The sequence below is a fragment of the Aquarana catesbeiana genome, linkage group LG02, assembly GCF_042186555.1.
Source record: "Aquarana catesbeiana isolate 2022-GZ linkage group LG02, ASM4218655v1, whole genome shotgun sequence".
In the NCBI taxonomy this organism is placed as follows: domain Eukaryota; kingdom Metazoa; phylum Chordata; class Amphibia; order Anura; family Ranidae; genus Aquarana; species Aquarana catesbeiana.
The window spans coordinates 704,653,134-704,797,312 of NC_133325.1; the positions used below are offsets into that span (position 1 = coordinate 704,653,134).

At 42.9% G+C, this 144,179-nt stretch overlaps 1 protein-coding gene across 1 annotated transcript; it reads left to right on the top strand.

Moving 5' to 3' along the window:
- The first annotated feature begins 19,978 nt into the window (after positions 1-19,978).
- ASB9 (ankyrin repeat and SOCS box containing 9) lies at positions 19,979-102,604 on the top strand. The gene is made up of 7 exons (XM_073616946.1): positions 19,979-20,481; positions 65,918-65,997; positions 72,968-73,075; positions 77,900-78,050; positions 92,396-92,530; positions 92,620-92,811; positions 102,392-102,604. Exons 1-7 carry the CDS (start codon positions 20,382-20,384, stop codon positions 102,514-102,516), a joined length of 891 nt encoding a protein of 296 aa, XP_073473047.1. The 5' UTR covers positions 19,979-20,381; the 3' UTR covers positions 102,517-102,604.
- The last annotated feature ends 41,575 nt before the right edge of the window (positions 102,605-144,179 follow it).

Sequence of the window (144,179 nt, forward strand, 5' to 3'; positions counted from 1 at the left end):
TTTACATGAAAGCCGACCGCTGGCTGAAAAGAATGATACCAAGATGATACCTAAACCTGCAGGCATCATTCTGGTATAACCACTCAAAGTCGTGAATTGCGTACCTGAAGACAAAAAAATGGTTAACAATAAAACACAGTAAACGGTAAAGTATAAAAAATTGCATACCTGAAAAGCAAACATGATAAAACATAATAACAATAAAACATTGCAGAATAGAATACAGTAAAAAAGAGCTGAACAATAGAGAGAGAATAGAGAGAGAGAGAGAAAACAATAAAACGACAACTATTTTTTTTTTTATTTTATATATTTTTTTTGTGTTTTTTTTACACTTTTTTTGTAACTGTAACTTTTATAACTGTAACCGGTTCCAGGTTCGGGTCTCTCAAAATGCGATGGCATCTTGGGAGACCCTGTGAAAGTGTGCCTAGTCTGTGCAATGCTGTACCCTACGCTAATACACAACTAGTGCATGGTAGCGTTTAAAACATTCACCAATGCAAAGACCAGGATTGTCAGGACAGGAGGGACAATAATAGCGGGTGTCACGCCTATATCCACGCTTTCTACAGACACGACATCTTTTTTGGGGGGTTCGTTGGGTAGGGATACTCGGGAGGACATAAAGAAAATGTCTCTCATGCAGCCGACTGCATTTGGTTGGGGATGTGAATGGGGGAAGTATGGCTGCTGCAGAAGTGGTGGGTTCCAATTAGGATTGGCGAATGCAGCAGGAAGGGCACTATGGGCACGACGGGCCTGTGTTTGTCTTCTTGGTGGCAGCGGGACACTACTTGTGCTTGCCACCTCACCAGCTTGAACTGCACTTATGGGACTCGCCACGTCACCAAGTGTTACTGCAGTGCTGGTTTGACTACGACCAGGGTGTACTAGGCCGCTGGTGCTTGCCAGTTCATCAAAACGCTACCAAAAAAACTGTTAGCGATCGCAGGGATCAGGCCTGACTCTGCGAACGCTGCAGTTATGCGTTTAGTGTTTTGTAAGTGACAGTGATCGATCGATACTGCACTTGGGAGGGCTGGGCTGGGCTGGGCTGGGCTGGGCGGAGGGGCAAAACGCAGGTGCTAGCAGGTATCTGGGCTGATCCCGCTAACACTGCATTTTTGGGAACCCTAAACTGCTGGGGACACTAGTATAGATCTGATCGGATCAGGTATTGATCCGTTCAGATACTATACCACTAAGGGAGGTGTATGGTGCGTGCATGGGTGTTATCGCTACTGGCACTAACCTGACGCTGCCTGGGGCTGGTGCTTGCCAGTTCACCAAAACGCTATCAAAAAAACTGTTAGCGATCGCAGGGATCACGCCTGACTCTGCGAACGTTGCAGTTATGTGTGTTTAGTGTTTTGTAAGTCACAGTGATCGATCGATACTGCACTTGGGTGGGCTGGGCGGACGGGCAAAACGCAGGTGCTAGCAGGTATCTGGGCTGATCCCACTAACTGCCTTTTTGGGAACCCTAAACTGCTGGGGACGCTAGTATAGAACTGATTGGATCAGATATTGATCCGTTCAGATACTATGCCACTAAGGGAGGTGTATGGTGCGTGCGTGGGTGTTAGCGGTACTGGCACTAACCTGACGCTGCCTGGGGCTGGTGCTTACCAGTTCACCAAAACGCTACCAAAAAAACTGTTAGCGATCGCAGGGATCAGGCCTGACTCTGCAAACGCTGCAGTTATGTGTTTAGTGTTTTGTAAGTGACAGTGATCGATCGATACTGCACTTGGGTGGGCTGGGCTGGGCCAGGCAGAGGGGCAAAACGCAGGTGCTAGCAGGTATCTGCGCTGATCCCGCTAACACTGCGTTTTTGGGAACCCTAAACTGCTGGGGATGCTAGTATAGATCTATCCGTTCAGATACTATACCACTAAGGGAGGCGTATGCTGTGTGCGTGGGTGTTAGCTGTACTGCTAACCTGACGCTGCCTGGGGCGACGTAGACCCTATCTGACCCTAAAACCTAAGTTATATCATCGTCGGGCGATCAGGGGGCTAAACCTTTATTCGGTAATAAACGGCGGGTGCCCTGACACTATAAAAACACTATAAAAAATAAACAAACTAACCAGCGTCACCCGTAACACTTATACGGTGATCACTGGTGAAAGGGTTAACTAGGGGGCAATCAAGGGGTTAAAACCTTTATTAGGTAGTATATGGGGGTCCCTGACGCTATAAAACGCTGACGGCGAACCTAAATATTTACCTCCCTAATTAGCGTCACCAGTGACACTAATACAACGATCAGAAAAACGATCGCTTAGTGACACTGGTGACGGGGGGTGATCAAGGGGTTAAAACTTGGTTAGGGGGGTATTCTAGACCTAAAGGGGGCTAACGCTAACTGCCCTACCACACTAACTGTCACAAACTGACACCAATGCAGTAATCAGAAAAAAAAACTGCTTGGTGTCAGTGTGACAGGGGTGGGGTGATTGGGGGGTGATCGAGGGTGTAATGTGTGCTTGGCGTGTTCTACTGTGTGCGTAGTGTTTGTGCACTCACATCGATGTCTTCTCTCCTCGGCGCCGGAACGGAAAATACCGAGCCGAGGAGAGATGACATAATTTCCTCTGCTGCTTACTATACAGCAGCAGAGGAAGAATCTGATTGGCTGGGAGCGATCGCGAGGGGGGGGGGGCACGAATGGATGGTCTCCCCCTCACCTCTCATCGCTCTCAGACACAAGCCGACCGCCTCGGGCACCGGGGGGGGGGTCCGATTGGACCCCCCGCCCGCGGGAGGCAGATCACGTACCAGGTACGTGATTTTGCCTGCCCTTGCCATTCTGCCGCAGTATATCTCCGTTAGGCGGGCGGCAACTGGTTAATGTGGCTTCCTAGTCGTATACGCCCACCTATATTATGCCCCGCTTTATCACATTCTTTTGCAATCTGGGACAGAACACGCCACCGCAGTCCTTTATCATCCCCACATACACCACTAGCTCCCATCTTTTGTAATCCGGAGTTTCCACCTGGCTTGACTCCACGACTGTTCCAGTGGTGGCTTAACAAGGGATTACTAAGAATTGGCAACTTCCTTAATGGAGATCAGATATATGCTATGCAGCATTTTAAAGACACGTTTCAAATACCTCCTAGTGAAATATTCCGATATAATCAAATCGCATCCTTCGCCAGATCTAAACTTAATCTACGGGTGGGACCCCTTACACTCACAACCTTTGAGTTGTCGTGCCAAACCAGAGGCTTACAGAGGGGGCGGATATCTGCGATATATCCTTCACTTACTGAGCCAGATTCAAAACTTACTTATATGGACTTATATAGGCAGCGTTGTTCACTAATCATTGGGGTTTCCTATCACATTTTAAGGTGTCTCCACACTTTGCAACAGCATCAACTAACAGGACATAGCCATAGGTGATTTTTGGATTTTAAAGCTTGTTTCCTTATCTTGAAAAAGACAGGCAAATAAAAGGGTGAGTATGTTTCCAATTTTTGCTGGAGGAGCGCTGATGTGGAGTTTCCCCATTGTGAAAGCTACATGGAAGAAGAGTTTTAATAATTGCTGACAACAAAGCACAATACAGTAAAACCTTGGATTGCGAGCATAATTCATTCTGAAAACATGTTTGTAGTCTAAAGCACTCGTAAATCAAAGTGAATTTCCCCATAAGGAATAATAGAAATTCAGATGATTCGTTCCACATCCATTTATTCATAAGTCCTTCAGTTTATAGTCCATATAAAAAGATTATAGCAATGTGATAGGATGTGTAACCATAAAATGTCCATTCACAAATGACAGCCTCTACAAGGGGATTAGAAGAAAAATCTAGCAGGAGCTACAGTGTGTAAAAGATAAAGAGAGGCACTTCTAAGTGTAGCAATAGGGCTACATTTAATCAAGGTACAACATATAGTAACTTTAGTTACTTGCAATCCAAGGTTGTACAAACAAAGCCCTGGAGGCTGCAGGCTATGTTCCTTGATATAGTCCTATTTAAATGTACCCCATCATTTTGTCTTTTTTCAGAGACTACAGGAACAAGTACAAAATTACACATCATGGTGAAATTGCACTTCTCAGGGACACTAAAGAAATATGGAGCTGTCATTGATGAACTACTAATGAAAATGCTAGTTGTGTTTGTGTCTCCGGCTCTGGCTCATGTAGCAGTAAATCACTGACCTACTACAGGCATGCAGCAAGTAACTCAAGTCAAGTATGGGCAGACGGTTAGCTTTTTGAAAAGGTGATCCGCTCCTTATTTGTACATTCCTGGTTTCTCTTGTCATAAATTTTAGTAGAGTGGCTTTAGGCTAAATGCACGTGGGTAATTTGGTCCTTCATTGTCACATCCCAGCAATTTTGAGAGTTTCTGTTCCAGGGCATACTGTTCATCCCCGAATGCATGCAGCCCTAAATGTGAATACCGCTCGGTACAGCGTCTAGCCATACGTATTTCAGCCTGTCAAAGATTTTAAATACCCCCCAGCACAACAATAGACCCCCTAGCAACAACAGATCTCCCAAAAGCTAGCATCAATAGACCCTCCAGCAGCCAACAATAATAGGCCCCTCCCTCAACAGTAAATCTCTCCTAGCAACAACTGACCCCCTCAGCAGCATAAGACCCATCCCTGGCAACACTAGATTCCCCCACCAGTAACAATAGACTTCCCTAGCAACAATAGACCACCCCTCCCCACAAAAATAGATCCCCTCCAGCTACAATAGACCCCCCAGCAGCCAGCATCAGTAGACATTTCAGCACACCCAAGCACTCTGTGCCAATACATACATTCAGTACTAGAGGTGTTGGAACTGCGTTCCCCCACGTTCCGTTAAAAAAAAGCCCTGCTCTGCTCTCATCCAAATTGGCCGCGCAGGTCACAAGGGGTACAAGCGTCCATTTGGACAGCTATTCCCCTGGTGACCGTAGGAAAACACAGAGGAATCAAGTTCCTCAAGACTTCCTTCCCTTTCTGTATTGAGAATAGATTGTATTATAATAGAGACGGTTCATTATATTCTATGGTTGCTGCATGCAAAGTATATTAGAGTACTACTGCTGGTGGCAGGCTGTGAACATTTCCTGACCTCGGCAGGTTGCAGAACTGAGACCTCTCTTCACCTTGTAAATTCTGCAAGTACTGTATGATTAAGGTTTTGATGAGAATTGGGGTGTTCTACCATAAACTGCACCTATCTGCTAAAGGAATCCTGTAAAGACAAACATGTAGCTTACCACTGGTGACCTCCTTGTGAAAATGCTAATTGTATGATGGTTCTTCATTACTTTATAGGTCACTGGGGCTGATTTACTAAAAGGAAAACAGGATGATTACTTAGCAAAGGGAATGTTCACAGAAGCTCTGTGCACTTAAGTCAACCAATCACATACAGTACAAGCAAAATCCTGTTTAATTATTCTTACACAAGATTAGGTATTCAAAGTGAACACAGCTTCACTTTTTGAGCAGGAAGGTTGTTTACACCACAATCCCTGTGTTCACTGTGCAGTTCTGCATGCACATTCACAGTACTTTTTTTGGCTTCATTTTTTTTTCCTTCACAGCCACAATCTTTATTCAGTATGCAAACATCATTTTTACTTTGCGTTTATGCACGCTCGTGTGCTTCTTTACTTTTTTAAGCATACTGCAGGGCAAAGCAATAGTGTAAAGTAGATTTATTGTATGTGTGTTTGCAATGCATTTAAAAATATACCAGACTGCATCTGATGATTGCAATAAATTACAGAGCTAACTTCTGGAACATATCTACATTTATGTACAGTTAATATGATAGCAGAAATATGGACGATCAGGCTTGGAACTAATTTGTGTTTGTTTTTTCCTTTCCCATTAAGGCTTAATGTACAGGGGACATTTTCCAACCACTCCTGAATGATTTAACTTGACAGTAACTGACGTTTAAAAACGTTCATTTTGCCGCTTTTACATGCCGCGTTTGCGTTAAGAAGCGTATTTTTTATTCAAATAGTCAAAAATTAAAAATGCCTGTAAACTACACACGAGTTACCGCGTTTACAAGCTGTTACAGCCATTTGGCGTTTCAAATGCCTCTGAAAATCCATCCTGAATGCATTTTTTTGTTTTCCACAAAATGCTTCTAAACTCAACTGCCTAGAAACTATAAACGACCCTGTGTACATGTACTGATAAGATAACATACAGGAGAGTTCAGGGGCAGCAGAAAAAAATGCCCAACTGCTCCTAAGCGTCCATTTACCAGCAGCAGTGTACATGAAGCCTAAGGTTTCATGCACGTTGGCTTAAAAATCGCTGCTTCTACAAGAGTTTTGTGTTTTGCCTGTAGAAGCAGCTCAATGTTATCCTGTGTGTCCATGCACATTAGGATGATTACAGGCATATTTTGAGCTCAACATTTAGGCTTAATGTACACAGGACGTTTTAGAACCTTCCCTGAACGATTTAACTTGACAGATAATAAACAACATTTAAAAACGTTCGTTTTGCCGCGTTTACATGCCGCATTTAGCCGTGTTTGCATTTAGAAGCCTTTTTTTCCCCCAAATAGTCAAAAATCAAAAACGCCTTGTAAATAAAACACGGCTAAAAACGAGTTTCCGTAGTCCTTTGACGTGAGACTCTTGCATCTTCAGCTAGCTCTTTAAGATGGGCACAATGTGTCTTGGCAGGTATGATGAACACTAAATTCTCTCAATGCGAAACAAAGTGTCGCAAAGGTTCCATTACAGGCTTGGTGTAATGAATAAGGCAACGGTGTCTGCATGCAGTGTCCTTTTGTGGAAAGAGAATGGGCAAGTGCCTGCTCACCAATCCCAGCGACCTTTCAGAATGACATGGAGACTCCGCAGCAGGCCCCTGCAAAGTCTGGCTCTAGGGTCAGCGCTCAACCCCGCGTTGCACCGCGCTACAGTCCAGCTGGATCTGGAGTGGATGTGATGAGGGTGGCCTCCAGGCTGCCATGAACGCTCAGATGTTGCTGGCAACGGATTCACCCATACTCTCTCACGATGACTCTCTCTCTTGCACAGGCCGCAACACACCTGCAGCACAATCTGGTGTCTGAGTCACTGCTTGCAGATCCAGGCCGTGGTCCTCAAGAGAGCGTCTCCTCCTCCCTCTCTGCTATTTATCTGCCCTCCCAGCATTCTGTCTTTTCAACCAGCCAGCTTGAACTTGTAGTCCACAATAGCTGGGCTTCTATACAAGAATCAGGAAGAAGCATTGTATTCTCCACATAGCATCCAGATGTGAGTGGATACGTTGTTCTGGTGAACTTACTAGACATGTGCATTCGTTTTCGTCCGAATGCATTTTCGTCCGCATTTCAGGTATTTTTGTTATCGTTTTAACAAACGATAACGAAAGTGCAGAATTCGAAAAACGAAAGATCCGACATAAACAAATTCTTTATTTTCGTTTTAGTTGCTACAACAGTTCGATATAGATAGGAGATTCGACATGATGATGACGACAATAACAATCTGTGTCCATCAAACCTGTGGTCGAATGTGCCTAACCTTAACTCTATTAGTCCAAGATTATTCTACATAGAGAGAAAAGATTCGACGTAGGGGAGAAAAGATTCGACGTAGGGAAGAAAAGATAAATAAAAATAATGATGATGATGAATGTTATTGGCTGATTCTAACCAAAGAGGAGGAGCAGTAAAATAGCTAGAACTAAGTACACACGTACTTAGGCTTATGGTGTCTGTTGAACGTTCTAAGAAGATTCGACTGAGCAGGTAAACTATACAGCGTTGTACAGTTTAGCTGCTCTGTCAAATCTTCTTTGAACATTCGACAGACACCATAAGCCTTCAATGACAGATTCGACCTTAATTTGGATTTTCGGACTAATACAATTTTTAACGAAAAACGAAATAAATAAAAACGAATTTCGGGAGTAACTAAATAAATTTATTTTTCAGACGAAAACGAAATTCCGAAACGAAATATTTCAGTGTGCACATGTCTAGAACTTCCCATCAAGATCCAACCCTGACGGTCCTAGGATTGGAGGTCGATTTGGAGGTCATCCTTGGTTCCCCTGGATCCCACCCTAGAGGTCCGAACCATCTGGATATCCATACATCTGCCCTGTGCGGCATACTGCCTATATGACTCTATGTCGCTGACATTAGAGTCAACCCGTTCCGGTAAGAGCATTCATATGTCATTCAGTTGTTGAGGATTTTCCATTTGATGTTACCTCTACTGATGGAGTTGTATTCCCATTTCCACGGCTCTTGGATTTTTATCATCTGGTGTTGGATAATTTTGTTTACACAGTTGGACAATAATTTTCCAGCTTTTTCACATTATTGAATGCTAGAGATTTCTTCCCTGGTTTATCGCTATTTTTTTGTAGATGGATTTTTTTTTGCAGATGGACTTTTGAGTCTTTTCAATTTTTTATTGTTACTTGGCACATATATATCACGATATTTAGGTATATCAGTTAGCGCTACATTTTCTCACCATTTTGTTCTATACAAACTTGATTCACCGGACTACATATCCCAAGATCCCTTGCTCTTGTCTTCGCCTGCAGTCATGAAACCACAACAGAGTCCGTGCTGGGCACTAGGGGAAAACAATCCCCCAACACAACACAGCCGCTAGCGATAATCGTATAAAATAAAATGGTTCTGCGGGAGGGATTCACCTGTTGGGGAATCAAGTGAATTTATTTACTGCAACCCATTGTTGCAGGAAAGGAATTCACTCCATGCATGGTTTGCCTTAGATTTAACATCAACTATGTAGAGCAAGGGCCTGCCTGACTGCATATAAACTGAAAGTGTTTAGGTTTGACCTCATATTATATGGTTTTGGTAAATCTAAAGGAAAATTGTACAAGAAATTTGCATAATGTATGGCCAGTCTAAGAGGAGAGACACAGGAGAGGAGAATATCTTACATTTATATACATTTTATTGTGTTTTGGGTTGAGTTTGAGGTGTGGACTAGTAAAGCATAAAAGCAAACGCTACTGAGGATAATACTAGGGGCTGAGTACTAATCGGTGCTATATAATTTAAGCCTTGTCAGTTGAACTCATGTTTTAGTTCTTCTCTTGCTACAGGCAAAAGATGACCATGGGGGAATCCAACAATCAATGGGCATGTTCCTGTTTACTTAGTGACCACTGGGGTATTAACATTTCTTTATTTGTAATTTACTCTCTTATTGTGTAGCCTCTAAAGAGACAATTACTTTGCACCATTGAGCTAGTATGTATTCAATCTTCTCTGTTCTCAACTACCATTGTTATTATAATGTCAGTGCTTCATCTTGTTAACAAGTTAATGAAGACATTGCACATTATATGTGGCACCATCCAAAATAATAATGTTTGTCACATAGAAAATGAAAAAAGTCACTTGCTTGGCCATATGCATCCACCAAACCTTAAGCAATGTCAAGTCACGTGCATGTATAAGGCCTCATGTGTCAGAAGAGGTGGAGTGCTTGTTACCCATGGCAACCAAAATGTCATATTTTTAGAACAAGTCTGAAAACTGAACATCATTATAAATAATTGACCAGGAAAGCCATGAAAGATCCCAGTTTTCTTTTATAATAATTATCTTCACATTGTCTTTCCCACCATTTACATTTAGAGATAAGTTATCTGCTGGGCAGCCTAATAGCAAGAAAAAAAAGTAAATCATAGGTCACCCATTCCAGCTGCCTTCACCTGGTCGTCTGCAGTACAATTTAGCTTACAAATACTTGCTGACGTCCAAAACTTGTTGCAACAAGTGTTTTTGTGTCCTAATAAAAGCTAAAACTGTGGAAAACCAGTGTGCTTGATATCCACACTTCCAGCCTAATGTCAAGTAACCTGTATGCAGAACCTAAGATGACAAGGGTGGCCTCTTGCAGAGTGCCTGTCTGAGCATCTCTGGATGTTGAGACAGGGTCTGCAGGGGCACAGGAAAAGCACAAGTGCCAAGGTGTGGACACTGTGAGCTGGAACTTGGGAGCGCCAGTATCTGACAAGCCGAGGTACAGCTAGCAATGCACCATGGAGATGCCAAGTTCAGTTGAGGATGGGGTCAGGTCCAAAAATGATGAAGTAATAGCCGAGTGTAAGGACACCAAGGCATGAGCAGAATCAGAGTCAGGAACAAGCAGACGTCAGCAACAATCAGGCAGCGAGGTGCAGATTCACTAGACAAGAGCATAGTCAGTAGCCCAAGCCGGGTCGGTAGCAGAAGTCAGATCAGTAACAGGATCAAGATGCATATCGGGAACTGGATCACAGGAACAAGACTAAGCACCATTCAGCAAAGAACTAGTGCAGAGGTCCAGTTTAAATAGGCCACTTAGCGGCAGTGGCGTGCATGTGTTCATACAGTACTGTGCAAAAGTTTTAGGCAGGTGTGAAAAAATGCTCCACACATGATCGGACTTTCCGACAACAAAACTGTGGAATTTTGTTTGAAGAGTGTTGGCTCAAACTTGTCTTGCATACACATGGTCACACAAATGTTGGCCAACAATTACGAACATAGTGACATACTAGACGTACCACGTGGTTTTTCAGGTCTTTAGCGCCACACTTTGGGCTCCTTCTGCTAATTTCGTGTTAGTAGAAGTTTGGTGAAGTTTGGTAAGTTTTGATTCATGCTTTTCAGTTCGTTTCTGAACGGCCATTCATCAACCAGCCATGGTGCAGAATCGGAGGAGATAACGTGTTATTTATTATTGGCCTTGGAGTTATTGCTTTGACATTATTTTTTTGGTTGAATAATGATTTGATTTGGTATATTTTCTATATTTTTAGATGCATAGAATGCACTATTTGGTTAAGTTCTATAGGCAGATAGCATGTCTAATTTTATTTGTTTTCTTTTTTTAATGCATAATAAAAAAATTGTGGAGAATAATACTTGGCTATGTGTTTTACTTCAAATGACAGTTTGGGAGTAGGCAGTTACATTTTAAAAAATACAATGTAAAATTGACAAGAGACACCAACATAGTTGTATCTTTGATCTTAAAAACTAGGGGATAATGGTGTTGTGGTAACTTGCACAAATAATAATAATAAAAAAAAAAAAATAATATTCTTGATATCACTAGAAAAAAAAGCCTTTGAAAATGTGTTTGCAATAACTCCATCAGTATCACCAGCAAAGCAGCTTCATTATTATCCCATTAAAGAAGAAGAGAATTGTGCGCTGCATTTGGAGATTTCATAATTTGGCACGTCACAAATGTTAATTCTCCATTACAAACGCTAGTTTACAAGACCGACCGCTTCTGGCTCGTCCTTGCTTCCGAGCATGCGTGTTTGTACTTTGGACTTTTGTCCGACGGACTTGTGTACATACGATCAGAAAGTACGACAACACACATTTGTTGGCAGAAAATTTTAGAGCATGCTAGCCGACATTTGTTGGCGGAAAGTCCGACAACAAAAGTCCGATGGAGCATACATACGGTCGGACTTACTGCCAACAAGCTCACATCCAACATTTCTCGTCGGAAAATCAGATCATGTGTACGCAGCATTACACTTGCACAAAGTCAGGGATTTTGTAGGATTAGAGTAAGGCATATGATTAACTAATTATACCGAGTGCTTATGATCATCAGTTTCATATGTAGGTTGAAACACAGTCATTAACTGAAACAGAAACAGCTGTGCAGGAGGCTTAAATGAACAGCCAAACTCCCCTACTGAGGTGAGGTTGTGGAAGACAGTTTCATGTCACAGGTCATAAACCATGGCAAAACTGAGCAAAGCAACAAGACATAAGATAGTTATATTACATCAGCTAGGTCTCTCCCAGGCAAAGATTTCAGAGCAGACTTGGGTTTCAAGATGTGCTGTTCAAGCCCTTTTGAAGAAGCACAAAAAAATGGGCAACACTGAGGACAGTAGACGCAGTAATCATCCAAGGAAACTTAATGCCGCAGATGAAAGACACATCATGCTTACTTCCCTTCGACATTTGAAGATGTCCAGCAGTGCCATCAGTACAGAACTGGCAGAAATTAGTGGGACCCAGGTACACCCATCTACTGGCCAGAAGAGGTCTTCATGGAAGAAGTGCAGCCAAAAAGCTATACCTTCGACATGGAAACAAGGCTAAGCGACTCAACTATGCATGAAAACATAGAAAAAGGAGTGCAGAAAAATGGCAGCAGGTTCTCTGGACTGATGAGGCAAAATTCAAAATTTGGCTATAGTAGGAGGCAGTTTATTTGCTGAAGGGCTGGGAAGCGGTACAATTATGAGTGTATGCAGGCAACAGTGGAGCATGGTGGTGATTCCTTGCAAGTTTGGGGCTGCATTTCAAAAATAGTTGAAGATTTGGTCAGAATGGTGTCCTCAATGCTGAGATATACGGACAGATACTTATCCATCATGCAATACCATCAGAGAGGCGTGTGATTGGCCCCAAATTTATTCTGTAGCAGTATCGGATTGTAGCAATTGGGAGGAACAGATCGTAGAGTCTGCAGCAATTTAAATTTCACTCACAGACCTTTAGGAATCCTCTTTTTGAAGGTAAAGATGTCTCCTATTACTAAAGTAGAAGGTGCTCTCTGCTCCGTTGTTAACTTAAATTTCCTGCTAGATAATACATTGGATTCACCACTCCTTCACTGCAAACTTGCACAGTGGAATCCACACACTGTCAGTGTGGCCACAATCCCAGCACAACCACTTTAAAGCTGGCCATACACAGCTAACAGGTTCTTCCATCCACACAAATGAGGCTGACGAAGGAAATCCCCCAGGCAGGACATTGTATGCTGTATAACAGCACCTTTCAGCTTTTAGTTCTCTCCTTGGTAATGGACTGAAATTGCTCCAGCTGGAACTCACTGCAAGCAGAATCAAGGCACATGAAGTGTAGACCCAACTAAAAGTTTCAATATATACAGATTTTAATTAAAATTAAAAGCCTCAAATGTGTGCATGGTGTTCATTCGTGTTTCTGGAAACTGCTGCAGGTAAGAGTTTTTTAAAATATAGAAAACAAAAACACAAAGGTCAAAGCATTACTATTGAACGCATTAGTACATAGCATTAGTACGTTCATTTTAGGCCCCTTTCAGACTGGCGAACTCCGTCTGCGATCCACTTGCTCAGCAGGCGATCTGTCTGCTGATCCCCGCTAAGCAGGCAGATGACAGGTCTGCTGATCCCCACTGAGCAGGCGGATGACAGGAGAAGAATGGAGGTTCCGATCGAGTCCACCTGAAAAATGGACAGGCGGACCCGATCAAAACACGTGAAAGAGGCCCAAATGCTCACTGGTGTAAACAGGCTCTCAATTATACCTATGACTGAAGGTTTCTATGGTCATTAGAGAATATGTGCCTTTTCAGCACTTTTCCAGAAACATTTGTATTTTTAAAGGCACCATCATTACTCCAGCCAATGCTCTTGGTCGATCATTATTGTTTGCCCCAAGAAAGGCTACAACCCATAGCACCATGTCCTTCATATGCATGGACTACTTAATGCTGAACTAAACTATTCTATCCTTTACAGTCAAGGAAGCTGCCATCTTAGCCTCTGTTTCATCTGCAATTGCCATGGTGCTGTACATGTGCTCAGATATAACATCAGCCATTTGATGACTTGATGGTTCGGTTGAGAGCGCAAGCAACTGCAACATGACAGTACCAAGCAGCCATGACTGAGCCTGCAGGAGGAACCTCTCCCCTACATGAAGTCTGCCAATGTCTCACCTGCCTCACTCAAGCGGTCAAGTCCCTGCAGAAGAAATACGTGCAGCTTGTGGAGCATGTGCAAGTCCAGCTCTCTTCTGCCATTCCCGCTGCAATGATGACATCCCCAGAACCACGAATACCTAGTCCTGACAGATTCTCTGGAGACCGTACTAAGTTCAGAGCGTTTCGCAATGCCTGTCAGCTCTATTTTTCACTCCAGCCACTGACTTTTTCTGCAGAGACTACAAAGGTGGGGTTCATTATATCCCTACTTCAAGGTGAGCCCCAAATCTGGGCTCATCGTCTGTTGGAAAAGAAGGACTTACAGCTAAATACTATGTCCTCTTTCTTCCATGCAATGTCGAAATTATACGAGGACCCTCTACTAACCACTACTGCCGAGTCCTCTCTCCATGTGCTTCGACAAGGCCGCAGAGCGGTTGAGGACTATATAATTGACTTCAGGTGCTGGAGTGCAGATACCGGCTGGAATAACGCAGCTCTGTGACATCAGTTCCGCCAGGGGTTATCGGAAGACTTGAAAGACGAGTTGGCTCGTGTGGGTGCTCCAAGCTCCCTGGAGGACCTAATTACATTATCAATTCAGGTTGACTGTCGTCTGCGAGAGCGCAGGTGGGAGAAGTCAGCAATTCCATCCCAACCTGTATGGATGATGCCTAAATTTCCAGTTCCTGTTCGGCCGACATCTGTCAAGTTGGCCTCTCCTGCACTAGAGACTGTAACACCCACACGACTAGGCCTGATTCGCACGTCGCTGTCCCCTGAGTAAGGACACAACATCTTCATCTGCGGCGGGGCGGGTCACTATGTACGGACTTGTCCTGCTAAGAGACATGGATCCCACTCTGTTTCTCCAGCAAGTCAGGCGGTCCCACCAGCAACCTCTGCTCAATTGGCACTTTCTGTTACCTTCCAGCTCCCAGGGAGAAGCGTGTCAGCTACCGCAATTGTGGACTCTGGGGCGTGCAGTTGCTTCATTGACCTGCCCAACAAGGTATTCGTCTTCAATCCAAAGAGCAGGGACTTACCATATTTCTGGCTGATGGCTCTCATATAAGGTCTGGACTGGTGACCCAGGAAACCCCTCCACTGTTAACTACGACCTCTACCGGTCATAAAAAACTTTTGTGTCTAGATGCCATCTCCTCACCTCTGTACCCTGTCATTTTGGGTCTACCATGGCTACAGGCCCATAACCCGGTGGTTGATTGGAAATCAGGCAGTATCAAGTACCAATCATCTTACTGCCAGAAGCACTGTCTGTCCAATCCCACTGTTGCACCCACCACTCTGTTGTGTATGGACGTTGATGATGAACCCTGCCAAAAGGTGCCTGGGGCCTATTACGAGTTCCTTGATGTATTCAGCAAACGGCGGACAGATACCTTACCTCCACACAGGGCCTACGATTGCCCCATTGAGCTCCTTTCTGGGGCTGCTATTCCGTTTGGTCGGATCTTCCCACTGTCTGAGAAAGAATTAGCAGCTCTAATGGAATATATTGATGAAAGCCTCCAGAAAGGGTTCATTCATCCTTCTACCTCACCTGCCGGGGCAGGAATATTCTTCGTGGAGAAGAAGGACCATTCACTACGGCCATGTGTAGATTACCGGGACCTGAACAAGATTACGGCGAAGAACCGTTACACTCTTCCCTTGGTTCCTGAGCTTTTTCAAAGACTTCATTCTGCTACTATTTTTACTAAACTTGACCTGAGGGGAGCTTACAACCTCATCCGCATACGGCAAGGGGACAAGTGGAAAACCGCCTTCCGTACCCGTTTTGGCCACTACGAGCATCTCGTCATGCCCTTCAGCTTGTGTAATGCCCCGGCTACCTTCCAACACTTTATCAATGATGTTTTCAAAGACTATCTGGACATTTTCGTTATTGTTTACTTAGATGACATTCTTGTGTTCTCTACTTCCCTTGCTGACCATCAGGAGCATGTCAAGAATGTTCTCTGCCATCTCCACTTACATGGACTCTATGCCAAACCCGAGAAATGGACTTGATCATTTCTACCGGAGGGATTGAAATGGACCCTAAAAGTGTCTGCTATCCTGACCTGGCCTGCGCCCACTGATAAGAAGGGGATCCAACGGTTCGTTGGGTTTGCTAACTTTTACCGCAGATTTATCAAGAACTTTTCAGCTATCATCTCACCAATTACCCAACTCACCAAACAGGGTGCTCGTTTCCGCTGGTCTCCTGAAGCCCAGGCTGCCTTTGAAACTCTTAACCTCTCTGGCGGTATGATTATTTCGGATTTTAGGTGCTGAAAGCGGTACAATTATTTTGCATGGAAATTTGGCGTTTTATATTGTAGGTCTGTAATTCTTAACAATAACACACTTAAATCTGTCCAAACAAGAGTCTAGTAGATATCCCGGGTATGATAAAGTTTGAAACACAAAAACATAAATTATAATATAATAAATAAATAATTAAAAAAAAAAAAAAAAAGAATAATAAAATAAATTTCCCCACGATTCACTATCGCTCAATTCTGCAAGTGTTCTAATTTACTATCGCTGTTTTCTAGCTGGTCTAAAGCCACTTTTGATGTAAAGGGACACTTTTTGGTTGCTATGGACAATCTCCAGTTTCCAGGCAGAAAGAACAGTATATATAACATAAAACTGCATGCAGGGCATGGGCCAAAGCACTGGGGACAAAAGGTATGTGAAATAATTTCATACAGTACTGTAATCTGTAAGATTACAGTACTGTATGTGTTATGATTTTACACTTTTTTGAATTTGCCGCCAGGCTCCGCCCCCGTGCGTCGCGCCGCTCGCAGGGAACGGAGCCTGGCACGGAGAGGCTTTGGAGGAGGACGGAGCCCGCAGACACAGCGGGGGACATTGCAGGATCCCGGGGACAAGGTAAGTAAAGCCACACCAGGATCCTGCGATGTAATCCCGAGTGTGGCTCGGGGTTACCGCTAATGGTCCTGAATTTTAACCCAGAGCCACACTCGGGAAAACCGCCAGGGAGGCTACAGGACTGTTTACAACTGCTCCTGTACTAAGTCACCCAGATCCAGCACTACCTTACATCCAGGAGGTAGACGCTCCCGAAAGTGCAGTTGGGGGAGTTCTGTCCCAGCGCCAAGGTCCCAAGGATTTAGTCCATCCGGTAGCTTTCTTCTCTAGGAAACTTGCTCCAGCGGAGAGAAATTATGACGTTGGAGATCGGGATCTTTTTGCCATGAAGGCTGCCCTGGAAGAGTGGAGGTATTTGTTAGAAGGAGCCGCTCACCCAATATTAATTTATACAGGCCACAAGAACCTCGAATATTTAAGGACTGCCAGAAGACTAAAACCTCGCCAGGCCCGATGAGCACTTTTCTTTTCGAGTTTTTTGTTCCACAACACCTGGATCAAAAAACATCAAGCCTGATGCGCTGTCACGTATGTTCGAGGATCCAAAAGTCTTACCGGTACCTGACACCATCCTGCCAGCAGGAAATTTTCTGTTGCTGCAGTCCGACCTCATGTCACAGCTGAAGCAGGCGTCCGCAGTGATCCTATCGGGGAGACCTTACAGGCAAGAGATGGACTTCTTTGGAGAGGGAACCAAGACTTCGTCCCAGAAGCAGCCCGGTTATCAGTTCTAGGATTCTGCCATGATCACCCCCTAGCAGGTCACTTCGGCATTCGCAAAATGATAGACTTAATACAATGCACATTTTGGTGGCCTAATTTGGAAAAGGACTGCAAGGAATACATAGACACCTGCATTACCTGCATTCGGAGTAAGAGCACCCGAAACAAGGCGTGGGGTTTGCTCAGACCCTTACCCGTGCCCGACAGGCCGTGGACCATGATCTCCATGGATTTTATAGTTGAACTACCACCCTCTGACTAAAGTGGCTCATTTCTTACCCTTAAAGGGTACACCTTCTGCTGCTGAGACTGCTCGAGTGTTTATTAAGGAAATCGTTAGACTCCATGGGGTACCCATCAACATTGTCTCTGACCGAGGAGTCCAATTTACTTCAAGGTTTTGGAGGCCACTGTGTGAAGCCTTAAGAATTAAACTGTCCATGTAATCCGCATATCATCCTCAATTTAACGGTCAGACCGAACGGACCAATCAGACGTTGGAACAGTACATCCGTTGTTTCACCTCGTTTGTGCAGGATGACTGGGTATCACTCTTACCCTTAGCCGAGTTTGCGTATAACAACTCCTGTCATGCAGCTACCAAGCAATCTCCGTTCTTTTCAAATAATGGCTTCCATCCCACCTTTTTTTTGACCTAGTCCCTGAGTCTTCGGTACTGGCGGTCCAAAGCACTGTGGACTTCTTCAATCGCAACAACGAGCTGTTGCAAGAGACTGTAACCAAGGCACAACAGGATAATAAGACAGTTTTCGATAGGGAGAGGAGAGGGGAACTCATTCTGCAACCAGGGGACCGGGTTTGGTTGGCTACAACCAATCTGAGACTGGCCTGCCCGTCAAAGAAGTTAGCCCCTAAATTCCTTGGGCCGTTTCCTGTGAGGAGAAGGATTCATGATGTTTCCTATGAACTATCCCTACCAGAATCCTTCAGCATACACCCGATATTTCATGTATCTTTGTTAAAGCCTGCATTGCCCGATCCCTTCCCTAATCGGGAGTCTAGACCACCTGAACCAGTGATGATCAATGGGGACGAGGAGTTCGAGGTGCAAGCGATTGTAAACTGCAGGAGGAGAAGGGGTCAACTACAGTATCTGATCAAGTGGAGAGGTTATGGACCGGAGGAGAACTCCTGGGAACCAGAGCAGAATGTACATGCTATGGACTTAATACATGCCTTCTTGCGCAGTCATCCCCTAAAGAGGAACCAACTGGGCATCCGGAGGAGGCAATGTCAGGGAAGTCATTGGCCTGGTCCCACAGGCATTGCTGAGGCAGTGGGAGCCATTAGCTCCCATCGCTTTCAGTCAAAACCTGTGACGAGGGAGAAGGGAGCGGGGCCCCTTATAGCAGGCCAGCACTGTGTTCTTTAGAGTTCGAAGTGACAGTTCAGTTGGTAGGAGATTTGGGACCCTTGGCTCCTAGACTGTACGGAACTTAGGCATAGCACCTAATAGCTTCACCTTCAGCTTTTCATGATTAATGTCCAATGTAACCTAGATTCAACCACAGTTATGCCGCATACACACGACCGGACTTTACGGCAGAAAAGGTCAGACGGAATCATTCCATCGGACATCCTGATCGTGTGTGGGCTTCATCTGACTTTTTCGTTCGAAAATTCTGACGGACCTAGAAATGGAACATGTTTCAAATCTTTCTGTCGGAATCAGTTCCTATCGGGAAAACTGCTCGTCTGTATGCTGTTCCGACAGACCAAAAACGACGCAAGGGCAGCTATTGGCTACTGGCTATTGAACTTCCTTTTTCTAGTCCCGTCGTACGTCATTGCATTCTAAACCATCAGACTTTGGTGTGATCGTGTGTAAGTAAGTCTGTTTCAGTGGAACTCCGTCAGAACTCCGTCGAATCATGCAAATTTAATTCCTGCAACCCTTAGCTGCACTGTACATGAATGAACAGTAGACAGAGTTTATTATGCTTCAGTTATGAATGAACACAGTGAGAACTCACTCACTGTGTTCATTCACTAAAAGAAGGGGCTGGTAACTCACATACTTACTGGCTCCTTTCCTCATTCTCCATACTGAAAATCCTCCTGTGTGCCCACAGAAGAGGGGAGCCATCAACACTGCTGAAATGGGGGGGGGGGGGGGGGGCTTTCAGCTGCTGCAGGGAAAACCACAAAGGGCATAGTTCCTGTAATTGCCCCCTTATCTGCGACCCTGGTCACAAGCAAGATTTTGGAGAGCCATGCTTTGCGCTTGATTTGTGGCTGGCATTTGTCTATTTTTTATAAAGTTACATAATCTGTGGACCAGTCTGGCCATGACTGGAGTGTTTTGATATATAGAGGAAATAAAAGAAGGGAACAAGAAGGTGAGATATTATAATAGTGTTTGTAAGTGTGAAGAAATAAAAAGAACAAATATGTTTTGCACAAGAAAAAGCTCTCTGAAATCACCAGTATTAAGCTTATATGTAGACAAGACAACAAGTCAGAAAACTAAATTTTAACCTTCAGTCACCCTGAGTGTAATTCTATATGTATACCTTAAAGGAGATAATTGGGCTCTTTTGTTAAGCAGTTTTTTTTCATCTGTCTAAATACCTCAGTCTGCTTTTTTTTTTTCTAATAGAAGTTGCCTAACTGGATTACTGTGTTCCGTCCTCCCTCCCTCTCTCTCACACACTTTTTTTTGGCAGACATATTTCTGTATTTGAATGAAACAAAGTGCATGCCAGTTATATCCTACAGCTGACCGATCGTAGCTTTTGAAAGGATGTGACATCTATGCAGCTTTTATGTTGGGGAAAGGCTGAGTTTCTCTGTTACGTTTGGGACTGACTGATGCTCTTCATATTCCTGAACGCATGTTATCGGGTTACACAGGTAGGATTTGGCTCCACAGGTCTGCGACCTGAAGCATCCAGCAAGACTGCAGGTTTCCCCACTGGCTTCACACGTCACATATGTAGCTAGGCATTCATGTTCTCAGAGGAATCCACACTTTGAAGGTATCACACAGATCTTCTTCTCTGGTTGCAATGGAAGCTGGAAGAACAAATGGAAGTAATGATACCCCTCAGGACAGTGGAGGCCAGTTTACATCACCGGTCACCTACGTTTCAAATCCTTTGATGAGTGGTAAGTATATATTTTTTTCTGTTGGTAAAGTCTTGGGAACCTAGACATATGCACATGTTTATGTGTACATACCCTTGCAAAACTCCCACAAGAAAAGGCTTGCAGTAAGAAAGAGAAGAAAAGAGTAAGAAAAAGAAAGACTGCGATTGGCTGAGAGTGCTGATCGGGAGTCGTTTGGATGCTGGTTTTCCAGAAGCCGGCTGTTCTTCGGACAGACCGACATGACATACACACAGGCAGAATGTCGGACATTTTTTTTTTTGAACCAGCAAATGTCTCACGACATTTTGCCGATGTGTACGGGGCTTAAGAGATCTCCCAGTGCATGCTTGAATTGCACATCTCATAATTTGTGCAATCATTCCTGGACTATTTGCATGCACGGCAAAAGGCTTGTACCCTTCTGCATGGAGAGAAGGGAATGTTTAGCATGTGGTTGCAAGGGTTCCCCAACATTTTACTCTGAAAAGCTCATTATCATCCTGTTATTAACTTGTGCCTAAAACAATTGTCGTAAATGAGCCTCAACTTTTCTTGCGGTTATTAGGCGTTTTAAATGTATGTCCACACTAATGCTGACTGATCCGTCATGACTGATTTCATTGATTGATCAGATGAGTGATCAGTCAGAAATTCAGTTGTTTCAAATGATTCAAATGATTCAAACACAAGATTGTTGATTTACAGAATATACTATAGGCTGTTCATTTAGCAAATTTTATAACTTAGTGAATGAGGGGAAGCTATGTTGACTTCAACCATCCAATCATGTGCAATCAAAAAATCTGTTTGTTTTTAAATTTCCTTGCACATTACTGGGTGTTCTTTGCAAAGGGAACCCGCTCAACTCCTTTAGTTAATCAACCCCAAGGACTGCTTCATACAACAAAGAAAAGAGTTAGTTTGTTCAAACTTGACAAAATTTTACATCTTGATCAATCATTCCTTTGCTTTTATCGAGTGAGCCACATATTAGTTTTGAGAAATACAATTCTTTCATCCAAATTATTGTTATGCTGCACAATGCTATTTTTATGGCTAGTGTAAAAAAAAATTGCATCTGTTTGGTTTCATAGCATAAATATGTACACTAGATTTAAGGATAGTACCTGTTTTATTTGTCTCTGGTTTTTAAATCTGTACCATCAGATCCTTGTTCTAATCTATATAAAAGAATAACTCACGCTAAAGCCCCCTTTCTTTAATTTTGTTTTGGATAGTTCAGGGAAAGGTTAAAAACTCACCAGTCACAACTTCATTGTTGAATGTCACTTTCTGTCCTATGATGGGGACAGAGATGGCAACAAAAACATGATTTTCCAGTAGAGGGAATAGGGTTAGATCTCTGAAATATTTATTCCTGCCTTTCCAATTGACCCCCACCCCTCCTATTTGTTGTCTTAGTGTCACAGATATAACAATTAAAGGGGAAATCTCTATTTTGAAAGTCACAGACAGCTATAAAACCCTGACAGTCCTAAACCTTCCCTAAAGCCTGGTACACACAATCAAATTATCAGACGAATAATTGTCCGTTTTTGTGACGTGCCAGTCCCTTATTGAAAGTGAAGAGGTTACTCAACCTACGAAAATATTTGTTAAACAGAATACAACTTCAGAAGTGATGTAATGTGTTGAATTGTTTTGTAATGTATTCTTTTGTTTCCGAGCATGAGTAGTCTTTACTAAACTGTACTAATTAACCACTTGCCGATCAGCCGCCGTCATTATATGGCGGCAGGTCGGCTCGTTCCCGCAAATCGCCATAGGTGTACGTCGGCTCCTTTAAGAGCCATAGCAGGCGCACAGGCAAGGCTGCCGGATCTTGTAGTTTTTAATTCACAGAACTCTGTGAATGAATGACAGAGCCCCCCATGTTTGAGAAGATCCCCAACTTGCTGTCACTAGAAGCAGCAGAGCGGGCAGGGGCTGCAGGAGTGGAAACATGTTACATGTTCCACCCTAAAAAGGGGTGGAACATGTAAAATGTTCCCAAAGGTGAACTTATCCTTTAAGTTCCAATCTTTTCCTGTCAATAAATGCTCTCTTTAATTATAAATTTATTTATTATTCATTTTTTTTTTTTAAAGGCTCTTAAAATTTGAAAATATGTCCCCGCTGAAATAATTTGCATCTACAGCCAGTCTGAAAAGCAGTACAAGGCAGTTATACAGCACTCAGGATTCAAAGTGCAGTAACCAATTGCATGTTATCTTTTGTCAGTTTAAACATAGGCTGGCATACCCATACTCTATACCAGAAAGTCGTAATAGTTTATTATAAGCGAATAGGAAAGTTCTGTTCATGGAGTGTGAATTCGATGTGACTTTACATTCTTTGGCACTCAAGTAGAATCAAAGTTGGGATAGGGTTGTTAGGGTTAACAGCTAAGGTTAGGGGCTAGGGTTACAATTAGGGCTAGTGGTAATCATTAGGGTTAGGGTTAGCAGTAATTGTTAGGGTTGGCATTCTAACCCTAACAATTAAAGCTAACCCTAACCCTAACCCTAGCCCTAAACCCTAACCCTAGCCCTAAACCCTAACCCTAGCACCTAACCCTAACTCTAACCCTAACCCTTTACCCTAACATTTAACCCTAACCCTAGCCCTTAATCGTAACACTAACATATAACCCTAACCCTAGCCTTTAACCCTAACATTTAAACCTAGCCCTTAACCCTAACATGCAACTTTAGACCCTGCACTACTTTGAAGTGACTTTGATGCTACTTGAGTTCCACAGTGTAAAGTTGCATCAAAGTAGTATTCCTAACACAACACTTGCATTTTTTGTGCGGGTTCATTGAAGTCTATTACACGCAATACACAATCTGCTGCTGGAGCAAAAAGTCCCTGACCCTTTCCAAAAAATGCATCAGCTCAAAACGCACAGATGTGAACTAGTTGGAGACTAGGAAACCATGTTAAGTGGGCTGTATTGCATTTCTGACCAGTGGTCAGGTTGGCTGACATTTCACCTCAGGGTCCTTGACTTTTAGTGGGGTTGTGAACTGAGTGGTGTCGGTCATTTTACAGTTACAGTTTATTTCACCATAAACAGGACACCGGGAAAATCCTACTTAAAGCCACCACAGGTAAAAGGACCTTTAAGCCAGACTGGCATCTTTTGACTATTGAACATTGTGGTAACACACCAAAGAGGTCGGAATCTGACCTTATTATCTGGAGAAATTAATAAAGAATTCTGATTGGTCACTATAAGGAAGCTCTACACTTAACTGGAACTTCCTTTTCCCCAGTTTAAAAATGGCAGTAAAATAGTTAACAGTTCCCATCACTGTATTTGAGTGACTTACAACTTTTTTTTCCCTGGAAAAAAAACAGTGTTTGCTGTTTTAACAGATGCCCTATTTATTTTACGCGCTGCTAATCATTATGTATAGGTAAACTATAAACTAATGTGGCAGCTGGTACAGTCAGCAGAATCAAGGAAAACAGACTTACACTGGGGCAGCTGATAAGCACTACTCAGTTCTGTGTTGTACATATCTTCTAGTGAACTAGAACTACTTGTTCTCATTAACTACACTGAAATGTGTGAAAAGTTTTGGTAGAAGGAAGCTACAGTTGCTTATTTTTCTCTTACTCTGCAGTGTAATCAACCTTGAAAAAACACTATTCACCAATGGGAAACATCATTAGATTTTTTTTAGTGAACTCTTTTATTGTTGCTGAATGCACAGAAGGTTCCAAAGAGACATAAAATGATTTTACTAAAGCTTAACTCAAAAACTTTTATTTAAATACATGCCTCAATACAGTATCCACAAGCATTATAAATCCACCTTGTGTGTACCAAATGCCTTTGCAAACCCATTTATTACCTTGTAAAAGTAGCAGTGACATCATAACTGTGATGTACATAATCAGTGCAGAGAGCAGAGCTGTGGGAGGGACCCAACAGTAGTAGAAGCAGATACAAGACCAGTCACCCTGCACAAAAACAGAGAGCAGCAGTGACTAGTCTTACAGGAAGCTCCTGCACAGGGACAAAGTTTCATGCTTGATTACTGCACAAATCTGGAAGAAATACACAAAGCTCGCTAAGATTCAAGTAAGAACACAAGCCTCCTGTATTTAGATAATATTTGCTTATCCCAGAGTTCGACTTTAAAAATTATGACTTAGGCTGGCCATAGACGGTTCAAATCTTGGCTGGTTCAGCAGAAACTGGCTGAGATTTGAGCCATGTATGGACAGGCTGAATGTACCAAGTTGATTGATCGATCAACTTAGGTACAACCAGCCTGCCGGATATTGCATGCAATTACTGCTAGAGGCTAGCATAGCCGCGAGCAACTATCACTGTCTTCTCCCGGTGTGGAGGGCTTCCCTGCAACCATTCCCGCTGTGTATGGGCTGCTTTAAGCTGTAGCTCTTAAAAATATACTAATTTCGGGGTGGCAGGACTTTGGATTTCAACTGTGAGAGCATCCAGCCACACAAGGGACACTATATATTGAATGTACATACCATCACTTGTGCTGATTAAAACAATTAAATAACTAAATGTAGGCTTTAAATAGGCTATATTGGCTGCAGTGTGATGTGATACAGACTTTCAGATGGTAGGGTCAGAATTTGGTGTAAACAATGTTAAAACATGGATCCATCCTGCCTTGTATCAACAGTTCAGGTTGCTGGTGGTGGTGTAATGGTGTGGGGGATATTTTCTTGGCACACTTTGGGCCCCTTAGTACCAATTGAGCATCGTTTAAACGCCACGGCCTACCTGAGTATTGTTGCTTCATACATGGCTTACAGGACCTGGTGATCTATTTATCCCTTGCATCAATTCAGATAGTTTAACTCGATGAATAAACTCACTGTTGAGGAGACAGACAATGAAGCCTTTCGAATGTTCCATTTATTGAGGGATATTCATAGGCAGAAAGACTTTGATGTTGTTAGCCACATGGAAAGATGTTTACAGCATGGTGGAATACTGAGAAATGATATCAGAGAAAAGGAAAGGGAGGGAATATACAAAAGTTAGGTGGGAGAAAGAGCTCAGCTTAGACAGAGGCAGACAGCTTAAAGACACAGAGCAATGATAAACTAAGTTATACACACAGAGAGATGATAAATCACATTGTGTAACACAACACTCCCCATCTGAAATCTTTAGATTCCATAACCTTAAACTATATATATATTCAATAAGGTTCAATACTGATGAATGTCCTGGAACCTGTAACAAGAAACATGCAACAAGTAAACATAAACATAAGTTCAACTGGATGCCAGAACATGTAGTAGTCTGACATGTGACGTCTTTAGACAATGCAAAAGTTTCAAGTAGAACCTGTAGTTAGTGGCAATGTACTCCCAATATGCCAATAGCGTGCCAATAGCATTGCTAGTCCTTGCATAAGTCACTCACCTGGCAAAAGGAGTACTAACTCTGTAATGGTTGAGTGAAGGTTCGTGTCGATCCTCCCTTGGTTACCTTGACCTCTGCCTGGAGTTTGTTATCATCACTGGGCATAACTTTAGTAATAAGACCCATAGGTCATTCATTCCGACAAACTTTCTTGTCTTTTAGAAGGATGTGATCTCCAATCTTGAGATTAGGCTTATGCCGCGTACACACGAGCGGATTTTACGGCAGACTTTGCCCGGCGGACGGGATTTCGTCAGACAATTCGATCGTGTGTGGGCTCCAGCGGACTTTGTTTTCTCAAAAGTTGGACGGACTTAGATTTGAAACATGTTTTAAATCACTCCGTTGAAATCGAGTCCGGTCGAAAAGTCCGCTCATCTGTATGCTAGTTTGACGGACAGGGCAGCTAGGGCAGCTATTGGCTACTGGCTATGAACTTCCTTGTTTTAGTCCGGTCGTACGTCATCACGTACGAATTTGACGGACTTTGGTGGATTGTGTGTAGGCAAGTCCGTTCATTCAGAAAGTCTGTCGTAAAGTACGTCGAAAAGTCCGCCGGCCAAAGTCTGCCGTAAAGTCCGCTCTTGTGTACGCGGCATTAGATGTTTGTTACGACCTTGAAGATGATGAAGATACTCCTTCCTCCAGCAATGCAAAAATATATTTGCTAGATGTTGCACCTGGTGCCATTGACGCCTGTAGATATCCTTGGGGTCGATCTCACTTGAAGACATTACAGCAGTCCCCATATTTTGAGTAAGAAGCGAAGCTGGAGTAAGGATCACTGGAGCATCAGGATCTGAAGATACCGACGCTAAAGGTCTTGTGTTTACTATGGCAGATACTTCAACAAGAAAGGTAGACAAAGTCTCAAGGTTAAGTGGTAAAGACTTGTGAGTCTGCAACATGGAGTTAAGAATTCTTCGTGCTACTCCAATCATTCGTTCCCAGGATCCTTCCATGTGTGAAGAATGTGGAGGATTAAACAACCAAGTACATCCATTGTTGGCCAGGAAATTGTCCAGCTGCAGCTCTATACATGCAACAATAAAGTTGGTACCACAGTCAGATCTCAGCTGCTTGACCAGTCCTCTGACAGAGAAGAATCTTCGTAGGGCACAGATGAAGGAAGAATGCATAGAATCAATTACTTCTATATGTATTACTCAGATGCTGAGACAGGTAAACAATACAGCCCACCTTTTACTATTTGCAGCTCCACCACGAGTTCTCCGAGTGATGACGGACCATGGACTGAAAACATCTACTCCAACATACAGTAGGTGAAGGGTGGATCTGTACTTAAGCAATCAGCTGGGAGACTTGCCATTTGTTGCTGTTGATGCTTTCCTCCTAACTTGTGGCACTTGACGCACCTGAAGCGCAAGGAGGAGACGCACCTTTTCATACCAACAATCCACAAGCCAGCTAACCTGATGGTACCTTCTGTAAACTGACGGCCTTGGTGTTGCACCAGTTCATGTTGGTAATGAACCAGCAGAGTAGAAACATGGTGTTGATCTTGTATGATTATAGGATTCTGTTCTTTGCTGCATAGGTCAGATTTCGCTATACGGCCACCAACTCTCAGCAGCTGATTGGCATCAACTACAGGGTTTAGATTGAAGAGTGAACTGTTTTTAGACAATTCGGTTCCATTTCTGATTCTCCCAAATTCCTCCTGATACACTTCTTGTTGCACACAATGGATAATTACCTCTTCTACGCGTGCAATATCTGCTGCTGTGAAGCGTCCAGAACAGATGTGCCAACCAGTGATGCCATTGACTTGGTAGAGAAAATCTCTTAATAAGTTCTACCCTGTTGCTGACGTACACATAAAACTGTTTTGTTTGGTTGTGTATATAACCAAGTACTACCTTACTGTCAGTATAAAAGGTGAAAGAATCAATTCTAGTGTCCATTTCACTTTGTATGACTTCGGCAATTTCTACTGCTATCACAGCTTCACAGAGTTCAAGTCTTGGCATGGTATGTGCAGGTTTGGGAGTGAGTTTTGCCTTGCCTAGGACAAAACGACAGTGTGATTCTCCAATACTTTCAGAGGTCTTTAACCTCCCTGGCGGTATGATTATTTCAGATTTTAGGTGCTGAAAGCGGTACAATTATTTTGCACAGAAATTTGGCGTTTTATATTGTGGGCCTGTAATTCTTAGGAATAACTCACTTAAATCTGTCCAAACAAGAGTCTAGTAGACATCCCGGGTATGATAAATTTTGAAAAACGAAATCAAAAATTATAATATAATAAATAACTATAAATAATTATAACAATAATAATATAATAATAATTATAATTATTCAATATTGTAATTAAATCAAAAACACTGACATTTGCTCAGTTGCAGAATTGTCGCTTTCGTTACTTTTAGTGTTTGATGACGGATTTTCCCACAAATCACTATCACTCAATTCTGCAAGTGATTCTAATTTATTTTCGCTGTTTTCTAGCTGCTCTAAAGCCCTTTTTGATGTAAAGGGACAGTTTTGGTTGCTATGGACAATCTCCAGTATCCAGGCAGAAAGAACAGTATTTATAATATAAAACTGCATGCAGCACACTGGACAGACCACTAGGGACAAAGGGGATGTGTAATTATTTGATACAGTACTGTAATCTGTAAGATTACAGTATACTGTATCTATACTGTGTGTTTCACTTTTTGAATTTGCTGCCGAACTCTGTCCCCGTGCGTCGCAACGCTCGCAGGGAACGGAGCTCGGCACTGTGAATCGAGCGAGACACGGCGGCTCGCCGATCACAGAGGAGAGACATCGCAGGATCCAGGGGACAAGGTAAGTAAACTCTTCCTAGATCCTGCGCTGCGATCCCGAGTCTGGCTCGGGTATACCGCTTTTGGTATTGAAAACCCACCCCGAGCCAGACTCGGGAATACCGCCAAAAAGGCTACTGCAGAAAAAGCTTCAACTGATATATCGGAGAAAATATGAATCTCTCTCCGGCCAGCAGTTGAAATGCAAGCTGGAACATAGCAACGCGAAATTTGAAGTTTTTCTAGTGACCTCAAGGAATATCCCCACCTTTCCCACTTGTGTTGTTTCTCACTAGGCAAAGGAGTATCCCAGTCTATGTTCTCAGTAGATGATTGTCTAAGCAAAATCTTAAATTAAATGGTAACTGGAGCAATGAAACCCAGTGATTCATAGATGCTGTTCACCAGGACAGGACTCCTCTCTTAGCGAAGGTTTGTCACAAGTTGATACTTGGAAGATGAATGTGTCTTGTTTGAAGTTCCACAACAAACCCAGACTTCGCTGTACAGGAGGCACATCTGTACCTAAATCAAGGTTTTTTTAGACTAGTGGCATAGTCCTCAGAGTGAAAGGCATTCATAAGTTCCTGGCTGTTGGGTATAATCTTGTGAAGTCTAAGGTTTGCCACAGACAGCATCTCCTTGGTTCTGGTGAGAACATCGATTGCTTCTTTAGCGGTTGGAAAGGACTTGAGTGTGTCGTCAACATAGAAGTTTCTTTCAACAAATTGGCAAGCATCTGATCCACATTCTTCTCCAGCCTGAGCTGGTCTCCTTAGCCCATAAGTTGCCACTGCAGGGAAAGGACTGTTACCGAAGACATGTACCTTAATTTCGATAATATATCACTTCCTTGTTGATGCCATTGTCTTTGTGCCATAGAAACCTCAGGTCGTTTCTGTTGTCTTCTCTGACAATGAAGCAGTGAAACATTTGTTGAATGTTGGCCATTACTGCTATGGGGTCTTGTCTGAAGTGAATCAAGACTCCTATTAGACTGTTGTTCAAGTTGGGCCCCATAAGGAGCATGTTGTTAAGAGCAACACCTTCATGCTGAGCACTGGATAACTGATAACTCTGATTTGGTCTGGTTTGTGTGGGTGATACACGCCAAAGGATAGAAGGTACCAGCATTCTTCTCCCTCCTTTAGTGGGGGTGCAGGGCCTGCATGATCTCTGTCAAATACAGTTATACTCATAAGTTTACATACCCTGGCAGAATTTATAATTTCTTGGCCATTTTTCAGAGAATATGAATGATAACACAAAAACTTTTCTTTCACTCATGGTTAGTGTTCAGCTGAAGCCATTTATTATCAGTCAACTGTGTTTACTCTTTTGAAATCATAATGACAACAGAAACTACCCAAATGATCCCAATCAAAAGTTTACATACCCCAGTTCTTAATACCGTGTATTGCCCCCCGTTAACATCAATGACAGCTTCTGTGGTATTTGTGGATGAGGCTCTTTATATTCTCAGATGGTATAGCTGCCCATTCCTCTTGGCAAAAAGCCTCCGGGTTCCTGTAAATTCTTGGGCTATCTTGCATGAACTGCACGTTTGAGATCTCCCCAGAGTGGCTCAATGATATTGAGGTCAGGAGACTGAGATGGCCACTCCAGAACCTTCACTTTATTGTGCTGTAGTCAATGACAGGTCAACTTGGCCCCCGTGTTTTGGATCATTGTCATGTTGGAATGTCCAAGTACGTCCCATGCGCAGCTTCCTGGCTGATGAATGCAAATGTTCCTCCAGTATTTTTTGATAAAATTCTGCTTTCATCTTGCCATTCATTTTGACCAAATTTTCTGTGCCTTTGTAGCTCACACATGCCCAAAACATCAACAATCCACCTCCGTGTTTCACAGTAGGAATGGTGTACCATTCATCATAGGCCTTATTGACTTAATGTAGCGTTTATGGTTGTGGCCAAAAAGCTCAATTTTGGTCTCATCACTCCAAATGACTTTGTTCCAGAAGGTTTTAGGCTTGTCTCTGTGCTGTTTGGCATATTGTAAACGGGATACTTTGTGGCATTTGCGTAGTAATGGCTTTCTTCTGGTGACTCGACCATGCAGCCCATCTTTCTTCAAGTGCCTCCTTATTATGCATCTTGAAACAGCCACACCACATGTTTTCAGAGAGTCCTGTATTTCACCTGAAGTTATTTGTGGGTTTTTCTTTGCATCCCAAACAATTTTCCTGGCAGTTGTGGCTGAAATTTTAGTTGGTCTACCTGACCGTGGTCTGGTTTCAACAGAACCCCTCAATTTCCACTTCTTGATTAGAGTTTGAACACTGCTGATTGCCATTCTCAATTCCTTGGATATTTTTTTATATCTCTTGTCTGATTTATACAGTTCAACTACCTTTTCCCACAGATCCTTTGACAATTATTTTGCTTTCCCCATGACTCAGAATCCAGAAACGTCAGTGCAGCACTGGACGAAAGATGCAAGGGTCTGTCAGGAGTCCGGAAACCCATTGACCTTTTATACACGTACACTAATTACAAGCAAACAGATCACAGGTAAGGATGGTTACCTGTAATAACCATTCAAACCCCTTTGTGTCAACTTGTGTGCATGTTATCAGGCCAAAATCACCAGGGTATGTAAACTTTTGATCAGGGTCATTTTAGTAGTTTCTGTTGTCATTATGATTTAAAAAGAGTAAACACAGTTGAGTGATAATAAATGGCTTTAGTCAAACACTAACCATGAGTGAAATAAATGTTTTTGAGTTATCATTCATACTCTCTGAAAAATGGTAAAAAAATCATAAATTCTGCCAGGTTATGTAAACTTATGAGCACAACTGTGCATGTGTGTGTGTGTGTATATATATATATATATATATATATATATATATATATATATATATATAAAATCCACAAACTGATTTTGCATCTCTGGTTTTCTGCTTAAGTTGCGCTTTAAGGAGGAGAATCTACTGATGGTCTGCTGCAAGTTGTTGGGCAATCTCTCTCTTGGGAGACGAAAAGGTAGGGGTGCTATCCAATTATTGGCGTTGATTTGAAAGAACTCATTGTCTATTACTTTGATAAATTCTTTGTCTTCCATTGAAGGAGCCAGTATATCATCTTCACTGGTTGCATTAAATACTGTAGAGCCGAGGTGGTCATCATGGCAGGAGAAAGGACTTGTGTTACCTGAGATACCATGTTGCCATTCGTGGCTGGCTACCTCCTCTTTCACCCAGTAGTGATGTGGGCATGGCTCAAAGTAAGTGTTTGGGCCATTTGGCAGGACGTTTGTCTTGAATGATGAAACGTTGGTAGGTCTCTTCTTTTTGCCTATACAGACGTTGCCTATGATGACCCAACCTAAATCCATGCGTTGGCCAAATGAGGCATCTGGGGGTCCACTGACTTGTCTGTGGACCTTGTGAACTCTTAGAATGTCTCTTCCTAACAGAACAAGGATCTGAGCATCTTTGTCAAGCGGCGGTATTTCATTTGCTATTACCTTCAGGTGAGGGTGATGGAAGGCAGTAGCTGGAGTAGGGGTTACTTCCCTGTTAATAGGTATCTGATTGCACTCAACAAGTGTAGGTAGGTGTAATTGCAGGTTACATTTGAGAGAAGATACCACGAGTCCATGAGCCCTTCTTCCAAAAACCTCTGTAGTTCCACTACAAGTACCCAAGGTGTAAGGATCAGCTTCACTTTTTATTTCAAATAGATCGAACAGTTCAGATTTGGCAAGTGATCTGTTTCTCTGATCATCGAAGATAGCATACGCCTTTAGAGTCTTTTCTGGTTGATCCTTGTGGTATATGTTCACTAAGCATATTTTAGCACAGGACGTATCACAGTGGTCTTCCCCACAGACTTAAGTGCAGGATGAAGAAACTATGGTGGAATTAGGCACTTGGTCTGTATTCTCCCCGCCATGCGTCGACCTGGGGGGAGAGTTTGCAGGTTGTGCAGTGCTGGGCTCATGTGGATGGATGGCTTGAACATGTTCTTCAGAGCCACACTCTATGCACTTGATGGGCATATTACAGTAGGCATGGGCATTTTCAGTAGAAGCACAACACCTGAAACATACCCCAAATGTCTTTAAAAGCTCCTTTCGCTCTTCAAGAGGCCTTTTCTTAAAGCCGATACATTTTTTGAGGGGGTGTGGCTTATTGTGCATTGGACACTCTCGGTTAGGTTTTTCAATCTTCCTACTGTGTTTGTGTGCGGCCAACATTGTGGTAGGAGTGGGAAGGATGTCAGTCTACGGATACTGGGCCTCTACGGTTCCTATAGTTGCCCTGAAGACTGGTATTCTTAGGAAAGGATGAGAAGAGACTGTACTCACTGTAGGAAAAACTAGGATCAGTTTTGGTTTCTGCAATTGATGAGCCTAGTGCAGACCATTTTTCTTGTAAACCATACGGGTGCTTGAAGACGGTTGGGTTTATCCCTCTGGCAGTGTCCAGGTAACTGAGTCCAGGTAGTTTTGGGTCTATCTTGGCTAGCTGAAGCTCAAGGAGTAGGTCACTCAGTCTCTAGAACTCCTTGTTGTCCTTACCAGATATCTTTGGGAAGGTTTCCAGGCGCATGAACAAAGCATTTTCTATAGCTTCTGGACTGCCATAACTTTGCTCTATCCCATGCTGCTGTAGGATTGTCCATGAAAAATGATCTTAATGGCTTAAAGTGGTGTTCCGGCCAAAATTATACTTTTTAAATAAAAATACCCATATAATACACAAGCTTAATGTATTCTAGTAAAGTTAGTCTGTAAACTAAGGTCTGTTTTGTTAGTTTATAGCAGTAGCTTGTTGTTTTATAAACTTACAGCAGGCCGTGGCCATCTTAAGTGTGGGCATCTGAAGCCAGACTGTATTTCTTCCTGGATCTCATCCTTGCAAATCTCGCACATGCTCAGTGCAGCACAAGCTGTGTAATAGGTTTCAGGTCAGGTTTCCATAGCAACGGCAGTGTCAGAGGAAGTTGCCACCCCTTCCCAGAAGGCATTGCAAACAGGAAATGATACGATGAGCCACGGCTAGGTTGGAGGAAGTGAAAAATGAATACAGCAGATATACAGTAGGTGCTGAGAATTTTTTTTTTTAAATATCCAATTTGTTTGCAGTGCACAGTGAGGGATGCTGAAGAGTTGTAAAAGTGGGTGGAACTCCACTTTAACACGTGCAGCAGATAGAGGACCAAGACATCTGATCAGCAGATCAAATTCTTTAGCAGCTGTAATGGTCACTGATTGCAGTTCTGAAAGCACATTTCCAACTTCTGTAGTTCTCAGGTTGGTCATCAAAACTTGTGAGACCAGTCTTTGTGAGCTCTCTGTGAAGTATGTACCTCACAAACTCTGCTGTCTCAGTTGTCTCTGCCTTTATGCAAGATGTTGTTGGCTTAACAGTGCTGATTGCACTATCTTTGACATTGTTGCTAAAGGACACAGGGAAATATGGTGCAGCAGATGCATTCAGGTGAGTTGCTTGCTTGAAGTTGTTCCAATGGTACGTTGATTTGAGGCTGTGCTGATGACAGGAGATTGATGACTTGCTTGTAGCTTGCTCTGATGCTCTGTGACATATGAAGGAAGATTAGTTAGGCAGCCAAGAAAGGCACTGGAGTGATTTTGCATGCAAGGAGTTGCTGGAACCTCTTTAACTTGATGCTGTGAAGAAGTCTCTATGTTGTCAAGAGCATTGGAGACAATGTAGTGTACACTGCAGTGGCTTAGGACACAGGGAGTTATTTACTAAAGGCAAATCCATTTTGCACTGCAAGTGCACTTGAAAGTGCACTAAAAGTGCATTTGGAAATAAAGTCACTGTAGATTCGAGGGGGACATGCAAGGAAAGTAAAAAACAGCAAAATGCTAAAATAGCTTGCACATGATTGGATGATAAAATCAGCAGAGCTTCCACTAACTTAATTTCTACCCCTCTTAGATTTAGAGCGAGTGCACTTTCAGTGCACTTTCAACTGCACTCGCGGTGCAAAGTGGATTTGCCTTTCGTAAATAACCCCCCCAGTCTTTAATGTGTTTGAGGGGATCTTCCATATTTGCTATGTTTAGGTTGATGCTGTCTTTCTAACTTGCACCTTAGTCTATACTGATAGCTTGCTCTAGGACCATTAGCTTTGCCATACCTGCATCATGTTTACACTGTTTGTTTAAGATTTCTATTGCTGCTCTTTGATGTGCTGTCTGAGCTTCCAACTCTGCTCTTTGACGTGCTGTCTGAAGCACTGACTCAGTACCCAACTCTGCTCTCTTTTCTGCATATGCGACCTGCACCTTGCTGGCTTCCGCTTCAGCGTGGGCATTAAGTTGTTCACTGACTGTTAATTATCTTGAACTATGGGATTTAGAGGACTTCTTAAAACGTCTGGTGGAAATAGATCTGTGAGATGCAGTGTCCCGTAGCAACTCTATCTTTGCTTCTGCCTTTACTTTGGTTTGCTGGATAAACAGTCTATTAGATTGAGTAACAACATTTTCCCATAATAATTTTAGGCTAGTTGTCAGTTTGGTTCTTAAAGCTTCATACTTCTCCATTACTCTCCAAGTTGGTTTGACTGAGCATTTGGGTAATTCAGCTGCGTCAGAGTCTTGTGCTGGGGCTGCTGTGTGTTCATATTCAGAGCCTTTGTAACTCATGATGACACAGGCAAATAATGACTGAGTAATAAGCCAGCAGGATCTGTGTGCTGTAATATGATACCATACAGCTTGTACTTGGACATACTGATCCCTTGTTCTTCCTTGCAATGAAGGCAGTAAATCTTGTCTGTATCAGTACTGTCATGCAGAAATCTTGTAATTAGGCTGTGAAACTCAGTTTTTCTACTCTTCTGACCCAACTACAAGGCCATAAGCTTATCTCCAGCTTCATATAGGGCTTATAGGACCTGGTGATCTATTTATCCCTGGCATCAATTCAGACAGTTTAATTCAATTAATAAACTCACTGTTGAGGAGACAGACAATGAAGCCTTTCAAATGTTCCGTTTAATTAAGGATACTCATAGGTAAAAAATCGTTGATGTTTTTGGCCACATGGAAAGATGTTTACAGCATGGTGGAATACTGAGGAATGATATCAGAGAGAAGGACGGGGAGGGGATATACAAAGTATGGTGGGAAAAAAAGCTCAGCTTAGACAGAGGCAGACAGCTTAAAGCCACAGAGCAATAATAAACCAAGTCATGCGCACAGAGAAATTATAATAAATCACATAGTGTAAAACAACACTGACCATGTCCATCCCTTTATGACTGCAGTGTACCCATTTTCTGATGGCTACTTCCAGCAGGATAATGCACCATGTCACAAAGCTCACATCATCTCAATCTGGTTTCTTGAACATGAAAATTAGTTCACTGTACTCCATTGGCCTCCACAGTCACAAGATCTCAATCCATTAGAGCACCTTTGGGATGTGGTGGGTTGGGAGATTGCATCATGGATGTGGAGCCAACAAATCTGCAGCAACTGTGTGATGCTATCATGTCAATATGGACCAAAATCTCTGAGGAATGTTTCCAACACCTTACTGAATCTATGCCACAAATAATTAAGGCAGTTCTGAAGGCAAAAGGGGATCCAACCCGGTACTAGCAAGTCATACCTAATAAAGTGGCTGGTGAGTGTGTGGTGGAGTGTGCAGCATCATGCTGAGCTGAAAAAAGTACTGCATGCTATCATTTTTTTTCAGTACACACCACTGCAGAGAAGTGGTGTGAACTGGCATTCTAGGGAAAAAGGCTTTTTGCCTTGTCTTGCATTGAGACTGCTCTGGCCAAGGCTGCTCAGCATCGTCCCAGCACACCTAGTGTGAATGGGCCCTAAAAGTATAGAGACATGCCAGAAGCCCAGAACAGCACCAAAGCAGCTGCATACCTCCATTGTGTCTCAACAATCAATAACTAGCTTTTTAAATGAGTTCCCCGCACACCTACCAACCAGTCAGCACACAAATTATACATTGTGTACAAATGTCCCAAGTGTGGGTGCTGGTTACAGTCAAAGCCAAAGTAAATAATATATAAAACCTAGCAGATGTTCTCATCTTTCCTTAGACTATCCAAATTTTACAATACATTTTTTGGCTGGAGTTCGGGATTTCAGTGGACTTTCTGATGTAGGCACATTTGTATAATTTCCTGAAGAGCATAAAGGATTCATTGACATGTATTTACTTGTGGCCTGAAGTTGCTCCTTAAATCAGTAATAAACCCAAAACCAAATATGTTATATACTGCAGCTTACGATTCCTTAACTGTGGTGGCTGCATTCTTTTTCTTTTTTAGGCTTTTTTCATTAATTTTCACTTGGTGATCTGGCCAGTAGCACACTTCCTGCCTTAGGGTATCTCAACGTTGGATAGAGGAGAAACCTTTGGACTGCAGCATTGTTAATCTGGGGAGAGAGAGGTGTTATGCTTTAGCACAGGGGTCTCCAAACTTTCTATGCAAAGGGGCAGTTTACTGTCCTTTAGGGGGGCGGACTATCACCAGTGCAAGTAGAAAATGCCTCAGCGTCAATGGGAGTAAACAATTCCTCAGGCTTGGTGGTCAGTAGGAGTAAAAAAAATTACAAAGCATGCGTAGTTAGTAGGAGGAGGGATAATGCCCTATCAGTGGTACTGGTGGGAGGAATAGAGCCCAATCATTGGTGTCAATGGAAGAAATAGTGCTCTATCATTGGTGTCAGTGGGAGGAATAATGCCCCACTACTGGTATCAGTGGAAGGAATGGAGCCTCAGCCTTGTTGGTAGTGGGAGGAATAATGCCTCATATCAGTTGGAGGATTAGTGACCAAAGGGCCACATCCAGCCCACGGGTCACAGTTTGGAGACCACTGCTCTAACAAATGGACTTAGACATCTCAAGTCTCCCGGAAGGTGCAGGAGACTCCCGCATTTCTGCGGTGGCACCCGCAAGTGCCTCCCCATCTGCCGGGAATGATCGTGCGGCGGCTGTCCCTCCTGCTGCGCACCGATCACCCCCAGCTTCTCTGTGTACTCCTCCCCGTTCCCCACCGTGTCCTTCTCCATCCCCCCTCGTCCGCTGCAACCGGATCCCCCTCCTCTCCTCTCCCACTGGCTGCGGGGGGGACTAGTAATTGGACACAGTGAGCGAGATCGCTCCTGTGTCCTGTGATAAACTATGTTTACTCTGCTCAGTTTATGAATGAACAGGAGCCTCTGTCTCCTGTTCATTCATCTTTAGTGCTGAGAAAGGGACTGGGGAATGTGTCCCCAGTCCCTTTGTCTGTCTCAAAGGGGAGATGTCAGGGGTCTGTTTAGACCCCTGACATCTCACCGAAGCCCCCTCAAAAATAAAAAATAAAATATTGTAAAAAAATTCTAAAAAATGAAAAGTGTAAAAAAAAAAAAAAAGTATTGTGAAAAAAATTAAAAACAAATAAAAATGTACAAAAATCAATTATTAAAAGTAAAAAAACTATGGACACCGTCCACTGCCACCCACCCACTTCCCCAGAAGCACTGCCAAAAAATATTGAGAAAGTGATTTAAATAATATTTTGCCACGGGGGGTGGTGTTTGCGGGCGCGAAGCGCCACCTCCCTGAAATTAGTTTTTGCAATTTGGGATGTCTGTGGACTTGACTAACAAATTAAAGTCAAACTCCAGCTAACACTTTTTAAGCAGTTACAGCAACTGTGTTTTTCCTTTTTGGATAAAGGTTTTACATAAATGAATAAAAGTTGATCAATGTAAGAAGAAACCCTGTCAGTAGTAAATGGTTTGTCTCAACCCTCTAACTGCAAGTTTTGCTGGGCAGCTTGCTCTGTTAGTTAAAAAAAATAACAGATGTACTGGCCAGATTATCAGGTTAAAATAAAAGAACAAAGCTTAAAAATGAAAACCAATGCAGTCACCACATCTAAAAACCGGTAAGCTGCAATATACAAATTACATTTCTTATTGCGTTTAATACCGCTTTAAGTGCAAGACTAGAAAGAAGAATGCAGAACTGAAACCCACAGCTTTCATTAAAAAAGTGAGAGCCAAATTCTCAGTGCACACTGTACTGTACTCTCAGGCCAAAACACCGCTGGGACAGCAAACATTCAACAACTTCCGCAGTGGCTCTTCCAGCAGGAATCCTCCCGATCATCAGTGACACTACAGAATGTTCATTCTCATCAGAGCTCAGGACTATGGACTCTGAAATTTGTATTTATTAACCACCATAAAGATGATGCTTCCAGATCACAGAAATAAGGAAAAATATTTAATCTGTTCTAGGTAGGCACATGGGTAATGATAAGTGAGAATGTAGTAGAAAGATCAGTAAAAGGTGAAAAAAATGAGCTATAAAATGTAACGCCTTGTCTGTGTCTGTATTGTGGATGCAGCATTTGGTAGAAAAGCTACTAGTATACACGACTATTCATACTTCTCCATTTTCATGCATCATTTTGCTGTATGAATGTGCATGTCAAGTAGAAATCCCATTCTTTTCTTTGTGGCTGCTACACCTCTATTCATTGCAGGGAAACTATATAGGCCCATCCACACCTACACATATGCGTTGCTATGCATGTTGTTTTACACCCAGAACATTGTGAATCCAGCCTAAGGGTTTGACATATAATAATCTCTAATGACACGTTTGACACACATGCATCTGTGCGGTTTTATATTTTTAAAATTATTTAAAATAAATAAATATTATAAGTTATCAAATGAAAAGTACAATTTCTGGTTTCCATACATAGTCCAATTATGAACTGTTAAAAGAAGAAGTTTTAAAAGCTCATTACGGAGTCAGTCCACCCAAAACTGAGATTTCCATTTTTGGGAAATGCTGAATGCTCACGCTTTCTCATACCGCTAAGGCCGGTGTTCTATTGAATAGTGCCCTCCATCGAAAAGTGCCCGTGCATGCGCAGTGCGGAAGGCCACTCCAGCTGATTTCCCGATCAGCTGGCGTGACAGCACCATAGCGAATGCACACATTGTAGGAGGCATTTTTCAATGGGAAATACCATTTGACAGGCAGAATTGAAAGCTATGCAAACAGCGGAGGGAGACCGTAGTTGTCAGATTGTGCCTTGGTGTTGCGGGGCGGGTTTACAGTGTGCTCAAGGTCGGCTTTTGTCTGTGTTGCAGGGCAGGTTTAGTGTGTTGAACGGCGGGTTTTGCCTTTGTCTAAGGGCAGGTTGCAACACAGACAAAACCAGCCCTGCAACAGCAAGGCACAATCTACAGACTCCCTCCGCTGTTTGCATAGCTTTCTATTCTGCCTGTTAAATAGTATCTCCCATTGAAAAATGCCTGCTATGATGCGCGCATGCGCTATGGTGACGTCACGCCAGCTGATCGGGAAATCAGCTGGAGTGGCCTTCCGTACTGCGCATGCGCGGGCACTTTTCGACGAAGGGCACTATTTGATAGAACACCGGCAATAGACGGAGCAAGTTTCTTTCCTGTAGCCACGGGTTGCAGGAAAGAAATTTGCTTGATTCCCCCCCATCAACACAGACAATGTTGACAGGGGAATCCCTCCCGTGGAGCTATTGTGTTCTCCTGGCAGAGAACACAGTGATTATTGCTAGCGGATATAACTGCAGCTTGCAATAATCGCAAGTAAAATCCGGCAGGCTTGTTGTACCTAAGTTGATCGATTCTTTAAGCCTGCCAATACATGGTTCGAAGCTTGGCCGGTTCAGCAGGATTTAAACCATCTATGGCTGGCTTAGGGCACTTTATTGTGAGATCCCTGCATCAAGTTCTAGTGTCTGCACACCTGGCCATGTCTTCACTCTCCTTATGCCCCTATTCACACCTGATTGTTTTGTCAATGCTAAATCCTATTATTCCTAATGGGCCCATTCATACCTGAGTGTTGTGTCACTTGTCACCTGTTGTGTGAAATTCGAAAAAGTACATAATTGCAGAATCGCATGTTTTTGGCCCACTAAAATGGGAGTGCCCATGTGTGTTTATGCCTGTTTTTTTAGGTTTTAAAAGTTAAAAACATGCAATTAAGCTGTTGTACTAAACGCATTAAAAACACACACACACACAAAAAAAGAGAGTACACATGTGCAAAAAAAGCCATTGAATAGCCTGGTTACACTCATGCTTAGTGTGAATAGGGGCTTATGGGTGTTTTTTTTTTTCATTCTATACTAGTGCAATGGAGGAGCTAGAGCACACAAAGTTGGGTAGTAACACCCAAAATTGCTGGGTGGACTATTAGGAATTTTACCAGGGAGACCTCACTGTTGTAGTATCCTGAGACTAATTTAGCATACTAGATGTTACCTATATTTAAAATCACATTTTTAGCTGGATTGCCTTTTTAACATAACATTTATTTGTGATACTGAGAGAGAACAGATTTCTACACAACTGATTTCCTGTTAGTGGTTATGATGAACACATGCATTTTGCAATTTTGCATTCTTTTTTTTTATGATCAAAACGTACTATCAAGTTTAAGTATCTCTTTTATACTAAACCACAGTTGCTCACATTTTTTTTTAAATTACTTTCAATAAAGTTTAAAAAAATATATATTTTTACAAAGCTTTTTGTGTAGGAACATTACAGAAAATATGAAAGAGAGTAACACTAAATTCAGCGCGTTCCTTTGGAGAAAATATCATGTTGCATAGACTGCAGTCAATCAACTACCGCAAAACAAAGAAGAAATAAAAACCAAGACAACCACATAAGTGTGGCTCTTGAGGCACAATCCTAAAAAAAATTAATTACAAGGAAGTGGAACAAGATATTCATGCATGGGAACACATAAGTACCTATGTCAGTGATGGCAAACCTTGGCACCCCAGATGTTTTGGAACTACATTTCCCATGATGCTCATGCACTCTGCAGTGTAGTTGAGTTCCAAAACATCTGGGGTGTCAAGGTTCGCCATCACTGACCTATGTCAAGCCAGTTAGTCCAAATTACAATCATTCCCCAAATTTGAATTCAATTTTTTATGCATTAAAGTATTGAATTAAAAAGAAGCAGTTTGATAGCATACGTTCTCCAACCCTAAAATGTCTATCAAGTCTTCTTTGAAGTAATAAAAAATGAATCCAAAGCAACCCAAAAATGCTGACACGTGCTTTGATTTTTTTGTGGATCGGATCCAGATACACGGGTTAATTTATTAAAACTGGTGAGTGCAAAATCTGGTGCAGCTGTGCATGGTAGCCAATGCGCTTCTAACTTCAGCTTGTTCAATTAAGTTTGGACAAGAAAAAAACCTGGGAGTTGATTGTTTTCTATGCAGAGCTGCACCAGTTTTAATAAATCAACCCCACAGAGACATATGAACACCAGAAGAAGGGCTGATAATGTGGATTGACTCTCCGCTACATTTCAGATATCTCCAGGCCTGGAGCATTGGTTTTCAGTTTTTAATCTTTCCCTACTTAACCACTTCTGGACCGCCGCACGCCCATGTACGTCCAAACTTTGAAGGGGGATATCGTTGTTATGGCAGCAGCTAGCTGCCATAACCCCAGTATTGCCGTTTTTGTGCGGCGGTCCGCTTTCTGATAAAAGTGGTCTCTGCGAGATTCGCCGCGAGATCACTTTTATCGGTGGCGGGAGAGGGCCCCCCTCCCGCTGTGATCCAGTGCCCTCCGCAGCTTACCGGAGCCGTCGGTAGCAGCGTAGGCGATCGCGTCCGTCTCCCTCCTGTGCCTGGAGACGAGTGAGGCTAAGATGGCTCCCACTCGTCTCCATGACACTGCTGTGTGGAAGCGACGTCAAAACGTCACTTCCGCCCACGCCTCTTAAAGGCATATTTTTTTCAATGTCATTTTTTTCAAAGACTTTTTTTTTTTATTGCGTTTTAGTGTAAATATGAAATTTGATGTCTTTTTGACCCCAGATCTCATATTTAAGAGGTCCTGTCATGCTTTTTTCTATTACAAGGGATGTTTACATTCCTTGTAATAGGAATAAAAGTGACACATTTTTTTTTTAAAACAGTGTAAAAATAAAATAATGTAAAATAAATAATAAAAATTAAAAATTTTTTTATTTAAAACCCCCCGTCCCGACGAGCTTGCGCGCACAAGCGAACGCATACGCGAGTAGCGCCCGCATATGAAAACGGTGGTCAAACCACACATGTGAGGTATCGTCGCGACTGGTAGAGCGAGAGCAATAATTCTAGCCCTAGACCTCCTCTGTAACGCAAAACATGCAACCTGTAGAATTTTTTAAACGTCGCCTATAGAGATTTTTGAGGGTAAAAGTTTGACGCCATTCCATGAGCGGGCGCAATTTTGAAGCATGACATGTTGGGTATCAATTTACTTGGCGTAACATTATATTTCACAATATATAAAAAAATTGGGCTAACTTTACTGTTGTCTTATTTTTTTATTCAAAAAAAGTGAATTTTTTCCAAAAAAAGTGCGCTTATAAGACCGCTGCGCAAATACGGTGCAAAAAAAAGTATTGCAACGACCGCCATTTTATTCTCCATGGTGTTAGAAAAAAAAACAAATATAATGTTTGGGGGTTCTAAGTAATTTTCTAGCAAAAAAAAACTGTTTTAAACATGTAAACACCTAAAATCCAAAACGAGGCTGGTCCTTAAGTGGTTAACATCGTTATCATCACTTGTCACCATTATCACAGCTTCCAGGCAAAACCAAGAACTTATAGGGTAAACAGTCAAAACAATGTGGAGCACCTGCGGGTCACAGGTAATTATTAGCCCACCTCCAACCAAAACTGTTTTCCTTTAGAAAAGAGTGTGGCATATTAGAAACTCTGTCAGGTTTTTTGTTGCTTTTTCATGTCCCTCAAAACGATTGTCCTACTTTTGGAATCAAATCCCTTTGTCTGTTTTTCCTCCTCACTTGTCCCTCCCTTTGGTCCGATGCATAGACCCCTATAGAGCATACAAATATAATGTCAAAAACCTTACACAGCACTAAATATTTAATCCAGGTTTTATATTATTAACTTTTTCATGCAAAAAAAGAGTATAAAGGTAAATTAGTGGTGAGAAAAAAAAGCACATGATAGTTTAAAAGAAAAGTATGGGGTTAGTTCTTTTTTCAGATTCATATTTACCTAGGTGGATGCTGCATCTGTCCCCCACTGGCTCTGACACTGAGAACCGAGCGATCTAACATCGCCGATAGCTCAGTTCTCAGAGCTCCCTGAGCAGAGAGCTGCAGGCTGTCAGTCACCAGCTCTCTGCTCTGACCCCCCCCGCGCGCTCATTGGAGCACTGGGCTGTGGAGGGGGTGGCCGGTTCAGGCTCTCAGCGGCATATGGGTGGATCCCGACTTCATTGTCGTGATCTTGCCCGAACCTGGACCAGGTCTGTGACATTAGCCTGCCGTCTGCTGAAAATGGGTCACAGGAGTGCAGAACAAAGGAGTTTTGGCTGTACTTCTCATTTAACCGATCATTGTTTTCAGGTTAATTCTTCATGCTTCATGTAACTGCAGGCATGCAAGGATGTGTTGTTTGCCTACATTCTATATATCCTATATACAGTATTTTTTACATGCTATAGTGTCTTATACTTTCCTATCTCAGAAAGTTAGAAGATATGTTTTCTGTGTCCCCGTTGAGGAGATTATTCATCACTTCCTGTTGCAGTGAACCTAGTCAATTCACATTATTGGTTGCATTAACACAAATGTTATTGGGCTCCATTCACAAAGCAGTATTTTCCACTTTAAAATTTGCAGTACAATAGCTCATAGTGTTTTTCAAAAATGTTTTTGCAATTCACAAAAAAAATGCTACTAAAATCTTACATGCGGTATTTATCTCATGAAACCATGCAGTATTTTATCTCATGCAATATCCAGTGGAATAGATACAGTGAAGAAGAATTAGAATCCCTGTCAATTTGTAAATGGTTTAAGAAATATGCCAACTCACTAATCAGTGTGGTCACTGCAAAATATGGTATGTATCAGGGGTTGCTCGTCCATTAGGGGCACCCATGCGCTGGCCCCCATCCTCTCCACACCCTATATGCAGTGGATAGATTCATGCATAGCATAAATGCTGTGTCCGCCCCTTTCGGGTCACTGGGCATATTAATTTGGAGCGGCCAGGTTTTTTGTTGAACAACCTGATTAGAGCCATAGGCTCTAATAGGTTTCAAAATAAGGTTGACTCGGGACGCAGAGCATTGCGTCTGGAGCCCACCCAGGTGTGTTGCAACAGCGAATGAAAATTCGCTGTTGCAACACTGATTCTCCTCTTGGCCAATTGGGAAGCAGGTATGAAACCTGTTTCCCGATTGGCCAAAACGTCAGGCGATTCTATTGGACGCCTAGCGCCGGGAGGAGGAGAGAGGAGACACCACAGAAGCTGCTCCAGGAGAGGACACCGGTCACCGGAGCAGCTTTCCCCGAACCCGCCACGCTCTCACCACCCGCATCCAAGGTAAGGACAGCGGGTGGTGGTGGGGGGGCTCTGTTAGTGTTGCGGGCGGGTAGTGCCACTCCACCGGCGGCCCGGGGGGGGGTTGTTGGCTGCCCCCACAAAAAAGACCCCCACCAGCCGCCACTGGTATGTATTAATAAAAAAATAAAAAAGTGACTAGAATACCAGTCAAAGAGACCTGCTTTCACAGGACACATGTGGTGTATCAAAAACAACTAAGTTCAATTAGGTAAATACAAAATATTTTTATATCTTTATATCTTTTATGAATACCCTTCTTCCACCAATACAAAATACGACATTGCCTTTTTTATTGGTGGAAGAAGGGTATTTAGATACAGTATGTGTGCAATTTTTTATAGTATTTTCCCCTGGTAACCTCTGGAGGAACCCTAGTCAGTTTTGCTGTGATATTTAGCAAAGTCATTGCTATGGGGGTTATTTACGAAAGGCAAATCCACTTTGCACTACAAGTGCAAACTACAAGTGCAAAGTGCACTTGAAATTGCACTGAAAGGGCACTTGGAAGTGCAGTCGCTGTAAATCTGAGGGGTAGATCTGAAACGAGGGAAGCTCTGCTGATTTTATTATCGAATCATGTGCAAGCTAAAATGCTGTTTTTTTATTCTCCTTGCATGTCCCCCTCAGATCTACAGCGACTGCACTTCCCAGTGCACTTTCAGTGCAATTTCTAGTGCACTTTGCACTTGTAGTTTGCACTTGTAGTGCAAAGTGGATTTGCCTTTTTCATAAATAACCCCTAATATCTTTGGATGGGTTTTCTTGTTAGAGAATATCCATTGTCATTCTCTGATGTTCTTATAACTGTCACTCTGGTATCCATCTGTCAAATCTTCAAATTGACGACTCGCCTAACAGCTTAAATTCCACACCTTTCTAAGAATACTTGTCTATTCATAATCCCATTCTGTTTTGCAAATATTTGAGCCAAAGATATCTCTTAAAATAATAGTGAATAGGTAAAGTCTCCCCACTACACATGACATATGTTCTAACAAGGGATTTGGTCATTGTGATATGCATGTACATTGTATTATGTTTGGAGTGATTGGGAGGTTTGCAACAAATGATGTAAATGCTTGTATATTCACAAAAAAAGTCTCCACAAATTTGGCAAAATGACAGGAGAAAATAAATATATTTCACTACATGTAAGGGGGTGGATTTACTAAAGGCACATAGGGGTTGCTTCACTAAAGGCAAATCCACTTTGCACTACAAGTGCACTGCAAATGCACTTGGAAGTGTAGTTGCTGTAGATTCGCGGGGGACATGCAAGGAGAATAAAAAACAGCATTTTTGCTTGTACATGATTGGATGATAAAATCAGCAGAGCTTCCCCTCATTTCAGATCTTCCCCTCAGATTTACAGCGACTGCACTTCCAAGTTCACTTGCAGTGCACTTGTAATGCAGAGTGGATTTGCCTTTAGTAAATCAAGCCCAGAGTGTGCACTTTGCAAGTGTACTACCCAATCACGTGCAAGGAAATAAAAAAAAAAAAAAACACACAGGAGAATAGGATCGGGGTTGAGTTGGGGGGGGGGGGTGTATAATAATTTACCTCCCAGGCTCCGTCACCATTCCCTAAAGATTGGTGTAAGATGGATAGAGTAGCCTAATCTGAAAATTTTGGATATGTGATTTGATATCTCGAGAAGGGTCCTCCCTCAATCTTCCCTTGTTTAGGGGTGGGTGGCCCTGTCTCATGTCTCATGTTTTGATGGGGATAGCTGTTGAAATGTAGGAGTAGAGTCATTAAGAGTCACAATTGTCTTGGGATGTAGGGTCTGGATGAGTTTGGCTTATCAGTGATTTGTATCTATCTTTGATGCGGAAGTGGGTCCAGCAAGCACATGTATGTGAAAATTTGGCTGAACAGTCTTTGGCTATAGAGATTAATTCCTCCACTTCTGCAATTTTTTCAACTCGTTTGACACATCTTACTTTTATAATCATGTTCATTTACACATTTTGTAAAAATACATTAAGGCATACAATACATGTTATACTTTTTGCCTACATTTCCTACTTTGCTTTCAGATTCCTTCTGTTTAGGATCTTTTTGTATTAAGCCTATGTGACTGCTTGTTTTGGAGTTCCAATGTAGATATGGCATGTACCTTTTTACTGCCTCTACTGAAATGTATTCCTGTGACTTCTAATGCCCCGTACACACGATCAGATTTTCCGACAACAAATGTTGGATGTGAGCTTGTTGGTGGAAAGTCCGACCGTGTGTATGCTCCATCGAACATTTGTTGTCAGACTTTCCACCAACAAAAGTTGTCTAGCAGGTTCTCAAATTTTCCGCCAACAAATTTTTGTTTTCAGACTTTCCAATCGTGTGTACACAAGTCCGTCGCACAAAAGTCCACGCATGCTCGGAATTAAGTACGAGCCGGAAGCACTCGGTCTTGTAAAACTAGCGTTCGTAATGGAGATATCACGTACTTTGTCAGAAACCATGAAATCAGACCAAGACAGAAGTACAGTTAAATCACACTTGTTTAATAATAAAAGTAAAAAGAACAAACGTATTCAAAACGTAGCCAAAGTTCAGTAACTGGAACGGATAGTCAGCCAAGCAGAAGTCAGGGATCAAAGGAGTGGAACAGCAAGCAGGATCTTGAGCCAGAAGGGATGTCAGCAAAGCCAGTTTTTAAACAGGAACGCAGGAGATAGTTTCTTGTGATGTGACCAAGGCAAGGGCAGAGCTCCTCTGGACTGGATGGCTTAAGTAAGCAGGACTGACGAGCAGGATCATCAACAGCTGGGTAACTGTGGAGAGAGATGGGAGCTGGCAATTAGCCGACAGCTGAGCGGCCAGCTCAGAGAAGGAAGGGCTGAGCCCAGACCTGACAGTCTTGTATGTCACTATGTTCGTAATTGTTGGCCAACATTTGTGTGACCGTGTGTATGCAAGAAAAGTTGGAGCCAACAGTCTTCCAACAAAAATCCACGGTTTTGTTGTTGGAAAGTCAGATCGTGTGTATGGGTCATAAGAGTGGGTTCTGTACAATTTGAGTTGCATTTTGATCTTTCTATCTCTGGTGCACCTGTATTATAGGATATGGGCTGTTAAGGTCAGCACTTTTCCTGTGAACATTTTTTGCGAAATGTGGGGGACTTTGCCCCCCCCCCCCCCATTACTTTTTGCCATTTTCCTCCCCTCCCATCCTTACCTCTCCTTTTCCCTTTTTTTTCCTCCGCCCTCCCCCAACCTTTTTCCTTTGAATCTTTCTCCTTCCCTCATCTTTCCCCATCCTCTCCTGCCCCTCCCCCTTTTTGTCTGGCTGTCCTCTTTTCTTTTTTTTGTTTGTTTGGCTGTTTTGTTATATTTCTCTGTGCTGTACTACTACCATCTTTACCTTGCTTTATAGCCTACCACGTGGAGTTATAATAGGGTTCCCTCCTATGCCTCCCATGCCCGCCCCATTGGAGGTATAGGCGTTCTTTCCTGGTGTCCTTGCGTAGGCCTTTGCCCAAGCATTTGCGGATAAGCAATTACATGTCCACCACCATGGAACAAAACTTATGTTTTCTAATTGTATTTATGGTACTTTTGTCCTCAATTTATTAGTTAATGCTGATTTATGTTTAACCTTATACCGTGTACACATGATCGGATTTTCCGACGGGAAATGTTGGATGTGAGCTTGTTGGCGGTAAGTCCGACCGTGTGTATGCTCCATTGGACATTTGTTGTTGGACTTTCCGCCAACAAATGTTGGCTAGCAGGTTCTCAAATTTTGCGCCAACAAATGTTTGTTGTCGGAATTTCCGACCGTGTGTACACAAGTCCGTCGCACAAAAGTCCACGCATGCTCGGAATCAAGTACGTGCTCGGTCCTGTAAAACTAGCGTTCGTAATGGAGATATCTTGTACGTCACTATGTTTGTAATTGTTGGCCAACATTTGTGTGACCGTGTAGTTGGAGCCAACACCCTTAGAACAAAAATCCACAGTTTTGTTGTCGGAAAGTCTGATCGTGTGTACAGGGCATAAGACAAATATTGGCTCATATTCCTCTTGAGGAAACAAAAAAGGTCACAAAACATGTAAAGTCTCTTTCCCTCCTGTGAATCATCTGGAATCTGCATTCTGGTTTTGGATGGTAATTATGAGCTTTGGAAAATGAGTGCAACTTAACTTGAGCCTGAAATGACAAAACTGTCATTGTGAAGTTTGTGTCTTTCTCTTTGTTATATATTTCTAATATTTGTACTAAAACATGTTTTAATAAAAAAAAAAAGAACAGTGTGAATCCTGTGTTTTTTGGCTACCGAGAGTCCATGTCTTGAGGTTTTTTCATTCATTTTTTTTCCTTTTGAGCTGATGAATATTGGATAATGGTGCCCTTTTGTGATAACTTGTATTTTCCATGGCACAAACAATAATTTTTATTAGGTAGCAAGGATGAGGATGACCATGGAGCAGATGGAACCTAGAACTAGAAGTAGGTGATCGTCTTGTGTTCAAATTTCTGTCACTGTTATGACAGTGTGATCCCTGTGGAACACCCAATTGGTAGGTAATCCACTTCAGCAAACTGAGAGTTTACCACCATAACCTTGGGTTGTGTAGGAAAAACTCTGATACAGTGATTCAAGAACCACACCATAAGGTTATATTCAGGAAGAAGTTTATTGGTTGCGTGCAGAGTCCAACACGTTTTTGGGTCCAAAATAGCCCCTTCATCAGGGCTTAAAAAAATGTAGGGTTGACAATCTGAAAATCCAGGAATATCTACCTCACCCTCCACCTAGGAACTGTACCTGCTTCACCGCCATCAGATCATCCACTGCAACTATTACCTTTTGTACCATCTCCCCCTCCCTTTGGATTGTAAGCTCCATGAGCAGGCCCCTCCTATTCCTTCTGTATTGATCTGTATTGTTATTGTACTGTCCCCCTTTATATTGTAAAGCACTGAGTAAGCTGTTGGCGCTATATAAATCCTGTATAATAATAATAATTGTAGCGCACCCGCTTAAGGGCCACAGATGAACTGGGAGCCCCCACCCTGCACAGTCAGACACACCAAATGTGTCACTCAGAGTCAGAGAACAGTCTGTGACTTTTGTTTTTTCTGTTTTATTGAGGGTAAAAAAAACTTGCCTGGCTGCAGCTGCCCCTTTCACTATCCCTCTAGGCTAACTTCTTCACAATCCTCCTAGACTGACACGCTCTGACACTCTCTCCACAGTCCTCCAAGACTGAACACTCACCAGACTTCTCAGGAGATCTCCAGTATGTGCTGACCTGCTCCTGCTGTCCTCACTTGCTCCCATGCCTCCAGGATAGGATTCCTCCGTGTGTTGTAGAGGGTCCCTCCAACCCCCAGCCCCAAGGTCACCTAGGGGGCACCCTCAAGGACCACCAACAGACTCCTCAGCACTCTATCTCCATCTTTCATCCGACTCCCCTTTTGGCCTATTTATGAGGTGCTTACCCCCTTCTAACCCCTTATTGCTAGGGATTGGCCAAGAACCTCATAAATATGTAAAACAGCTCCTCCTAGACTCCATCATCTACATCTGGAAGCTTCTCCAAGGTTCCAGAAACAGGGGAAGGCACCAGAGATGCTACTTGCTGAGTCATCCAGCCTCCCTGAGTCACTCAACCGGGACCCAGATTACACCCAGGTCTGGCTCTCAGCCAAACCAATTTTCCTACACTAACAAACCTATTTACATCTAGCACACTTATAAAAATAAATATAGCGCTGGCAGTCCAAAATACAATAAGTGAAAATAAAGTCCAAATAAGGTGACTGAAGGTGCACCAATCCAAAGTGAAGGAAATATAAGGTGCTTCAGAGAAATTCAGGTGTGCAACACCCCCTCATGTATCCCCACTCACCAGATCACAGCGACCCCCAGCTTTTCAGTCTGGTGGGTCATTAAAAGCTTGAAAGAGAATCCTGGGATGGCGGATAAGGTGATATGCCTTCAGGTCCGGAAATCCTTTAATGACTTTCTCAGCCAGAACACAGCAGGTACCCAGAAGTAAAAACAAAAGGAAACTGATAGTGAAGTACTATTAAAAAGGTTTTATTGAAAAAGGGAGTGGGTATTTACAACAAGTAAAATAAAACAAGCCTCAAAATGGAGCTGTGAGTGTAAAAACGCCGTTGCTGGCGTGCGTTCCACAGGACCAGACGTGACGTCAGTGATACCGGAAATAGCGTCAATGTTTCGCCCCTCCACAGGGCTTCATCAAGGACCTAGTTTCCGGCTTTATATGTTTTTCAAGAGATTAGCACTCTGTGTATAGCAGCTGCAATTTTTTTTTGTTTGATACACCATTAGCGCGAGCGTATATATTTAGTATATATATTTTTCACATCTAGCACACTAGCTAGAGGGTGTAACATAATAATAATGTGTGTGTGCATATTGCACCACAGGGGTTAATTTACTAAACCTGAAGAGTGCAAAATCTGGTGCAGCTCTGCATAGAAACCTTCTACAGCTTCCAGGTTTTTTTGTAAAAGTTTAATTGAACAAGCTGAAGTTAGAATCTGATTGGCTACCATGCACAGCTGCACCACATTTTTCATTCTCCAGTTTCAGGCTCGGTTTACACTGGAACTGGCTGCGGATCGCACAGGGACGCTATGCGGTCTCCGGTTCTCCGGTTCAGGGACGAATCAGGGCCGAATCTTTGCCTGAATTCAGCCCTGAAACGGAGCTAAAGATGCACAGCATTTCTGTGCAGTGCGCTCCGCAGCCGCCCCGGAGATATGTGAACTGGCTCCATAGAGAGCCGTCACATTCTCCTGCTATGCGAATTGGATGCGGGGAAATCCGTATCGAATTTGCAGAGGTGGGAACCCAGCCTCAGCAAACCAAGCCCACAGTGTTGTTCAGCCCCTGGTTTAAGAGGGTTTTTATTGCTGTCCGTGTCTCCAGTATGAGAGAATCACCATCTCTATTTATCCTGTTTTCCATTATCACTGAGAGTGAAAGTGAAAGAAAATCCCAAAAACTAACAGGGGTTATAACCCTCCCTTACGCTATCTAAAATGAAAAATAAATGCTTTTAGTTAGTTATACTTTAAAACTGCCAAATTTCTATCCTAATGTGTCTTTCTATAAAAAAGAGATTGTAGCTAGGATTATTAACACAGTAGTGGGTAGAGGTTTCATACCTTGAAAGATTTCAGAACGCTTGCTGCAGCTGAATTTCTAACAACTTGTGCTGTGCCAATTCAGCTTGGGAGCGGGGATAACTACTGAGAACTTCACAATAATTGCTGAACAAACAGTCAACTGTGTGCAACAAAATTTTCCACTCCCAATCACAGCTTCAGCTCAGTTCCCTGATTCTGGAACATCTTCTTTCTTTACCTAATAAGTGTACCTTTGTGCAAAAATAAATATTAACTGCTATGCTGCTCCTCATACTGGCTGATTCGATATCAACCACCCAAAGATAATCATCTCTATAAAGCTTGTAAAAACATAGCTCCCAACTGTCCTTCATTTAGAGAGACTGTCCCTCTTTTGAAAGCGAGTCCCTCTGCCCGTTTCCTTGTCCATAGGCTCAGCTTTTCTGATTTGATATACAGTACAGACAGGGCAGGACTTAGGGTGGTGGGGGCCCCTGGGCTTGAGTCACTTTCGGGCCCTACCTTCTATACATTATCACAGCTCTATAAAACAGAAATAGAAAAGGACAAGGTGCGGTATTAAAGAACTTCTGTTTAATTGGACAAGACAAAACAGCCAAATAGCTACTCACAAAAGTAGATAATATATAAGCGTATAAGTTGGGATACTGTACTGGTATTCGTCCTGGGTCCACGATTAATAAAAGCAATAAAAATTGATAAAATGATAATTACCGTATTTATCAGCGTATAACACGCGACGGCGTATAACACGCACCCCAAGTTTAGGAGGGATTTTTAAGGAAAAAAACTTTTAGGAGGGAAGTTTAAGGAAAAAAACTTACATTTAAATGCCCATCAATGCAGCCTTATCAATGTCCATCTGCAGCCTTGTCAGTGTCATTGCAGCATTGTCAGTGTCAGTGTAGCCTTCTCAGTGTCATTTGTAGCCTTGCTCCCATTGCTGCCTTGTCATTGCAGCCTTTCAGTTTAAAAATGGCGCCGCCGAGATACAGAGGCGGATGTCCTGTGTATCTCGGTGGCTTTTGGCCGCTCTCGGCAGCTTTCGGCTGATCTCGGCGGCTTTCGGAATGGGCGGGGCCCGCGGGGCCCCCTATTGTCCGGGGCCCAGTGGCTTGAGCCCAGTCAAGCCCAATAGAAAGTCCGGCCCTGAGTACAGATCTCTATAACAAAATGCACGTTATAACTACCAAATTTGTTATAATCTTTTGTCCATCTTCTATATCATCTGAATCTGTTATTTTGAATACCCAGTATACAGGAAATATAACAAAGTAATTGCACATGTGGGTTTTATAGAGAAAATTCCCCCCTTATAAAAATTACAACAAAACCACCTTTTAAAATGATGCTTATAAATAATTGCAAGCTTTTTATTCTTTGCATACTTTATTTTTTTCCCTCCCTTTTATTCCCACGGTGGTCATTTTTACTAAGGGCAGATGAGTCCATCTCCCTTTACTTCCTGGAACTCTGAATCTCTCTCCTGGAACATGTAACAGAAACTTCCCAGGATGCAGCTGTAAGGCCAGGGTTACTTCACCAGTGCCTCTGCCAACCAGGAAGTAGGAAAACAGTAATTGTAAGTAAAAGCAAAAAATGTTTGTTTAACCACTTGCCTACTGGGCACTTAACCACTTGCCTACTGGGCACTTACACCCCATTCCTGTCCAAGCCATTTTTCAGCTTTCAGCGCTGTCGCATTTTGAATGAAAATTGCACGGTCGTGCTACACTGTACCCAAAATTTTTTTTATCATTTTCTTCACATAAATAGAGCTTTCTTTTGGTGGTATTTAATCACTGCTGGGTTTTTTATTTTTTACAAAAAAAAGACCAAAAATTTTGAAAAAAAAACATTTTTTAACTTTTTTTTGTCAGTAAATTTTGTAACTGAGTAATTTTTCGCCTTCACTGATGTGCGTTGATGAGGCTGTACTGATGGGCACTGATAGGCTGAACTGGTGGGCATTGATGAGGTGGCACTTATGGGCACTGTTGAGGCACCCCGCCATCTTTTTCCAGAGCAGCTTGTATTTCTCCTGAGGATACCTGTGGGTTTTTCTTTGTATCTCGAACAGTTCCTGTGGCAGTGGTGGCTGAAATCTTTCTTAATCTACCTTACCTTGGTTTTGTATCAAGATATCCCCAAATTTTCAACTTCTTATTAAGTGATTGAACAGTACTGACTGGCATATTCAAGGCTTTGGATATCTTTTTATATCCTTTTCCATCTTTGTAAAGTTTCATTACCTTGTTATGCAGGTCTTTTGACTGTTCTTTTCTACTTCCTCATGGCTCAGTGTCTAGCCTGCTTAGTGCATCCATGTGAAAGCTAACAAACTCATTGACTATTTATACACAGGCACTAATTGTGATTTAAAAAGCCACAAATGTGGGAAATGAACCTTTAATTGCCATTTTAACCTGTGCGTGCCACCTTCTGTGTCTGTACCAAGGCTAAACATTCCAGGATATGTAAGATTTTTATCAGGGTCATTTGGGTGATTTCTGTTATCATTATGATTTAAAAGGGATCCAAAAAGCTATGTGATAATAAATGGCTTCATGTGATTGATATCCTTAAATATAATAGGGTTTTTTTGGCATGATCAGTCATATTTTCAATATTAATGCCAAAATTTCACAATTTCTGCTAGAGTATGCAAATTGTTGAGTACAACTGTATATATCAAGCTGATTAAAAAAGAATAAAAGAATGTGATTCCTATTTCTGAGCGCATTAAAGAAAATATTGCTTTAAAATACTCAAGAATATTTTTTTAAACAAATTCTTTATTTATGTCAAGAAAGATTACAATGTGGGTCAATAGCAACATTTCAGATGCTTTAAAGCAGGGATATGCAATTAGCGGACCTCCAGCTGTTGCAAAACTACAAGTCCCATTATGCCTCTGCCTCTGGGTGTTATGCTTGTAGCTATCGGAGTCTTGCTATGCCTCATGGGACTTGTAGTTCTGCAACAGCTGGAGGTCCGCTAATTGCATATCCCTGCTTTAAAGCAGTTGACAAATGAGAGCAGAGTTTATACAGAAATGTATGAAAGTGTGGGGTATTGCAGTTGAAATATCAGAAAGGATTTTACTTGAGGATAGGGGAAGGGAGAAAGTAAGCTAATAAGGGGAAGGGGAGAAAATGCTCTTGAGGAAAAACAATGTAAGTTGGGCTGCTAAACTTGGGAAGGCCTAGCAAAAACTATACCTCCTAGGAGTCACACAAGAGTACATAGAGTAAATAGGGTCTTCTTGGTGGGCTGGTCCTGGGGCGAAAACTTAGGGGGAAACAAAAAAAGTAGATGAGAAAAAAAAAAGGGGGGGAGTGAGTGGAGTAGCAGGAGTTGGGAGGAGTGGGCTGGTGGAAGGAGGAGGACGGTAAGAGAACGTTTATGCCGCGTACACACGATCAGAAATTCGGCCCGCAAAAGACCGATGAGAGTTTTTTGTCGGAAAATGCAACCGTATGTTCCATCGGACTTTTGCTGGCCGAATTCCAGCCAGCAAAAAATTGCGAGCATGTTCTCAATTTTTTGGTCGGGAAAAGTTCCTATCCGAAAATGCGATCGTCTGTGGCAATTCCGAAGCGCAAAATTCCTAGGCATGCTCGGAAACAATTCAACGCATGCTCGGGAGCATTTAACTTCATTTTCTCGGCTCGTCGTAGTGTTGTACGTCACCGCGTTCTTGCCGGTCATAAGTTTAGCGAACTTTTGCGTGACCGTGTGTATGCAAGGCAAGCTTGAGCGGAATCCCGACGGAAAAGCCGTCATATCTTTTTCCGACGAGAAGGCATAAGTCTGTTAGGAGGCATGTATTGTAAGCATCAGTAGTTCTAAAGTATATTGTTGCCAATAAAGCCAAGTATTGCTGAATCTTGTGCACACATTTTATTCATTTACCACTCAAGATTATTTTGTAACCTAAAGCAGAGCTCCAGTCTTCACCAAAAAATAAAAGTCAGCAGCTACAAATACTGTAGCTTCTGACTTTTAATATAAGGACACTTACCTTTCCAGGGATCCAGCATTGTCCAGGTGCCAGCATCTTGACTAAGGGAAATTGACAGTGAAGTTTTGCAGCTTCACAGCCAGTTTCCCACTAAGCATGCTCAAGCCACGCTGCACTTTGTGGATGGTCCCGAAGTCTTCCAGGACCTGTGATGTGTCCCAGTAGGCTGCGGGGGAAAGAAGGGGGGTGAACTTCCGTTCAGATTGCCATGGCGATGTGACCTGAGATGGGAGCGGGTACCTGTCAAAATCATGTACTCGTCCCCCCCAAAAAAAGTGAAAATGTGGCGGGGGCGGGGGTCTAAATAAGCTGAACTTCCTCTTTTTGGTGAATTTCTGCTTTAAGTAATCTTTAAAGCCCACAGCAGTAACTGAAGAGTCTGTGTCTCACGCATTTTCCCATGATAAAGGGACATGCTGGTAATCTTGATTAGTAAAATATAAATGTTCTGATCTGATGCCAATGTCATAAAATAGAGGAAGACATTCTGCTACGTGCATGACAAAGGAAGTCTCACTCAGGGAAATGTCTTGAAATTATAAACAGAAAATAGCCAGCAGAAAAAAAGAAAGGCATAGCAGAGAAAAGAGGGACAACTGGGACCTGAGGGGTCCAGTGGGGTACAATCACCAGATCTTTTGTATAGACCTTGTCCGGTAAAGTTACCAGATAAATGTTAATCTAAGCCAGATCTTGAGTACCAGTGACAAATATTACTGCAGAGGGTCCCTGCTCAGATGGCTCTCCTAGAGATGGCTGTTCCTTTGATGTAAATATACTTGTATAACTCTCACTATTCTGTTTTAAATGCCATTTTATGCAAACATAGAGTCCCAATTCGGGGTGATTGGCGCTGCTCCACTAAACCACGTCTGATGTACAGAAACTAGTGAGGTGTATCAAGTAAAAATAAATAATGAGTGAAAACTAAAAGTATATTATTATATATGTGGGAATAGTAAAATATCAAATGTGTGGGAGAAATATTCTGGGCGTATATGCGAAAAATGCCCACAAATATATAAAGTGCAACGTGTATTATCACCTTACTGGATTAGAGGTGATCAAAACAAAACGATGTAAATTAGTGTATAAAAAATGGTGTAAATTCCCAAAGACCTTCAAAAAATCCTTGAATAAAAATAGTGAAAATATGTGCATAAAAAAGTGCTAAGACATATAAATAAGAGCCCTATAATCATAAATGCGCATGAAAGTATTCAAAATTAAATCATTAAATCATCAGTCCAAAAAATGTCCCAAAAGGAAAAAGGAAAGACAGTCCATAGAACGTTCTTCCTAAAGTGCAATAATAAGTCTCTTCAAACATCTAGCAGTGCTCTTGATGTTCTAAACTCCTCCAGCCTTCCAAAGGACCCCCCTATGTGCCCTCACTCACCGGAAGAATTCACCCCTACAGGGGTATCAAGCCCGTCAGCCGTATCCTGCTGCAATGGTCCCTGGTGACAGTCCTCTGTTCGGATCTCCACTCCTGGTATCCCGATCACTTCCAGTCACTCCCCGCAGAAACATCCATATGAAACAAGAATGAGCCCCATCGCGTAAATCCGTAAAAAACTTAACTTTATTGTAAAATGGTAAAAAGGAAGCAAAAATGCTCCGTTGACTAGTTAACAGTCACACAAAAAGTGGTGAAAGCAGCGCGGTGCGGCGTGCGTTCCACCGCTCGCTGCACACCCGGAAGTAAACCAGAAAGACAAGACGTATGCGTACCACGTGGCCACGCCTTACGCGTTTTAAGACGTCATCTGGGCTCATTCTTGTTTCATATGGATGTTTCTGCGGGGAGTGACTGGAAGTGATCGGGATACCAGGAGTGGAGATCCGAACAGAGGACTGTCACCAGGGACCATTGCAGCAGGATACGGCTGACGGGCTTGATACCCCTGTAGGGGTGAATTCTTCCGGTGAGTGAGGACACATAGGGGGGTCCTTTGGAAGGCTGGAGGAGTTTAGAACATCAAGAGCACTGCTAGATGTTTGAAGAGACTTATTATTGCACTTTAGGAAGAACGTTCTATGGACTGTCTTTCCTTTTTCCTTTTGGGACATTTTTTGGACTGATGATTTAATGATTTAATTTTGAATACTTTCATGCGCATTTATGATTATAAGGCTCTTATTTATATGTCTTAGCACTTTTTTATGCACATATTTTCACTATTTTTATTCAAGGATTTTTTGAAGGTTTTTGGGAATTTACACTATTTTTTATACACTAATTTACATCGTTTTGTTTTGATCACCTCTAATCCAGTAAGGTGATAATACACGTTGCACTTTATATATTTGTGGGCATTTTTCGCATATACACCCAGAATATTTCTCCCACACATTTGATATTTTACTATTCCCACATATATAATAATATACTTTTAGTTTTCACTATTTATTTATTTTTACTTGATACACCTCACTAGTTTCTGTACATCAGACGTGGTTTAGTGGAGCAGCGCCAATCACCCCGAATTGGGACTCTATACTACTTGGAATTTCACTTAGGTGTGATTCTGTGCTGGGGGGGCTGCAGTTCCTTTATTACCTAAGCGCGGAGCTATTTGTTTCTTATATATTTTATGCAAACATACCACCTTAGACCCAGTCTGTCTGGACAGCATGTTCACCTGCTGACTTGGCACCATCCACAGACAGCTTAACTCTTCAATAAGACATAGAAGTTGAACCGTACACAATTTTACTTCACATAACAGCAGTTTTTCTATTCTTCTGAAGTGTAAGAAGACACTGACTTTCCAAGTCCTGTCTTTGTGAAGTGCTAACACTGACTGAGGGAACATGAAAGAAATGTGGAGGGTCTAGCTAGGACTAAACCAGCTAGCACTAAATAGCAAGGGAAGACAGCAGGAGGTACCAAAATCACACGGTAAACAAGCTGTAATATCTCAAATCCTCCACTATATGTCAGCATACTACTGAATAATACTAACCTGATGCTGTTCAATACAGTACAACAAGTAAGAAATATATGTAAGGGGGGCAGAACACGCACCCATTTACCTATTTGCAATCAGTCGGACTTAAGCTGACCATACACTATTATACATTTTTCATTCAGCCCGTGAATGTGTATGGCATATTTCCCAAACCAGAATTTTAACCTTCAGAAATACATCATGCTTACGCAATGCACAACACCATCAATGTATGCCTGAGTATGGCCACGTTCAACAATTCTATCTTAAGGCTGGCTGTGCACATTACTTGCAGCTCCCTGGATATGAAAAAGGCATTTTATACTAGACTTTATTTTATACCTCAAACTGTCTGTGTGCATGAGGTCTTAAGGGAAAATATTGATCTATGGGAGCTCTCAAGTATAGGAGTTGACTGGGATTTGCATACCTCTGTACCTTGGGTTTCAGGATTTCTGATGCCGCGTACACACGATCGGACTTTCTGGGAAACTAGGTCCGGCGGACTTCCAACGGACTTTCTGAATGGACTGACTTGCCTACACACGACCGGACTTTGCGGCAGATTAGGTCCGACGGTCTTTCTGACGGACTTTCGACGGAGTTAAGGCGGACTTTCCAAATGAACGGACTTGCTCACACATGGCCAAGGCCGTTCATTTTGAACGTGACTCGGGTACGATGGGGCTAGAAAAGGAATTCAATCTTGCCGCTTTTATCGGCGAGATTGGCACCTTGCGAGCCCCGTCGCGGGGCATACCAGGTCCTTAGGTCTGGTATGGATTTTAAGGGGAACCCCCCTACGCCGAAAAAACTGCGTGGGTTCCCTCCGAAGTCCATACGAGACCATGATACGAGCACGCAGCCGGGCCGGTTAGGAAAGGGGGTGGGGACGAGCGAGTGTTGAGGGCATGCGGCCTGGTACGGTTCAAGAGGTGGGGGGGCCGCTCGTCCCCACCCCCTTTCCTGACCGGCCCGGCTGCGTGCTTGGATCGGGGTCTGTTATGGACTTTGGGGGGACCCCACGCTGTTTTTTCGGGGGGGGTTCCCCTTAAAATCCATACCAGACCTAAGGGCCTGGTATGCCCCGCACTCGCCGCAACAGGAAAATTTGTTTTTCCTATTGCAGCGAGCGCGAGATGCAGTACCCTGCCCTTGCATTGTATCTGGTCCGTCGGACCAGCATACAGACGAACTGGCTTTCTGTCAGGAACTGAGTCTGGTGGAGTTACGACTGAAAGATTTGAAACATGTTTCATTTCTAGGTCCCTCTGACTTTTGGGGAAAAAAAGTCAGCGGGAGCCTACACATGATCGAACTGTGCGGCAGACTCTGGTCCGCCGGACCAAGTCTGCTGTAAAGTCTGCTCGTGTGTACGTGACATTAGCTCTCTACTGCTAGTTTAGTTCTATTAGAGTGACTGCATATCTAAATCCAAATAATTTGTTTTCACTTTTCAAGCAAAGAATATTTTCAGCAATTACAGAAAATACCTGCTGGTCTTGTAAGACATGCAGTATGCTTGTGGCTTCATTTATGCCTAAAGCTGAAGTTTGATAATTTTTTTTGGTGGTGGTGGTGGTGGCTTTGGAGGGGGAGGGGGGGACAGCACCAAACACATTGGTTGCTTGTATCGGTGTGCATAGCTTCCAACTGTCCCTGATTTCAAGGGACTGTCCCTGATTTGGAACAAAGTCCCTCTGTTACTCTTTCCTCCTCATTTGTCCCTCATTCTAATATAAAGGAATAGTAGTGGTAATAAAAAGCACTTGTGGATTTAACTTATTTTTTTTGTATAATTCTCCTTTAAGGTGGCGTGGCAGGGGGGGTGTCCTATGCCTACATGCTTTTGCTAATAGGTGTCCCTCATACCCATCTCAAAAAGTTGGGAGGTATGTTGGTGTGTATCCCATACCCTGCAGGCTGCTGCTTCATGGATAAAACCTTCCTTCATGCCAACCTATAATGCCCAGAGTAGCGATCACTTGGGGGCAGCAAAGAATTAACACCTGTGGCTGCAAGTATGAAGGCCTTGTGTCACTCATTCACCTCTTCCTGCCCCCCCCCCCCCCGCAATTCACAGAACTCATGTTATTAATGTCCAACAATTCAGTAGGTTCTGAGAATAGACAATGGAGATCCTGTCATTTATCCACCCCTCCTTTATTCACAAAATGCATTGCATTATGGAACAATAATAGTATGGGTTCTGTGAGTAGTGGAGGGGGCAGGAAGGAGCAGATGAGTGGCACAAGTCTTTCCAATTTGCAGCTGTTGCATTTAACCTGTGAAGCATAGCCCCTTTGTGCAGACACACATTCCTCTGTCACTGCCCTCATGTGTAGTCTGGCATTATCTATTATCTTTAAGATGTTTTACAAGTGAAGTCCCTTTATTTTTTATTATTCTCTATATTTTTCAATATTGAAATTCATATAAAGTTTTTTTTTACATAACTATACTGTTGCCTTCTCCTATACACTATGCTGTGTTCTATTTAGCTGCATGAAGCTCAAATGTAGTTTGGCGCCATCTCGTGTGCAAATACCTAACTGAAACACACAGCAGTGTCATTTGCCTACTGCTTTAGGTGCTGCTCTTTCCATAAGCTAAAAGTGAATATACAACATAATAGTTACATAGTAGGTGAGGTTGAAAAAAAAAAAGTCCATCAAGTCCAGCTTATGTGTGTGATTACAATCATCGAGGGGAATTTACTAAAACTGAAGAAGCCAAAATCTGGAGCAGCTATGCATGGCAACCAACCAGCTTCTAGCATTCATTTTCATAACTTAAAAGTAAAAATATATTTCTCAATAGCCACATAGGATATAAACCCACTTCATGGCCACCAAATGTCTTTGCAGTCTCAGATGTTACCATGTAAAAGTAGCAGTGACATCATCATTGTGCTGTACATAGACTGTGCAGAATGCAGATCTGTGTGAAGACCCAACCAACTACAGGCTGCATACAGAAAACTACACGAGGGGGCAGATACAAGGCCAATCACCCTGCACAAGAAGAGAGAGCAGCAGTGACCGGTCTTCATTACAGGAGGCTCCTACGCAGAGGGAAAGTTTCACAATGGATTACTGCTCAGATCTGAAAGGAATACACAAAGCACACCACATGACTCTTGTATTTAGATCATGTACAGTATGTTCCTCTGCTTCACTACAAGTCTACCAATTTTCTAAGCCTGATTAGAAAAAAATAGATTATGTGGCTAATTAGATTTTTTCAGCAGGGATTCTTCTCACATTCCCTGCTGCAGACAACCATTAGAATATAGAATATATGCATTTGTATACAAAGTTATGACAATATGAAGGAGTAAGCATAAATAAATGTATAATTCATGTGAAAATATGTGAGGGATGTTTAATAATTAGCATTCTCCTAAAATACAATATTTATACATACAGTAGATGTTAGATGGTCATTGCTCAAACCTATTTATTTCAGCAGCATCACACAATGATATATCAATGCACCTTCACAGCTTAGCAGAAGAAAAGGAAAAGACTTAAATTCTAAATTGTGTTCAGGACTTATAGAATTGGAAGGATCCTGAGAGTTCTGGGGTGATCATACTACTTAACTTTCAAAGTTCGTCCAGTTCTATCAGTCCAGTACCAAACCCCGATGAAGTGAGACCTTTAGAACTCCTGAAACATATTGGCTTTTTATGATATAAGAGTCTGAATAAAATTAAAACTGGACTTTTTCTGCTTTTGACACTTTCTTTTCTATCTTCCACACCCAGTCCTCACTCGAGCAAAAAGCTGACCTTCAGCCACCACTCTGGGGAGAGCTGCCTAAGGATATAATAAAAAGCCACCATGTTTCAGGGGTTCAAGGGGACCCACTTTAAAATTTAGTAATGGACTGATAGAACTGAGGAGACCCTGAGGGGTAATTAGTATGATTATTTCAGATGTTGATTAAGCCTTAACTAGCATTTGGAGCAATCATACCATTTACCCGTCTGGATCCCTCAAATTCTATCAGTCCAGTACCAAGCCCTGATAATGTGGGACCCTTTGATCCCCTGAAACACGATGGCTTTTTATGATAAACTAGTCTGAATAAAATTAAATCTGGACTTTATAGGTTATTATTTTTGTGTTTTTCTACCTTGTACACCCAGTTCTTACCTGAGCTGACCTTTGGCCAACTGTTCTGGGAGAGCAGCCTAAAGGTGATGTTTAGGTATGGATTATTTTACATGGTTACACTGGGCCAGCTTAGACCAATCTAATGTGTCATTAGATTGGTCTAAGCTGCCTGTAAGATCCCTGTGGAAGCTGGAAATCACTGTAGTAGGCACCTCTACTATAGTGATCTTCACTAACTTCTGGGTACCATGCCAAACAGCTGCCCTGTTGCATAGTGAACACAGGGGGTTACACACTCAGCAGGGACGCCATTCAGGGAACACTTTGCATTTCCTCAATGAATACAAAGCGATCTCTGATTGAATTAGGTGGAGAGGCGGGGCAGTGGCATCACACACACATATATATATATATATATATATATATATATATATATATATATATATATATATATATATATATATATATACAGTGCCTTGAAAAAGTATTCATACCCCTTGAAATTTTCCACATTTTGTCATGTTGCAACAAAAAACGTGAGTGTATTTTATTGGGATTTTATGTGATAGACCAACACAAAGTGGCACATAATTGTGAAGTGGAGGAAAAATGATAAATGGTTTTCAAAATTTTTTACACATAAATATGTGAAGTGTGGTGTGCATTTATATTCAGCCCCCTTGAGTCAATAGTCTGAAGAACCACCTTTCGCTGCAGTTACAGCTGCAAGTGTTTTTGGGTATGTCTCTACCAGCTTTGCACATCTAGAGAGTGACATTTGTGCCCATTCTTCTTGCAAAATAGCTCAAGCTCTGTCAGATTGGATGGAGAGCATCTGTGAACAGCAATTTTCAAGTCTTGCCACAGATTCTCAATTGTATTTTGGTCTGGAATTTGACTGGGCCAGTCTAACACATGAATATGTTTTGATCCAAACCATTCCACTGTAGCTCTGGCTGTATATTCAGGGTCGTTGTCCTGCTGGAAGGTGAACCTCCGCCCCAGTCTGAAGTCTTTTACAGACTCTAACAGGTTTTCTTCTAAGATTGCCCTGTATTTGGCTCCATCCATCTTCCCATCAACTCTGACCAGCTTCCCTGTCCCTGCTGAAGAAAAGCATCCCCACAACAGGATGCTGTCGCCACCATGTTTCACAGTGTTGATGGTATATTAAGGGTGATGTGCAGTGTTAGTTTTCCGCCACACATAGAGTTTTGCTTTTAGGCCAAAGAGTTAAATTTTGGTCTCATCTGTCCAGAACACATTCTTTTACATGTTTGCTGTGTCCCCCGCATGGCTTCTCGCAAACTGCAAACAGTACTTTTTATGGCTTTCTTTCAACAATGGCATCCTTATTGCCAATTTTCCAGAAAGGCCAGATTTGTGGAGTGCACGACTAATAGTTGTCCTGTGGAGAGATTCTTCCACCTGAGCTGTGGATCTCTGCATCTCATCCAGAGTTACCATGGGCCTCTTGGCTGCTTCTCTGATTAATGCTCTCCTTGCCCAGCCTGTCAGTTTAGGTGGACAGCCATGTCTTGGTAGGTTTGCAGTTGTGCCATACTCTTTCCATTTTCAGATAATGGATTGAACAGTGCTCCATGATATGTTCAAAGTTTGGGATATTTTTTTATAGCCTAACCCTGCTTTAAACTTCTCCACAACTTTATCCCTAACCTCTGGTGTGTTCATTGGCCTTCATGATGCGGTTTGTTCACTAAGGTTCTCTAACAAACCTTTGAGGGCTTCACAGAACAGCTGTACTTATACTATAGATTAAATTACACACAGGTGGACTCTATTTACTAATTAGGTGACTTCTGAAGGCAATTGGTTCCACTAGATTTTAGTTAGGGGTATCAGAGTAAAGGGGGCTGAATACAAAGGCACACCACACTTTTCAGATATTTATTTGTAAAAAAAATTGAAAATCATTCATTATTTTCCTTCCACTTCAAAATTATGTGCTACTTTGTGCTGGTCTATCAAATAAAATCCCAATAAAATACATTTATGTTTTTGGTTGTAACATGACAAAATGTGGAAAATTTCAAGGGGTATGAATACTTTTTCAAGGCACTGTGTGTATATATGTATATATATATATATATATATATATATATATATGTATATAGGCACTTTATGGTACCTTCACTCTTTTCTAAATGCAGGTTTGTTCTTATGTCAAGCAAGCAACAGGCCTATAATTTTACATTTTTTCTATTTTTTGTAAACATTCAAAGTTACAATTGTTGATTTCTAGTCACACGTAAAATTTAGTAATTTCCATTACTTCCATTTAGTGATTTCCAGTATTTCTAGGAGATGATCAGTTTGGTTAATGTCTTGTAATAATAACAAATGGAAATGATTTCCTTTCCTTAAATCATCTAATCTCATCTCTGCCTTTTAATGCTTTCAAAATTGCAAATAGTGATTACCATCATCACTTTATTTGTATCATAAATCATACTATGTACACACTGGCAGAATTAAGGCAGGGTTTTAAGCATGTAAACTGCGGTATGTGTATCAAATCTAACTCCTGATTTCTCATGTTACAGACTTTGTCTCGGACTGGTCACTGTTACATGAAGCAGCAATACACGGGCGTTTTGGTACCTTAACAAAACTAATTAAAGAGGTAAGTAAAAGGAATCATAATTTAATTTTAGTTTATTGTTTATATATTTTTAACCACTTCAATACAGGGCATTTATACACCCTTCCTGCCCAGACCAAGTTTTAGCTTTCAGCGCTCTCACACTTTGAATGACAATTACTCAGTCATGCTACAAAATTTTTATCATTTTTTTTTCTGAAAAACAGAGCTTTCTTTTGGTGGTATTTAATCACTGCTGGGTTTTTTATTTTTTGCAATATAAGCGAAAAAAGAGAAAACATTTTGAAAGAAAAAACCCTTTTTTTTCAAATTCTATTTTAAAATTTTGCAAATAAGTCATTTTTTTCATAAATTTGGGCTGAAATGTAATGTATGTACAATGTATATTTCAGACTAAGTCCGCCACCCCGTGGATTCCTGAGAGAGCTGCAGCGCCCAGAGCTAAGAGAACTTTCTATACAGACTGTTATATGTTGTGTGTTGCCTTTGGGGACAACACTGGTCTGGTTTTCTTGTGTGTTTTGGGGCAAAATGTATACTGCTACACATCTTTAGTAAAAATAACCCAAATTAGTGTATATTATTTGGTCTCTGTGAAAGTTATAGAGTCTACAATCTATGGTGCAAATCATTGAACATTGATCACACCTGATGTACTGAAGGCCTATCTCAATTCTTGAGACCCTAACAAGCCAGGAAAGTACAAATACCCCCCCCCCAAATGACCCCTTTTTGGAAAGCAGACATTCCAAAGTATTTAGTAAGAGGCATGGTGAGTTTTTTGAAGTTGTCATTTTTTCCCACAGTTCTTGGGAAAATGAAGATTTTTTTTTTTTTTACACAAAATTGTCATAATAACAGCACATGCAGACTTGCAATGACACCCCAAAATATATTCTGCTACTCCTCTTGAGTATAGCGATACCACATGTGTGAGACTTTTACACAACCTAGCCACATACAGAGGCCCAACATCCAAGTAGAACCTCCAGGTGTTCTACGAGCATAAATTGCACATCTCATTTGATGACAACCTATCACAATTTTGAAGGCCCTGGAGCACCAGGTCAATAGAAACGCCCACAAAATGACCCCATTTTGGAAAGCTAACACCCAAACAGATAATCTATGAGGCATAATGAGTATTTTGAACGGTTCATTTTTTTCCAGAAGTTTTTGGAAAATGTGGGAAAAAAATGAAAACGCATTTTTTTTTTTTTTTTTATATACAAAGTTGTCCATTTATAAGATATTTCCAACACATAGTATATATATATATAGCAAACATGACACCCCAAAATACATTCTGCTACTCCTCCTGAGTATGGCGATATCACATGTGTGAGTCTTTTATGCAGCCTGGCCACATACAGAGCCCAACATTGAAGTAGCACCTTCAGGCTTTCTACAAGCATAAATTACACATCTCATTTCTCAACCACCTATTATACTTTTGAAGACCCTGTAACGCCAGGACAATGGAAACGCCCACAAAATGACTCCATTTTGGAAAGCTAACACCCCAACATATAATCTATGAGGCATAATGAGTCTTTTGAACGGTTAATTTTTTCCAGAATTTTTTGAAAAATGTGTAAAAAAAATGAAAACGCATTTTTTTTTTACACAAAGTTGTCCATTTATAAGATATTTCCAGTACACAGCATGTACATAGCAAAAATGACACCCCAAAATACATTCTGCTACTCCTCCTGAGTATGGTGATATCACGTGTGAGACTTTTACAGAGCATAAATTACACACATAAATTCCTGCCAACTTATCACATTGTTGAAGACCCTTCATATTTATAACACATAACATGTACTGTACATACCAATTACAAACCAAAATACATTCTGCTGAGCAAAGCGGTTTTAGTAGTGCAGTAGTCCACAGAGGAGAGCATCGGTCCAGGCAGCAGGCAGGAATGTGGACAGCGACATCAAAACAGGCAGCAGGCAGGTATACTGTACATAGTCAGTACAAGTAGAGATCTTGTCAGCACAGCCAAAGCATTGGTCCAGGTAGCAGGCAGGGATGTGTTCCGCAGCAGTAAAAGGATCGTCCATGCAGCAGGCAGGAATACTGTCCATAGTTAGTACAGGCAGAAGGCAGAGGTATGGTCAGCACAGCCAAAGTATTTGTCCAGGGAGCAGGCAGGACCATCAAGCTTAGGGCATCAGTCAGGAAAGAGGCTTCTCCCACCCAAATCTCTTTGAAGCCTCCGGACAACCAGACCCTGTTCTGAGAACACAGAAAACCAAAAACTGTTTTTCTCAACTCAGAACACCATTCTGGAGCCCCTCACATATGTGAGACCCCTGTGTAGCAGGGTGAAAGATCAGTCCAAGGGGCAGGCAAAAACATGGTCAACAGGCCGAGGTCAGTGCAGGTATAGATGGTAGGCAGAGGCATAGTTGATAGTGCAGGGTCAGTTCACGAAGCCTCCAGACAATAGACATGTGCATTCGTTTTAGTCCGAATGCATTTTCGTCCGAATTTCAGGTATTTTCATTATCATTTTAACAAACAATAACGAAAGTGCAGAATCCGAAAAACGAAAGATCCAACATAAACAAATGCTTTATTTTCGTTTTCGTTGCTACAACAGTTCGATATAGATAGGAGATTTGACATGATGCTGACAATAACAATCTGTGTCCATCAAACCTGTGGTTGAATGTGCCTAACCTTAACTCTATTAGTCCAAGATTATTCTACATAGAGAGAAAAGATTCAACATAGAGAGAAAAGATTCGACATAGGGGAGAAAAGATCACTGCTGGAATTGGGTGGGGAAGTAAAATAAAAATAATGATGATGATGATGAATGTTATTGGCTGATTGTAACCAAAAAGGAGGAGCAGTAAAATAGCTAGAACTAAGTACACACGTACAGCCAACTTACTTTCATTTACAATTTGCTAGCAGAGAGAGACACACACACACTGAATCATTTCAGAAGACAGTCAATCTTAGCTGGTCCGTTTGTCAGAGAACCTGAATTATTTAGCAATTATGCATAAGCACAGCAGCAGAACAATAGTGAAGCAAGCTACAGTTCAACTTAACTTTTTCATAATAATCTGCTGCTATTGTTTTAGTGTTGTGAACTTGATAGTGATACTAGTGTTGCTACTGTTGTGATAGCCTCAGAGGCTGCCCGTGTTGTGGGGGGGGGGGGATTTATTATTATAGATTCTATATTACAGATTGAGATTCTATATAGATTCTATATACCCTATCTTGTTACCTGTCTGATCAGTGATCACTATCACCAGTCCAGTTTGAACTATATACATTTAACATGAACGACGAAGATTCGACAAAGCAGCGAAAAACATACAAACGTCAAATCTTTGGCTTATGGTGTCTGTTGAAAGTTCTAAGGAGATTCGACGGAGCAGCTAAACTATACGGCATTGTACAGTTTAGCTGCTCCGTCGAATCTTCTTTGAACATTCGACAGACACCATAAGCCTTCAATGACAGATTCGACCTTAATTAATTAGGATTTTCGGACAAATGCAATTTTTAACGAAAAATGAAATAAATAAAAACGAATTTCGGGAGTAACTAAATAAATTTATTTTTCGGACAAAAACGAAAATCCGAAACAAAATATTTCAGTGTGCACATGTCTACCGGACAACCAGACCCTGTTCTGAGAACACAGAAAACCAAAAACTGTTTTTCTCAACTCAGAACACTATTCTGGAGCCCCTCACATATGTGAGACCCCTGTGTAGCAGGGTGAAAGACCAGTCCAAGGGGCAGGCAAAAACAGGTGAAGGTAAAAGGCAGAAATAGGTAGGCAGAGGCATAGTCGATAGTGCAGGATCAGTTCACGTGAAAGGCAGAAACATAGCGGATAAACAATGCAGATGGCAGGCAGAGGCATAGTCGACAAACAGGCCAGGGTCGGTTTACATAGAAGGCAATGATATGGTTGGTTGAGGCACCAGGGAAATATTCAGGACAGAAATTGAAAACGGGGAAATGGCAGTCTATTAGAAATATGGGCTAATAGTTTACAAGAGTGTGATAGTGTCTGAAGCATGCTCTGATGCAAAGGCCAGGTTGGGAGGGACATTGGGGACAATGGAAACTGGTGTCTTTCCTAACTCCTCTTTTGGTGCACACCCGACATTTTTTTTTTGCGTCGCCTTCCGGATCCTGATGGTGGAATATGGTCAGGAAAATGGCGCTCATGTAGTCTGCTGACACAATCGGAGCGAATGCTTTCTGGGGGGATACTTGTTGATATATCAGGGCAGTGACAATGTCTTCAATAAACTTTAGGAAGGTGTTGGGTGTTTCCGTTGATTTTTGATAGATTATGAAAGAATCATACATGGCCAAATTAAAAAAGTAAATTGCGACTTTTTTATACCAGAAAAGGGATTTTCGTGTTGATAGTTAGGGCTGCAACATTTGATCATTTAAATCAACCCCCCCTATGACATTATTGTACTCGTGGATACAGGAAGGCTTCCGAACAGGACCGCGTCTTCTGCGAAGTTCCACCGAGGTGTCATCATGGATGGTGGACATGATGTACACATCTTTCCTATCCCTCCACTTCACAGCCAACACTTCCTTGTTCCTCAAGCTTGTCGATTCCCCCCTTTGTAGTGTTGTGGTGACTAGACTCTGTGGGAAGCCCTTTCTGTTTTTCCTTGCTGTACTGCAGGCCAAAGTATTTTTCAGGTATAGGTGGCAGAAAAGGGGCAAACTGGTATAGTAATTGTCCATGTAAATGTGATACCCTTTTGGAGGAGTGGGAATGCCAACTCCCAGATAATTTTTCCGCTTATTCCCATGTACGGTGGACAGTCAGGGGGCTGGAGCTGTGAGTCTTTGCCTTCATACACGTGGAATGAGTGCACATATCCAGTGGAGCTTTCACAGAGCTTCAACCTGTACCTCGCCCTCTTACTGGGTATACACTGCTTGATTCCCAGCTGGCCTGTGAAATGGACCAGGGATTCGTCCACAGAGATGTTCTTGTCAGGGATATAAAGTTCGGAAAACCTCTTGGAGAAAAAAGTCAATTAGGGGGTGAATTTTATATAATTTATCAAAGTCTGGGTGATTTCGGGGGGGGGGCACTGTGGGTTATCACTGAAATGCAGGAAGTGCATTATAATTTCATATCGGGACCTGGACATGACAGATGAAAAAATTGGCATGTGGTGGATAGGGTTGATAGACCAATATGCATGCACTTAATTTTTTTTGTAAGCCGCATGTTGAGCTTTAAGCCTAAAAACAATTTAAGCTCCTCCACTGTTAGGGGTCTCCATTCAAAAGGGCGGGCATAGCTTGAGCCTGAGTTTTTTTCAATGAATTGTTGGGCAAAAAGATTGGTTTGGTCCACGATGCCTTGAACTAATTTGTCAGGGAAAAATACATTTGAAAAAAATTTTGGAAAAACCTTCAGTTTTGACCTGCACACCTGGCTGTGCTGTGAAAGGAGGGATACTTCCTCCTTTGATTCGGCTCCTGATGTGCTGCCTTCAACGGGCTCATATTTAGAACCAGAATCGGAATCTGAACCTGGCGGTGAGAGCTTCCCGTTGCTCTCATCAGTCAGACTCAAAATTTAATATGCCTCTTCTGGAGTGTATACCTTTCTGGACATAGTGGCTGTATGATGGATGACACTGATGGGCTGCACATCAGGGACTAATGGGCTGAATGTCTGGAACTAATGGGCTGAATGTCGGGGACTAATGGGCTGCACCCTGGTAGCAATTGGCTGCAGACAGGTACTCCTGATGGGATTATGGGACAGGTACTCAGACGGGATGGATGGATGACAGGTACTCTGATGACAGGTACTCTGAAGGCAGGTACTCTGAAGGCAGGTACTCTGATGGCAAGTACTCTGATGACAGGTACTCTGATGGCGGGTACTCTGATGGCGGGTACTCTGATGGCGGGTACTCTGATGTCAGGTACTCTGATGACAGGTACTCTGATGGCGGGTACTCTGATGTCAGGTACTCTGATGACAGGTACTCTGATGGCGGGTACTCTGCTGACAGGTACTCTGATGATAGGTACTTTTATGGCGGGTACTCTGATGGCAGGTACTCTCATGACAGGTACTCTTTATTCAGGGGGGGCAATCTGGGCACAGTAGTACATACAGTAATGTGTAACTCACTATTCCCGCAATCTCCTCCTCACACTGGATCGGTGTATGAGGAGGAGAACCCAGCAACAGCCGTTACACTGGGGTTTGTTGACATTTGTGACTGGCTGTGATTGGACACAGCTGGTCACGTGATAAATAGCCAATTTCATTGGCTCTTTACCCTGACCGGGGGCCCGCAGTAGCGGCGGGAAGCCGAGGACATCATATGACGTCTGCCCAGGATGGGAGATCCCATCTGTGGACGTCATTAGACCATGGCTGGGAAATGAAGCGGTTAAACTAGTTCTTCAGTGTAAAGAATTAAGAGGGTTTTAGGCTTCGGGTCAAGGGTTAGGAAGCTATGTTTAAGAGTTAGATTAAGGATTTTTTAAGGGTTTCTATTTATAAACAGAAAGTTCCAGGTGAAAGGAAGTAGAGAAAAGACATTGTTGGAACAGGCAGCAGAGGAGATTAGTATGCCAATGCTGGAAGATCCTCTGAAGTTCTAAAAGGCCCTGGCTGGGTATGGAGCCACAAGCGCTTTTGACCTCATGTAGTAAGAGGTCTAGGTGAGCTGGTAAGCGAGCCTTTCAGCCTTTGGTGGTGGTGTTGATGCACAGAATGACAACTCAAGGTGGTGGATGGTGGTGATATTCACCAGGAACATCAGTATATGTCACTTGTGGATTTTTTTTTATTTTCAATTTTATTTTTTTTAACTAGCACAACCCAGTAAAGTTATACAATAAAAAATGTTCCCATGCATGCCTCAAGTTCTACCCTAGACTGCTAGTAAGGGCAATGTTATTGCGCCTTCTATTGCGTTTTCCTATGATTCTCTTGTAGGGACATAGCGTAAACCTGGCTACAGCCGATCACGTTACTCCTCTACATGAAGCTTGCCTTGGAGGTCATTCTGGATGTGTCACCTTTCTACTGAAACATGGAGCTCAGGTAATAACATTCTTACATTCTATTAGAGTGTAAATGTACAGTTGCAATAAAAAGTATGTGAACCCTTTTGGAATGATATGAATTTCTGTCCAAATTGGTCATAAAATGTGATCTGATCTTCATCTAAGTCACAACAATAGACAATCACAGTCTGCTTAAACTAATAACACACAAAGAATTAAATGTTACCATGTTTTTATTGAATACACCATATAAACATTCACAGTGCAGGTGGAAAAAGTATGTAAACCCTTGGATTTAATAACTGGTTGAACCTCCTTTGACAGCAATAACTTCAACCAAACATTTCCTGTAGTTGCAGATCAGACATGCACAATGGTCAAGAGTAATTCTTGACCATTCTTCTTTACAGAACTGTCAGTTTAGAAATATTCTTGGGATGACTGGTGTGAATCGCTTTCTTGAGGTCATGCCACAGTATCTCAATCGGGTTGAGGTCAGGACTCTGACTGGGCCACTCCAGATGGCGTATTTTCTTCTGTTTAAGCCATTCTGTTGTTAATTTACTTGTATGCTTTGGGTCGTTGTCCTGTTGCAACATCCATCTTCTGTTGAGCTTCAGCTGGTGAACAGATGGCCTTAAGTTCTCCTGCAAAATGTCTTGATTAACTTGGGAATTCATTTTTCCTTCAATGATAGCAATCCTTCCAGGCCCTGACGCAGCAAAGCAGCCCCAAACCATGATGACCCACCACCATACTTCACAGTTGGGATGAGGTTTTGATGTTGGTGTGCTGTGCCTCTTTTTCTCCACACATAGTGTTTTGTGTTTCTTCTAAACAACTCAACTTTGGTTTCATCTGTCCACAGAATATTTTGTCAGTACTGCTGTGGAACATCCAGGTGCTCTTGTGCAAACTGTAAAAGTGCAGCAATGTTTTTTTTGGACAGCAGTGGCTACCTCTGTGGTATCCTCCCATGACATCCATTCTTGTTTAGTGTTTTACGTATCGTAGATTTGCTAACAGAGATGTTAGCATATGCCAGAGACTTTTGTAAGTCTTTAGCTGACACTCTAGGATTCTTCTTCACCTCATTGAGCAGTCTGCGCTGTGCTCTCGCAGTCATCTTTACAGGACGCCCACTCCTAGGGGGAGTAGCAGCAGTGCTGAACTTTCTCCATTTATAGACAATTTGTCTTACCATGGACTGATAAACAGCAAGGCTTTTGGAGATACTTTAATAACCCTTTCCAGCTTTATGCAAGTCAACAATTCTTAATCGTAGGTCTTCTGAGAGCTCTTTTGTGCGAGGCATCATTCACATCAGACAGTGTTTCTTGTGAAAAGCTAACCCAGAACTGGTGTATGTTTTTTATAGGGCAGGGCAGCTGCAACCAACACTTTCAATCTCATCTCATTGATTGGACTCCAGTTGGCTGACACCTCACTCCAATTAGCTCTCATTAGTCTAGGGGTTCACATACTTTTTCCACTTGCACTGTGAATGTTTACATGGTGTGTTCAATAAAAACATGGTAACATTTAATTCTTTGTGTGTTATTAGTTTAAGCAGACTGTGATTGTCTATTGTTGTGACTTAGATGAAGATCAGATCACATTTTATGACCAATTTGTGCAGAAATCCATATAATTCCAAAAGGGTTCACATACTTTTTATTGCAACTATATATAACAAGGTCTGATCTGAAACTCCCCAAAACATACTAGAAAAAAGAGAGAAATGAGAACACAGGAGCGACTAAGGAGAGGTAAGACTCAGAAACCTGGAGCCCATACTGTCTGAAGTGTATGTATCACTCATCACAAAATGTGATGACACTCAAACACGAAAACAGATTAGCTTTTATTATCAATTCCACTTTTGCTTCAGTTTCCTTTGCATCGTTTTTGTGAGATATTGTTGGTCACCGGAGACTCTCCCCTCACTAGCATTAGACTGCTTTTCATCTCATTGTAACAAATTACCCTTTCTATCTGTTCTGTCCAGAGGAATACACCAGACCTGGCTGGCAGCCTACTAGCTACCTTTGCATTTATGGACTTATTTGAACAAAAAAAATATTCTAGCCTTTAATATTTTGTATTTTAGTTGGCAGTAGTGATAGTTCAAACATTCTGACTTGTCAAGGATTGGTTATGCTCTTTGCTTTGGGCTGATCTGTTTTTATATGCCTGAGTTGCTTTGTACTCTCAGTGTGGTCCAAATAATGCACAGTATAATGCTACAAAACTATTTTTATTTCAAAACCCACAAATGTTGCATGTTTGCAGACTCCTCCATTTTCATATGAGGTGTTCCAAAATGAGGCAATGGATCTTAGTGTCTTGGTGTCCAAATGGATCTTGGTGACTAAGGCTGACCATACAGTGGGGAAGGAAAGTATTCAGAGCCGCTTACATTTTTCACTCTTTGTTATATTGCAGCCATTTGCTAAAATCATTTAAGTTAATTTTTTTCCTCATTAATGTACACACAGCATCCCATATTGATAGAAAAACACAGAATTGTTGAAATTTTTGCAGATTTATTAAAAAGAAAAACTGAAATATCACATGGTCCTAAGTATTCAGACCCTTTGCTGTGACACTCATATATTTAACTCAGGTGCTGTCCATTTCTTCTGATCATCCTTCAGATAGTTCTACACCTTCATTTGAGTCCAGCTGTGTTTGATTATACTGATTGAACTTGATTAGGAAAGCCACACAACTGTCTATATAAGTCCTTACAGCTCACAGTGCATGTCAGAGCAAATGAGAATTATGAGGTCAAAGGAACTGCCCGAAGAGCTCAGAGACAAAATTGTACAAGGCACAGATCTGGCCAAGGTTACAAAAAAATTTCTGCTGCACTTAAGGTTCCTAAGAGCACAGTGGCCTCCATAATCCTTAAATGGAAGACTTTTGGGACGACCAGAACCCTTCCTAGGGCTGGCCGTCCGGCCAAACTGAGCTAGCAGGGGAGAAGAGCCTTGGTGAGAGAGGTAAAGAAGAACCCAAAGATCACTGTGGCTGAGCTCCAGAGATGCAGTCGGGAGATGGGGAGAAAATTGTAGAAAGTCAACCATCACTGCAGCCCTCCACCAGTCGGGGCTTTATATGGCAGAGTGGTCCGATGGAAGCCTCTCCTCAGTGCAAGACACATGAAAGCCTGCATGGAGTTTGCTAAAAAAACACCTGAAGGACTCCAAGATGGTGAGAAATAAGATTCTCTGGTCTGATGAGACCAAGATAGAACTTTTTGGCCTTAATTCTAAGCGGTATGTGTGAAGAAAACCAGGCACTGCTCATCACCTGTCCAATACAGTCCCAACGGTGAAGCATGGTGGTGGCAGCATGCTGTGGTGGTGTTTTTCAGCTGCAGGGACAGCACGATTGGTTGCAATCAAGGGAAAGATGAATGCGGCCAAGTACAGAGATATCGTGAACGAAAACCTTCTCCAGAGTGCTCGGGACCTCAGACTGGGCCAAAGGTTTACCTTCCAACAAGACAATGACCCTAAGCACACAGCTAAAATAACGAAGGAGTGGCTTCACAACAACTTTGTGACTGTTCTTGAATGGCTCAGCCAGAGCCCTTACTTAAACCCAATTGAGCATCTCTGGAGAGACCTAAAAATGGCTGTCCACCAACGTTTACCATCCAACCTGACAGAACTGAAGAGGATCTGCAAGGAGGAATGGCAGAGGATCCCCAAATCCAGGTGTGAAAAACTTGTTGCATCTTTCCCAAAAAGACTCATGGCTGTATTAGATCAAAAGGGTACTTCTACTAAATACTGAGCATGTGATATTTCAGATTTTCTTTTTTAATAACTCTGCAAAAATGTCAACAATTCTGTGTTTTTCTGTCAATATGGGGTTCTGTGTGTACATTAATGAGGAAAAAAATGAACTTAAATGATTTTAGCAAATGGCTGCAATATAACAAAGAGTGAAAAATTTAAGGGGGTCTGAATACTTTCCGTCTCCACTGTATACTAGCAGATTTACAAACAAATGTGTGTATGAAAATTCTGATCTGTACATTCAATAACTTGGCTATTGTCATTTAAAAATACTTCAAAAATGTGTCTTCTTGTAACATTTAATATTGGAATGAATGTAATTTCCTAAACAAAAACCACATTTACTTGTTAGAATTTGGTTAGTTCGAGAAATGCTCCTTTGAATTTTCTGGTCACTATGGTCGAAAACGGACATTGATTTGACCCCACTAGCAAATAGAAAGTCAAATGAATGTTCCTTAAACAAAAAAAAAAATGAACACAGTTCTACCAGTAAATGGCCAGCTTTAGTCTCTGCAAGGAAGGAGGTTCCCTATTTCTCACTGGGCTCTGATTGAAGGGTTGTGTCTAAACATTTTATTTTAATGCCTAAACCTTATCCCTACAATCCCTTCTACCCATACCTCTGCTGGGCAAAAAAATGTGCCCTTGCTACATCCCTCTATTCACTGATTAACGCATTAAGTGTATACATCAGACTGAGAGCTGCCAAATGGTACAGTATAAATGTAATCAAACACAAAACACAATGATAGTGCCCTTTACATATATTTATGCTGCTAGAAAGTGTCCCACGGTACAGTGTGTTCTCCAACTGAGTTCTTACTACTGAATTGCTAAATAGTATTGGAAGATATTGAAATTGGTTGGGAAACCTGGCTAGGTCTGCATCCTCTACAGCCCCCATTCCTATGCCAAAGTTTATCTGTTTGTATACAAATTCTTCTAAAAAAACTGTTTGTTGACTTATTCTAGTAAGAACAGCAGCAATCTTAACTAAACCACTTGATGAAATACTGATTTATCAATGACTCTGCTTGCATCTCTCTAAGGTCAACATTCCCAATATTGACTGGAAAACTCCAATATTCAATGCTTGTGTTAGTGGCAGCACAGCCTGTGTGAACTTACTTCTGCAGCATGGAGCCAGCCCACACGCAGTATGTGATGTAGCATCTCCAATACATGAGGCATGTAAACGAGGTAACCATTTACAGTATCATCCTTCCTTTTAATAGCTGTTAAGATTGTGTTTATTACTGAGTTTGCTTTGAGAATCCTCTCTTTAGTGTAATTCCATCTTTTTGAAAAAGCTAATAATTATGTAGTGGGGCAGTCAGTGAGATAATGAACCAATATTACCTGTCCCCATCCATTATGCTTTTATGCACATTTCAATACTTTATTGTGCTCAATGTTTCTAATTCTGATTTCTACTATTTTGGGACACTTGTATATGTAGGCAGGTGTAGTCTACTTTCTTCAATGCAGGTGGCACTCATCCGCAGCAGCATTGAAGGGGTGAGGGAGTCAAGAGGAACATTGTCCCTCTATGGTTTCCAGGGTCACTGGGGAAGCTATCCACCTGGATGTTGCTGACCGTTGTGACTCTAGCAGCCATCTTGTGTCAGGCAAAGCCTATTTTAGGCCCTGGCTTCCAGGCTTGGCGTGCGTTTCGCATGTGTGTAGTGTAGGGACAGGTTATCTGTCTGAAAGAGACAGTGATTATCAGCAGGGAGAGGTTCCTGATGACTAGGGAAAGGATAGAGATACGCCATACTACTTGGAGACCTTTGCTGTCAGGTCAGGCGTCGCAAGATTAAGAGCTTGAGTTTATCCACCATGAACATTCTATATGCATGTGTATGAAATACAATCATAAAAATATGGATCAGTAAGCATGTAAAAATGCTAAAAACCAGCCAGTAACTCCAGTCACTTTTTCATTTTTGATAGAATAAGGAGTAGGTAAAATTTCCTCACTGTGACCTCTCTGGGGAAATCTTCCCTTGCTTCCTGTCCATGTGGCATTATATACAAGAAATGGGGACAGTCTATGGGAGAGTAAGGGCTGATTCACAGTGCTTTTATCCTAGAAGAGCATTCTGCGTTCAGATTGCTCTTCAGAAAGCATTTGACAAGCTGTGGGGTGGCATTGTATTGCCTGCTCACCACCTGCTTTAACCCTTTGAAATCCACACTAGCACACCGTAATGAGCCCTAAGGCTTTGACAGCAATAAAAACATGGTCAGAAGTTTTTATTTCCTCACTCTTCTAATTTCTTTATCCATGCCCCTGTCCAAATTGGTCATTTTTTTTCAACATGAGGGAACATCTCACCAAAAATGACACAGATGACAATAAAACCATGGCAGAGGCTCTAACCTTTTAATGCGCTACCAATTATACAGCATAATAAAATGTTTTGGCTTAGGTTGGTCTGAGATCACATAAAAAAAGTTCAACAAGGATTTAATTAGAGAAATCGCTTAACACGTGTGGAATTAAGGTGTAAAAATAATGAAAGTGCCACTTTAAAACCTTTATAAATATGTACTCTACTTAGAGAGAATGTAGTGTGCTCAAGCCTGGTATCTACAGGACAGTGCAGTGATGGTGTCAGCATTCCCAGCTGTTTTGCGTCAGTGTACTTTATTATTGCAACCTTAGCAATTAATTCTTTCATTACATCTCCTGACCCTGATGCTGTGTAAATTTCACAGGTTGTAACATTACATGAAGAACGAGCCGGAGTTGCATTACTACCAATTTTCCCGTTGAACTGCTGTGTTCCTCTGTCAGTACAGCTCCATTAGCAGAGACATAAGTCTCCAAGAGTGATAAAGGGATGACATAAAGGGCAACTAATTGCTGATACAGCCAATATAAGTTTGAATGGTGTGTTATTAAAGACAACTTACCAGGTCTGTGCTGCACAGGCCTTATTACTTTAAAGGGAGCTCTGTCCCTGTCAGTGATTTTATTTGAAGCTGCCAAATAAATGGAAAGAGTTGACTCCTGTTTCTCAGAAAATGAACTTCTTATGTTATCATGCAGTTCTCATATTAAACATCTTTTGTGACAATAGCTATATTCAGAGCTTAAAGGAGAATTGTAGAAAATGGAGATTAGTGAGAGAAAAGCTATAATTTGTAAAATATACTCACCTTATATTACTTTATGTTGCCACAAGCATACCTCCCATCTGTCCCTAATTTGGAGGGACTGTTCCTCTTTTAAATTTAGAACCAAATCTCTCAGTACCTCTTTCCTCCCCAGTTGTCCCTCTTAACTACCAATAGTGTTATGCCACATTAACCCTCCAATGGTCCAACCTCTGAATTATTGCCTTTGATATTTTGAAAATCCAGTATAAAGAAATGGAGTGGTAAAAAATTAAAACCACTTGTAGGTATAACCAGTTGTCATAGGCAATGTAATCCTTTGTGGTCCGCTAATTGGAGTTGTGTATAGGAGCTTGTCCTTTGCCTAAAGTTTTTTGTGTTAAAGTGGAATTCTAGGATATCACTAACTAATCTTAAAACTGCTCCCACCTCCTTCTTACACCTGTACTTAACCTGTAGAAGATACATTATAAATATTTCCCCTAGAAACCGAGACTTTTTAGGTACAGATTGTGAGACACTCTAATGTGTAAAAGTTATTAGATAATTTTATTAACAAGTATCAAAAGTAACAAGCATATATTTATAAAAAAAACATACTGATAGGGCTGTTGTACAAATCACTTAAGATGCATATATTTCCTGGAAAAATCCAAGTGTACATGCACCAAAATTGTGAACATAAAACAAAACCATATGCATTTGAAATCCTACGCGTTATGGAGTATAATAAACTCCTTCTTCAGGGATAATCCGTTATGCAATTTATGTGTTATTGATAATAGGTCCAATAGTATGGCAGGATCAGCCACCTCTTGGGGAGACAGGACATTACAGATCCCACTGGTGCAGACTGCCAGATTATTGGATGGTCTCTCCAGACTGGTTGGCTTGCTGAGGGTTTATTTTGTGATACCTCGGCCACTGACTGCTTTTTATGCACATCAGTTTTTCTTTATCCATCTGTCCATGGAATAAACCAGTGAAGGATTGGGATTTTTCCTAGACCCTGCCTCCCCCAAGCCTATACAGCATTCTCTGAGTCTCCTTGCTGATACGGTCCCTGTTTGGCGCATAGGCAAGCACTGCATTCACCTCACCTGTGACCAAGGAGTTTTTCTTTTAATTTCAAGCTATCTACTTTTTTCTCCTGGCCTATCTGGCCATTACTTATGTTGTTGCAGGATTTCAAATGCATATAGTTTTGTTTTATGTTCACAATTTTGGTGCATGTACACTTGGATTTTTCCAGGAAATATATACATCTTAGGTGATTTGTACAACAGCCCTATCAGTATGGATTTTATAAATATGTGTTAGTTACCTTTGATACTTGTTAATAAAATTATCTAATAACTTTTACATTTTAGAGTGTCTCACAATCTGTGCCTAAAAAGTCCCGGTTCCTAGGGGAAATATTTGTAATATACCCAAATAAGGATGTTGGCCATTTTACAGCAGATCGAATCCACCTCTATTTTTTTTTAAATCTAACCTGTAGAAGAAAGATGCATATACTTATCTATTCTCAGGGTGCTCTGGTCCGGTCACCTGTGGCATCAAGGGAGAGAAGGGAGTGCCGACAACTAGTGACCCATATTAAGCCTATTTGTGATGTCACCTCTCAGGTAGTCCAGCAGTTGTTGGAACTTTCCCTCCTCTCCCCTGTGGCCAGAGCAGACTGACACAGGGGAGATCCAATGAGCAGAATGGAGTGGCCAGGAAATAAGTAAGTATATGCATCTTTCTTCTGTTGGTTAGTTATATAGGTGTTAGAAGTAGGGTGGGAGCAGTTTTAAGATTAGTTAGTGATATCCCGGAATTCTAGTTTAAAAGTGGTCCCTCTTTCTCATCTCATAAAGTTGGGAAGTATGGCCACAAGTGCTCTGTTTAGTCAGGTTATAGGTATTCCTGGTTGTCACTCTGAGGCCACAGGTGGATGGAGGTCAGTCTGGCCTTCCATACCCCCATCACCTGGGCCCAAGTCCAAATCCTCGGTTGATCCTGGACAGATTGTGGAACTCGCAGGAGTGGTTGGATTATCCGTGGTCACGGTACCTGCTTCTAGAACAAGAGAGACCGGAGGCTCAAGCAAGAGTGGAAGCAAGTACCATTTAACTGTGACTTCCTGTACAGGTGGGACATCCGCAGGATAAATCATCTCCTGATCTCCTGCTGGTTTGGTGGAACAATTGCCACTTAGCACACAGGGCCTTGGCAGGTTGCGATGGAGACATCTCTTGACAGGATTAGGTCCTTCTGAGACTATGTCATACACTGGAGTTGGAGTGAAGGGTTGTTCAACCCGATAGGGGGTACATGTCCACTTGAGCTCGCTTAATCTAGGTATCAACACCCGGTCCCTTGGTTGCAACAGCAGATCCTCTAGGACAGAGTCCTTTGTCAAGTCCTTGTGTCTATCTAGCACCACCTGCTTGACTTTCTGTAGCCTATACTAGTGCTCCTGAACCCAGGTGCTATGTGTTCGAGATGTCACTTTTTTCAGGAAAAATCAATAGATCCACCGCTGGCCTAGTGCATGGTATTGTTGTAGGCTAACACCACGGCCCCATATGTTGGTGCAATCTGTCTCAGTGCCCTTGTTTAAGAGTTTGTAGCATCCCCAGAAGGGTGGGATTTAACAGCTCATAAGCTCCATTATCCTGTGGATGGTAGGGGGTGGTCTGTGACTTCCTGGTACCGCTGAAGCGGCACAGTTTGGACATCATCACTGTCTCACACTTTGGATCTTCGTCCGAGTATATCCATTTGTGACAACCTTAGGGCTAGACCACATGTTCCCAAAACAGTTTAGTTGTGGTTGGGGCTGTTTGAACATTGATGAGGCTTACCACTGCAAACTTGGTAAAGTGGTTGACAAAAAACAGGGCATAGCATATCCTGAGGGTGAGCTAGAGATTGTTAGAAAGTCTATGGTGACTAGGGATGAGCCGAACACCCCACTGTTTGGTTCGCACCAGAACTTGCGAACAGGCAAAAAATTTGTTCGAACACGCGAACACCATTAAAGTTTATGAGACACGAACATGAATAATTAAAAGTGCTAATTTTAAAGGCTTATATGCAAGTTATTGTCATAAAAAGTGTTTGGGGACCTGGGTCCTGCCCCAGGGGACATGGATCAATGCAAAAAAAAGTTTTAAAAACGGCCGTTTTTTCGGGAGCAGTGATTTTAATAATGCTTAAAGTGAAACAATAAAAGTGTAATATCCCTTTAAATTTCGTACCTGGGGGGTGTCTATAGAATGCCTGTAAAGGGGCGCATATTTCCCGTGTTTAGAACAGTCTGACAGCAAAATGACATTTCAAAAGGAAAAAAAATCATTTAAAACTACTCGCGTGGGGGGTCCCCCTAAATTCCATACCAGGCCCTTCAGGTCAGGGGTAAGGGGAACCCCGGCCAAAATTTAAAAAAAAAAAAAAAAATGGTGTGTGGTCCCCCTCAAAATCTATACCAGACCCTCCAGGTCTGGTATGGATTTTAAGGGGAACCCCGCACCAAAATTTAAAAAAAAATGGCGTGGGGTCCCCCTAAAAATCCATACCAGACCCTTATCCGAGCATGCAACCTGGCAGGCCGCAGGAAAAGAGGGGGGACAAGAGAGCGCCCCCCTCCTGAACCATACCAGGCCACATGCCCTCAACATTGGGAGGGTGCTTTGGGGTAGCCCCCCAAAACATCTTGTCCCCATGTTGATGAGGACAAGGGCCTCATCCCCACAACCCTGGCCGGTGGTTGTGGAGGTCTACGGGCGGGGGACTTATCGGAATCTGGAAGCCCCCTTTAACAAGGGGACCCCCAGATCCCGGCCCTCCCCCCTGTGTGAAATGGTAAGGGGGTACTTGTACCCCTACCATTTCACTAAAAAAGTGTCAAAAATGTTAAAAATGACAAGAGACAGTTTTTGACAATTCCTTTATTTAAATGCTTCTTCTTTCTTCTATCTTCCTTCGGTTTCTTCTTCTGGTTCTTCTGGTTCTTCCTCCGGTGTTCTCATCCAGCATCTTCCTCCACGGCGTCGGCATCTTCTTCCCTTCTTCTCCTCAGGCCGCTCCGCATCCATGATGGCATGGAGGGAGGCTCCCGCTGTGTGATGCTTCTCTCTTCATCTTCTTCTCTTCATCTTCTTCTCTTCATCTTCTTGTCTTCAGCTTCTTGTCTTCAGCTTCTTGTCTTCAGCTTCTTTTCGGGCCGCTCCGCATCCATGATGGCATGGAGGGAGGCTCCCGCTGTGTGACGCTTCTATTCTTCTGACGGTTTTTAAATAACGCGTCACGGGGAATGCCACAGGGAAGTCCTGTCAAGTCCCCGTGGGTCTGAGGGGGGCGGGGTCAACAGGTGACCCCGCCCCCCGTTATTTAAGAGCTGTCAGAAGAGGAGAAGCGTCACACAGCAGGAGTCTCCCTCCATGCCATCATGGATGTGGAGCGGCCCGAAAAGAAGATTAAGACAAGAAGATGAAGAGAAGAAGATGGAGAGAAGCGTCACACAGAGGGAGCCTCCCTCCATGCCATCATGGATGCGGAGCGGCCCGGAGAAGAAGGGAAGAAGACGCCGACGCCGCGGAGGAAGATGCCGGATGAGAACTCCGGAGGAAGTACCAGAAAGAACCAGAAGAAGAAGAAGATGGAGGAAGAAACCGAAGGAAGATAGAAGATAGAAGAAAGAAGAAAGAAGAAGCATTTAAATAAAGGAATTGTCATAAACTGTCTCTTGTCATTTTTAACATTTTTGACACTTTTTTAGTGAAATGGTAGGGGTACTGTACCCCCTTACCATTTCACACAGGGGGGAGGGCCGGGATCTGGGGGTCCCCTTGTTAAAGGGGGCTTCCAGATTCCGATAAGCCCCCCGCCTGCAGACCCCCACAACCACCGGCCAGGGTTGTGGGGATGAGGCCCTTGTCCTACCCCAAAGCACCCTCCTAATGTTGAGGGCATGTGGCCTGGTACGGTTCAGGAGGGGGGGCGCTCTCTCGTCCCCCCCTCTTTTCCTGTGGCCTGCCAGGTTGCATGCTCGGATAAGGGTCTTGTATGGACTTTTGGGGGGACCCCACGCCGTTTTTAAAAAAAATGTTGGCACGGGGTTCCCCTTAAAATCCATACCAGACCTGAAGGGCCTGGTATGGAATTTAGGGGGACCCCCCACATCATTTTTTTTTTTTTTAATTTTGGTTCGGGGTTCCCCTGTGGGGAATTCCCATGCCGTTTTTATCAATGAACTTTTATGTGTATTGTCGGACCGGCAATTCATTAATAGCCGCGAGTAGTTTAAATTACTTTTTTCCTTTGATATGTCATATTGCTGTCAGACTGTTCTAAACATGGGAAACATGCACCCCTTTACAGACACCCCCCAGGTACGAAATTTAAAGAGATATTACACTTTTATTGTTCCACTTTAAGCATTATTAAAATCACTGCTCCCAAAAAAACGGACATTTTTAAAACTTTTTTTGCATTGATCCATGTCCCCTGGGGCAGGACCCAGGTCCCCAAACACTTTTTATGACAATACCATGAATATAAGCCTTTAAAATTAGCACTTTTGATTTCTCCCATAGACTTTTAAAGGGTGTTCCGCAGCATTCGAATTTGCCGCGCACACCCCAAATTGTTCGCTGTTCGGCGAACTTGCGAACAGCCGATGTTCGACTCGAACATGAGTTCGACTCGAACTCGAAGCTCATCCCTAATGGTGACCAGCTCCAGGGGCTCCAAGGTAGTAATGGTCATTGGTGAGGTTCTTTCAGGTGGGGGCTTATGTACAGAACAAGTCTTGCATTCCTGGTAGACCTTCTGGACCCATTCTGAGCAGTCTCCTGACTCAGTCCTGTCAGCCCCAAAGGGTCCATTCACAGTGTGTAGTACTTCCCACTGTTCGGTAGGAATTCATGTTTGGTGATACAGCACATTGCTCTCTGTCTCAAGTTGATTACATTGCCTCAGTATCGATCAAGCTGCATTAGACAGTCTTTGGCACTCACGGGAGGAGGGCTTACGCTGCTGAGAGAGGAAGTGCTGCACTTGCATAAGGTCTGGATCCTCCTGTTGAATCATCGCCCACTCCTCTGGGCTGTAAATTTTGGTGGATTCCAACTGGGGAACCATCCCCTGTTCTTTTATCAAGCATGAGAGGGCCGCCAAAGGCTACTTTGATGTCTTCTCAGCAGGAGTCCACTTCCCCCCTGGGTTTTCCACCGGATAGCGGGACAGAGCATTGGCATCTCCGATAAGTTTTCAAGGTCTATAGTGGATCTTGTACTTGAATCGTGCCAGGTGAGTGACTCACCTTTGCTCTAACGGCCTTAGTTTTGTAGTGTCCAGATAGGTGAGACAGTGGTTGTCCATAAACACCTCTATGTCTGCTCTAGTGAGGTATTCCGCAAACTTCTTGGTGTTGGCCCACACTAAAGCCAGCAGCTCCAACTTGAAAGAGTTGTAGTTATGAAGGTTCTTTTCAGTAGGATGGAGGCTATGGCTGGCGTAGGTCATCACCTGTTCACTGCTGTCTTGTACCTGAGCCAGCAGAGCTCCCAGGCCTTGTAAACTCCCAACCGAATACACCCGGAAGGGCTTTGAGTAGTCCGCATAAGGTGCTGAAGTTAGTTTTGCTTAAGAATCTCAAAGGCCTTCTGTTGGGGATGCTGCCGTTGGGCTTGGATGGAGGATAAAGAGCTGCCTTGCTTCTGGGTGGTGTGACTGCTCAGCAGCTGGGTAAATGGGGCAGCTAGCTGGGTGAATTTTGTGATAAACCTTCAGTAGTAGCCCGTCAGCTCCAGAAAGGAGCGACGCTAAGTAACAGTCTTTGGGTGGTGCCAGTCCTGCACTGGCTGGACCTTAGCCAGGTCTGGGGAAACTTTTCCAGCTTCCACAATATGCCCCAAGTATTTGATTCATTGCCTCATTAAAAGGGCATTTACTAAGCTTCGGTTTTAATCCATATTGTGCCAGTCTGGTGAACACCCAGTCCATGTGCTTAACGTGATCCTCGAAGATAATGATATCATCCAAGTAGACTAGCACAGTCTCAAAGTTGAAGTCATCTTTCCATTAGGCGTTGAAATATGCTGGGAGCATTGCTCAGGCCAAAAACCATACAGTTAAGTTCAAACAGTCCCAGGGGTCTGACAAAGGCAGTCTTTTCATGATGTTGATCTCGTACTGGGATTTGCCAGTAGCCACTTGCCAGTTCAAGGGTGGAGAAGTACATGGCTTGACCCAACGCTATAAGTGACTCCATTATCGGGAGTAAAGGGTAAGTATTCTGATGAGCGCAGCCGTTTAATTTGAGGTAGTCCATGCAAAACCGCAGGTGTCAGTCTTTCATTTGTACCAGAACCACTAGAGCAGCCCATGGACTATGACTCTCTCGAATCACCCCACTGTGTAATGTTGCAGAGCAAGCCCTTGATCTCCTGGCACAGAGCTGGGGGAATATGACGGCATCACTCACGAATGGGTGGAGCATCCCCCATATGGATTGGGTGATTAATGGCTTTGGTATAGCTGTAGTCTTCTGGGCTGGCAGCAAAAAACAGTAGACATATTTCAAGTAGTTGGTGAAGCAGTCTCTGTGGCAGGATAGTCTTGAAAGGGATTTTCCAGTTGTTCCAGCAGCAACTTGTAGTTTGACTCATCCAACAAGGACATGGCTGCTTGTAGTGGAGCACAAATAGCTTCTACTCGGAGTTGAGCCTCTGAGACGCAGTGACGGAGCACTACGTACAGGTGTGCTAGGGTGGCATGGTTGGGAAATACAACCAGGGTTGTCCCCCAGGTTGATGAGCTGCACTAGGACCTTTCCTTTGTGAACTATGGTCAAGGTGTGTGCCACTAGCCACCACCACCTGCTTGTGGAGTTCCACCATTATTGTAACTCCTTGAAGTGTCTTGTGACCTCTAATGGGAAGAGACCAGCCTGCCTCTTGGATGGGTGCCAGGAGTAGTTTTTGCTTGGGCGGCTTGCAGACGACTCCCACTAGTTCAGGCTGTTTCTTCACCGCCTTCAGGTGAGTTTCGTAGGCCCGTATCACATTAAGCCACACAGCTCACAGACCACAGCCAAGCACACGCCAGCCAGAATGTTCAAACTTGGTCAATAAGCAGGGCAAGTCCAAGTCCCTTAACACATTCATGCCCAGAACAATAGATACTGCTGAGGTTACTGGGTCGCGAGTCTCCACTACTCCTACTTGGTCCCCTACTTTATTGTCAATCTGGATCCTTACCTAGGTGACTCCTTCGATCAGGATTGGCAAATTGTCGGCCGCCTTGAAGGATAGCCAGGAGGGGTCCAGTTGGTCTTGTATTCTGAACCACTGGGCATAGAAATCATACTCCATGACAGTGACCTCCAAACCTGTGTCAGTCAGGCATGGGACCTCATGTCCATTAACTAGGGCAGCCACCACTGGACTTGGAGCGACCATAGACTCTGGTTTGCTGGGACCTTCTGATTATTTGCTAAAAAAGTGCGGTGCGGCTTATCACTTTCTGTGTTGTGGGCGTTATTAGTGGCAAGCGGGCACCTCGTGTAAGAGGCCATCTATTTGTTTTTATGGCTTTTATGCCTTTCTAATACAACTACTACACTATGAGATATTCACTTTTCTACTGAGCCAGCTCTATATGTGCAAGTTGCTTGGAAGGAACATCTCTTTATTGTTTTAGCTGATTTACTGGTTGGAATATATGTGGAGGTGGAAAAAAATTTTCAGACTGGTTGTGATTAAGGGACCGTTTGGTGAGTGTTTAGTGTGCACATCAATCACTAGGTCTGTATGGCGTGGATAAGAATATCTCAGGTGGATTCATCTATGGTCTTCATGATATGAACTTCTCAAACACAAATAACAATTTTTTTGCACTTTTCTGGTGACGGTATTCACAAACTTCAAAATTATGTGATTTATTCTGTATATATATTATTAATCAATTTGGTTTGTGTTTTTGTATAATATATCTAAGTATATAGGTATATATATATATATATATTTATTATGTATTATCACATGTAACTATATGCACATTACAGGTAGAGGGTTTGGTTAGCGCCCCCTATATTGCATATCCACTTTTGCTGGGACCTTGTGTTGACTGCCCCTGGGATCGTTCCTTTGACCTGGCCAATAGTCTGCATGAGCTTTTGAACTCAGGCTGACCACAGTTCTTTTTTACATGTCCAAAATAACTGTGCTGCCAGCACTTACGGTCTTCCTCTGGGTCCCTCTGTAATGGGTTCTTACCCTTGTGGGAAGAAACCGTATCTTGTTTGATTGAGGACAGTTCTGATTTCAGGGAGGCCACGTCCAGGGCAAGCTCCCTTAGTGCTGTGTGTATGGCTAACAGTGGTGAGGGTGCTAGGGGCTTCTTTTTCATGTGTGCTGGGTCATACCTGTTTGACACTGCCACAGTTGCTTCCACGTCTCCTTGGGGAGATGGGGAGATCTCCAGGTAGGATGGCATGTCCCTATCCTTTCCCTAATCTCTCTGCCCATAATCACTGTCGATGTCAGATGGGTGACCTGTCCCTACACACTACCCACATGCAAAATAAGTACCAAGCCTGGGGTCCAGGGCCTTAAATTGGTTGTTACCTTTCAAACCCCTTTTACTGGCAGCTCTTCTTTTTTATCCAGGGATAATGCACTGTGTAAGTGTTTTTTTTTATAAATGAAGCCTCTAAATACCTTTTTTGCAGCTACATTTAGTCCAGTCGCGTGACTCCCGGCCACTCTGCTACTCTGATCCAGGGCTACAGTGGGATCTCCCTCTGATATCAGCCGGGGAGGTCACTCGGCCCCTCCTGCTGTAGCCCTGGATCGGAGTAGCAAAGCGGCCGGAGTCACGTGACCAGCCTGAATGTAACTGCGAAAAAGGTATTTAGAGGCTTTTGCCCCGAACACACGATCGGAATTTCGGTCGGAAAAACCTTGGATGGTTTTTCCGACGGAATTCCGCTCAAACTTACCTTGCATACACACGGTCACACAAAAGTTCTCTGAACTTTTGACCGTCAAGAACGCAGTGACGTACAACACTACAACGAACCGAGAAAATTAAGTTCAATGCTTCTGAGCATGCGTAGGAATTTTGCGTGTCGGAATTGCTACAGACGATCGGAATTTCCAATAGGAACTTTTTCCGTCGGAAAAATAGATAATCCTGCTCTCAATCTTTTGCTGGCGGAAATTCCGCCAGCAAAAGTCCGATGGAGCATACACACGGTCGGAATTTCTGACCTAAAGCTTACATCGGACTTTTGCTGGTGGAATATCCAATAGTGTGTACGGGGCATATGTTTATAAAAAACACTTATACAGTGCATTATCCCTGGATCCCTGGATAAAACAGAGGGGCTGCCAGTGACAATTATTAAACTTTTTTTTAACTACTGATAGCAGCGGGGGTGCACAGACACGAAGCTGGCAGGCAGGGAGGGAGAGGGAAGAGGAGGACAGGAGGACAGAGGAGAGCTGCGGTTGACGAAGGCACGCAAACTGACCACGTTAGTCAGGGCTCAGCAGCCATGATTATTATGGTCAGGACACAGAGGTGGGCACAGGAAGTGGCAGGATCAGCCAGGTTTTTTACAGCTGTTTAACTTGCTATACAGAAGATCAGTTTTTTTTTAGGGTTACAAACACTTTAAATAGGCTCTGCCTGACCTATAATGGCTTCTAAAGTCATATGGGGCAGCAGCATCCAATCAGAAAGCTTCCCCAATGACTCTGGAAACCATGGAGGAACCATATTCCCATTGACTCCCTCTCCTCCTACTCCTTTGTACTAATTGCATTTTTCAAAATATATTCTGTTTTTTTTTTTTTGTTTTAAATAAATACATAGCTTTAATTATTGTTGGCTTTTTTTTTTTTTTTCAATAAAGTTTAGCTTTAAATCAAATGTGATTCTTCAGTGCGTTTTGAAATTTTTTGAAGTGGAAAATAAAATAACCAATGGCATAATTAACATGTTCTGCTCAGTAAACTTATTTTTGTTATTTTTACAATGTTACCCAAAACTTGCTTTTCACTGGACTTTCCCTTTTACATGCTTGCTATGCTATCTTTCATAAGATTTGTAAATGCTGTCTTTAGTGGTAATCCGTATGTCAGGGAATGTGAATTTTATTTTTAGAATTGTGCATCAAAAATGTATTTCATGGTTTTTATATTTTAGTATGGCATAATGTCTCTTCCCAGTGTAGCCTGTCATGGATGGGGAATCTATAACCAACAGGGGAAGACTGGCTGACGGGGACTTGGTAATAGCAGCTGGGGCAAAGCAGTTTTGTAGGCCACAAGGAGAAAAAGAGCCTTGTGTAGTTACGAGGATGTAACCGATACTGTGTATGGAGACTGGATACCTGGTGACACTGAAGGGAATGGGATCAGTATTCTTGCTTGCTCAGTGAAGGCAAGAGCCTTTTGAAGAGCTGAAGTGCAGGGTCTACGGAACCACCTGATCTTCACCAGAGTGCCATGCAAGGGGTGATAAGCTATGTTACTGACAACTCCCAGGTTGTGGCCCTCTGATTCACCAAAGTAGGCATGTGCTTGAAAGTGGGATGCACAGAAGACAGGTGAAAGTCTATTGCAGCACTGGGGTTATGGGATCACTAGAAGTCTCTTGCAGAACTGGGATTTTGAATACAGAGGGAAAGTTTGGAGAGTACAGGAGACACACAAGTGAAGGGAGACTAGATACAATCAGGGGTGCTCAGAGAATCACACAGGTACTTGTAACGAGTTGCTGGCTGGAACACACAGGGAATCACACAGGTACTCGTAACGAGTTGCTGGCTGGAACACACAGGTACTGGTTGCAGGTTGCAAGCCTGGAATATAAAGAGTCACAGAGGATCACTGGAGTCAGGAAAACTGGAGATACGGCGAACATGCGGGGGTCACAGTGATTCACAGGAGACATGTACAGAAAGTCACTAGGAGACACAGGGAGCTCAGCAAGCAGTGTGGTGACCCAGTGATCGAATGCCAAGCAACACATGCACTGGCCCTTTAAGACAGAGCCTGGCCATGTCTGGTTGAGGTGTCAGGGTCCGTTTATTGGCTGCATGCCAAAGGACTTGTTCAGTGGAGAAGATTCTACTGAAACATGGCCCTAACTTCCCTTCCCACAGACAGATTCTTTGATAGCACCACTGTAGATAGGGGAAACACACACTTTTTAACTACATGCTGGATCTCAACAACCATCTCTTGATTAGCAGAAGATTTTCTTCTAGTCATAGAACACAACCCTGGTTTCTATTAAATGGTGTTAAGCATGGGGCAATCTACGAAGGCATTCCTTTTTTAAGTCAGTAAATGGGAGCTTCGATACCACGGTATATAATGCGGGTATTCACTGAAGTGTCCCCCATTGTTGTGTTTCAGGCCATACAGAATGTATGGAGTCTCTGGCGAACTCTGGCGTCAGTATACAGCATTACATAAAGCACCTGGGCTCTCCGCTCTATGTGGCCTGTGAGAATCAAAAAGTGGACACTGCTAAAAGACTTCTCGAGCTGGGTATGGAATCATTCTGATCATGAATACAAACTTCTCTCTTTTCTTCTGACATTTCAATTATTTCAAATATAACTTGTTTTATCCACTAGGAGCAAGTGCAAATATTGGTAAAGACCTGGACACCCCACTACATGCTGCCTCAAGAAATGGCAATGCTGATTTAATGAACCTAATTATTGACTATGGAGGAAGCACACAGAGCAGAAACACAGATGGAAAACGACCCTCAGAGCTCATCCCTCCACATAGCTCATTGAATGAGATCTTTTTAAAAAGAGAAGGTAGACATTAATCCAAAGTTTGAGGACCTGTAGCAATAATAATGTGAAACAGTTCCAGAGGAAAATCTTCGCTATAGGAGGTTAAAGCTGTATTAAACCCAGAACCAAAAATGTAATATCTTGCAGCATACCAATCAGTAGATGTGGTGGCTGCATTTCTTTTCTTTTTGAAGGCCCTTTTCCCTCTCTTTTCACCTGCTGATCTGGCCAGTAACACACCACCTGTATTAAAGAGTCCACACTCTGGATGAATGAGAACAGGAGGCACAGCAGACAGCAGCATTGTCAGTCTAAAGGGGGGGGGGGTAGTGTTAAATGTATTAGCAGATTTAAATACACTAACACATTAAAGCCAAACTCTGGCTCACATTTTATAATCCCTTACAGTAAACATTTTTTTTTCCTTTTAGGATAAAGGTTTTGCATGAATAAATAATACAAGATGATCATTGTAAGTACCCCTGGCAGTGTTAAATGGTTTGTCTCATTCCTGTAAACTGATACATTTGGAAGAGAAATTATTCTTTTTAAAAACAGACTTACTGGCTAGATCACCAGGTGAAAATAGAAGGAATAAAGCCTAAAAAAATAAAATAATGCAACCACCACATATGAGTATTGGTACGCTACAATATAATAAATGTTTGCTTTTGGGTTTAATATTGCTTTAAATAACAATTCGTTTTGATGGTACTAAAAGAAAAGTAGTACCCACGCTTGTTTTCTTGCTGTTAGCAATATACAGACTGTCATCTTCAATCAAAAAGACCTCCAACATGTGACATTAGAACCTAAAGTGTAAGTTCAGCATTACAAAAAATCACACTATGCTATCCCATGTGGATATAGCAGTGTAGTGTGCTAAACCTACCCTCCAGCCAGAGCTTCCTTACTAGTTAAATAGTAAAGTCCACAAATGCATTTAGAAGAAGCTTAAAATCCTCTGCAGCAGGCAATGGTCCTGTCCTGAGTAATTATAGGGATGAAGCAGCTGTTGAAACCAGCACCCCCTAGTGCCACAGGAGGGAACACCGTCTTGTTATTTTGGGCCACCCATGTGCATTTTCTACTCTCACCTGTCACCTCAAATGAGCTCAGCTTCTGTGACAAGAGAGAGTACATACTGTGCATAGGCAACTCTATAAAACTGGATGGTGCGTCTCCCATAGCGCTATGGGATGCTGATCCAAAAGGCTGCTCTGTCTCTACAATATCTGGGATGGAGCCATTGCTGTGGGTCCCATTTTTTAAATGGAAAGGAAGTCCTGGCTGATAGGTAGGTTTAGCACACTATGTTGCTATACCCATATGGGTCAGCAGCAATTTTTTGTAACGGTGAACTTTTACACTTTTAAAGTGCATGTAAACCCTAAATCTGTTCTTCAGCATGTTTGGCATCATTATTATCATAATACAGGATTCATATAGCACCAACAGTTTGCGCAGCACTTTACAATATAGGGGGACAGTACAATTACAATACAGTTCAATACAGAAGGGACGGGAGGTAAGCTCATGGAGCTTACAATCTAAAGCATCATGCCTCATTGTATAGTTTTCCTATGCAAATTCATGACTGCTGAGGTGCAATAAACCCAGGTCCATACCATGATCCATCCAACTTAGACCTTACCCCTTCTTCCCATCCAATAAAGACCACTTACCACCATTCATGTTGGAAAGGGCAAGGCCACAGCTTTTATTAAATTCAACTCTTTAACAACTTAAACATACATTTAACATTCCACAGTGCCAATCACAGTAGCACTGTGAGCACTCAGTTCCGACTGGTGGAAAGGGAGATAACTGAGGGGCCTGTCCTTACCATAAGTGCCGGACTGCCGTCTATCTCCCAATTAGCGTGAAGGGCGCACCTCTTACCGCCGTGTTTTGCTGGCAAGGTCACCAAAAACCGCAGCAAGCTGTGACGTACCAACCATATAAAGGGCGGGAGGGTGGGCAGCTCTTACCGATCTTCTTCACCAAAAAGGCCCAGAATCCCCTGGGGCAACCACCTTAGTGAGCTCAGGCCCAACCCCACTCCGTCCCCCCACCAATCCACCGTGACCCCTAGTCACCATACTCCGCCCTGGTTATGCCCCCAACAGTCAGGGCTCTCTTTCCCAATGGGTTCAAGAGGCCTGCATGACTGCTGAGGTGCAATAAACCCAGGTCCATACCATGATCCATCCAACTTAGACCTTACCCCTTCTTCCCATCCAATAAAGACCACTTACCACCATTCATGTTGGAAAGGGCAAGGCCACAGCTTTTATTAAATTCAACTCTTTAACAACTTAAACATACATTTAACATTCCACAGTGCCAATCACAGTAGCACTGTGAGCACTCAGTTCCGACTGGTGGAAAGGGAGATAACTGAGGGGCCTGTCCTTACCATAAGTGCCGGACTGCCGTCTATCTCCCAATTAGCGTGAAGGGCGTACCTCTTACCGCCGTGTTTTGCTGGCAAGGTCACCAAAAACCGCCACCCGCCTGTCAGTAAGCTACTGACTGGCGCCCCACCGCAGCCAGCGCTTGTTCCACGCCCCTCTGGAGACCCAAATTAAAAATATCCAGCCCGATGTCATTCAGATGAACTCCATCCCTCCGCAACAAATCGCTATTATCACCCTCCAGGTCCCTGTGGCGGACCACTACACCCCCTATCTGGCGCACAAACTTAGCCACTTGGGCATTGACCTTCCTACGAAAATGTTCTAGAAGAGGGCCAGGGACATCACGCGCCCATACCGAGCGGGGCACGATTTCCGACCAAACAACTGTCAGGTTATTAAAGAAAGCACAACATTGGGCAATGTCACTTTTTACAGCAGATATGATGTCCACGGATCGCATATATCCAACGTCATTCCCACCCGCATGTATGACCAGGATGATGGGACCAGAAACGTGGGCACGAAGTTGCTGACATTCCTGAAGAACCTGAGTCCAACGTAACCCACGCAACCCGATCCATCGTATCCTCGCCACATCGTATGAGAATCCCAAGTTCCTGCCGTAAGTTCGGATCTCTGCCTGACGAGCGGCCCAGTATACGAAAGAATCCCCGAGGATCCAAATCTGTGCCGGAAAAGAACCTGGAAATCAACACAACAGATGTGGTCGGACATACAGAGAAAAACGAGAAGACTCCCATCTACCCAAACGCTGAAGTTCCGTATCAGAGAAACCCAAACCCGACGCGGCGGTCGCTGCGCCAAAGCGAAAAGAGTGGGTGGAAAATTCCTTCGCAGGAAAACCCAATATCTCCAGACAACGACGAAAAACGCGCAAAAATTGAAAACAGCTGAGAGAAGTTGCATTAGCATGGACAAAAAATGTAGGGGACAGGGGGCGCGAAGGCACGAAAGAGAGGGCCAGGGACACCGGACAAAAGGGGCCGCCGCAATAATGCAAGACTACCCGGCGGCCCTTGCCAAAACAATCAGTCTTGGATGAACGCAAGAAAATCGTGACACTGCGGTGCGACAACGCCACGTCCTCCCATAGGATGCCCCCTGGGATCAATTTTGACTTTGACACCAATTCGCCAATTCGAAAGGCACCAAAGATAGCCCAAGAAAAAGCTACCCTGAAAAGGAGAGTCTCATATTCCGATGAACATACATTCGGAAGAAGAGACAAGATGCCCAAAAGAATCTGAATAGATATAGGGTGTCTGGTATCCGGGAGGTGCGTAACCCGCTTCCAACCCCGGATAACCCGCCGGACAAGAAAAGCTTTCGTTACATCCTCCCACCCTAAGAGCTGGAACCAAAATGACAGGGCCGACAACGCGGATGAAACCGTCGACCCGGAAACGCCTTTTTCCGATAGAAATAATAAATAGGCAAATAAGGTTAAACGACGGTCATCCGGAGAATAAATGTTAAACTCACCGCCCGACGCCTGGACCCACTCATGCCAAACCCGGCAGTACGCCGCCCACGTCCGCGAGGAAAGCGACGACCGGAGGAGCTCAGTCAAACGCCGGAAACGAGGTTCCATAAGTGGGCCGGACAGGGGAGGCCCTCCAAAGAAGCCATCGGAGCCAGTGTTCAAAAACGGCAAAACTGTTGACGAGAAAGAGCATCGGCAATATCATTAGAGGTACCCGGCACATGCCTAGCCCTAACGCAGATGTTGAAATGCAAACATTTTAAAACTAAAAACCGTAGCAACGAAACGACCGGAGGAGAACTGGCTGACTGTTTATTCACCACCTGCACCACACTCATGTTATCCGACCAGAAGACCACCTGGTGATTGCGCAACCTTTCACCCCAGAGCTCAACAGCAACAATAATTGGAAACAGCTCCAGCAGGGTGAGGTTGCGCAACAAATCCATGTGGGCCCATGAGGCCGGCCAGCGTTCAGCAGCCCATTCCCCTTGAAAGAAAGCGCCGAACCCACAGGAGCCTGCAGCATCGGTATATAGCTCCAGCTGTGAGTTCGGTACTTCCTCCCGCAACCAGCACGACTGTCCATTGTAAGTCTGCAAAAATGATAGCCATATCCCTAAGTCATCCCTCATAGGCTTGGTGATCCTGACATAGTGGTGAGGGGCAGTTATGCCCTTCGTGGCCCATGACAGTCGCCTACAGAAGGCCCTCCCCATCCGGATGACCCTACAGGCGAAAACCAGATGACCCAGCAACGACTGTAGCTGTTTCAGCTGTAATTTCTTCGCCCCTTTCGCCAAGCGGACCAACGAGAGGAGCCTGGACAACTTGTCACTAGGCAACCTAAAAACCATCGCCACCGTGTCTATCTCAATACCTAAAAAAGACAGGACTGTGGCGGGACCCTCCGTCTTGTCAGCGGACAGCGGGACGGCGAAAAGCCGGCATGTATCCTGAAAAACAGTGAGCAGCCGCAGACACCGCCCACTGCCCGCTGGACCCACAAAAAGAAAGTCATCAAGATAATGCAGAATGGACTGAATACCCGCCTCCTGGGTGACCACCCAGTCAAGGAAGCTACTAAATAGCTCAAAAAAATAACACGAGATGGCACAACCCATAGGGAGGCACATGTCGAAAAAATAGCTACCCTGAAAGTAGCAACCCAGGAGGTGGAAACAGTCCGGATGGACCGGGAGGAGGCGAAATGCAGACTCAATGTCCGCTTTTGCCAGAAGGGCAGACTGCCCCGCTGCCCTGACCAGCTGAAGCGCCCTGTCAAAGGATGCATAGTGCACTCTGGATTCCTCCCTGTCAATGCCATCGTTCACCGAGGAGCCAGAAGGGTAGGAAAGGTGATGAATGAGGCGAAATTTTCCCTCCGCCTTTTTTGGGACCACACCGAGAGGAGATACCCTCAGGTTGTGGAAAGGAGGGAGATCAAAGGGGCCTGCCATTCTTCCCAGTTCCAATTCCCTCCAGAGCTTCTCGGCCACGACGGACTCGAATTCTTCCGCCGATTTTAAATTATGAGACATGGTTGGGGCGTCCGACAGGGTAAAGGGGATCCAGAAACCGCGGTCCAAACCGTCCCGCAGAATCAGGGCCTCTCTACGAAGGGGGTACCGGTCTAGCCAGGGAAGCATCTTTATGACGTTCACCGGCGTCCTCCGGCTTAAGAAGGTCAGTCTTGGCTCCGGGTCTGGAAAACGACTGTTTTCCCTTTCGAAAACACTTACTGGCGGGGTGAGCCCCTCCACAACTGGAGCACTCATGCCTGAAACGACAGGCGGAGTACCACTTGCAGTGGCTTTCGTTGAAAAGCCAGCAGATACCCTTCTTTGGAGCGGCCGACGCTCCGGACTGAGGGGCGCCGACCGCGGACTGAAAGGACGAAGGCCTGTGAGGGCACATAAGCAGCAACCACAGGCTACCGTCCTGACAATCAAAACGAAATTCCCGCCGTGCCGCCATTTTCTGCCGAAATTGAGTGTCATAATGGAACCAGCACTGACCCCCATAGACCTTGTATGCACCCCAAATAAGGTCTAAATAGCAAAATAACGAAGTGGCCAACTCCGGGAACCGCTCACTGAGCACTCCCGCATAGGCACAAAACCCCTGCAGCCAGTTCCCGAACGTCCTAGGAAGCTGTTTGGGTTTGTCACCCTGCGCCGATACGTCAACCCGTCGAGATTTGTCGATCGTCTCCCTGTCCGGCGGAACGAGGGTAAGAAAGTCGACGAATTCGCGACGCCATATCTTTTCTTTCGTCTCGTCCGCCAAGTGGGTACCCGTCGGCGACATTGCCCATAACGCACCCCCATAAGCGGAGGTGGGGTTGGGAGATCCCGAGACACCCATACTAGAGAGAACTGATTTCACAACCGACGCTATGCGGTCATCCGGGCCCGATACGGAAGCATCAGCACCTCTACCCCAAATTAACTCACAGTCATACTCACTTGGACGAGGAGGCATCGCGGGTGATGGACGATCGGCCACCGGGCCCGGCAGCGAATCCGGCTCCAAGGCGATCCCAGAGGACTGTAAGCGTAGGCGGGCCGCGTAATCTGCTGGGCTGTCCCGACTCAAGGAAAGGTCCAAGGGCGGGGGTCCAACCACGGACCCGGTCGAATCCGACTGACTATGGACAGAGGCTGAGCAGCAGCAGGTACACCTGTCTGCTCCTCTTGCTTGACCCGGGGCGGATGCCGCCGCCAGCCCGGGTCTGGAGCCGAGATCCCCCGCCCTGGCGGGCGCAGGGGGATGAGGTTGGGCAACCGATGCAGGCATCCCATCAGGACCGCCAGCCCGGACGGGCGCGTAGGGAAGCGGTTGCCCCACCGCTGGGGTGGAGGTCAAACGCACCCGGCTGGCCTCCGCCCTGCGGGGCGCGGGAGGCTGCCGGTGTGCACGGGGTATCAGCGGGGGAGGGGTTAACTGCACATTGCCCGCCCTGTCGGGCGCAGGGGAAATGTGCCTTCCGCCAATCCCCGCAGCCTGGGACGTGGAGGGAAGAAACCTGTCCCCTGCCCTGCCGGGCACAGAAGGAACTCCGCAGGATAGATCCTGCACTAGTGATCTCATGCCCGCCCAGGCGGGCGCAGGGGGACAGTGCTGTGGCCAATCATGTCCATCTCCACACACCACACTGCTGTGCTGCCCAACGTGCCTAGTATCCAGCTGTGGTGTGTGGAGATTCAAATCTCCCGCCCAGTCAGGCGCAGGGAGCGTTGCGTCCACCAGATGGCGCCGGTCCCGCTCCAAGTCTCCGGCGGAGCGAACATCGCCAGCGCCGAGGACAGCTGCAGAGGACGCAGCAGCGGCCGGCCGACCGATCCGCCTCCTCCTCCCTTTCGTCCCGGAGGGTTGCCCGGCGGAGGAGAAAACGGATCTGCCGCTCAGTACCCCCCCACCATCCGCGAACGAAGGTATGCTGTCACCACACTGGGGAGGAAGGGGGGGGCCGGGGAGCGCTGCGGCTCCAGCCCGGCCGCCTCCTGTATTAGCAGGGGGGAGGAACACTGGCGCGGGGGCTGCGTGAGCGGGGACAGCGCGAGGAGGCCCGAGTAGAGGCCTTAGCCCGCGCAGGGGACCTCCGCCGCGCCGGCAAACTACGGGGGATGACAGAGGAAGAGCCCTTCCCCGTCTGGGCAGGCAGGGGGGAGACAGGCAAAGGAGGGGGAGAGGGGGAGGAAGGATGTGGAGGAGAGCAGTAGGAGGCCCTAGAGGGGCTGGGGCTGAGGCGGGAAGGCGGACGAGTTCGCCTTCTAACCCTGGGGGGGGGGATCCTGAGGGGGATCAGGTGTGGGAATAGGAGAAGAATCCCCAGGAGTCAGGAGGGAGAAAAGCCACCCTGCCTGACCCTGAAGAGCCATCTCTCAGACCCTGGCCAGAAGGAGCTCGGTATCCATGGTTGGAGGGACAGGGTGGGGTTCAGCCACAGCTCTTACCGATCTTCTTCACCAAAAAGCCCAGAATCCCCTGGGGCAACCACCTTAGTGAGCTCAGGCCCAACCCCACTCCGTCCCCCCACCAATCCACCGTGACCCCTAGTCACCATACTCCGCCCTGGTTATGCCCCCAACAGTCAGGGCTCTCTTTCCCAATGGGTTCAAGAGGCCTGCATTTGTGAAACTGTTGCAGACTTTCTTATTTGTGAATCCTGCCAGAAGTAGCACTTCCTATTGCAGGCTAACAATGCTAAGTCACTGCCTCACAATGAACAAAAGTGTTGTCAGCCTGCTGTGCAAGCTCCTTCAGTTGGTGGTTGGGCTACCTATCTGATAGACCTTATAGGCAGCTCAACAGCCATCTAAATGAGTACACATGGAAGGTTGACAATGCTTCTACTAAGTGCAAGGCTGTTGCTTAGCATTGTCAGCCTGCAACAGGAAGTGTTGTTACTGGCAGGACCTCCAAGTAACAAACTTTTTTACAGATTGATTGAAATGGTATACAGTGGATCATGATGTTAAGCATGCTGAAAAATAGTCTTTGGGTTCACATACACTTTAATTAGCTTAGATTGCATGCTCTGTGTATGTGGGCATGTTTGTAGAGGCAGGATTTTTTTTCCCCTGAGACTTGCAGCCAAAGACAGTAGTGCCTTAGATCTCACACTGCATATTTACCATTATGAGCTTGTAGGCACCATCACATACCAGGATGTGTGCTGCTATTCTCAGGAAGAATTCAAGACAAACAGTACATTTCAAAGCTGTCATGTACCTAGCAAGAGGCTGAAGTGAGGAGAGGGCAGTTGCCAGTGATGTAGTTTCCTAGTGATTCCAGATTAGGAGACACCTGAAGAGCAGGGGTGCCAACAGGGCAGATGACGCTCTGGATAAGCTGACAGATCTTGACAGCAGAGCTCAGAAGGAAGCAAAGTCAAGAGCCAGAGCTGGGATCAAACACAGGAGGTCAATCAGGAACAGAGAAGCAGGAGCATGGTCAAGATCAAGCCAGGGTCATGCACAGGAAAGCAGGCAATAGCTAGTCTGTGAAAACAACCCGGGGTCAGAGCCAGGAGAGAAGCCAAAACAGCTCCATGGGCAAGCCAGGTCAGTAATGGGTGATCCAATAATACAGCAAACACAGGATACAAGAGGCTGACGATCACCCAGCAACGAATGAGTAATACTGTTGACCTTATAAAGACCATCGGGCACCTATTGTGCTTTGCGTGCGCTGTCACATACACAGTTGCGCCAGTGTGCGCACGGGCAAGCGCCTGAGCACATTCTTGCACAAATTAGCATGGCCAAGTTGGGAACTGGCATATCTGCCTGGTCTTCTCTGGTTAGTCTCCTGACAAGAGCACTGCTTACGCACAATTAACAAGTCTAGGTTTTTCCCTACAACATAGCAAAACTCCACTTTTTAAGTTCCGGTCTACCTTAAGAGTTGTGTAAATAATGAGTAATTTGGCTCCAAGTAAAACAACTATCTCTGTCTATAATGTTCACCCTCTGTGATCCTGTGAAATCATGCAATTCATACTTCTATATGTTTAATAAAAAGGTTTCATTGCTGTGTCTTGCTATTGTCGATTCATGTTGTAGACTGTGCTGTAACACATATTATGTACAAGATTCTTGTGTGTTATTTCGTGTTTCTTGATTTGTTTGCTGTGTTTATTCTCTAAACATCTGTGGAATTCTTTTCCCAGGGCCGCTGACTTTGAAGCAGATTTGTCGTCTATGTATTAGAAAGTGCTTTGGACAAAAACAGCACTATAAAATATGTCATCTTCTGCTTCCAGAGACACTAAAGCAATTCCTTTTACACAGATAAATTACAACCTATATTTATAGTTTTTTTTAGTGTATAGTGTGTATATCATATTGGTACTGGACTGGAACTGACCGAACAATTTTAGTAAACCTGCTGTATTTTGTAAATACTTGTTGAGGTTTTTTTTGTTTTTTTTTTATACGAGAACACATATCTTATAGGCTCAATTGAGTTCCATAAATTACAAGTACATTAAATGTGTAAGAACTTTGAAAGGGTAACTACATTGGTATCTGGTTTACACATTTTATATCTTGATTTGTTGTTTCTATAAAACCTTTGACACTGTTTGAGCAGAATATTCCTGGTTTTTAAAGGGAAAGCCATGCACTAGCATAGTTGCCAACATTGAAAAAAAATTTTTAGGGACACTTTTTTGGCTGTAGGTGGAGTCGCATTATAATAAGGGGGCGGGGCATGCGTAAGTAGACGTGGCATAGGAAACAAAAAAATGCGACACGCGCAGCGCGCCAAAAAATTGCCCGTGGTTTACGTGAAATAGTGGGCGTGGCTTGAAGGGGCGTGACTCAAAGGGGGTGTGGTAAGAGTCTGAGATGAACGAGGGATGGAGGTAGAAACAAAGGGAAAGAAAGGGATGGAGGAACAGCAGGCCCAGATCTTGTACCACAATAGAAATATGTGTATTTCAGAATGTTTAACAATCAGCAAATAAAAATACTCCAAACACCTGGTCTTAGTGCTTCAATCATCCCTTCACCATGGTTGTTATGGTGTCAGGATGATAGAAGCGCATTATTATCATTATTACATTGTAATAAAAAATTAAATAGTTCAACTCACCATAATGCCGAACCAGTGGGAGCCCCAAGTGTGTCACTTGTCACGTCGCCTGCCACCAGATGCCATCAGGTGTCCCCAGTAGATTTCCTCCTTACATCTCAGGTGTCCCCAGCGGAGTGCTTCCTTACATCTCAGGTCAGTCAGTATGCAGTGTTGCAGTGTAGGGGTCCCTCTATGATAGGGGGTAGGTGAGTGTGGGGGTCCCTCTATGACAGGTGGTCAGTGTGGAGTTTAGGGGTCCCTCTATGACAGAGGGTAGGTCCCAGAGGGACCCCTACACTCCACACTGCCCTACCCCCTGTCATAGAGGGACCCATACACACAACACTGCCCTACCTCCTGTCATAGAGGGACCCCTACATGCCACACTGCCCTACCCCCTGTCATAGAGGGACCCCTACACTCCACACTGACCTACCCCCTGTCATAGAGCCTCTATGACAGGGGGTAGGTCAAGAAACATCCAAACTGGTGCAATCACTCACAGGGCTGCTGTTAGGCTGTACGGGGTCCCAATAATTTCTATCTCATAGGGCCCCCACCCCCTGAGGAGGGAAAGAGGGAGGTGAGTGGAGGAGGTGAGAGAGAGAGGCAGTAGTGAGGGAGGGTGAGAGAAAGGGGGGAGGAGAGAGATGAAAGAGGGGGGTCTGACAGAAGAGGGGGGTCTGACATTACAGGAGGACTATACGTAACAGCGTTTCATGTCCCCAATACAGGAGGACTACAAGTACAACTCCCAGCCTCCCATGTCTCAGCTACTAGGAGGACTACAAGTACCAGCCTCTCATGTCCCAGCTACGAGGTGAACTACAAGTCCCAGTCTCTCATGTCCCAGCTACTAGGAGGACTACAAGTCCCAGCCTCCCATATCCCAGCTACTAGGAGGACTACAAGTCCCAGCCTCCCATGTTCCAGCTACTAGGAGGACTACAAGTCCCAGCCTCCCATGTCCCAGCTACTAGGAGGACTACAAGTCCCAGCCTCCCATGTCCCAGCTACTAGGAGGACTACAAGTCCCAGCCTCCCATGTCCCAGCTACTTGTAGTCCTCCTGTATATAGGAACATGGAAGGCTGGGAGGAGGGGGGTCTGACAGAGAGGAGGGGGGGCGACTGACAGAGCAGATGAGAGAGACCATTGACCAACCTCAGGAAACAGAGACACAGAGCACTAGTTAGAACTCCAGGAGCATGCAGGCCTGGAGTGATTACCCACAGACATAGTCCAGCCCTGCATCCACATGTGACCAGTTCCCTCATGCCCTCCGTCCGTCCTGCACATGACCTGCTCGGCCAATCACAGGACACCTGCCGCTGCCCAATGCTGAGCCTGAGCTCGGCTTAAACACAGAGCTGATCAATGTTTAGGCAGCAGTGTGAACAGGCACGGGATGATCATGCACCCCTCCGGGGGCAAGGGGTGGGCGGCGCCGCAGCTCTCTTTCCATTGTAGCTTGAACCCGCCTGGTCCTGTAGAAAATGGCGGCCGACAGAGACATTATCTCCGCCGGCCGCGGACCTCTAGCGGTGGAGAAAAAAAAAAATCGGAAAAAAGGATTTCCCGGGACATTTCCCAGGAAACACTAGAATCGGGAAAAGGGTCCAAATCCCGGGAATGTCCCGGGAAATTCGGGACTATTGACAACTATGCACTAGGGCTAGTCACTCATTTGGTGACTGCCTGAGTCTAACTGAAAATCCATCTGGGATAGAGAAGAGATCAAAGATGGTGTGTTACATAAAACATGAAAACATTTTTATTTTTTAACTGTGAACATAATGAATACATTAAGGTATACAAAATCAATATATATTAAAGGTAAGTTCAACCTTTTCATGAAATCCTTGCTGCACTTACCTGCTTGAATAATTATCTTTCACTGCCCACGTTAACTGATGTACTGGTCCAGGCATTTGAAAGCCAGCTGTAGTTACATAGTTAGACAGGTTGAAAAAAGACACAAGCTGCCTAGTTCCACCAATAAAAAAAACACACACAAATAGAAAACCTTCAAATATACTATCCTATACCCACAGTTAATCCAGAGGAAGGTACAAAAAGCAATAAAGCATGGACCTATTCGCTCCAGTGGGGGGGGGGGATCCTTCCTGATCCCCCAGGTGGCAATCGGATAGTCCCTTGATCAACTACCTTGGAATAATTACCTCTAAGCCCTGGTTCACACTGGTGTGATTTGACATGTCAAATCACATGTCAAAACGGTGGCAATTGCCGGCAATGGCACTGTCCTAATCGGTGCAACGCTGCGATTTCAAAAAGTAGTTTCTGTACTACTTTTTGAGATTTCGGACTGTGATTTACATTGGCATCTGTGCAGAAACCTGCACAGATGTCTCTGAAATCATGGCCGCGGGAGTGAAATCGTGCAAGTTCAGCTGAACTTGCATGGCTTCATTCCCGCAGCTCAGTGTGAACCTGGGCTAAAAATGAGTGTCCAGTTTTATTTTGTGCATTTAGGAATGCACCTAGCTCTTTGCTTAAAACAATCTGCTGAGCTGGCCAGAATCAGCTCTTGAGGGAATCTATTCCACATTTTCACAGCTCTTACTGTGAAGAAGCCTTTCTGTATTTGGAGATTAAATCTCTTTTCCTCCCGACGTAAAGACTGCCCCCCTGTTCTCTATAATGACCTGAAAGTGAATAACTCTACACCAAGTTCACTATATGGACCGCTTATGTATTTATACATGTTGATCATACTCCCTCTTAATCTCCTCTTCTCAAGAGAGAATAAATCCAGTTCCTCTAATTTTTCTCCTCATAGTTGAGTTCCTCCATGTCTCTTATGTAGCGGTCTCCCTGACCTCTAAGGGCCTGATGGTGACCCCCAGAGTCAGGGAGAGCTGACATTCCTCCTCAGGGTGCAGGTTACTAGGCATGGTGGGTGTAGTGCAAGATGGAAAGATGGGCGCCAGTCACTTTTAAAAATGAACAAAGAGAATTCTTATTTCTCTTAACAGAAACAGTGGAGAGAGAGTTAGGGTACAGGACACCCTTAGGCAAATGCAATAGCAACTTGGCAGACTCCACGGACAAAAATAGAACTAGGCAGACAGCAATACAGATAAAGGGCCTCTAAGCTGAATGCAGCAATCTGTATCTTGTAGCAACTGTTGTCTCCTATGGCAACAACTTCACTCACAGTATCCCACTGTAGATCTTCAAGCTTAGCTCACAGTATCCCACTGAACTTCTCGGACTCCCAGCTACATACTGGATCCCTCAAGCTCAACTCACAGCTACCCGCTGTATTCTTTCAAGATTCACCCACGCTACCCGCTGGGTTCCTCAAACTCTCAGCTACCCGCTGTACTTATCTTCAAGCTCTACCTACAGCTACCCGCTGTACTCCTTCAAGCTTTATTCGCAGCTACCAGCTGTATTTCTGGATGATTCTCTACTGAAGCTTTCCCACTTACTTCACTGTCCCCGGCTAGTAAAGTGTCTGCTCTGGTACTCCTTCAGAACTCCATCCTTTCCTAAACTTGCCTCCAGCAACAGGAGTGGCTCTCTAGCAACTGCTTCTCCCTTACCTCCGGCAATGATCAGGATCCCCTCGGTCTAAGCCTCGACTCACATGGTTAGGCCCCAGGCTTCAGGCCCACACCTCTGCTGCTACTCCTCACACGCCCACCTAGGCCAAACCCCGATCACCTGACTTCTTCCAAATAAATAGCTTATCCCAGCATGCAAAGAGTCCAAAGGAAACTCCTGCTAATTGGCTGAGACAACATATTTACTCATAACCTGAATTCACTGTAATCTATCATCCTAATGCCAAAGGCAACAGTGCCACATATTAAAAGAAGAGAGAGACCACAAATTAAACTCAAGCTTAGGAAAGAAACCAGTGGATCAAAGACTACAAATTAGCCAGGCTAGTTACCACCTAGCACAACTAAATTTACTAGCAGCCCTGTTTAGGTCAAGGGTGATACACTTATAAGTTTGGTTGCCCTTCTCTGCACTTTTTTCCAGTTGATGCCCAAAACTGAACTGCACTGTACTGTGCCCTTTTTTTTCTGTAAGAGCAATTCTTATTGGTAAGCATGGGCAAGTGCTGGTGCTGACCAATGCCAATTCACCAATGTCCATTGGTCAGCATGGGCAAGTGCTGGTGCTGACCAATGCCCATACACAACACAGAGGCTCAGCAGCCTCCGTGTTGTGTACTGCATTTTTCAGATGTCCAGACTGCTATACCAGCATGAGCATTAGAAGATAATCAAGTAATGAAATAAGTGCAGCAGGGTGTGGGGAGAGTTTAGTGAGTTTATTCACCTTTTCATTTTTTGTTTAAAGGTGAACTAACCCTTCAAAGAACATCAGTATACTTTATTTGTGTCTGTAAATTGTTATATTACATACCTTTACATCTAGAAAATACAACTCTCATATTTTCCAATTTTGAACCAGGGTCCAACATAGTATGTAAACTATCAATACTTGAGAATGCTGATGCTTTTTGGTACCTGTGTTTATTATAGTAACATAGTTTGTATGGTTAGAAATAGACACAACTCCATTCAGTTCAACCTATGTGTGTGTATGTGTAGCACCCTGATGTTTAGGCAGGGTTGTTATTAAATTTATTTGCCAAGTGATAGTTGCCTTGGCCAATTGTTAGGAGGTCAATTGATTTCGCCCTAATTCTGGAATTGCTGCACTTCTCTCTTCTGTCGCTAGATGGCCGGGTATCTGGTGACATTAAATAAGACAAGGGCACTGCAGAGATGGATTAGGAATGAATGGGGTGTCTCAGCCAATGGGCAGGGATTTTCTTGGGTCCCTTGGCCTGCTGGGAGAAACTATTTATTTGGATGGAGTCAGGTGATCGGGGTTCTGTGCCACCTGGACGGCTGTCTGGGTGGACGTGTGTCATATTGCCCCGGGCTGCTAGGCCAGAAACCTAAGGAACATCCCGGGGACATCTGGCTGCTAGGCTATCTGAGATATGAACAGGGCCAAGGATAAATCCAAGGAAAAAAAAAAGCTTACTTACCGACCAGCCTGTAAGGCTGGTCCGTAAGTGTCAGCAGGGGTGAAGCTTGAGGAGTATCTGTGAGTGCCAAGCCAGGGACCCAGCAGTGAAGCGTGGGTGATGCTTGAGGAAGATACTGAGTGCTACAGAGAAAGAGCTCAGGAGATCCAGTGGCTAGCGATCTTAAGTCTTGTGAGAGAGACTGGGAGTTTGTTACGTGAAGACCCACAGTGAGTGAGTGTGGGGTAAAGAGAATCGTTCGTGTTACAGATAGTTGAATACCTTTACCGGTAGGGGACAGTGATCCTGCTATACAGAAGGGGTGTCCAGCTGGAGGCCTTCACCTGTATAGCCGTCTACCTATAGAAGTCTCAGAGTCTGCCAATTAATATTGCATCTACCTAAGGGTGTCCTGGCCCTAATCCTCTCTCCCACAGTTCTGTTTAAGAGACAATAAATCTCTTTACATTCAAAAAGTGTCTGGCGCCCACCTCTTCATCTTGCATTACACCCACAATGCCTTGTAACCCACTCTACACTGAAGGATGTCAGCTGTCCTTAACTCTGGAGGTCACCATTGAGCTTCAGGGGCCCCGGGACTTTGTGACATATGTATGTATGATCTTTATACTCTAACAATTCCTATAGCCCTGTATATACTGCTTCTTAAGGAAGACATTAAAAAGTTTTTTGAAGTTGTCGACACTCTCAGCTAGTACCACTTCCTGGGTGAGGGAGTCCCACAGTTTTACTGCTCTAACAGTAAAGAACCCTTTCTGCAATTTAATGTTCAAATCATTTCCTGTTTATATTAGGAGGACCCTGAAGACTTGTCTTAGACCATCACTGAGCGTCATTTTTTGTCAGCACTAAGCCACTCTGTACACCCTGGCACAATGTTCCACTCCCACACTTTAAAGTGGTAGTAAACTTGTTTTGCTGATTTTTACTTACAGGTAAGCTTATAAAAAAAGCTTACCTGTAGGTAAAATGAATATCTCCTAACTGTGCAACGTTAAGAGACATTCCAGCGAGCAGCAGCTGGTGACATCACCGGCGCATGCTCTCCGAAGGAATGGCATACCCGTGCCATTCCTTCAGAGCTCTGTGCTATGTGGTGTGCCCGGGGCTCCCGTGATGTCATATCAGCTCAGTGAATCAGACGGTCGGAGCCTACAAATCTGTAAGGAAGACCAGGTGAAGATGGAAGCCCTGTCAGCGGTGATAATACCTTGCAGGGTAAAACTTTTTTTTTAAGAAGCTTTACTACCGCTTTAATGAAGAAATCACTTGTAATGCACAAAATAGTGGGAGTACATATGTTGGGTGAAAAAAAAAATCTTTGTCCTTTGTTATTTATTGAAGAAATTCTCTTGTGTATTGTGTCCCTTTAACATTCACCTAGCAATGAACACAGAGACCTGTAAGGCACATAAATGAAGAGGTAAAGTGCCGAACCAAGCTTGAACGTTTGGTATGTGAAAACGAGCCCAGTATGATTTAGTAAGTTTTGGTTTGAGAAAGTTGTCCTTTCAGTATGCCTTTCATTTCACACAGGGCTGGACAAATCCCAAGATTGTTTAATCAAATAATCCTGGATTTTTTCACTAACTAATAAAAACTATGCTGCATAACAGAGAGCATCTGAATACATTATTAAACTAATGTTAGTAACCTACAGAAATGATTTAATCTTTTTTTCATCCATTGTTTTAATTTTGTAGTTCAATATGAAATGTTTTATTGTGAAGTAGTGCTGTTTCACCATGGCAAAATTGTTAATTTACATACTGAAACCTTTTATGTAAAATAGTCAAAATATTGCAAAAGCGGGGGGGCAGGAGGCGGAGCCTAGCAGAGCAGACATGCATTGTTAGAGCTCCACACCGCTGAGGAGAGAAGAGAAGGACAAAGCGGAGCCTGCAGGCTCAAAAGGTATCCATTTGAACCTTTTTGCCCCAGGGAACAAACTGTGAAAGTTTGGGCAGGAAATATGGTACTGGGAGGAAGTCGTGGCAGAAATAAAAATCACCTCACAAAGAGCTCACAGGCACTCACTGCAGCTGAAGCAGCTCCAGTCACCTCACAAGATACAGCATCAGGGCGCTCTCACAGACAGAAAATGTCACAGCAAGACTCTCCATTTGAGTCAGATACAGAACAAATCCTCTCACAAACTTCTCCACAAGCCTCCTCAGTATCCCCAGTAATATTATTACAATTTGAAAAGATGCTTCATAAGGCTTTAAAACAAACCTCAGACCAAATAACAAAAAGCCTAACCAAAGAAATAAGAGAGCTGGGAAACCGCACCGCAGCCTTAGAAATAAAAATGGATGAAATTGAAATTACAACCCAAGAAAATATAACAGAATTGGAACAATTAAAAAAAGAGAATTTAATACTTCAAACTAAGCTCGAAGATTACGAAAATAGAGCCGGACGTTCAAACTTGCGCATAAGGGGAATACCTGAAACTGTGACAGACCTGCAATCTACTATTACTGCTCTATTACAAGAACTAAAGCCAGATATCCCTATTGAACGTTTAGAACTGGACAGAGTACACAGAGCCCTCACAGCCAAAAAGAAAGATGGACCCCCACGTGATATAATCACAAAATTTCATTATTACAGAACGAAAGAACAAATACTAATTGCTGCAAGAGAAAAAAAGGAACTTAATTTTCAAGGACACAATTATCAAATTTTTGCTGACCTATCCCAACTTACTATTACTAAAAGACGATCCATGAAACCCCAACTAATGGAACTGCAACGCCACAACATTATGTATCAATGGGGCTTCCCCTTTTCAGTCAGATTTAACTACCAAGGTACAATTTACAGAAGCAGATCAGCAGATGAACTACAACAAACCCTTTTAAAATTAAATCTGACAGAACCCACAAGCAGCAACACTCCCACATGCAGAAGAATGGCATCATCTTCACCTTCAGGCAGCACCCAGAAAATTCCAGAACAAAATGGGAATCATCATTCTCACAAAAGAGGCCGTTATGCCACATCATCCATGGACCAAGAAGATTCAATGGACTGACATACTAATTCCTGATATCTCTTCATTTATTATACTAAGAGATGGTTCTCTATAAAAAAAACTATATTTATAACTGAATGTAACTGCATTCTGATAGTCACACACTGTGTGGGATCATGTTACATTCCAGTTATATTTCTTATTACTTCTGATTCATATAGCCTTAGAATATATAAGTGAAATAAGGAAATTCTTGTTCAGTTATATATTATCAGGTAATAACAATAGATTTATTACTTTTTAGGACAAATATGTTCAATAATCCAGAAGTAATGGAAGCTTTTTTTTTTTTTTTTTTTTTTTCCTTTTCTTTCTTTTCTTAAAACAAATATATTATTACTACTACTAGTTCCTAGAATTATGTTTTTGTTTATTCTAATCTGAAGCAATACAACCTCAATTTTATGAGTTAACATATCTAAACAGTTACATATGAATAAAATATGTAATTGTTTACTCTAAAAGGGTTAAAATCCCAAAATAATTCAAACTATCTTCATCAATACCAAAGTTATTAACAGTACCTTTCTAACTGAATTATTTAGCCTAGGGCAAGACTAACCATATACAACCACCCTGGAATAAATAATTTCAACAAAAACTATATTCTGCACTCCAACTAATGAAACATCATTTTTATGTCTTTTGACATAGCACTTCTCTCCTGTAAGCGGAAGATCCGTGTACCCCCATTAGCCCTCCTCATTCTCCCAACCATATTATGTGGGAGTGTGACGAAGGCACTTATTCCCCTGAGAGAGATATTTATTCTCTTTCACGGGTAAATTGTGATTACTTGCAAAAAATAATTTATACAATGTATCATCTAATCTCATATGTTTTTTGTTTACTCTTTACTCCAGAATTCACTGGTTTCTTTTCTATCTATTCATCTCTTCAGTCCACACAGGTTGATCTGCGCAGTCAGCTCTGCATAACAAAAAGTAAGTCAAAACTATTTGATCTATTGCCATGGCACCACTGAATATACTTTCCCTGAATGTTCAGGGAATAAATGTCCCTCAAAAAAGAACCAAAGCCTTCCGTACTTTCCATAACAAGAAGGCTCACATAGTATGCCTCCAAGAAACACACTTCACCAAAGATTCTACTCCAAAATATATTTCTCCTTTTTATCAACAAATTTACACGGCTTCTGCCTGTACCAAGCAAAGGGGAACTCTAATTGCATTTCACCGATCCACACCATTCACCTTATCATCAGAAATTAAAGACCCAGAAGGTAGATACCTGATACTCATGGGTTATATAATGGATACAGCAATCACGGTGATTTCCTACTACGCTCCTAACAAACAACCTACACCATTCCTCTCACATATATTACAAGTGATTAATACACACAAAATAGGAACAGTGATAATGTGTGGGGATTCGAACCAGGTCCTCCTCCCATTTCTAGATAAATCACCTTTTACACCATCCAAAATAACCTCTAGATTACCTTTTTCTCAACTTCTTTCCAAATACAATCTGGTAGATTCGTGGAGAGAAAGTAACCCAATGAAAAAGAAATTCACTTATTTCTCGCACCCTCATCAAACCTTCACCAGAATAGATCATATTTTTCTAACAATAGGAATGATACCAGAAATTATTGCATCAGATATAATTCCGATTCCGTGGTCTGACCATAATGCAGTATACACTACTATAGCCTCAGCCATACCAAAAGCGCATGACCCAACGTGGTACTTACCGGACATAATGCTCAAACACCCACTACATCAGATGGCCATTGAACAAGCTTTAAAGGAATACATATCAATTAATAATACAACAGACATCTCCCCAATAACACTGTGGGAAGCTCATAAGCCTGTCTTGCGTGGTACAATACAAAGACAAATGGCACTATTTAAACGGGAACGCAAAAATCTAGCAAAAAAACTAGAACTCAGTTTTAATGCAGCCTACATATCATTTCAAGATAATCCATCTCAGAGTACAAAATCTCATCTGGAAAAATCTAGATTGGAATACGATCTATTTCTCACTGAGTCAGTTGATAAATCCCTCAAACGCTCCAAACACAATTTTTACATGAATACAAACAAACCAGGTACATATTTGGCTTGGGCATTAAATTCAACTAACAAATCTTTCAAACCAATACGTTTGAAATTATCAAAAAATGTTTACACTTGTAATCCAGTTAAAATAGTCCATAAATTTCACTCACATCTCGCAACTTTATACAAGACAAACAATGAATTTAATCCTACAGAGGCTGAATCCTTCTTCTCAAAAATAACCTTACCTGAGTTATCTCAGAATCAAAAAAGCAGTTTGGATGAGCCTATAACTATAGATGAAGTTGCTAACACCATAAAAGACCTAAAACTTAACAAAAGACCAGGCCCAGACGGCTACTCGGCTTTATACTATAAAACATTCTCAGAAATACTCTCTCCCATTCTCACTGAAACTTTTAACAAACTTCTAGATGGACATTCTTTTCGGCAAGAAACACTAATGGCAATTGTTTGTATGATCCCAAAACCCCTTTCTGATGATACTTCCTGTGTGAATTATCGGCCTATCTCTCTGTTAAACCTCGATATTAAATTATTAGCAAAAATAATAGCAAAACGCCTCAATAGCATTATAGGAAAATTAATACATAGAGATCAAGTAGGCTTCATGCCAAATAGACAGGCAGGCGATAATATACGCATGGCAGTGTTATTGGCACATATTGCTAAAAAACGGAAAATCCCTTTATGTTTTCTATCTCTCGATATTAAGAGGGCATTTGACACAGTATCCTGGCAATATATGCAATATTCATTACAAAAATGGGGTTTTGGACCCCACTTTTTAACATGGATCAAAGCATTATATAATAAACCCAAAGCCTATATAAAATATGCTGGATACAAATCTGAAGCCTTTAATATCGAAAGAGGTACCCGACAGGGTTGCCCATTATCTCCCTTATTATTTGCCCTTATACTCGAACCCATGGCCCAATATATCAGAACAAACCAAACTATAACTGGCATTGAAGTAGGAGGTATTACACACAAATTATGTATATTTGCAGACGATATATTACTTTTTCTATCATCACCACAGGTCTCTGGTCCTAACTTAATACCAGCTCTTGATGGATTTGCAGCCCTATCCGGCCTTATGATTAATCCTAAGAAATGCCTAGTGCTTAATATTTCACTCACAAACATGGAATTGATCCTGGCTAGGGCTGCACTCCCATTCACATGGGCAGAAAAATCAATCCCATATCTTGGAATTCATTTAACAGCCTCTCATTCTGACTTATTCTCAACCAATTATCCTCCTGTATTAAGACAGATCACAAATCTAATAAAACAATGGTCGCAACTTCCTTTATCCTGGATGGGGAAGATTAATGCAATCAAAATGACTATTCTACCCAAATTGCTTTATCTATTCAGAGTCCTCCCTATTCCAATTCCTTCCTATTTTTTGAGAATAGTACAAAAAAGAGCAACTTCGTTTATATGGGGCTCTTCTAAACCACGTATACCTATACACACACTACATCTTCCCAAAAATAAAGGAGGCCTGGGATACCCTAATTTTACTAACTACTACAGAGCGGCACATTTGGCCAGTCTGTCCAAATACCATGCAAAACAGGAAATCCCATTATGGGTATTTATAGAGGCTTCAGAAAATGACCCTCTATTAATATCAAATTTATTATGGCTTGATCCTAAAGACCGCTTTAAAATTCATAATCCCATAACTAAACACTTCTTATCTCTCTGGGATAAACTAAAAACCAAATATCAGTTACAATCTCCACACAATCCTCTCCTTTCTTTTATCAGAAATCCGGCCTTTTATCCGGCATGGATCTACCCAAATTCTTTTAAAGCTTGGACAACATCAGGCATTCAGAAACTAAATGACTTCATAGCATCTAAATCATTCCTTTCATTCCCATCGCTTAGAGAAAAATATGATCTACCAAACTCTGAGATATTTAGATATCTCCAAATCAAAAATTTCTATACACCATTCCTAAAGGGGGATACACCATTATCCCAATTATCCATTTTTGAATCAATCTGTACAAAAGATCCATTTACTAAAGGTACAATTTCATCACTTTATAATCAATTATATGGAGTACCAAATCTTAATAGACCCTCTTACGTTCAGAGGTGGGAGGAGGACCTGGGACGAACTTTAGAAGACACGGACTGGTCTAACATATGGCTCACATCTAAGTCATCTTCACCCAACATCTTAGCACTGGAGACAAATTATAAAGTCCTAACTCGCTGGTACCTTGTACCCGCTAGAGTGGCAAAATATTCACCTAATACCTCAGCTCTTTGTTTTCGAGGATGCCCAGAAATAGGCACATATTTACACATATGGTGGACGTGCCCAGTAATCCAAACCTTCTGGAAGGAAGTCTTCGTGATTGCATCTAAAATATTTAAAAAAATAATACAACCAGATCCATATTTAACTTTACTTAATCTAAAACCGGAATGGTTGACACTCTCTCAATTCAAACTTATGATCCAACTAATAACGGCTGCAAAACAAACAGTGGCCAAGGCATGGAAATCTCCTACATTGGTACTAGCAGAAACAATTCACAGAATGAATAATACAATGTCCCATGCTAAGATGGTAGCCATCGATCAAAATCAAATTCCAAAATTTGAAAAACTTTGGCATCCTTGGATAAAACAACAGTTCCTGTCAAACTTCAATGACTCTGTCCTGTTGCCATGGTAACAGATTAAATGACTTACAGAGACACCCATTCTAAGGCTTCAAAGAGAACTAAAAAGAATAATAAACTGACGAGCGGGACAACCTTGTGGACCATACCTCTACCTTTCGACCCTTTTTCTTCTTTCTCTTTCCTTTTCTCCACCTTACGATTAAAGCTCATTATCAGAATTTATTTGACCTATATACACTCTACTTGTAAACAATATGTATAGTAGGTATAAATCATTTAAATACCTACAAAAGTAACTAAGGAAATGATATATATCTTTAATTTAGGTTTACGTGAACCCAATGTTTAATATTTGAAATTTCATGATATTTACCTATATAAACCCTACTGTAAAACAATGAGCTTACTTTATAGATCCTTGTAAACTTACTTTATGTATCTTTATAACATTGTATACTCAATAAACTTCTTTTGACAAGGAAAAAAAAAAAAAAAAAAAATATTGCAAAAGCTGCTAGTATTTAGTATATATGCAATCAGTCCCCTGTCTTCTACAAAAAATCAGATAGGATCCACTTGTAGCACCCTGATGTTTAGGCAGGGTTGCTATTAAATTTATTTGCCAAGTGATAGTTGCCTTGGCCAATTGTTAGGAGGTCAATTGATTCCACCCTAATTCTGGAATTGCTGCACTTCTCTCTTCTGTCACTAGATGGCCGGGTGTCTGGTTACATTAGGTAAGACAAGGGCATTGCAAGGACAGATTAGGAATGAGTGGGGTATCTCAGCCAATGGGCAGGGATTTTCTTGGGTCCCTTGGCCTGCAGGGAGAACCAATTTATTTGTGTGGAGTCAGGTGATCGGGGTTCTGTGCCACCTGGACGGCCATCTGGGTGGATGTGTGTCATATTGCCCCAGGCTGCTAGGCCAAAAACCTAAGGCCTACGGGGACATCTGGCTGCTAGGCTATCTGAGAGCTTATCCAGAAGTATTGCAGGGTTGGGACTGCTGGCTTGTAGTCCAACCATAAGTAAAGGCTCCGCCGGCTGGGGAATCAGTCATGGTCGGAGGTAGAGGGGAAGCTATTGTCACAAAGGGACCATCCACCTTGCTACTGGAGACCATTGTGTGCAAGCTGAGGCCAGTACCAGAGCAGACTTCCTGCCAACTGGGGACGGTGAAGAAGTGGGAAAGCATCAGCAAGTGCCAAGTCAGGGACCCAGTAGAGGTGACACTTGTGGAGTACCAAGCCAGGGACCTAACGTGTCAGCAGGGGTGAAGCTTGAGGAGTATTGTGAGTGCCAATCCAGGGACCCAGCAGTGAAGCTGGGGTGGCGCTTGAGGAAGATACTGAGTGCTACAGTGAAAGAGATCAGGGGATCCAGTGGTTAGTAGATCTGAAGTCTAGTGAGAGAGACTGGGAGCTCTTTGAGTGAAGACCCACAGTGAGTGAGTGTGGGGTAAAGAGAACTGTTCATGCTGCATATAGTGGAATACCTTTACGTTTAGTAACAGCTACAAGATTGTTGCCATAGGAGACAGCTGTCCTACCTAAACAGAAGTGATGTCCAGCTGGAGGCATTCACCAGTATAGCTGACTACCTATAGAAGTCTCAGAGTCTGCCGAAAGACATTGCATCTACCTAAGGGTGTCCTCGCCCTAATCCTCTCTCCCACAGTTCTGTTTAAGAGACAATAAATCTCTTTGCATTCAAAGTGTCTGGCGATGTTTTAGTCATCGCAATTGTTTTAGTATTAGTTTTATTTTAGTCGATTAAAATGGTATTACGTTAGTCGACTAAAATGTTTTAGTCGGTTTTAGTCGACTAAATTAACACTGGGAGCCATGTTCCTCTTGACTTCATCTCCATCTGCAGTGGAGAAAGTAGACGGTATCTGCCTTCACGCTTATAAAGTATTAGCTTCAAATTGTTAGTGTATTTAAATCTGCTAGTACATCTAATACTCCTGTCCCCCCAGACTGACAATGCAGCTGTCCAAAGGTGCCCCTTGTGCTCTTTCATCCAAAGTGGTTCAAACACACTATTTCCAAACATTCAAACTTATGTTCCTGAAAAGCGGCTGTTTTGAGGGCTGCTGCAGCGATAGGCAACTGAAACCAAAGGTAATCAAAGCAAGATAATGTCACCAGCACTCCATGGATCTTCAGAACAGGTCCAAAGCTTTATTCAGCAACCATATCATTATAATAGAAGCAACATTATCAGACCAGTACAACCCCTAATTTAAAAAATGACATAACATTAAATGGTGATAGCTGTTATGTCATTTTTTGGGTGTGACTATGGCAGGGGTATGACACCATTAAGATGTCAGGAGGTGGTGCTGGGCTGATTCTTTGCTCACTGATGGTGGGGGGTTTGTTAAACAGTTTGTTCTTTGTATCTCACTCCAGAGAAAGATACCCCCATTTTTTGGGACTTTAACAGACCACCAACTCTTAAGTTAAAAAATATATTTGAATGGTATACAATAAAAAAGACATACAAATGTTTACAACATATGAAAATTGTACATTCCATATAGATACAGAACCGCAGATATACAAATAAACAATAATCATGTTGAAAATACTCTCCAAGGGCAGGTGTACCCCAATACCTGACGTGTTTCCAGTATTCTGATACCTTCATCAGGGATTTGAGAGTTGAAGATGTTTTACAAATGTACAGGTTCCAGTGGAATGACTCTGTGTTCAAGCAGCACTCGAGGCAACAGGATCAAATAAAGTGTTTCATGGACGCCAGACCCAATCTATATTGGGCGAGTATAATTAGGGCAGAGGATCGTTGGAGCCTGTGTGGTAAAGGCTTTACAACGGGCGGATGAATATCCAACCATCCCCCTGTGAGTGTATCCTCAGGAAGTCCGATGTGTGGGTGCCCTCCGTGTATATGTGCTTTGTATCTCACTCTGTCACATGCCCAATGAAGGGGTCCTGCGGGGCTCTGAAACATTGCTTCAATTATAATGATGTGATCGCTGAATTAAGCTTTGGACCTGTTCTGGAGATCCGGGGTGTGCTGTGACATGCTCTTCATCCAGAGTGGGGGAACTCTAATAAAGGAGGTGTGCTACTAACCAGATCACCAGGTAAAAACAGAGGGGCAGAAGCCTAAGACAAATAAACAAATGCAGCCACAGCATCTAAGGATTGGTAAGCTGCAATATATTACATTTTTAGTCTTGGGTTTAATACCGCTTTAAGGCATTTTGCATTAAGGCTGTCTAACGCACAACAAGGACTGTGTATTTACTGGTAATGGCGGCGATCTGTGATTTTTAGCTGGACTGCGACATTGCGGCGGACAAATCTGACCCCAAGTGACACTTTTTGGGGACCACTGACATTATTACAGTGAACAGCGCTAAAACAATGCACTGATCAATGTATAAATGACACTGGCAGGGAAGGGGTTAACACTATGAGGCGATCAAGGAGTTAACTGTGTTCTCTGGGCGTGTTCTAACTGTGTGGGGGATGGGCTCCCTGGAACAACACAGAGATCATTGTTCCTGATCACTAGGAACAGCAGATCTCAGTGTTATCCCCTGTCAGAACAGGGATCCGCCTTGTTTACACTGGCAGATCCCCGTTCTGCCTCTCTGTATTGCGATCGTGGGTGGCCGGTGGACATCGAGTCTGCCGGACCTGCGCGCACCCACAGTATCGATTACATGAAGCGGCGTACAGGTACCTGGTTTTGCACAATAGAACCGACCTGCCGCAGTATATGTACTGTGGCTGGTCGGCAAGTGGTTAATTAGGCCTAAAGGCCTCAAATGTATATTGGCGGAGTAAGCAATGCATCTGACCCTTCAACACACAACAATGCATAGATGTGAATCGACATGCATGGTGGTCTGATTTATTGGCCAAAAATAGACATGTGCGATTCGGTTCGTAACGAATAGATTTTCCTTCAAATTCATTAGTATTCGGATCAATTCGAACATCCGAATAGCTGAAAGAACCAATATATGAAAATTACTAAATTATGAATAAGCAAAATAATGAACACACAAACTTACGAATGGACAAACAAACGAAAAAACAAAACTCAGAAACAGTAAAAGAAAGAAAATGACATCTATAATGAATGATTTACATTTCGTTTTTTCAATTCTTTGTCTGTTCGTAATTTCGTATGTTTGTATTTTCATTCGTGTGTTCGTAATTTCATTTCTTCATCTGTTCGTAATTTCGTTTAAACTCCAATCGTGTGTACACAAATCCGACGCACAAAGTGCCATGCATGCTTGTAATAAATTAAGAGACGAAAGCTATTGGCTACTGCCCCGTTTATAGTCCCGACGTACGTGTTTTTTATGTCACCGCGTTCAGAACGATCGGATTTTCCGACAACTTTGTGCGACCGTGTGTATAGAAGACAAGTTTGGCCCAAAATCCGTCTGGAAAAATCCGATGGATTTTGTTGTCGGAATGTCCGATCAATGTCCGATCATGTGTACAGGGCATAAGTGTATCTTAATATGTGTTTTCGTAATTTTGTGTTCTCGAATCGTTCTTTTGAATGGGCAGTGTATTAGTGAGTGAATCATCTTACTTAATATCTTTAGCCAATCAGCTTATCCCTTTTGTTTCTGAGTCACACTGCATTCCTGAATCTTTTTAGACTCAGTTGAGGAGGAGACTGAGTCAGGTCTCGTGATTGAGGGAGTGGACTGGAGTAAGGACAGAACTTATTAGAAAAGCAAGCATAGTATTATTATTCTTTATTTCCTACGAAAGTATGAATCAAGGAAAAAGGCATCCTCACAAAAGTAACAATTACTAAATTACGAGTATTGTACCGAATAAAAGAAAATTATTATTATTAAAAAAATTACGAATTTCGAATAAAAAAAAAATAGACTAACGGAATTACGAATCATTTCGTATCAAAGAAAATATAACCGTTATGAAAATACGAATGAGTCTGAATATGAAACCTCCCGTCTTACGAAATTAGGAATTGTTACGAATCAACTGAAAGGTAAAGAAACGAAACTAAATTAAACAAATTTTTTTGTTGTGCACGTCTAGCCAAAAATGCAAAACTAAACTTTAACAAGGTCCCATTGAAAATAAATGAGCAGACATGACATTCGTTACAATGGCAGTAAACCCTTTTTTTGTACTTACAGGTAGGCCTATAATAAAGCTCACCTGTAGGTACAGTAAATATCTTCTAAACCTGCAAGGTTTAGGAGATATTCACACTGCATGCAGCCAGTGATGTCACCGGTGCATGCGCTCTGAAGGGACAAACATACACGTGCCGTCTATTCAGAGCTCCGTCCTGCAGTCCATGACTCCCACGCGCATGTGCAGGAGTGATGTCAGCGCTGAGCGCCCAATCAGATGGCAGCAGGATGCAAACCCAGAAGGAAGACCAGGTGAAGATGGAAGCCCGGTCAGCTGTTGCCACTGGAGGACTTAGTTCTAAGGTAAGTATTTTATAATGTGCTAGTATGCATACTAGCACGTTATGCAATAGTCTGGCAGAGTTTTTTTTTTTTTTTAAAGTGCAGTTTACTACCGCTTTAATGCTCTTTAACTTGCACAAACACAAACATGGGTCTGAATGGGCCCTAAAAAACATACACATTAATTTTACTGCATGAAAATGCATGTTAATTAAAATGCCATTCTATCCTATGTGGTTGGTTCACATCTGTGCGCTGCAATTTAGTGTGGAAACTATAAGCTTTTATTACCTTCCCACATTTCCAGTAACACTTGCGCTTAGATGCGGCTAGGACATTATTAGTGCAGACTTCTCAGAAAAGGTGAAGCATGACCTTTAATATGTAGTAATATCATTTACAAGCACCAGGTGGCACTATTGGATCACTGCATCTTTTAGGAACAAATTACCATTCAATGGTTAGCTTGCTACTTGCAGACAATATAAAGATTGTTTTTCCCAGTGATGTACAGTAATGAGCATTTTCAGGTCGATATTAACATAGATGTGCTAATTATCTGATTTATCGTGCTAGCAAAGAAATAATGCCTAATGCCCTCTTTATCTGCTAAATCAGTAAGAAATGTAATGATTCTTTCATTAATAACACAAAATAAAATTCTTGTCAGGTGTAATCCTTGCATTAAAACATGGCGTGATAACTGCGAATTGATGGTATTCCATCCTTTTTATCGACATCATATGGAAATAATCATTAGAAACCAGAGACTAAAAAAAAAAACTAGTTGAACTTTATTGATGTGTACACTTAATGTGGCAGTTGATTTGTAATGAGAAGGAGGCTTTAAACCCAAAGACAGAATTCACACTAACATGTATTGACAGCAGGAAAGCCACATCACCTGGAAAGCTCACAATGGATGAGCAGTGCAAGAATTAAAGGGTAATTGCATGTTTGCCTGGGTTGGGGTGAAAAGTGCTGTTCGCAGGCAAAGTCATTTTAGTATACAGAACAGAACCTTCATTTACAGAATGCGATCTGATCAGATATATTGCACATTGTTACGATATCCAACTGTGTGGAGGAAGATGGTGTTAGGAAAGCTTTGTGTAGTAATTGCTGGCTCTTTGTTGTGCAGCAGAAGGGAAATATGATATTTTCAAAGGCTTTCTGTTGTGCTGTATTTTCAGTATTGTATGTGACCCATTAAAAAAAAAAAAAAATCAGCACAAGGGATGGTCCCTATTTTTAATACTTAGTGTCCCTTTTGTTGGTGCCAGCTGTCCTAGAAATCAGATATCCTCTACCCCACATACTCTGCAGCCATACTTCCCAACTTTCTGAGATGGGAAAATGGGACACCCTTAAGCACAAAGAGTGTAGGGCAAAGGACACATTCTCTGCTATGTCCCTTGTTAGGTGGCCCTTGAAGTAATAAGCAAGAAATTATTGTCTAAACCCAAAGTGATGTTTTTCATTACCATGTACTGGCTTTTTCTGTTTTTTAATACGTTTCAAAGGGTATGACAAGCCATGGTTTGCCCATGCAGGGGCAATATTGAACAGGCACATACAAAAAACAATGTATGTATGTATGATAATTAACATAACTGTAAACTGTTACCAGGACCAAAGAGGGCCAGGGTAGAGGTAAGGTACCTTTTACAAGCTATACTGTACTGTCCCCTAAGATATATCAGTCTTTGTCTAATAGCCTTCATATCAGGAATGAAGAGGAAAAGGAAGAGACAGAAGAGGAAGAAAAAAGAGAAAGAAAGAAAAGAGAAAGAGAGGCCCCAGGAAAGGGCAAGCACCAGGGACATGGGACCTGCACAAGCGAGGTTTTCAGTCGACCATAGCTAGTCGGGGGGCAGAGAATGGCAAGAGTAATTTATCCAAGGGCCCCAGACTTTCAAGAATTTTCCATATGAATCCTTCAAAATACTGGACATCTGCTCATCAACCATCAGGGCAGTCATCCTGGTTTTCACTGAAAAGCAACAGATGGAGTCTTCCAGGCCTGGGCTATAGTCCACTTGGTACTAGGCCAATTTCCGCTGGGGTGCAAAAAGACCCGGTATAGAGCAATGTAAAAAGCTAGTTGAGCATCTTTACTTATTGTTACATGAAATAAGGATTGTAGTAGGCCAAAGACTCTGGACCAGAAGCCGATCAGACGTGGGCATGACCACCATGTATGTACAGTGCCTTGCAAAAGTATTCACCCCCCTTGGCTTTTTACCTATTTTGTTACATTACAGCCTTTAGTTCAATGTTTTTTTTGATCTGAATTATATGTGATGGATCAGAACACAATAGTCTAAGTTGGTGAAGTAAAATTAGAAAAATATATACATAAAACTATTTTTCAGAAATAAAAAACTGATAATCGGCATGTGCATATGTATTCACCCCCTTTGTTATGAAGCCCATGAAAAACTCTGGTGCAACAAATTACCTTCAGAAGTCACATAATTAGTGAAATGATGTCCACCTGTGTGCAATCTAAGTGTCACATGATCTGTCATTACATATACACACCTTTTTGAAAGGCCCCAGAGGCTGCAACATCTAAGCAACTAACCAAACACTACCATGAAGACCATGGAACTCTCCAAACAAGTAAGGGACAATGTTGGTGAGAAGTACAAGTCAGGGTTAGGTTATAAAAAAATATCCAAATCTTTGATGATCCCTAGGAGCACCATCAAATCTATCATAACCAAATGGAAAGAACATGGCACAACAGCAAACCTGCCAAGAGACGGCCGCACACCAAAACTCACAGAGCTGGCAAGGAGGGCATTAATCAGAGAGGCAGCACAAAGACCTAAGGTAACCCTGAAGGAGCTGCAGAGTTCCACAGCAGAGACTGGAGTATCTGTACATAGGACGACAATAAGCCGTACACTCCATAGAGTTGGGCTTTATGGCAGAGTGGCCAGAAGAAAGCCATTACTTTCAGCTTGAAAGCTTATAGTTTCCACACTAAATTGCAGCGCACAGATGTGAACCAACCACATAGGATAGAATGGCATTTTAATTAACATGCATTTTCATGCAGTAAAATTAATGTGTGTGTTTTTTAGGGCCCATTCAGACCCATGTTTGTGTTTGTGCAAGTTAAAGAGCATTAAAGCGGTAGTAAACTGCACTTAAAAAAAAAAAAAAACCCTGACAGACTATTGCATAACAAAAAAAACAAAATGGCACGTTTTGAGTTTGTGAAAAGGCATGTGGGAAACTCCCAAAATGTATGGAGAAAGGTGCTCTGGTCTGATGAGACTAAAATTTAACTTTTTGGCCATCAAAGAAAATGCTATGTCTGGCGCAAACCCAACACATCACATCACCCAAAGAATACCATCCCCACTGTGAAACATGGTGGTGGCAGTATCATGCTGTGAGGGATGTTTTTCAGCAGTTGGGACTGGGAAACTGGTCAGAGTTGAGGGAAAGATGGACGGTGCTAAATACAGGAATATTCTTGAGCGAAACCTGTACCACTGTGTGATTTGAAGCTAGGACGGAGGTTCACCTTCCAGCAGAACAATGACCCCAAACACACTGCTAAAGCAACACTTGAGTGATTTAAGGGGAAACATGTAAATGTGTTGTAATGGCTTAGTCAAAGCCCAGACCTCAATCCAATAGAAAATCTGTGGTCAGACTTAAAGATTGCTGTTCACAAGAGAAAACATCCAACTTGAAGGAGCTGGAGCAGTTTTGCAAGGAGGAATGGGCAACAATTGCAGCACTTTGTTATATATCCTTTGTTGGCAATGACAGAGGTCAAACATTTTCTGTAATTCTTCACAAGGTTGTCACACACTGTTGCTGGTATGTTGGCCCATTCCTCCATCCAGATCTCCTCTAGAGCAGTGATGTTTTGGGGCTGTCGCTGGGCAACATGGACTTTCAACTCCCTCCAAAGGTTTTCTATGGGGTTGAGATCTGGAGACTGGCTAGGTCACTCCAGGACCTTGAAATGCTTCTTACGAAGCCACTCCTTTGTTGCCCGGGCAGTGTGTTTGGGATCATTGTTATGCTGAAACACCCAGCCACGTTTCATCTTCAATGCCCTTGCTGATGGGAGGAGGTTTGCACTCAAAATCTCATGATACATGGCCCCATTCATTCTTTCATGTACATGGATCAGTCGTCCTGTTCCCTTTGCAGAGAAACAGCCCCAAAGCATGATGTTGCCACCCCCATGCTTTACAGTAGGTATGGTGTTCTTTAGTTGCAACTCAGCATTCTCTCTCCTCTAAACACAACGAGTTGTGTTTCTACCAAACAGTTCTACTTTGGTTTCATCTGACCATATGGCATTCTCCCAATCCTCTTCTGGATCAACCAAATGCTCCCTAGCATACCTGAGACGGGCCCGGACATGTACTGGCTTAAGCAGGGGGACATGTCTGGCACTGCAGGATCTGAGTCCCTGACGGCGTAGTGTGTTACTGATGGTAGCCTTTGTTACGTTGGTCCTCTGCAGGTCATTCACTGAGTCCCCCCGTGTGATTCTGGGATTTTTGCTCACTGTTCTTGTGATCATTTTGACCCTACGGGGTAAGATCATGCGTGGAGCCCCAGATCGAGGGAGATTATCAGTGGTCTTGTATGTCTTCCATTTTCTGATTATTGCTCCCACAGTTGATTTCTTCACACCAAGCTGCATCCCTATTGCAGATTCAGTCTTCCCAGCCTGGTGCAGGTATACAATTTTGTTTCTGGTGTCATTCGACAGCTCTTTGGTCTTCACCATAGTGGAGTTTGGAGTGTGCCTGTTTGAGGTTGTGGACAGGTGTCTTTTATACTGATAACAAGTTCAAACAGGTGTCATTAATACAGGTAATGAGTGGATGACAGAGGAGCCTCTTAAAGAAGATATGGGTCTGTGAGAGCCAGAAATCTTGCTGGTTTGTAGGTGACCAAATACTTATTTTCCACCATAATTTGCAAATAAATTCTTTCAAAATGTGATTGTCTGGATTTGTTTCCACATTTTGTCTCTCATAGTTGAGGTATACCTATGATGACAATTACAGGCCTCTCTCATCTTTTTAAGTGGGAGAACTTGCACAATTGGTGGCTGACTAAATACTTTTTTGCCCCACTGTAGCTGTGGTAAACATGGGATCCATATTTTATTTTGTTTTGTGCTAAAGTATATACACAAACCATAAAAAGTTTTTTTTAGTTTGATTCACATTTTCTTTGTAACCATTTCCTGGGTGCAGCAAGTATTAGTTCATTTTATCTCACTTAAATTACTTTTTTGGAACATTTAATGATTAAAAGCATCAAATACAGTCAACGGATTTTTAGGGAAGACTTTCGTTTTTTCAGGTTTCTCCAAGCCTTAACACAGGTCCGCTACTGCATTCTGTTGTGATTTTATTAATACGTGTTGGCTGTATTTGCTGCTTTTAATCATTAAATGTCCAAAGAGTCCTTCAAGTGAGATAAACATTTGCATCAATCCTCCTACTGTACATCCAAGAATCTAACATCTGGCGAATGCTTCCTTTGTTGCTATCAGAAAGCTAGCATTCTAGGACAAGAACAGGGCCCACCTATATTTTATTTCAACCACAGATCTGCTTCTTTGAAGGAAAAGAGGCAGATCTGATCCAAAATCCTTTGGACCATCTTTCACTTCTGTCGGTCCAGCACCATCACACACATCAAGTGAAAGTTCCACGGCTGGTATGAATAGGCACTTATACAGGGCAAACCACTCTCCCCTACCTCCATGTGACGGTGCATTTGTCAGGTCAGGCATTAAGTGTTGCATTGTGGAAGAAGTCACAAGAAGAACATCCAAACTTCAAGCAGGTAGTGACATGGTTGGGATTCAAACCAATGACCCTAGTGCTGCTAGGTGGAAGTGCAAACCACTTAGCCACTGTGCTGCCTACAGATAATAATAATTAAATGTAACAGACATTTTTGGCATGGTGGCCAATCAGTTAGCACTGTAGCAAGCTGCTATCAGCATGCAATTTCTAAAAGTTTTTTTGCAGTTCCAAAGCATGCTGGTAGGTGAACTGGCCACTAACCAAACACATCCTTGTATGCAAAGTCATAACATAAATCCCAACATAAAATCCCAGTGTGAAAAGTGTGATAAAGACACACCTGAATAAAGAAAATGAATGGAGAGCTGCAGCTATGGGCTCCCTGACTCATAAGTCCATGGATGGTACACAATAGTGGCACTAAAATAACAAATAACCTTCGTACAATTGTTCGATAGTCTTAATGTTCATACTATAGTGACTTTTCAAACTATTAAACCTCAATATTCTTAGTTCGATGTAAATGTGTCTTCCAATCAATCCATCCGCCTTCACACAGTCAAACCCAATTAAATGGACTCTCATCGGATAATGAGACCCATATAACTTATTGAGCCATTTTATGCCTGATATTACCCACCAGATGTCTCCTTCTTTCCTCCAATCCAATCTTCAGATTTTTTCCTATGTGATTTTCTCCAAAATATATTATGAAAAAATCAAAAAGACTGCATCCAAAAACCTAAAATAGAATTGTGCTTACATAAATCACTTAGTGGTATTGCCAAAATACCCCATGAAGTGAATGGGTAAGCCAGCGTATCTGATGAGATTTAAATGCAATAGATCCAGAATGTGGAGAAGGTAACAAGACCTTCAGTGGATTTGGAATTACAGCAGGCTTAAAGCGGAACTATACTCACCTCAGTTCATGGGATGCGGCATCTCGGAGCTACCTGCCCGGCCACTAATATTATCGGGGATGACATCACTCCTGCGCATGCGCAGAAGTTCAGTCGGATTCACAATTGCCAAATTTGTAGGCTGCGCATTCACAGTGGGCTGCACATTCAGAGCTCACTGTACAAGGGTGGACAGGCAGGTAGGTAACTTTAATGCAGAAGAGACAAATTATGTCTCTTCTGCATTAAAATTCCTGACTGTTCGCCCTTTTTTATTTTAGCCCTAAAGTTCCACTTTAATATAACCCATTGATGTTCAAGGGTCTTATTTGGCGAGGTTCCATTTTTAGTGGATCTGTTGCACTGAAGTGTCATCACACTATTGGAGATTCGCTGTTACACTTTGTTATTTTTTGCAGATCGTAAGGTCATGGCTGTTACTGTATTCATTCCCTCAATAAAATTAAGTGACAGAAATAAAATCAGGTTGGTCCATATTGAAAACCGATGACATTCCCAAGCACAAAAATTGCCCATGGTCAAAACTTTAGAATGCTCTGGGGCTGTTTCTGAAGAACCAAGACAGCTGGGAAGTATCTAATGCAGTGCTCTCCATCCACACATAACACAGATATTACAGAAACATAAAAAAAATGAAATCACTGAATCTTAAGCTCAAATAAAGGTCATAGAAAACATCAGCACAGCAAAGTGAGCTTGAGCCAAGTTATACAATCAGACTGCATGGTGACATAAATCTGGAAAGATACAAGGTCTGTTTAGCAAGTGCTGAACTGCAGGGAGAAATAATTCTTTCAGCCGCCTCATCCTGCCCTATTAGCGGAGCATAATTGGGGATGAAATTTTACCTTGCCATTATATTTATGTATTTCTTTGGCGGCAGTAGCCAGAAGCAGACACCTAAGAAGGGAAATGTTATTTGCTCCGGGAAAATGAAGTCCTCACATCTGATAAACCTGCATGTTCACAGCACATGATTCCTCTGGCATTTTGCCTGTCTATATCAATAGACTATCACCGAATAAAGAACACTGTGTGATGTCTCCGACTGAGAGCAACAATTCATCTTCTTAGTGTCTTCCCTTAAAACGTATATGATATTTCTTATAATTATGTTCAGTATCTCTAAACGCTGTAAACTCACCAGTGTCGTCTTGCCTAGTGGAGAATCTATTTTAGATGAGGGGCCAGACATATGTCAAGTCATTTCAGGGCTCATGTCAGCACCAGTTAATTTCACACCTGCTCTTCATGTCCAGAAGGGTCAGACTCACCAATTGTGGTAATACGTAGAAGTGAAAGTGAGACCTGCTCTATGTGAGGATGAAAAAAAAACTAGAAGTTTCTTTATTTTTTTAACAGTGGGGTTTCATACAGAGCACACTCACTGCCCTTGCTGTCTCCACCACTGAGTATCCTGAATTTAGTGGCCTTGGGCACACAAAGAAGTAGTGGCCAATGGTTTTATGATGAAAGGGAATATTTTGTTTTCCTTGTCACACCGGTGGCCACATGATTCTCTGAGAAGCAGCAAAGGCCTACATTTAGCAAAATGCCCTTGTGGTTTGGTGCTTATTATATTAGGGTACACAATTACAATTAACAAAACCCGATCCTATATCCTAAAATTCTTATTGTGGTTTTAACGATAACCTGTAGAACTGCAAGCGTGATGGGAGACTCTCTTTGCCTGTTAAATACCAATATATGGTTGAACTAATGTATTATTGTTTTCAATCATATTTTATAATTACAAATAAGCAATTTTAACAGTGGTTTGTGTATGATTGTAGTTTGCACGTAAAGGTTTGTCGTAAAGGTAACCTGTACTTTACCCATGTAGGAAAAAGCAACAAGCCATCTAATTTTGCTGCTGATGTTCAACTGCATCCTTGACGGGGAAACATACCTACCAATCCTCCCTCTTTCTTAAAGTGACCATTACTTACAATTCAACCACTAAAGTGACTCATGCCTACAATTCGATATCTGAAATTCACGTATTAAGGAGAACTGTGCCAACCACTTTGCCTCTTAAACTGAGTCATCCTATTCTTCATGTTAAAAAGGGGCTGCACCCTTCACTGCATGCCAACATAAGGGCCCCAACTAAGTCGGCAGAAAAATCAACCTTCCAGATTAAATGTGCTTAGGGGCTATCTTTCTTAGAAGTACTGGTGAGCAGAAGATTTGACAGATTTCCTAGGGCTCAAACCTAGACTCTCCTAACTGAGGGGCTACATGTGAGCTAGACACTAAGTTCTTGTTAATCATACACTTCTCACTTGGGGAGTAGTTTCCCAGTCAGAGGTCTAGTGTTTATATCCTCAGTCCTGCAGTTTGGGGGACTACAGTTGAAAGGGTATTTTTTTTTTGCGTATTGTATTGCACTTGTGTTGATTCATTCAGCCTACTGTTTAACCTTTCTAAACTGTTGAATCACCTGCCATTCTCTTTATTGCCATTAATACAACCTGATCCTTTATTTCATTACAGTGTATGTGTATTTTTCTTGTGTGGCTGCTGGGAGACTCGCTGGCCAAGTTAATTTGGTGGTGTCAGTAGGAGTAGGGCTCCATTTAGGTCCAAGTGAAGAACAGAGGACCCAAATATATCATTGGCTCCTTTGGGGGTAGCACTACATAAGCTACAAGCTTCTGGAGTTGTAACTCACACAGGACTTTGGAATCCTGGTGTGACAGCACTGATTGACCCAGCACTGTCAAATTGCTAAGTCACATGCTTCTTCATACCCAGTATTGTCAGGGGACAAGCCAGAGGAGATTTGCCCAGAGACCTGGCATAATGCCCATTATCCAACATAGTCATGCCCGTTTGCGTGGAATTGCACGCACACGCAATGGAAGAGAATTGGCGCCTTCTGGCCTTTAAAGGAATGACTGATGCACACGGACACCACTGACTGGTCTTCAGCTTACTGATTACTGTGACCCTGTGAGCTTGTGCTTCTGAACTACACGTTACCGACCCGGCTTGCTTTTGAATTCTTCTTGTCTCTCTACCGCCTCCGAGCTTGGCTTGTCCACGGATCTACGCCTGTGTCCTTTCCTTGTGTATGACCTCGGCTTGCCTGACCACATCTCTGATCCTCTGTCTGCCGACCACCACTTCTCTGACCTTAGCTACAACTCCTTACTATGCCTCCTGTCTTGCCCTGTCTGCTGTGATCCACCCAAGGTGGCAACCAGTTGTAACCAGCCTGCTGCACTTACCTGCTGTGACCAGCCTGCTGCTACGTTCCTGCTGTATGCTGCTTGCACAACCTGCATCCTTCCTAGGACCAGCTGCTCCTCTCACCCGGAGTCCACCCGCAGGGAGGTCGCCACACCAGCATCTGACAACCAGGGGCACAGCCAGCAATCCCTGCTTCTTTGGGCTTAGTAATCCCTGTAACCATCTTCAGGGACACCGAGCACTCAGCCACAAGGAAACCCTCCTTAGCATTTCAGCTTCAGGACCAGGTACATTACAAGTATTAAATATTTTATTCAATTGTTGGTGCTTAATGGAGTGGTGGTGGTTGAAGGAAAGATAAATATATGTTGCTGGGGATGAGTGGGGGGGGGGGGGGGGGGGGCGTTAAAGTAAAATTTCTTCTTTGCCCTGAATGGCCAAAGCACAGTTTTGGTTTAAAGTGCAATTCTAGACAAACATTTTATTTAAATTTTAAATAGCATAGAAATGATTGGGATTATCAATATTTGTCCCTCACCCCCTGTCCTAGTGAAGGTGGTAATCATGACAGGAAGTTATGGCAGAGCTCCCAAATAGGGATTGCAGAGAGAAGTAAAACAGTAGGTAAGGGTTAGAACCTCTGTCAGATTTGTATTATTGTTTGTTTCCCTGAGATAGCGAAGCTGGGAGCAGAATATAACAATAACCTATATTAAACAATGAAAAATGAATAGGAAAGCTTCTAGGGCTGCAAAAATATATATATAAAAAACAAAATAAGAAAGAAATATACTTTAATTACAAAATATTTTTATTTATTTCACCTCAAATTTTCAATATTTTTTAAAACCATTGAAACCCAGCCACTGATTAGAACTAAACCACCTGTATAATCTAAGAGATCATTGAGGTAATCAAGTGGGGTTCTAACCCTTCCACAAAAAATGGATAGACAAATACAAGTTTTTGGCTAGAATTACTCTTTAAATGGAAGTCAATGCAATTTTTTCTTCAGTTTCCATCCCAGGAACAGAAAAAAGAAAATTTTGAAGAGATCTCAGGAACACCAACATATGAACCTGACAAAAGTTCTAGCCCTTCCACACTCTTTAAAAACTTTGTAAAAATAATAAAAAGGGTTTTTGCTGGAATTATACTTTAAAAAGCAAATCATGACTTTTTCCAGCTGTATTAAATCTTCACATCTAATTAATGCTGACTTTTTACATTATGCTTGCTCTGCAGCCCAATTATTTTAATATGTCAAGCTTTAAATCTTGATTCCAATCTGGGGTTAACAGTATAGGCTGTGGTGGGACAACAAAAAATGACAGTGATCATGCCATTTCTGGTGCCATGATCGCTCAAAATATGTAAAGGATGAAAAACCTCCAGTGACAATGGCTTAGAACCCTTCCTTCACCTATAGAGGCTAGTTGACAACATAATACATCCGCATGGTATGCCAACTGTGTGTTTCACAGAGCAGATTTCCTCCTCATGTTATGTGATTACATGCCATGTTACCAACACAAGCCTCTGCATTGATTCCTTTGTTAAGCTGCAACTTTTGAAATAAAACGCATTACAGCCAGATCATGCAAGAAGATGACTTCATGGTGCATTCACTATTTATTTTAGGTTTTTTAATGTATATGCCAGGGATTTTTATCCTGTTCCATCCTTACTCTGGTGCCTTCATTTATATCACATCCTGTGCATCTTCTTGTTTTCCTTCATGGTGCCCCAGTTCAGCAACATCTGTACAAGTGAATTGGCTTTAACACTGGATGTGAGTCCCTGCAAAGGGGTTCCTGCATAGCAGTAATATCCTTATGCAGGTCTCACGGTCAGAGTGCTGCATAGTCAAGGGGGGTTCTCCTAATCTCCTCTTTGGCTCTGATGTCACATGATGGAAAACCAAAAGGAATCCTGAGAGGACTACTCCTCTCATTGCATTGGGTACCACTCTGCTTCTGTGGTCTAGTTATTATGTCTCAACTGTGTTTTTCTGCACTGACATACCGATCCCGACCTGCCAGTAGCAACCACAGAAAGCTTAACTCATCAAAAAGAACCAGAAGTTAAATCCAATACAGTTTTACTTCACAGAGTTAGATATAAATATAGACAACGCTGTATCCTGGCCTAGGCCGACAAGGCCCAGGCCTAGGACAGCACTTTGCAGGGGGGCAGCACGGACAGAGTCCCCGCCGGCTTACGCTACACTGTTAGTGTAGCGCCGGGCTTATGGGGCAGACTGGGCTGAGAGGCAAATTAGTCTAGCGCCCCCATAAAGTGGCCGCACTGCTTCCGGTATGCGGGCAGCCGGCATTCCGCAACTGTGAGGGGGCCACTTCTAATTTTGACTATCCTCTCATCCTGGATCACAAACCTTCCTCACTGTACTATATGTTTTCTGCTGCACCATTGGCATGGTTATATCTTCTTAGTCCTCTCCATAAAATTATCAGACATTTGTGCTTACAGTAGAACTATAGGCAACACTTTTTTTTCATTTTGGATAAAATAAGGGAGGGTTATAGCCCCTGCCAGTTTATTTTTTATCATCCCTGTCCCATTGCAGAGATTCCCCTTCACTTCCTGCCCCATAGCCACACATGTAGTGAGAGGAAATCTATGCAAATTAAGGGAATCCATTGCCCCCCAGGCCCTCAGAACTAGCGTCCCCACTCGAAATATTCAGGGCGGGTCTTAAACAGCAAGGGCCTTGACAGGAAGGGGTGGTTCATATTTAAATTAGGGGGTGCACGAGTTTAGTCAGGCCTAGGCAGCACAAAACCTAAATACACTACTGAGTATAGAGGATGTTTTTCCATGACTTGCTAAGCATGACTCTAAGATAAACTGAAACTATTTAGTGTTACTGCGGCAGGCTGGCTCCCCTGTGCGAAACCACGTTACTGTATGTGATCTCGTGGGGTCCGGATAGCAGGTGCGTGCACGCGCCCGCTGCACAGCGGGATTGCCGATGTTCGTGGCTGATGGCCGCCGGCCACGAGCGATCGTGGCCAGGAGACACAGAACAGGGATGAGTGTGTGTAAACACACACTTCCCTGTTCTGTTCTGACAGGAGTGACAGATCGTGTGTTCATATTAGCTAGGAACCACGATCTGTCACTTCCTGTAGTTAGTCCCTCCCCCTTCAGTTAGAATCACCTCCCAGGGAACATAGTTAACCCCTTCACTGCCCCCTAGTGTTAACCCCTTCACTGCCAGTGACATTTTTACAGTAATCAATGCATTTTTAATCGCACTGAACGCTGTATTAATGCCAATGGTTCCAAAAATGTGTCAAAATTGTCCGATGTGTCCACCATAATGTCGCAGTCATGATAAAAATCGCAGATTGCAGCCATTACTAATAAAAAATATAATAATAAAAATGCTATAAAGCTATTCCCTATTTTGTAGACGCTATAACTTTTGCGCAAACCAATCAATATAGGCTTATTGCAATTTTTTTACCAAAAATATGTAGAAGAATACATATCGGCCTAAACTGAGGAAAAAAAAATGTTTTTTTTATATCTTTTTGGGGGATATTTATTATAGCAAAAAGTAAAAAATAATGCGCTTTTTTCAAAATTGTCGCTCTTTTTTTGTTTATAGCACAAAAAATAAAAACCGCAGAGGCGATCATATACCACCAAAAGAAAGCTCTATTTGTGGGAAAAAAAAGGACGTCAATTTTGTTTGGGTACAACGTCACACGGCCGCGCAATTGTCAGTTAAAGCGACGCAGTGCCGATCGCAAAAAGTGCACTCGTCAGAAAGGGGGTAAATTCTTCACGGGCTGAAGTGGTTAAGGGACCATGGAAGAAAAGGAAGGGTCTAGGTGATTAGCACAAAACAAGAGATGGGGGAGAGCAGAGGATTCGTGTGCCTAGCCAGTTTATGTCGAATTATTCTAAGGTGGTCTAACCTTGTTAGCCCAGTACTTTAAAGTTCATGGTGTAGCATATCTCTGGCAAAGTTTAATGTGTTGGAGTAGGGTAGCTGATGGAAGTATAAAGTAATAAAGGCATTTAAACCAGGAGCAGGTTTGTAGTACATTACTATGGCAGGATGAGACTCTGAAAGCTTTCAGGTGGTAGATCACTAATCTGCTCAGGTGGTAGTAATCTGATTTTGAGTGCTGACACCTGAGTTGTCTGACACTTGCTTTGAAGGCTCGGTTCACACTGCTGTGACTTGGGATCCGACTTGTTAGACCTCAAGTCGTGTGACATGTGAAATCCCATGCTAGTCAATGAGAGCTATCTTAATTAGCACTAATGAAGTCGCTCAAGCTTTAGAAAAGGTTCCTGTACTACTTCAAGGTGACTTCTATGCGACTTGTGCCCATATACTTTAATGGAAGTCGCCTCCAAGCCAGATCCTCATCTATATTGGTGTGATTTGGATCTGACATTACAGGAAGATTACCCAGACATTTCCTGAAAGTTGATTCAAAGTTGCTTCCAATTCGCTTTAAAGTCACATCAAGTCTCATAAAATTGTTCTCAAGTTGCCAGCAAAATGTTAGGTAGTCGTCTGGCAAAGTCACACCGTAAGTTGTGCAACTTTCAGGTCGCAGCAGTGTGAACTGAGCCTAAGGCAGGCCATACATGGGTCGAATTTCGAAATAATTTTCTTTCAAAAATCTTATCTAAGAATTTTAGTTTGAATTTCGCACCATTAGTGGGCTGCAGCAACAGCCGATTTTCGCGCGACCATTGAATTGGAGTAATCAGGCATGTTGGAAATATTTTGAAAAACGAACAATTTTCTAATCAATGATGTGAGAATCATGTGAGATGTAATCGAAAAAGAAATGCGCATGTGCAAGAAAAAAATATTCCCAGCCATGAACATTTTTCTGTGTAGCAACAGGAAGTGGAATGGTTTCTGATTTTCAAAAGACAATTCTTTCGAAATTCGACCATGTATGGCCAGCCTTAGTGTACTCTATGGGGCCTTCTGTATTTGCTTGACTGACAATCTCTAAATCGCTTGCAGTTGCAGCTGGTGTTAAATCTCTTAAGCTGCCCATAGACAGGTATTACTTTTTTAATCAAGAAATGCTGAATGAAAAAAAACTGATTCCTCCATCCAAACAAATTAAGTAAATGGAAGAATCCTCGCCGACCGATCTCGCTGCTGTCAGAATAAACTTATCAGCCATGGCATCAAGAAAAGTTTTCCAGCATGTCCCTGTGACAGAAGATGATCAACTTCTATTGAACAGGGTTGGCCACACACTGAACGAAATTCAGCCATTCTCTGCTGAACCAGTCAAACTTTGATCAATCCAAAGCCAGTTTTAACGTCACTTCTGCTGTAGCTTGGACACATTTTCTTTGCAAGGCTTTCATTTCTGCTCTCATGTGTGCAGCTTCTGACTCCATCCCTGCCTTATTCAAAAGTAGCTTGCACCTTGGCAACTTCTGCCTTTGCAAAAGCCCTAGTAAGCTGTTCACTAGGCGGGATGATCTTAAATACCGTATCCACCCTGAAAATCGGGTGAAAATCACATGTATGTTATATGCTGATCATTCTGTTCTGGCTGCCTTGGAGGGGACAGGGAGGGGGGCGGGAAGAGTGCCATGAGATTACATACAGTGACAATCTCCTGTTTACTCAGCGGTAAGGATGAGCTCCGGCGTGTTCGCACACTCCACATGCCGAGCCCGCCAGGAAGTCGGCACAGCGCTGCGCTAATCACAGGCAGTGAGACATTTCCCGATCTCTGCAGCCGCACATCAGGAAAATGTCTCACTGCCTGTGATTAGCGCAGCGCCGTGCCAACTTCCTGGCGGGCTCGACACGTGGAGTGTGCGAACACGCCGGAGCTCATCCTTACTCAGTGGCCTCTGTAATAGGAAGTCCCATCTCCTGGGCTGGCATTGGACGACTGTTCTGTCTATCATAGGAAGCGGGACTTTGTATTAAAGAGGCCGCTGAGTAAACAGGAGATTCTTCTGTATGTAATCTGTCGGCACTCGTCCCGCCCCCCTCCCTGTCCCCTCCGAGGCTGCAGATGGGCATCGATCAGGCTGCACTGATGGCAATGGCGAGACTACATTCATGGCAATTGTGAGGCTGCATTCATGACACTTGTGAGGCTGCATTCATGGCAATGGTGAGGCTGCATTCATGGCAATAGGGAGGCTGCATTCATGGCAATGGGGCGGTTTCGATCATGGCAATGGTGAGGCTGCATTTGTGCCACTTGTGAAGCTGCAGATGGGCAATGGTGAGGCTGCATTGATGGGCAATGACCCTTATTTTGCTTTTTTTTCCTGAAACTTCCCTCTTAAAGTGAAGGTGTGTGTTACCGAGGAGATGAGGAGAGCAGTGGAGCTGAGCACCTGCAGAGAGAGGGGGGCCGAGATCCCCCGCTGATAGCCAGGAGAAGAGGAGAAGGGATCAGCTGAGCGCCGCTGTACCGAGGGTGTGTGATACGATTGTATTGCAGAGGCACACACCTTTTGCATTGTGTACTACTATAGGACAGTGGATCCAACCTTTTTCCAACCACTTTCAACTAGGGCTTATTTTCAGGGTAGGGCTTATATTGCAGCCCTTCCCGAAAAACTAGGTATGTCTTATTATCGGGGTAGGTCTTATTTTTGTGTAGTAGATATTGATTATAGATATGTGGTTTCATATAAATGTGATATCGTGTCATCTACCCATAGCCCTTGAGAATGTACAGTCTCTTTCTTCATTACCAACAGTAAAGTTCTCTAGCTCTTGAATAGACTCTTCTGTAGATTAGATCCCTTTCACACCGAGGGCGTTTTGCAGGAGCTATAGCATTAAAAATAGCGCCTGCAATCCGCCCTCAAACAGCTGCAGCATTGTCTCCAGTGTGAAAACCCGAGGGCTTTCACACCGGAGTGCTGCGCTGGCAGTCCTGCCAGCAGCTTCTTTGGAGCGGTGAAGGAGCGGTGTGTTTACCGCTCCTCCACCGCTGCTCCCCATTGAAATCAATGGGGCAGCGACGGGATACCGCCGGCAAAACGTCGCTTTTGCGGCGCATTGCGGGTGGTTTTAACCCTTTCTCGGCCGCTAGCGGGGGGGTAAAATCGCCCCGCTAGCGGCCGAAATGTGCCGCTAATCCAACGGTAAAACGCCGCTAAAAATAGCGGCATTTTACCGCCGACGCTATGGGCGGCCCGGTGTGCAAGGGCTCTAAGTAAATCCAAAAGAAAAACTTTTCACCAATTGATTATTTTTTGGGTTTCTAATTTTTTACTAATAGAGGTACTACTAAAATTCACAATATTATTTATTTTGATCACGCCCCAATAGCTTTGTTACTTAATTTTAGGAAGTGGAGAAGATAGAGGTTTCCTACTTTTTTTTAAAAAAGGAAATGAACAGTTTAAACAGTTAATGATCAGTAAAATACAGAAACTAATTAAAAATAATGAATTATATTTAGATAATCCTTCATTGTTTTGGTACACCTTACAGTGGAACTACACTCTCTTAATCAACATTGACTATTTTTAATCCTTATGCTGCTTGCATTAGTAAACAGATTGGAAAGTATATCATATTTACTAGTTTTAAACTTTTTTTTTTTAATTTCTTAAGTTTCTTCCTGGTTTCCAGGCCTAGGCAAATGATTTCATACATCCCAGGAGTCTTCAGGAGGGGAGGAAGGGTTTTCTCAGCTAAGCACACCCTCTTGCCTGCATGTCTGAGCTAAGAGTAGATGGAGTACAGGAAGTAAATGATACATGAATCATCTGCCCTTACTCATGATGGCCAGGGCAAAAAAATGATTTTTCAGCAGAAAAAGCATGGAGACTTAAGTGGAAGGGGGAGTTTGCTTTGAATATTACAAGTGAAAAAGAGTGTTATTGGTTTGTGGTGCTCATATGTAGTATAGTTCTGCTTTAAAGGTAATACTTAGTGGGCAGATTATTACTTTGTTGCTCACAATATTATAATGCAATCAGTAAGTTTGGAATAACTAAATAAGACAGTTATGGGAACCTATGATGGATGTCCCATGGCTCATTGAAAAAGTGGTTATTAACAATATCTGGAATCAAGAAGAAAGTTAAAGGAATACTTGTTAATATAGGTTATGAAAAGCATTAAAAAGAACTTGGCAAGGTGGGCTAGATATTAAAATAAAACAGGAAAGCTCTGCTCTCAAAAAGAAACAACCAAAAAATAAAATTGCTAGATTAAAAAAAAAACAGAGACAGGCAATGACATTGTAGGAGGACGTTGAACAATATTTCTGGAATTGTATTTAAATCTTTATAAAGATAGTTCCCCTAATGATTGTAATAAACAATTGTTGGCCAAATTTACATTACAACAACTGAGTGATACCCAGCTGGACAAATTAAAATGCTAATATTACTCAACAGGAAGTTGCCGTGACAATTAAACATTTTCGAGATCTTAAGACCCCTAGACCACATGGATATAACTCCAAATTTTGTAAAATATTTGATAGAAAGATAACTCACACTTTAATGGAAATTTATAATTCCTTTTTTTTTGGGTGATAAACCAATATCAAAAGAGTTCATTATGGCCAGTATGGTGCTGTCCAGGTATGAACCTAGAGGAAGTGTTTTCCTATTGTCCCATTTCTTCAGTAAATGTTGAATTTAAAATTATGATGTCCATGATGGCAAAGCATCTAAAGAATGTAATTGCAGGTCTGATTCATGAAAACAAGACTGTATTCAAGCAGGCCACTCACTATTAAGGAATATAAGACAACTCTTAAGGCCCGTACACACAATCTGATTTTGAAATGTTCGATGTTAGGCTGCTCCATCGGACAATGTTGTCGGACTTTCCGCCAACAAATGTTGTCTAGCATGTCTTCAAATTTTCCTCCAACAAATGTGTGTTGTGGGATTTTCCGATCATGTGTACACAAGTCCGTTGGACAAAAGTCCAAAGTACAAACACGCATGCTCAGAAGCAAGGACGAGCCAGAAGCAGTCGGTCTTGTAAACTAGCGTTCGTAATGGAGAATTAACATTCATGACGTGGCAAATTATGAAATCTCCAAATGCAGCACACAATTCGCTTCTTCTTTAATGGGATAATAATGAAGCTGCTTTGCTGGTGATACTGATGGAGTTATTGCAAACTAATTTTCAAAGGTTTTTTTTTTTTCCAGTGATATCAAGAATAATATTATTATGCTTTTTATTTTTTTATTTGGGCAAGTTACCACAACACCATTATCCCGTAGTTTTTAGGATCAAAGATACAACTATGTTGGTGTCCCTTGTCAATTTTACATTGTATTTTTTAAAATGTACCTGCCTACTCCCAAATTGTCATTTGAAGTAAAACACATTGCCAAGTATTATTCTACACAATTTTTTTATTGTGCATTAAAAAAAGAAAACAAATACAATTAGACATGCTATCCGCCAATAGAACTTAACCAAAAAGTGCATTCTATGCATTCAAAAATATAGAAAATATACCAAATCAAATTACTATTCAACCAAAAAAATAATGTCAAAGCAATAACTCCAAGGCCAATAATAAATAACACGTTATCTCCTCCGATTCCGCAACATGTCCAGTTGACGAACAACCGTTCAGAAAGGAACTGAAAATCACGAAATGAAAAGTGGGAATTGAAAAGCGCTAAATGAAAAGCGTGAAAAGAAAAGTGTGAATCAATACTCACCAAACTTCCATTAACACGAAAATTAGCAGAAGGAGCCCAAAGGGTGGCGCTAAAGAGCTGAAAAACCACGTAGTACGCCTAGTATATCACTACGTTCGTAATTGTTGACCAACAATTGTGTGACCGTGTGTATGCAAGACAAGTTTGAGACAGCGCCCTTCGGACAAAATTCCACGGTTTTGTTGTCGGAAAGTCCGATAGTGTGTACGAGGCTTTAGTGGTAATTGATTATTACTCTAGTGAGAACATTTCTGGAAGAAGGGTGAACCCCGGCATAGATGCTTTAGTCTTCTAGGCAGATGCCAAGAAGGTTGTTTCATAATAATCAGTGGGAATATATTAGTGAAACCTTGCAGAGATTTAGTTTTAACTATTTCGCTGCCACCGACAACAGTATTATGTCAGTGGTATCGGGCACTTTTACACACACTCCCAGCAGGTGAAGCGGCCAGGAATGTGTGTGTACTGTACAAGCTGACTGTAACTTTTCTCGTGGAAGCGGTTTGGGTGGCTGTAAAGCTGTGCTCTATTGACTGCAGTTGAGTACAAGGGAGACATTGGGCCTCAGAGGGCCTCTGTCTTTTGACTGACAATATGAGCCATGCCAAGTAATCTCAGGAGTAAGATCATTACAGATTCTTCAGTGTAGGTGATACCTTTTCCTCCACTGTTTCCTATCTAACTACAAGATAAATTAGGATATTGACAGTTAGATCATGCCTAAATCTGGCTGATTTTTCATGGATCTGTTTTGGCACACAAATGTTAAAACTCCTGAGTCCCCCCTACTGACCGCCGTACCGGATGGAGCCATCCTGTTTGTGTCTGGCCCTATACTGGAAAGTCGTGGTGTCACGTTACCAGTGATTGAGCGTCAGGTTGCCATACAAGCTTACTTAAGCTTGCCTTCTGGTAAGCGTGTAATTCATACGGTGGTGGATCTCCTCACGTGGTGGTGTCTGTGTGATCGATTAACCTCATTTTCACTTTCTTTGAATACCTCTGGATGTTTCACTAACAGACTTTTTATTATTACACCCACATTTTTTATTGTTGGGACTATTCAGTTAGTTTTTTACCACTCTTTTATGTTTTTTTGGAATTAATATTGCTTGTTTTGTAATACCTTTTTGGGTCCATCACGGATCCTTTGATCCTTTGTGATGTGCAGGAGGTACAGTGGTGGGAGGGATGAGAAAGGGGTTCAGCAGTGGGACAGAAAAGCAGGGGGGTACAGTGTTGGGCCACATGAGAAGGGGATTACAGTGGTGGGCAAGATGAGCAGGGGGGTTCAGTGTTGGGGCAGAGGAGAAAGGAGGTAAATTGGTGGGACAGGTGAGCAAGAGGTTACAGCGGTGGGGTAGAGGAGCAGGGGGGTGCAGAGGAAAAAGGAGGTACAACAGGGAACACATGAACAGGGGGTTACAGTGGTGGGGCAGAAGAGCAGGGGCAACAGAGGTGGGACAGAATAGCAGGGTTGTACAGTGGTGGGGAAGATGTACAGGGGGTTACAGCAGTGGGGCAGAGGAGCAGGGAGTACAGAGGTTGGACAGGTGTGCAGAGGGGTGCAGAGGAGAAAGGTGGTACATCGGTGAAACACATGAGCAGGGGGTTACAGTGGTGGGGCAGAAGAGCAGGGGGAACAGAGGTGGGACAGATGTGCAGGAGGTACAGTCGTGGGGCAGATGAGAAAGGGGGTTACAGTGGTGGGGCAGATGAGCAGATAAGTTCAGTGTTAGAACAGATGAGAGAATGGTTCAGTGGTGGAGCAGATGTGCATGGAGGTACAGTGGAGGGGCAAATGAGAAAAGGGGAACACTGGTGGGGCAGATGAGCAGGGGGTTACAGTGGTGGGACAGAAAAGCAGGGTGGTACAGTGGTGGGGCAGATGTACAGGGGTTACAGTGGTGGGACAGAAGAGCAGGGTGGTACAGTGGTGGGGCAGTTGTGCAGGGGGTTACAGTGGTGAGGAAGATGAGAAAGGGGGTACATTGGTGGGGCAGATGAGCAGGGTGGTACAGTGGTAAGGGCAGATGTACAGGTGGTTACAGTGGTGGGGCAGATGAGCAGGGGGGTTACAGTGTTGGGGCAGATGAGCAGGGTGGTACAGCGGTGGGGCAGATGTACAGGGGGTTACAGTGGTGGGGCAGATGTGCAGAGGGTTACAGTGGTGGGGCAGATGTGGAGGGGGTTACAGTAGTGGGACAGATGAGAAAAGGGGTACATTGGTGGGGCAGATGAGAAAGGAGGTACATTGGTGGGGCAGGTGAGAAAGGGGGTACATTGGTGGGGTAGATGAACAGAGTGGTACAGTGGTGGGGCATATGTACAGGGGGTTACAGTGGTGGGGCAGATGAGCAGGGGGGTACACTGGTGGGGCAGATGAGCAGGGTAGTACAGTGGTGGGGCAGGTGTGCAGGGGTTTACAGTGGTGGGGCAGATGTGCAGGGGGTTACAGTGGTGGAGCAGATGAGCAGGTGGTACATTGGTGGGGCAGATGTGCAGGGTAGTACAGTGGTGGGGCAGATGTGCAGGGTGTTACAGTGGCGAGGCAGATGAGCAGGGGGGTACAGTGCTGGAACAGATTTGCAGGAGGAACGGAGTTTGGAGGAATTGGGGCTGATCTGAGGTGTGGAGTTGCAGGAATTGGGGCTGATCTGAGGCGTGAGAGTGCAGGGTGTTAATTTCTCACTACTAAAGTAGTTTACAGCATTTGCTTTATAAAAAATCCTTTTTCGTGATTGAGAGTGTGAAGTTGACATTTTTTGTTATAAAATCGACACTCTCAATTTCTTTAAAAACATTTTTGGCACACTGTGCTCAAAAGGTTGCCTACCCCTGCCCTAGGGGTTCACACTCACCAGAGAGTTAAAAACATCAAGCTTTGGAATGTTTTTAAATGACCGTCATCCTCCTTCCTGGATAATGTCAGCACTGTGTTAATTGTAAGTGGTCTGCATTCCACTTACAATTACACGGTGGAGATGATTTGCAGAGCTGACACTATCCAAGAAT

Bases quoted from the DNA above. Each gene is read 5' to 3' on its own strand.
- ASB9 (XM_073616946.1), top strand. From the start codon at position 20,382: ATGGAAGCTGGAAGAACAAATGGAAGTAATGATACCCCTCAGGACAGT. The intron at 65,998-72,967 runs GTAAGTAAAAGG...ATTCTCTTGTAG, and splicing joins TAACAAAACTAATTAAAGAG to GGACATAGCGTAAACCTGGC. The intron at 78,051-92,395 runs GTAACCATTTAC...GTTGTGTTTCAG, and splicing joins ACATGAGGCATGTAAACGAG to GCCATACAGAATGTATGGAG.